This window comes from Leopardus geoffroyi, chromosome D4, assembly GCF_018350155.1.
Source record: "Leopardus geoffroyi isolate Oge1 chromosome D4, O.geoffroyi_Oge1_pat1.0, whole genome shotgun sequence".
NCBI lineage: Eukaryota > Metazoa > Chordata > Mammalia > Carnivora > Felidae > Leopardus > Leopardus geoffroyi.
Window position 1 is genome coordinate 89,434,615 of NC_059342.1, and position 119,121 is coordinate 89,553,735.

At 54.8% G+C, this 119,121-nt stretch overlaps 3 protein-coding genes, 1 long non-coding RNA gene and 1 other non-coding gene across 23 annotated transcripts; 3 read left to right on the plus strand and 2 right to left on the minus strand.

Annotated features, from left to right (window-relative positions):
• The first annotated feature begins 381 nt into the window (after positions 1–381).
• On the plus strand, positions 382–88,819 carry PRRC2B (proline rich coiled-coil 2B). 13 transcript variants are annotated; one of them, XM_045468104.1, is made up of 32 exons: positions 382–616; positions 28,829–28,994; positions 29,751–29,928; positions 32,791–32,893; positions 35,411–35,483; positions 39,456–39,599; positions 41,856–42,097; positions 42,562–42,683; positions 43,420–43,562; positions 48,753–48,843; positions 52,060–52,252; positions 55,934–56,249; positions 58,523–58,716; positions 60,881–61,076; positions 65,928–66,144; positions 66,796–68,859; positions 70,155–70,351; positions 70,931–71,076; positions 71,609–71,750; positions 73,503–73,585; positions 74,037–74,225; positions 74,354–74,551; positions 74,995–75,081; positions 75,803–75,907; positions 76,062–76,254; positions 77,100–77,197; positions 78,138–78,265; positions 78,836–79,076; positions 81,799–81,978; positions 82,560–82,651; positions 84,777–84,858; positions 86,162–88,819. In XM_045468104.1, the coding sequence occupies exons 2-32, from the start codon at positions 28,880–28,882 to the stop codon at positions 86,294–86,296; spliced, it is 6,687 nt and encodes a 2,228-aa protein (XP_045324060.1). In that variant the 5' UTR covers positions 382–616; positions 28,829–28,879; the 3' UTR covers positions 86,297–88,819. The 13 variants fall into 13 exon arrangements, with proteins under 13 accessions (XP_045324060.1, XP_045324059.1, XP_045324063.1 ...); XM_045468103.1 differs by having other exon boundaries at positions 386–616; positions 28,825–28,994; XM_045468107.1 differs by having other exon boundaries at positions 386–616; positions 28,825–28,994; positions 81,802–81,978.
• On the plus strand, positions 80,960–81,043 carry LOC123593906. The gene has a single exon (XR_006710591.1). It is a non-coding gene; the product is annotated as a small nucleolar RNA SNORD62 (small nucleolar RNA).
• A 3,599-nt stretch (positions 88,820–92,418) lies between the features above and the next one.
• POMT1 (protein O-mannosyltransferase 1) lies at positions 92,419–109,719 on the plus strand. 5 transcript variants are annotated; one of them, XR_006709923.1, is made up of 22 exons: positions 92,707–93,077; positions 93,466–93,623; positions 94,988–95,094; positions 95,398–95,448; positions 96,001–96,147; positions 96,853–96,964; positions 97,345–97,410; positions 97,498–97,591; positions 97,794–97,949; positions 98,862–98,992; positions 99,511–99,606; positions 100,545–100,637; positions 102,137–102,233; positions 104,160–104,252; positions 104,560–104,680; positions 105,055–105,152; positions 105,646–105,759; positions 106,528–106,654; positions 107,657–107,834; positions 108,263–108,458; positions 108,614–108,926; positions 109,069–109,719. XR_006709923.1 is itself a non-coding variant. In XM_045468118.1 (21 exons), exons 2-20 carry the CDS (start codon positions 93,502–93,504, stop codon positions 108,435–108,437), a joined length of 2,178 nt encoding a protein of 725 aa, XP_045324074.1. In that variant the 5' UTR covers positions 92,419–92,612; positions 93,466–93,501; the 3' UTR covers positions 108,438–108,458; positions 108,614–109,039. The 5 variants fall into 5 exon arrangements, 4 of the variants coding, with proteins under 4 accessions (XP_045324074.1, XP_045324075.1, XP_045324076.1 ...); XM_045468118.1 differs by lacking the exons at positions 92,707–93,077; positions 109,069–109,719 and adding an exon at positions 92,419–92,612 and having other exon boundaries at positions 108,614–109,039; XM_045468119.1 differs by lacking the exons at positions 92,707–93,077; positions 109,069–109,719 and adding an exon at positions 92,421–92,612 and having other exon boundaries at positions 108,263–108,452; positions 108,614–109,039.
• LOC123592772 lies at positions 94,910–116,137 on the minus strand. Its single transcript, XR_006709924.1, has 2 exons — positions 116,094–116,137; positions 94,910–95,145 (listed from the first exon to the last, which is right to left on the minus strand). It is a non-coding gene; the product is annotated as an uncharacterized LOC123592772 (long non-coding RNA).
• On the minus strand, positions 109,031–115,185 carry UCK1 (uridine-cytidine kinase 1). 3 transcript variants are annotated; one of them, XM_045468123.1, is made up of 7 exons: positions 114,937–115,174; positions 114,329–114,488; positions 113,242–113,338; positions 112,869–113,011; positions 112,697–112,791; positions 110,888–110,936; positions 109,031–110,410 (listed from the first exon to the last, which is right to left on the minus strand). In XM_045468123.1, exons 1-7 carry the CDS (start codon positions 115,042–115,044, stop codon positions 110,232–110,234), a joined length of 831 nt encoding a protein of 276 aa, XP_045324079.1. In that variant the 5' UTR covers positions 115,045–115,174; the 3' UTR covers positions 109,031–110,231. The 3 variants fall into 3 exon arrangements, with proteins under 3 accessions (XP_045324079.1, XP_045324080.1, XP_045324077.1); XM_045468124.1 differs by lacking the exons at positions 109,031–110,410; positions 110,888–110,936 and adding an exon at positions 111,645–111,818 and having other exon boundaries at positions 114,937–115,175; XM_045468121.1 differs by lacking the exons at positions 109,031–110,410; positions 110,888–110,936 and adding an exon at positions 111,993–112,398 and having other exon boundaries at positions 114,937–115,185.
• Positions 116,138–119,121: the final 2,984 nt, after the last annotated feature.

Sequence of the window (119,121 nt, forward strand, 5' to 3'; positions counted from 1 at the left end):
CGCTCCTCCCGTGCCCCTCCCCCGCCCCCGCTGCCTGGCCCGGCCCCTCCCCTCCCCTCCCGGGACCCCAGCTCCCCCCCCTTCTCCGGTGCCCCTTCCCCTCCGTCTCCCCCGAACCCCAAACCCCCTTCTCCCGTGCCGCTCCCCTACGCTGCCCGGCCCCTTCGCCTCCTCGGGGAGGGGGGGGGGGCCCACCCCGCCCCCGCCTCACCCGGCGCCCCTCCCCCCGCCGCCCGGCCCCTCCCCTCCCGGGGCCCCCAGCCCCACCCCCCCCTCCGGGCGGGCGGCGCGGCAGGGGGCGCTGCGCGGGCCGAGGCGCGGCTGCGGGCGGGCGGGCGGCGGGAGGAGGAGGCCCGGAGGAGGCGGGGGCGGCGGCAGGCGGGGGGCGGGGAGCCGAGCGCGAGAGGGAGGCGAGCGGCGAGACACAGGCTCCGAGGCTCCAGCGAGCGAGCGAGCGAGCGACGAGCGAGCCCGGGAGGGAGGGAGGGAGGGAGGGAGCGAGGGAGCGAGCAGCCGCGCCGCCGCCTCGCAATCCGCCGCCATCCCGCCGCCTCCGCGCCCGACCGCCGCCCGACCGCCATCGCCCGGCCCAGTCGCGCCCGCGGAACCAGACCAGGTGGGCCGGGGCGGCGGGGTGGCGGCGCGGGGCGGGGGCCGGGGGCCGGGGGCCGGGGCGGCGGTCGGGCGCTAAGATGGAGGCGGCGCGGCCCGGCGGGGCTTTGTCTCGGCGGCGGCTGACTGACTGACTGACAGCGGCGAGCCCGGGCCCGGCCGCCCGCCGTCCGCGAGCGCGCCGCCGCCTGGGCCCCGCCGGCCGGGGCGAGGGCCGCGGGGCCGGGCGGGGCGGCCCGGGGGCGGCGGGCGGCCGGGCCCGGGCTCGCCATTGTTGTGCGGCGCCGCGCGGCCTGGGCGGGCGGGCGGGGTCGGGGCCGGCGGGGCGGTGGGGGGGGGGGGTCGCCGCGTCCCGGGGCCGCCTCCCGCCCGCCGGGGGCCGGCGGCCCGGAGCGCCCCGCTGGCCTGGAAGTAGCCGGGGCGGCCTTCCTGCGCCCCCCGCCCCCCCTCCCCCTCCCCCTCCCCCCGGGCCGGCCTGCAGAGGCCCCACCCCGGCCGGGAGTCCCGGGGTCGGGGCGCCCCCCTCCCCCCATTCCCCGGCGGGAGGTGTGGGGGGCGGCGGGGGGCGCGGCGGTGCCCCTCCCCCTCGCCGAGTCGCCGGCCGGGGGCGCGCAGGGGGCAGGGGGCTCGCCGCCGCCGCCGCCGCCGGCCGCCCTTTCGGTGCGCCAGCGACAGGATTATTTTCGAAATACTCCATGCTCTGCTACTGAGCGTGTTTAATAATAAACAGGATGTCGCTCCTCAGGGCCTGCCAGATGGGGTTTTTTCCTTCCTTCTTTTTCCTTTTTCCCCCCTTTCGCCGGAGTGAGGAGCAGCGCTGTTGAGACCGTGGGCCTCTGGAGTGGATTTGCCCACACACAAAGCTGGAAGGCGGTTTTCTCTTTCCTCCCTCCCTCTCTCAATACCGCGGGAGGTCCGAGCCCACCTTTCGGCGAGAAGAGGCGGTGTTTTTCAAGGGAATGGGTAGCTCGGAGGAAGTGGGGGGAAACGGGGGCTGGGGAGGCTCCCCAGACGGTGTCATTTGCTCAATGGCTGCCAGGGAGAGACCTTTAGAAGCCTTTGGTTTACGGGGTTTTTCTCCGCCCCCCCCCCCCCCCCCCTTAAGATTTTCTGTGCATTTTGTGTGGCTGTATACACATTTATCCAGTTTGGTTTCTGGAACCAGCCGTGTGAAGTCGGAGCGTGGTTTCTCCGAATGTAACTGAGCCTTTTAGCTCTGCACACAGCGCTGTGATGCAAAGAGGGCCTGGGGAGGCCCAGGCTTCGGGGTGCAAATCCTTCTGCCAGAGAAATGTAGGGTTCGGACAGCCGTCATTGGCCTACATTTCGCATCCTCCACCTTGTAGAGTTAGGGAGGTGGTGAAAGATCTGGAAGGGCCCGGCCCGCAGGTTAGTGCTTAGTAGTAGTTTCTGCAACTGCCATCAAGCCCTAGGATGGAATTTAGCCACCGTGATGCCACCCGTAGGGCTGACTGACCTGATGGAGCTGGTGCAGATGCCACAGGTGCTGGGCTAAGGCGTGGACGGGAGAGGAATGGAAGGCACCGGACGTCTCTGGAGCACTTGGCTTATTCGGTGCTCAGCCTCTATGGGGAGACAAGGATGGGAGAGAGTAGCGTGTGGCGCTCCCAGGAACTGATGGTAGTAAGTCCGTGTCCTCGGGTCTGGGCTGCTTGCCCCCTCCCAGGCACGTTTACAGCTTTGTTTAAGGCAGACTTAGAACAGCGAGAGAGGCCGGGGACTTTGGAGGATGACTGCTTTCCTTTGGGGATGGCAGATGACCACTTGGGGAGCCTGTGCCTGCTCGGGCGAGTGTCTCTCCTGGAGCCTGCGTTCTGGTCTTCATCGGCTTACCCTCGGCAAGTCTCTGAGCCGCGGCTGCTGCATCTGTGAAATGGGAATGATTATGCCTTGCCTGGAGTATCTGTTGGGGCTCTTGTGAGCCTCATATTCTGTCTGTACAGCAAACCGCTTCGTTCTGTGGGAGGGTGACGAGAATGTATCTTGTTCTTGTTGATTTCCCGCTTTTCTCATCCTTTCTCAGCTCCTGAACTTTTTCTCCTGTTCTCCTGGCTGATGGCACCGTGACTTCCCCACCCCAGATTCTGTCCTTAGCTAGTATTTGCGTGTCACGGCCACTACTCGGGGCCTGGAAGCAATAGAACGGCCTAGAACAGCTAGGCTGCCCCGTGGTGTTTATTAGAGACCATAGGTTGGACTGAGGCTAATGCAAGGGAAACTGACCCCCGGTCTCAGTCGTAGGTGAGGGCCAAGACCCAGGTTATGTCTGGGCCACACCTGTAGCGTGTTTGTAGACGGCCCTGGAGACGCTCTGCTTGGGCTTACTGTGCTTCTGCAGTCTCCTGGGCAGTTGTTTTGGTACATTCTGGCATTCCCCCAACCATCGTGGTTTTGTTGTGTTCTCTCTTTTTTTTTTTTTTTTTTAAAACCTCCTTGGAACCTCCTCCAGGCCCACTGGCTGCGGGACTGAAGACATCTTAGCGGGGGTCCTGTCTTTAGTTTTCCCAGCTTCCTGCCTCTTGGCCTGTCTTTTCTATCTGATTTCATTGTGGCCAGGTCTGGCCCCGCACTATTACTTAGGGAAGGAGAAGAAGCCGCCGTCCTTCCCCTTAAGCTTTTGGATTACCTGTGAATTTCAGTTACCCAAGGCTTTATGGAGGGGCCATGTTTCTGCCCATTGTGCGGGCCTGCCTGCAGCGGCCTGGGTCCTTTGCAGTCTCCTTCAAGCCCAAATGGGTAAAGAGCCTGGGGAAGGGAGAGCCAGAAAGCCCTGGGAGAGTAGAATTTCAGGAATGGCAAGTCAGAACTAGTTCCAGCACAGACTGGTTGCCTGGGGCCCTGCCGAGGGATTTTTGTTGTGCCCCTTCACCATCCCCCACCCCCTTTTAAATTTCAGTTCTCTTTTCTCCTGAAGGATTATTTTATTGTACTTGAAAGATTATTCTTTTTCTCTTTTTTTTTGGCTTGCACAAAGTACTGACTCATGTTGCTAATGGCTGTGTGCTGGTTGGATGTCTCATTATTCTACCATTTAAGATTGATCATTTCTGTGTTGGTTTCTGTTTCACACCAGAATAGGCCGGGTGGGTCAGGACATGTATTTCTAAATTTGATAATGAGGCTTCTCTACTATCAAGCGTATGTGTCTTGTTATGGGGCAGGCAGATCTTAAGTGGGGCCTATCTACACTAGATTTTAAGGCCGTGCGCTCCCCTTGAAAAATAGTCTCTGGCAGAGAGCTGTGGGGCTTTGTGCTCTGAATGTCAGGAGTTCGGTCAGGGGTAACCAGACTGCTTTTAAAGTCGTAACTCAAGTTTCTTAAGAAAGTCTCGTTTTTTTCTGGGCCTTGTGTGGACTTGGGAACCTTTGGTCTGTCATTTGGACGGAGAAATAAAGCTTGTGGTGCTCAGGACGGATGAGAAAGACCGAGAGCTTTCTGGTGGACGGAAATTGTGGATGACAAGCTTTTAGGCTTCAAAGGTGCCGTTTGGACCAGGCCGCCTCACCTGGGAGCTCCAAGACCCCGGCTCCGTTGTCGGATCTGTGTCACCGATCGTGTCTGTGGCTGGCGTGTGCGAAGCCTCGGCCCCGGGAGAGAGGCTTGCTCTGGTGACTTGAGCCAGAAGTCCGGGTTGAGTGTTGCTGTTAGCTGTACTTGTTGATTTTGTTTTCTGTCCCCCGCCCCGTGTGGCCTGAGCTGAGGGCTGGGTTGCTTCTGTATGATGCTGGCAGCCGCACTGGTTTGTAGAGCTCTCTGCCTGCAGCGGGAGCGGTCTGTGGGCAGAGTGAGGTCTATCTTAGGTTGCTGGCGGCCCTTCACGTTCCCTCTGAGAGCACGTTCTTCTCCCACCTCTGCAGCTGGTTTTGGAGCTCGGGCTCTGGATCCTTTCTCCCTCTCAGCCTCTTTCCTCTCGGTGGCGGTGCGGCGAGGCGAGGCAGTATGTAGCGCCTTTAAGAGTCACTGTCCTGCACCAGCTACTCCTTGAGCGTGTACTGTTTGCCAGGCGTTGTGCAAGGCCCTAGGAGTACATTCTTCCCTACTCATAAGAATAACATCTTTATTAAAGAAAAAAAAGGGAAATACTGAAAGAATAAAGATAAAAAAATATAAAACACCTCTAAGCTCACCATATGGAGAGAACTACAGACAAGACTGGTGTATTTTTTTTCCTTGGCTTACGTATTTGTTTTTTCAAAGTTAGGAAAATACTATATACGCTGTTCACAATTTATAGTTCTTGGTTTTTTTCTTTCTTTTTCTTTTTTTTATTTTTTTAACATTTATTTATTTTTTTGGGGACAGAGAGAGACAGAGCATGAACGGGGGAGGGGCAGAGAGAGAGGGAGACACAGAATCGGAAACAGGCTCCAGGCTCTGAGCCATCAGCCCAGAGCCCGATGCGGGGCTCGAACTAACGGACCGCGAGATCGTGACCTGGCTGAAGTCGGACGCTCAACCGACTGCGCCACCCAGGCGCCCCAGTTCTTGGTTTTTTTAATGTTTATATTTATTTTTTGAAAGAGCACAGATGGGGGAGGGGCCGTGAGAGGGGGACAGAGGCTCTGCGCTGAGAGCCATGAGCTCGAGGTGGGGCTCGAACTCATGAACCGCGAGATCATGACCAGAGCCAAAGTCAGACACTCAACCGACTGAGCTGCCCAGGTGCCCCCATGGTTTATAGTTCTTACCGTTAGAGTGTATTTTCTTAACTTATCGAGAACATATTTTTATTTTATTTCATTTTATGTTTTTAATTTTTTAAAGTTTATTTATTTTGAGAGAGAGAGTGCGTGCATGCACAAGTAGGGGAGGAACAGAGAAAGAGGGAGAGACAGAATCCCAAGCAGGCTCCACACTGTCAGCACAGAGCCTGATGCAGGGTTTGAACCCACAAACCGTGGGATCATGACCTGAGCCGAAACCAAGAGTCGGACGCCTAACTGACTGAGCCACCCAGGCGCCCCTACTTTATTTTATTTTTTTTTTTTAAGTAAGCTCTCTGCCCGACACGGGGCTTGAACTCACAACCCTGAGATCAAGAGTTGCACGCTTCACTGACTGAGCCAACTAGGCCCCCGGAAAACGTTTTAGTAACTGTGTAATTGCTTTATATGGATTTGCCATGATTTTTTTAAATTCTGTTGTTAGAATTTAAGTTGTTGTTACCCATTTTTTCCTTCACGTAAACAGAATTTTAGGGCACATCCTCCCATGTAAATCTTGGTGTATGTTGCTCATGATTTCCTATAAGTGGCATTTCCTGGCCAGAGAGAATGCAGGCTCCTTCTTCAGTTCTGTTTTCTCCTTTAGCCCTTGTCCCTTTTGACTCCCAAGGTGGCTTCCTGCCTGAGCCACCAAGTTCTGGGTGTCTCGGACCTGGCCGTTTCAGTCCTGGCTAAGCTGTCTGATGAGTGAAGTTTGGGGTTTTAATCCATCTACTGGGTTGAGTCTGAACCAAGTGTCTTGACTTCAACATTTACCAGTCTGAGGCCACATGGCTGTTGGTGCCACGTTTGTGTTCCTTGGGAGCTTGTCCAGTGGGGAGAAAGCGAGCCCCTCCTTAAAGAGGCCTCCGGACCTCTCAACCCGATTGTGTCATCATCTCCCTTGATTCTTTCCTTTTCTCCGTTGCTGTTCTCTGTAGTTCTTTTCACAACTTTAAATACACTTTCCTAAACAGTTGATTTATTGTGAAATATACGTAAGGTTTATCATTTTAGCCATTTCTAAGTGTACGATCAGTGGCGTTAAGTACATTTACAGTGTTGTGTAACCGCCACCCCCCTCCAGAAAGTTGTCACCTTCCCAAACCGAAACTCTGTGCCCGTCAAACACACTGACTCCTCACTTCCCGTCCCTCAGCCCCTGGCAGCGACCGTCTGCTTTATGTCTGTCTGAGAGGAATCATACACTATTGGCCCTTTTGTGTCTGACTTCATGCTTTCAGGGTTTGCCCAGGCTGTGCCGGGTGTTCGAACTCCGTTCCTCTTGGTGGCCGAGTAGTATTCCATGTTCTGTTTATATATCACATTTTGTTTACCCCTTCATCTGTCAGTGATGACAGCTTTTGAATGCAGTTTTGCTCTTTATTGACGGGTACGTTTTCCCCAGTGGGGTGAGTGAGGGAGGGGGGGCCAGGAAGCAGCATTCTGTTTCCTGTTTGCTGTGCTCTGTGTCTGACACAGGGAGGGGGCTCAGGTGCGGAAGCAGTGGAGCTGCAGATGAGGTGCGTGGGAGTCAAGGCCATCCCAGCCTGGGTGTGGGGTGGTCAGGGAAGACCTTCTGGAAACGACAGCAGACTTGAAATCAGCACCTGACCAAGAGCATGTGGTTCTTGATCTCAGGGTTGTGAGTTTGAGCCCCATGTTGGGTGTAGAGATTGCCTTAAGAAAAAAAAAAAAATTCTTAAAAAGAACCAGGCACCTGTTGAAAACAGTATGCCAAGCCCCCTGGAGTATTAAAAATGTGTTCCTAAGTTGGAATCAGAACCGTGTGAGCCACGGTAGAAAACTTGCCGGTCAGCTTGCTTTGCGGAACGCGAGAGCCCTTTGGACGGGAACCTGTTAGGCGAGTACTTTGCTGTGGCTGGTGGCCAGCCCGGGGGAGGGCAGACAGGACTTCGGAAGCGCGAGTCGACCTCTCCCACCGGGGCTTCGAGATCATCTCTTTGTGTAGAAGGATGGGATGCGTTGCCGCAGGACCAACTGGGAAAAGGAGGTCATCCCCGGCACTCTTTCCACTCTCTCCACGGCTCCTTTGTGCCCTTCCAGCGCTTTTTTCGGCAGGTGTTGTTTACATACAGTTCAGAGCTTAAAGAACTGCTCTGTTTCAGGCGCTACAGAAACATAGGCCTGTCTGGGAGCGGTGCTGCCTGGCCGACCTGCCGGGGGAGTGAATGGGCTGAGTGTTCAGAAATAGCTGGGGACAGTGGAAACGTTGTCCTAAGGCAGAAAGTGGAATTTTTTTTTTTTCCCTGATAGAAAATTAATTACGAAAGTATACACACTCATTAAGAAAGAAAAAGCAAGTGTATGAGGGAAAATGAAAGCTCTTTCCTCTAGCTTTCCAGGCAGTAACTACTGTTTACGGCTCAGTGTGTTTATCCTCCCAGACTCGACTCTTTTTTTTTTTTTTTTTTTTTTAAGTTTATTTATTTTGAGGGTGGGGGGAAGGGCGGAGAGAGAGCGCGTGCGAATGCTCTCCAGAGGATTCCAAGCAGGCTCTGCACTGTCAGCGGGAGATCGTGACCTGAGCCGAAACCCAGAGCGGGCCGCTTAACCCACTGAGCCACCCAGGCGCCCCCCACAATGTGCATTCTTAAACACATCAAGAGCATGTTTTCATATTAATGCGTACCAGTGTGTTCCGCTTCTAACATTTTTAAAATAATACTTCTGAAGCTTTTAAAAAATCTACAAGCGTATGAAGAAAAACGAAAACAGCTAGTAATCCCACGACTCAGACATTTCCAGTTGACTTTTTTCAAGAAAACAGTTAGGAAAGTTACGCTGTATTAAAAGTGTAAGGGCTCTTCCCCAGTCTCTCTGTAGAGAAACCACCGTGAGAAGTTTGTCATTCCTTCCAGAAAAAAATCGTGCACGTGTATGCCACGACAGTCCGTACAGATGGATTACGTCGTCTGTTGTAGCAATGCAGAGGATGGATGTTTTGTGCATACACTTGGTTTAATCTGTTTCCCACTGGTGGACATTGGGGCTGTTTCTAACTTTTGGATATTGCACAGTTTTGGTAAAATTCTGCCAATTTTCTCTTGAGAAATGTATAACTTGTACATAATTGCATGTGTTTCTGTAGTGTGGACCCTTCGAGATGAATAGCATTTTTGGAAAGAATTCTGCTAAATTCCTCTTCAAAAAACTTTGTGTCAGGGGCACCTGGGAAGCTCAGTGGGTTAAGCATACGACTTCAGCTCAGGTCATGATCTCGCGGTTCGTGGATTCAAGCCCCACATCGGGCTCTGTGCTGACAGCTCGGAGCCTGGAGCCTGCTTCGGATTCTGTGCGTCTTTCTCTCTGCCCCTACCCCACTCACACTTTCTCTCTCCCTCTCTCTCTCAAAAATAAGAATAAGTTTAAACCCGACCTCGTGCCCATTTGTAAATAATAGTATAAATCTGAGAGCGGGTGTTTCTGGACTGTGGACTTTACTAACCCTATAGCCTTTAACTTGTCATTTTGGATGAATGAGCACGGTTTCCCAAATCAAAAGCAGTCACTGTTTCGGACTTGCTCTAGTAGTCAGTGTCGAATCTTAGGGTTTTTTCATGGAAGCAGTATTCACTGTGGTCTTCTGGTGCTGGAGTGGTGCCCTGGGCACCTCACTGGGGGAAGGTCAGGGTGGGAACCAGAAGGAGGTTGTGGAGAGAGGCACAGGTAGCCTCTTGGCACAGATGTTTTCTTCCAGCCTTTACACACTGGAGCCTAGCCTCTCTGGAGATTTCTGAGGCTCCCGTTTTGCAGCCCTTGGTGGTTTTGTTGCTGTTAATATTTCTTACTGTGTGGAACTTATTTGGAGGCCAGCTCTCCGTTGCATTTCCTGATAATGGCTCTTAGGCAGATCCGCTCAACCGCTTGGCTTCAGGGCCCACGTCTCTCTCCCTTCTAGCTATTCAAGGAAAGCACACTTCCTGGGCGAAGTGACTGCAGAAAGGAAGCCCCTGGAAGTGCCTGGATGGTATTTCATCAGGCGGGGTTGGGAAGGATTTGTGCTTGTACCCAGGGGAGGTACCCTTTGGGATTATACTGCTCCTGCCCTTGAGGGCTGTTATTGTTAGCTTGAACTGGAAGCAGTCGCTGGCAGAGTTGGGAATGCCTTGCCCTCTCCTCTGCTCCCTTTCCTGATGGAGAGTAGCCCTCGGCTTTGAGGTCCACTGGCTTCATATCCAAGTTCGTCCATCCACTTGTGAGCTGGGTGATTTAAGGTTATTTAGTCTTTTGGAGTCTCTGTTCTTGTCTGCAAAACGGGGGGGGGTAGTAATGCCATCCTCCTGGAAGGGGGAGGGATTCAGTGGGTCCTGTACCAAAGTGTGTAGAAGGTACCAGGCAGGAGGCAAGCAGGCTCGCAGTAAACAGTAGCTATTAATGGTTCCTGGATACAGCACTAGTCAAGGGCCTGGGGGTTTGGAGTAGGCAGGCGTATACACTTGGGGCTCATTTGTTTACTAGATGTGGCTGTTTCTAATAGTGTGCTAAGTCCTGTGCTACGTGCAGAAGACTTAGACCCAAATCAGATGGCCCCTGTCTTCACCTCCAGGAGCTCAGACACCTTAAGCAGGGGCCTCCCCGAGGGGCAGGTGCATCGGAGCACTTTCTGCCATACTTGTCTTCGTTCAAGGTAAATACTGGCATCTGGTCACTTGCTGGCGCCCTGTGCTGTTGCAGGTAAATGTCTTGCTAGGAATAAAGATAGGTGCACTCAGGCAGTTCACGGGTGCAAGGGAGGCCCTGCAGCTTGCTGGGCTACGACCTGTCTCGGCATCAGGCAAACGGGAGTGTTCATTTCCATCATTTCCATTTACTTGCTGGAGGACCTTGAACAAGTGCCATTCATCCCTTGGAGCCTCCGTTTCCTGCCAGATGGGGATGAAACCTGTCGAACGGTGTTGCGGTGACCACGGCACCTACTCAGCTCCAACAGTGTAAGGTGTTGATTCTGTATTGCTCAGTTTACCCAGACCTTAAAAACAATGTATCGGTAATGACACAGGCTTGTTACAAAAATGCCCAAACGCGTTAGAAGTGCCCAAAGTAGAAAATGAGTCACTTCTTCCCGCCCACTATTCTGCTTTCAGATGAGATAGGGCGCGTTCGGGGTGGGATGGCCATAGACCGCCGTCCCTTTCTCAGATCAGTTGATGAGTGCTGTCTTGAGAGCAATTTTGTTTTCCACTAATGGGAATGCTTTATGCATATGAATTCTACATCGGAAGTGACCACTGGAAAGTAGGAGCTAATAGGTGCTTATAGGTATATCTTAATATAAACAAAGGTAAATAAAAGACATTTTATATGTGGTTTCCATATATGTTGTTTTTTTAATGTATATGTTAAATGTATAATTGCCTGTGTTACAGATTTAGATAATATTTCCTATATTATGTATTTATATAATCTATATATTATCGTGGGGGTCCTTTCTTGTTCTCTTAAGGAATAAAACAAAAGGCCCTTGTGGTTCCTTGCACCCCCGGTGAGTCATGACACTGTGCGGGTCATACTGAGCAGCGGCAAGAGGAGATTTAATGAGCCAGTGTGGCCCTGCAGAGATCTTGCGGTTGTGCGATTCGGTGTTGACACGGGGAGTGGGGAACAAGGTGGGCCGTGTGGTCTGTGGTGTGAACTTGTTAGGGTGGAGAGCAGCACACACGGCCTGTGGTGGCTCAGGGATGGTGGCGGAGACGATGGAGCGGGGAGGGGGCCCGGGGTTTGTGAGAATAGAGCTCCATCGGTGGGGGTGACGTCTCTAAGACCTGTTACGAATAATAAGGGAGTGGAGTTGGTGTGTCAGCCGTGGGCTCACATGTTCCTTTTGACCTGTGACTGGCTTGGCGCGCCTGTGAGAGCCCCTGGGGACACTTGGCCCTTATTTTTGGGTTCTTCCTTTTTGTTACTTCAGACCTGGTCTTGCCCGATTGGAGGCCCAGTGGCTGTAATCATCCTGGGTTTCCTGTGGTGTCTGAGGCTTGGGGGAATAAATAGCCTGTGGGTTCCGGGGCTCTAGTGCTTCGGGCTTTGTTGGAGATCATTTAAACCAACTGAGCCCTTTTAGCACCCCCCCCCCGCCCCCGCCCCTGCCTTCAGCATATTTGGGTTTGTTAATTTATTTTCTTCAAAGAGAAGGTGGATTTGCAGGGGCTGAGTTGTTGATGAAACGTCTCTGCGGAAGCACACCCCCTAGTGTGTGTGGCTCGCCTCTGGGTGGACATGAGTTGCTGAGTGACAGAACACAGAACGGAGTGACCTGGGCCTGTTCTTCCTTCACCTGTGGCCTCCACGTGGGTGTGATAGTTAGGACACCCACCTCTGTGGTGGTTAGCAGGGTCCTCTGTGCAGTTGTGACCATGATTGAGGCAGCCTGGTGAAGTATTTCCTCGCCGGATTAAAGGGCGCATCACCTCCGGGTGGCATGACTTGTTGCTAGGGAGTCTCCTTTGGGGCTTGTCAGGAGGCCACCGCTGCCTCCCCCCTGCCTCCTCAGGGTGCAGCCACGAGGGTGCCACCGTTGGAGGAGGGCTGCAAGATGGGGTCTTCGTTTTGTTGCAAGTGGGGCGCGTTCTGCAGCCCTCAGGGCGCCCCTGCCAGAGGGCATCTGTCTCCTGGGAGGTTCACCTGGGGAAGGGTCTGGAGTCCGCAGTGCCGGGCGGGGTTACAGCTCTCATCTGCTGCCTCTCAACTCCTTGGGTACAAACTAGAAACCTGCTCCGTGGAAATGTCAGATGGTCCGCAAGTGTTGGCCCGAGTGCGTATAGGTGTGTGGACTGCGATGTTGGCTGTAGCATTATTTGTCATAGCACACAGCTGGAAGTCGTTTATGTATCTGTCTGTAGGGCAGTGGGTAAAGGCACAGATACACCGTGAAATACGATTAGGCATTCAAACGATGAGATAGATCTGTATGTGTTTTCTTGGAAAGATGACCCCAGTGTACTAAGAGAGTGAGCTACAGCATAATATGGAAACTTCCCACGTTGGTGGGCTGAAACTCGAAGACCACGGGCCGCTGCTAGGTTTGCGCCAGCTGAGAAGAAACGGTATGGAGGACGTCCACCACGTTAGTGAGTTGGATTGACTTGTCGTGTTATTTGCATTTGTTACACTGGATGCGGGGTAGTAACATGTACTGGTTGCGAAGGCGCGTACAAGGGTAACAGACGTGTGCTTGTGGGTGGTCAGGGCCAGGACTGGGCAGCTCGCGCATTACTGGCTCTTTTCCGGCAGCAGCTTCACCCAGGGTCAGTATTTTGTTCAGCCTCATCCCGAGTGCCCCGGCTCCTGGTGTTGGGGCCCTGACGGTTCACAGGAATCCACCTGATTCAGTCATGTGTCTCTGTTCATGGCCCTTGGAAACCGCTTTGTTGATCTGGTTAGAAAGAACAGTCCAATTCAGATGCCGTCTCAGTTTCTGTTCTCTGCTCAATCAGACCTTACAATATAGAACATGGATTTTGGTGGCATTTGCAAAGTGCTTCTCACTTGCTAACTTACCATTAACGGGAGGTAGAAAAGGAAGGAGAAACTGAAATAAAGGTGTATGTCTTACGTATTTCTTTTTTTTTGCCAGGTCTGTGGTAAGTTTTTCTTTTTCTTGTTTCTTTTTTTTTTCCCACTGTTCATTTATTTTGAGAGAGAGAGAGCACTTGAAAGAGTATTCATGGGGAAGGGGCAAAGGGAGAGGGAGAGAATCCCAAGCAGGCTCTGTGCTGGATCTCATGAACTCTGAGATCATGACCTGAGCCGAAATCGAGAGTCAGATGCTCAGCAGACTGAGCCACCCATGCACCCAGTCCTTGGTAAGTTTTGACCCTGGAGAGGGAGGCCTGTGTGTGGCATGTCTATCCCGAGTGTCCGTCTCCAGCTGTAAATTGAAATGGTCTTTTTTTTTTTTTCTCTCAGTAAATTAACCGTATGTTCAAAAGGTGAGGTTGGCTGGGAACTCTGCAGACTGCATAGGGATTTCTAGCAGACTCTTCTGCAGGCTTCAGCCCATTCCTGTGTGCGTATGAGCTGGGTGTGTAGTGACTGACCCCATGGCCCATGAAGAAAGGAGCCATACAGAGTTTTAAGTTGGTCAGGAGTGAAGACAGGGTCCCTGGAACCATTCAGGTACTGTGGCTTAGAGACTCAAGACAGACCCCTGTAGGGGCCCCTGGGTGGTTCTGTCGGTTAAGCGTCCTTCCGACTCACGGTTCCTGAGTTTGAGCCCCGATTTGGATTCTGTGTCTCCCTCTCTCTCTGTCCTCCCCACCCTCCCACCCCCCACTTGCTGGCACACCCTGTGGGGCCACAGGACTCTTGTTAGAGTCCCTCACCTGACGTGGTGCCTCCTCAGACCCCACCCCAGCCCACATTTGACCTGGACACTCACCACGGCCCCAGGAGCACTGGGAGAGCTGGGGGGTACTGTGGGCATTTTATTCTGGTGGCCACGTGGTCATTCTCTGGTGCCCACATGGGTCCATGCTTCAGAGCAGACCTGAATGTCAGACTGAGCTGGGTTTAGGCTCAGGTTTTACAACGTCCTAACTTGTTGATAGTGACCTTGGGCCACTCTTTTAACCTCACAGACTTGGTGTCCTGTCTGTGAAATGAGGTACAAATAACTGTTTCTCAGTGGTTTATCTGTTTTATTTCTTGGTTCAAAGAACTGTTCTTAATTCCATTTTATTCCAATGTATTCAGTTACATTCATTTAATTATTTTCGGTTCATTTTTCTTCATTGTTTCTGCTTTCCTTTGCATTCCATTGTGTCTTTTTCTGACTTCTAGAATTGGATGCTTAATTTAATCTCATTCTTTTCTCTTGGAAATTTAAAGTTTTTTGGGGCACCTGGGTGGCCCAGTTGGTTAAGTGTCCGACCTTGGCTCAGGTCATGATCTCGCGGTTTGTGAGTTCGAGCCCCGCGTCGGGCTCTGTGCTGACAGCTCGGGGCCTGGAGCCTGCTTTGGATTCTGTGTCTCTCCATCTCTTGGCCCTTCCTCTGCTCATGCTCTGTGTCTCTGTCTCTCAATAATAAATAGACAAAAATTAAAAAAAAAAAAAAGGAAATTTAAAGTTTTTAGATTATTAAATTTCCTTTGAGTATAAATTTGTTTTAAAAGTTTTGATGGTATAGTGTTCTCTCCTCCATTTGTGGTTTTCTAGGGATTCTGCATCTATGGTTTTGAATTTCCCTTTGATTCAGAATTTTTTAAGAGTGTTTTAAGTTTTCCAACCGGTAGTGTTATTTTTTTACTTCTGCTTTCATTATGTCTTCTTTTATTGCACTGTGGTCAGAGAGTTTTGCTTTTCAGAATTTGGGTTTTTCCTTAAAGTTTCATATGTAGTAATTTCTTTCTTTCTTTTTTTTTTTTTTTAAGACTTTATTTTTAAGTAATCTCTGCCCCCCAATGTGGGGCTTGAACTTACAACCCAGAGACCAAGAGTTGCGCACTCCATCAACCCGGTCAGGCAGATGCCATGTAGTCCCTTTCTGAACATGTTGGCTGATCTACCTTAATCAGACCATCTGTGATCTTCTCTCTTTTGAGTGGGCTTTATCCACCAAGGTGCGGAGATTTTTTTCCCCAGTGTTTTCTATTTAACAATGATTTTTTTCAATGACATTTTTTTTTTTTTTTTTGAAGTTACTCTGCATATATAGGTTTGCGCCAGTCTGTGTTTTCGTTACGGATTGCCCCCTGATGCTTATGAAATGACTTTCTGTTTGCTTCTTTTTTGTACGTGCTTTCATTCAGCGTGATATCTGTGAGTTTCATCAGTGTGGTTTGTGTGTGACAGTTTATTCATTCCCATTGTTGAATAGCATTCCATTATGTGGGTATGATATATATTTGTTCTAGTGGTGATAGACTTTTAGCTTCTGTTAGTTTCCCTTTTGAGCTATTCCCGAATGATGCTGCCGTGCACCTTCAAACAAATATCCCTGGACGTGTGTGCGAACTTGTTCTGTTGGGTACGTACCCAGAAATGGGAAGGTTGGGTCGCAGGGTCGGCATATGTGTGGCTTTAACGGATGGCTGCCAGTTTTCCAGTGATTTTACCAACGGGCACGTCCACTGGCAGTGCGGGGCAACTGTCCTGGCCACTCATATCACCAGCGTTTGGCCTTGTGAAGATGTCAGTTCTTCCGAATTTGAACTCTGGGTTCCATGTAATTTTGGTAAAAATCCCAGCAGGCTTTCTTTTATTGTTGTTTTGTTTGGAAATTGACAAACTGATTCTGAAATTTATACGAAAATGCGGAGAGCCAAGAATAAAGCAGTCTTGAAGAATAGCAAAGCTGAAGGACTTATCCTACCAGATGTCAAGACTTTATAAAAGCTGCGGTAATTAGGGCAGCACAGTGTTGTCAGAAGGATAGACAATAGGCTGTTAGAAGAGAGATCTTGAAACAGACTTCACAGAAGTCCGTTTACGACAAGGGTGCCTCACGACAAAGGGAAAAGATGGCCTTTTCAAAAAAGGTACTGGGAAAATGAATCTTCTGCCTCAAATCATATCCAGAATCAGGTTTACATAGAGCATAGAGCTGACCATGAAAGATGAGACAGTAGAGCTTCTAGAAGAAAACAGGAGAATATCTTTCTGATTTCAGGTAAGACAAAATTCCTTACGTGGGAAAGCACACCAGAACGGATACATTGGTTGATAAATTGAATGACAATAAAACTTGAATCTTCTCCTTCCTTGCAAATGCTCAGTAAAATGCAGCAAATGCTGTTTTCAGATTGCACAGATACATTAGGTAGCTGTGAGCTCTGTTTACCTCCTGGAACCCTCCCCATCTTCTTGCCTGTCGTGCAGTGGCCATCTTGGGCTTCCTTTGCATGTCATCCTGGGACCTTGTCCCTCTGTGCTGGATCCCTTGTTTCCTGGATCCCATTGTGTGTACCAGTCGGGTAATTTGAACATCAAGTAATTGCAACTATCTTAAGCTGCCTTGAACCACGAGGACGTTATTGACAGAGGAACCAGGTATGTTAATTGTCTGGGTGGGTCATGAACCCATGCTGAGCCGCTGAGCCAACAGCCCAGCCCAGCCAGGGGAATGGGCTTCTAGACCCTGCATACCACCCCCCCCCCCCCCCAGCAGGGTCTGGGTCAGCCCCCTCAGGCTGGGGAAGGACGGGATCACTTTTCCTCTAGGAAAGAGGAAGGGAGAATTAGCATCTATGACGTTTGCTTCTGTGTTGGATTGCTCTCTTGTTTGTTAGAGTATATTCCTCTGGAACTTTCTATGAAGGTATATGTTTTGAGTCCTCATGTGAGTCTGAAAGGATCTTTTTCTATGCCCATATTTGATTTGGTCAGCTGAGTATTGGTTTCTAGGTTGAAAATCCTTTTCCAGGGAGGGGAACGATGTGGATGAGAAATGCAGACACACATCATTGTTGTTCATGAGTCTTCATGGCCGTTCTCATTGCTTCTACCTGGTACGTGGGGTACTTTCATAAACTTTGGGGTTCTTCTCTTTGTCCCTCATAATACTGGAATGTCACCTTGTACTCTGTTCTTTTCACGTCCGTTATTCTGAGCACTAGGGGTGCCCTTGCAATCTTGGGCACTTCAGCTCTGGGGATTTTTCATGTTTTTTTCATTTGATAAATTCTTCTCCCCTCTTTTCCTCTCTGTTTTTATCACTCCTGGTTAAATTTGGACTCCTGGGTCCATCCTTTAATTTTGGGTTGACGGGAAGACTAGCGTTCATCTCTTTGTTAATTTCCTGAGATTTTCTTCACTTTATTTTTCATTTTTTCTATTGAAATTGAAGTTAAAATTTAGAAGAGTTTGGATTTACACAACAGTTGTAGTTTCTGTATACTGTGCTGCCGGTTTTTCCTCTTACAAAGTTCTAACGTTAGTACGGTTCTTTGTCCCAATTAATTACCCAGTACTGATATGTTATTATTAATTGAAATTTTATTAGAGAGCATGTGCACACGCAGGGGCGGAGCCGAGAGACAGGGAGAGACAGAATCCCAAGCAGGCTCTGTGCTGACAGCACAGAGCCTGTTGTGGGGTTCCGTCCCACTAACCTGTGAGATCATGACCTGAGCCCAAATCAAGAGTTGGCAGCTTACCCAACTGAGCCACCCAGGTGCCCCTTAGATTTTGTTACTTTTATATTTAATGTCCTTTTTCTGTTCCAAGATACCACATTTAGTGTTCATGCCTCCTGGGTTCCCTCCAGACTGACCGTTACCCGATTTGCCTTGTTTCTGATGACCTTGACAGTTTTGAGGGGTACCGGCCCAGTATTTTCTAGAATACCTGTCAGTTGAGATTTGTCTGCTGTTTTTCTCATGATTCACGTGAGGTGGTGGGGTTTGGCCTATCCTGTATTTAATACTTCCTAGGGCTTTTTCTGATTGTCCCTGAAGAAAAGAAACCCTGTTTTTATTGGATGGGTGTAGGATCTTCCGATTTTCTGAGGATATTAATTTTATGTTACTTTCTTTTTTTCTTTTACTGTTATTTTAAAATTCATTTATTTTTGAGAGAGAAAGGTGGGAGAGGGGCAGAGCCAGAGGGAGACACAGAATCCGAAGCAGGCTGCAAACTCTGAGCTGTCAGCACAGAGCCTGACGTGGGGCTAGAACCATGACCTGAGCCAAAGTCAGACGCTTAACCGACGAGCCACCCCGGAGCCCCTAATTTTATGTTACTTTATTTTTTTTAATCTTTGGTTCCTGGTGTTGTCTGTTTCTTCCAGGTTCTTTTGTCTGCGTTCTTCGTATCAGCCTTTTTGTGAGGCCCTTCAGATGACTGTGGTCTTGGGCACACACAGCTGATTGAGGATGGGGTGGCTGGCTCTGGGTGGCCTACCTCCCTGTAGGGTGAGTGGGTGGGAAGCCGGCCTTCTTTTCTCAAGACCCAAGTGTTTGTGTCTATTGGTTTTCAAGAGAAGACTCCTCCATCTTTGCCAGGGACGTGGAGAAAGGGACAGAATGTGTTTATCCGCCACCCTGCAATGAGGCCCACAGCAGAGAGGGCTGAGGCACCCCACGATTCGCTTTGTGACTCAGGTTTTCACCTAGCTTTTTTTTTTTTTTTTTTTTTAGGTCTTTTCCTCATTTCCATTCCCTTTGACCCTGGCATCCTCAAGTCTAGACTTCTCTTTTTTAATTTATCCAGGCGGGGGAGGGGTTTTTCAAGAAGCTGTCCCACCTTCAAATCCCTGCGTCCCCGTCTTACAAGGTGCCCACCGCCGCCCAGTGCCTCCTGAGCTCTCTCTAGTGTCCTGCAGGCCTGTCTCAGGATCTTTCAGTCTGTGAAATCAGTTTCCACCCGTGTGTCTTTCTTGTCTGCCAATATTGTCCCTGACCTTTGGGTGCCCTTTGTGTATTTTCATTTTAGGGGGTTTTGGAAGGGTGAGCTAGAAATGCCTGTTGTCCTTTTGCCGTGTTTAACCAGAATCCCCCATATTCTATATAGTGTTTCTTGGATGGAATTGAATTAAGGGATGTGTGTGCATATATAGATACTCGGTCATATTTACGTGCGCGTGTTCGAATGTGTGCTCGTGTGTACATGTGTACGTATTTGTCAGTTACACCACTCTGCTGCTGCTGTCCCCCACCCCTCCCCCGCTACAGTGAAAGGGCTGGTTGGGATCCTTGGTCATTTGTCTCCACCTCCTTGCGTGTGGAGTGTGAACTCTGCCCTCCCCTCCAGTTCTCTTGAGAAGGTTGGGAGCCGGAGGCTTCTGGGGCCGCAGGCGCTGTGGGGGGAGTCCAGGCGGGAGTCCGGCGCAGGGAGGAGGGTGGGAGGGGAGTAACTGGAACCGCGAGTCCTCCACCAGGCGTGTTTGTATCACCTCTTGCGACCGGCATTTCTAACAACCCGCTGAAGTACACTTTCTGTCCCTGTGTGTAGAGGAGCAAACGGAAGTGGCTGAGGTGGCCCTTGGACTCCTGGCCCTTGCTTCCGTGTGTGTAGAGGGTGCTACTGTCTGCTAGAGGGGGCTCACCCTTGGTAGGGGGGCTTTGCCCGAGAGCCCCTTAGTGGTCACTGGGGCAGGTGTGAAGCGATGTGGTCAGGGGTAGCTGGTGTTCGGCATTTGTAGAACCAGGCTCTGTCCCTGCACCATCCTGTGTGTTTATAGCCACGGATCTGTGAGGACGCGGGCTTTGGGAAGGTGGCAGGATGCTTTCCCCTGGGCTGAAGAAAGATGCTCTCTGCCCACGGTCCTCCCTCCTCTAGCCCAGCTTCCAGCCTGTGCTGTGACATCATTCCTGAGGGGAGGCTGTGGCTGTCAACAAAGTCACTGCTGGGACTCTCCTTCTGTGTGCCTGTGCACCGCCTGTCCCTCTCGGAGCTATCCTTAAAGTCATTCGTGTAATTTTCTTAAAAAATTTTTTTTAAATGTTTATTTATTTTGATAGAGTGCGAGTAGGGGAGGGGCAGAGAGAGAGGGACACATGGAATCCGAAGCAGGCTTCAGGCCCCGAGCTGTCAGCACAGACGGGCTCAAACCCACAAACCGTGAGAGCATGACCTGAGCGGAAGTCAGAAGTCGCTTGACTCACTGAGCCACCCAGGCACCCCTGTGCAGTTTTTTTACACAAGTAGCAGATCGGTTTAGAATTTAGTGACAGTGTTTTATATGCCCTTCCTTGCCGAACTCTTTTGAAATAGGAAACAAAAGCAGAGCAGCAGAGCGGAACGGGAGGCAGGTGGCCAGAGCACTCATACTGGCAGAGGGAGAACTGCCAGTGTAGCTGGGAGGTGGTTGACTGTATATATATTTTCTTAAGGTTTATTTATTTTCGAGAGAGAGGGAGAGAGGCAGTATGTGAGCAGGGGAGGGGCAGAGAGAGAGGGAGACACCGAATCCAAAGCAGGCTGCAGGCTTTGAGCTGTCAGCACAGAGCCTGCTGGCCCCATGTGGGGCTTGAACTCAGAAACCGCGAGATCGTGACCTGAGCTGAAGTCAGAAGCTTAACCGACTGAGCCACCGAGGCGCCCCGTTTTTCTGTATGTCGTAAAGCTTGTGGCCAGTATGTATTCCTTCTGTTCCTGAAGAATATTACAGATAAAGAAAGGAACTGGGGCTAGGATCACCCCCTCCTTGAGGGGGTCTGTTGTGACACTGGTGTGGGATTGCGTTGAATATCGTGCTTATTGCCCTGAAGTGGGAAACTTCATTGCCCTGAAGCGGGGGCAGTTGAGTGTTGTTTAAAATGTAGTCGCAGCGGACTCTTTATCTCAAGAGGGTTTTCTGAGAATTAAAGTGTGTCTGTCTCCTGAGAATTAATTATGGGGTTCACCAACAGATCCTGAACGTTGAACACATTTCTTGCCGTGGTTTTAGAGGCCTGTGCTCTGCATCAGGGCTCTTAAGCTGTGACACACCAAAGTGGGGACAGGTCCCTTGATCACAGGAGGAGGCGGGCACAGGTCCCAGGTGTGGCAGCACCCAGGCCTGTGGGAGCCCAGAGGTGGGGAAAACGAAGGCTTCGTTGCTTGCACGGGAATCCAGAGGAAGGAGTGCTGTGTGCCAGGCTGACGGTGGGGCGGGGCAGCTTGAGGGCTGGACTGTGCAGAGCCAGTGTGACAGCTGCCCTTGGCTGAGAACCTTCTAAGGGCAGGCGAGCTCTGGGTCACGTGTGTTGTGTTCCTTGTCTCATTTATTCCTGACGTCAGACCTGGGAGGTGGATAACAGTATGTTCATCTCTGTTTAATCCATGAGGAAACAGGCCTAAAGTCACAGCCAGTGTGGGGCGGAGTCAAGATACAAACAGCTTGTTTTGGAGAGCGGAGCCTGGTGGCGCCGCGGGGGTGAGACTGGAGGGGCCTGTTTGGGGCCAGGGTATCGGGCTGGAAGTTCGGGCTTGTTTGTGCCGTGGTGGGAATGCCCGATGCCATGCCGATAAAAGAGTTACAGCAGGGGCTCCAGATGGACTTTGATCCTGGAGGGGGCCCGAGGGTCAGTCCAGTCCGCGAGACCTGAGCCTGTGTGTGGTCCAGGGAATCGAGGATGGGGCTTGCAAACCCAGCGTGCAGAAGAGGGGCCTGGGAAGTGCTTGGGTCCCTGCAGCACACGCCTTCTTTCTTATCTTTAATTTCTGTTGCTTCCTGAACATGCTGTCTGGGAGTTGGGGGGTTGGGGGTGGGGGCTCTGGTGCCCAATGGTGGGGACCAGAAACCTCGTTTTCATCCCTTTGTGCTGTTGTCTGCAGGCACCCCTCATATTTTTCCTGCAGAAACCTCGAGGCCGGGCGTTTGCAGCTGGAAGGACTGGCAGGGGATGCACAAGTACAGGTCCCTGCTTTTCTCACTGCTGCCCCAGAAGAAACCGCTGAAAGCGGGGTGTGTGTGGGGGGGGGGGGGAAGTGGAAGGTTTGACCCCTGCTGTGGCTGAGGGGGAGGTGGCAGAGTTCCCCTGCGAAACCCAGCTAGGATTCCCCACCCCCACGTCTGTCTCATGCCCCTGCTCTATCCTGCTGTGTATGCGAACCTCTTTTAGTTGAATCCGTCTAACTGTAGCGCGTCATTTTCCTTTAGAGTAGGGTCAGCAAACTGCGGCTCCAAATCCTCCTGCCTCCTGTTTTTGTAAATAAAGTTTTATGAGAACACGACTCTTCCTTTTGTGCGTGTTGTCTGTGATTGCTTCTGTGCTGCCGTGACAGCCTTGGTAAGAGTGGAGTGGCTGTGGTGGGGACTGCGGCCGCAAAGCCTGACATACTATTTGTCCTTTCACAGAAAAAGGGTTCCGGGGACAAGGTTGGAGTCTCGTTGCCGACACAAAAAATGAGAATTTGAAGTAGGTGGCGCGGTGCCTTTCTTACATTAAAGTTCTCCTCTGTCGGAGAAGAGAACATGCCTTTGGCGTGTTGCAAAAGGGTGGAATTACTTATTAATCTTCTAGCTGGCTTTTGTGGCGATGGTTCTTCACGTCTGACTGAGATTTAACAAGTGTACTGACTAATGACCACGTCCTTTCCGGCCCCACTGGTTGTTTTCTCAAGCATTTATCCAGCCTGCTCTCAGTTTCCACTCTTGTCGGATCAGGGTTTTTGATATGTTTTGTGTGGCAGTGGGGTCTTTCTGTTCCTTCTCTACAGGGACATTCTGCTGCCTTTTCCCCCCACCCTGGTCTGGGAGTTCTGCCTGTGCCGCACTGTTCTGGCACTGTGTCAGTGGGTCGTGGGTCGTCCGTGATCGATTGGCCTTGCTCTGAGAGAGCATCTTGGAAGGACAGTGGGTCCTTCCTCAGTGTTGGTGCTGTCTCCGGGTGTCCTGAGGGTTAAAGTCCTGTAGTCTTGTGACCTTGGACAAGTTACTTCTCCGCCCCAACTACGCCTTCGTGTCCTCTGTAAAGCAGGTTGGTGGCAGTAGCATCTTCCAGAAAGGGCTCTTGGGAGGAGCCCTGTGAGGGCACGTGAGTCGTGGCTGGTCAGCAGGGTGCCTGGCTCTCAGGAGTGAACGTGTAGCTGCAGTGGTCCCCGGGTGATTTATAGGCCATCCCAGATCACCTGGCCAGGGGGGCTTCTGACTCTGGCCGGGACCCAAGCAGAGTGAAATTAATCCTGTTCCCGGAAATAGCTTTTGATAAGATGTGAGTACAGGGAGGTTTTCCCTTTGGTGGGCAGATAACAGACCGGCTCAGTAACCTGCTTGACAGGTGGGGCTACTGTCTGGAGAGGCGGGGCTTGGGTATTAAGTTGCCTTTGTTGGCGAATCTTTCTGGTTGTTTCTATGCCAGCAAATCCTGGGCCTCTTGAGCTTTTTTAGATAACTTGCCAGAATATGCATGCAGACCTTTTTTTTTTTTTTTTTTTTAAATGTTGGTTTATTTTTGATAGAGCAAGATGCCCACTTCCTAGCCGGGAGGGGCCGAGAGAGCAGGGGACAGAGGATCAGAAGCTGGCCAGCCCCAGGCTGACAGCAGAGAGCCTGATGCAGGGCTCAAATTCACAACCCTAGAGATCATGGCCTGAGCTGAAGTCAGACACTTAAACTGACTGAGCCGCCCAGGTGTGCCTCTCTTCACACATGGATCTTAGGCCCTTTTTTTCTGTGCCTAATGGCAATATTTTCATTTAGGCCAGCCATTTTCAAAATGCTCCAGGGTCCTGCGGCGTGCCTCCCTGGTGTCTCAGAGTGGCTGCTGTGGGAAAGAGTGGGTTACAGTGTAGGGGGTGGGGTGTAGGCCGGACCCCTCCTGTCAGGGCATCCCTGGCTGTTGTGTATGTAATACGGAGGGTCTAAGGTAGGTTTTATTTGGGGAAAGAAAATTAATTCTGTTACCTACAAAAGGGAGAGAAAGCGGTGGCTACAAGCCAAGCGTGGTCATGCCCATCTGCAAGGACCTGGTGCGTCTCAGCCAGTTCTTGTCCCACGGATCCGGGCGTGAGTCAGGCTTGAATGAACATGCTTCTGATCCACCGAGAACGACGTTCTCTCGCCTTGACCGGCCTCATGATTCACAGCCAGATATTTGCCTGCACTTTTCTGCCATCTGATGAGGCCAGTCAAGCATGTTGTGTGTGTATGTGTGTGTGTTGGTGGGTAGCAACTCAGCAGATACCTGTAAGCCGTTCAAACTCCTATTAACAGTTAATGCTCTCGGCCTGAGGTTTATGAAAACCAAGGGGCAGGCAGAGTAGCCGGTTGGGTGTGGGGCTGGGCTGGGCCCCAAGTATGGCAATAATACCCGAGTGACTATATTTGTGTTTTAGATTTGTGTCCAGTGAAATCTGGCCTAATGAAAGGAACTTGGTATGCTGTCAGGCTGGTGTCTGTAATCTAAAGGCCAGACGGTAAATAGGTTATGCTTTGTGGGCCTCCTAGGCCTCTGCTGCGTATTCTTCGGACTGTCAGTAATTCGGCGACCCCGGTTCTAAAGGGAAAACGGGGGCCGGGAGACCCTGCGTCTGTATGGTCTTCCTGTTCAGCGTTAGAATGAGAGGTATCCGGCCCCTCCCCGACAGGTGCTGTCTCCATAGCAATGGTGACTCGGTGGCACTGCCCGGCAGCATCCCAGGTTAGGTCGGAAGATAGAATGCAGTAGCACGTGTGTGGCAAGAGACGGCCACCTTGACCGGGAGTCATTCCTAAATGCTGTGGCTGTGGGTTTTTCACACTGGCGTGTTTGATTTTTAGAACCGGCTGCCACTTGTGAAATCTTGCTGTGGCCCCTCCGTTGTGTGGACAGGGAGGCTGAGGGCAAGAGAGGCCACTAACGTGGCCCGCAGGTGCAGAGCTTGGGTGAGAAAGCAGGAGGAGGGGGGGCACCAAAAAACTGCACGCGCAGGTTGAATGTGGGCGTTAGTTCAGCGCGGGCTTGTGCTGGCTTTTCTGAAGCCCCGTTTGCAAGGGGTCCCAGCGCAGTAGGGACTCAGCTATTTGCTGAATGGTTGGATTTCTTGGGAGGGCCTCAGGCAACAGCTGCGGGCCAGCTAACGGTCGTGGACAGAATTCTCAGTTCCCGGGAGAGTGGATCCCCTTGGCCCGGGGGTTTTTCTTTAATTTTTCCCAGGGGTTCCAGGAGTCAGGGTGCGGTCAGGCTTCTGGTCTCCCAGTGATTCCTGGGGGTGGGGGTGCGGACAGGTTAGTTCTCAGAAGTGTGTTGTCCCCAGGAAGGCCCAAGAGAGCCACCTGTGTTCACTCTAACCTCTGCCCGTGGGCCCAGGCAGTGCGGAATCAATCCAAGAAAGACCTGTTTGTATTCATGAACTGGCAGGAGTTTGGACTGACAGATTTGAAGAGGACTTTTGATCGCTATCTGTGGAAACAAGTATTTAACGCCAGGTCTCATAATTGAAAGACCTTCGATGTGTCAAAATCAAGCCCATTAAGGTTTCATGTGGGAATTGGATAGGCTGGTCGATAATTTTTTCTTCTCTTTGTCAGTTTGGTTTTTAATTTAGTAAAGGACTCTGTAGTTACGTAAGTTTAACAGTGCTAAATGTGTAGTCCCGCAAGGCATGTGGCCAGGAAGGGGGCTTTATTCACGCTGGTTTTATTCAGCACTGTGTGTAGGTTCACGGGTCAGGTGAAAGCCGTGGTCAGGGGTGGCAGAGAGGAGCAGTTTTCATCACTGCGCCCAAGTGAAAAATTCTGAAATAGGTTCCTTATTGATTAGCTGTGTGACTGTGGGTGGTCCCGTCGTCTCTGCGGGCTGGACACGGGGAGGGGAGGGCCCAGCCTGCTGTCTGCTGCATCCCAGGCCCAGCTCAGTGCTAGGCACAAGGCAGTGCCTAGTAAAAGCCTGTTAATGAGTGTATTCTCTGTTGTAACCGGTTACTGTAAATCCAGTGACTTAGAACAACGCAGACCTATCATCTTACAGTTCTGGAGGTCAGAAGTCTCAGGTGAATCTTACTGGGCTGCATAGAGTCAAGGTGTGGGCTGGGCTGGTTCCCTCTGGAGGCTCCACGGGACAATCGTTTTCTTGCTTTCTCCAGCTCCTAGGGGCTCCTGCACCTCTCTGCAGTGGCCCCACTGATCCTCGAAGAGCGCGCCCCCAGCCTTAGGTCCGGATGCCACGCCTTTCTGACTCTGGCCCTCCCGCTCCATGTCCTAGGGACCTTGTGATTACAGTGGCCCTGTCCACATAATCCAGGATAATATCCCCATCTTGAGATCCTTATGTGAATCATATCTGCAGAATCCCTTTCTCGCTGCTAAGGTAAGGAAGTCACAGGTCCGGGAGTTAGGATGTGAACTTCTTGGTTATGCAGCATGCTACACAAGTTTGTAAAAAGTACTAAGTAGACAAGTCCCTAAGGGCCCAGTTCACAGTCCAGGGAATAATTTGCCCTGCCTGGGCCCCTCCCCCTTGTGCTGAGCCCTGCCCGGTCTCCTGGCTGAGCAGTAGGGCCTCTTCCCTGGTGCTCTCCCCACTCCCATCTGTTTCCCTCCTGGAGACTTTTTTTTTAAGTTTATTTATTTATTGTGAGAGAGAGCAGGTAGGGGAAGGGCAGAGCGAGAAGGAGAGAAAGAATCCCAAGCAGCCTTCGATGCAGGGCTAGAACTAGAACTAGAACTGGAAACGAACTAACGAACCTGTGCCCTGAGATCACGACCTGAGCCAAGAGTCTGGACGCTTAACTGAATGAACCACCCAGGCGCCCCTCCCTCCTGGAGACTTTTCAAAGTGCTTGCTCAAGGCTTTTTCTTTTAGGCTCAGGGTCAGCAAAGTTTTCTTACCTGTGGCCACATGGGGGTATCACACATTCTTTGTTTTTTTAAACAAAGGTGAAAACGGATTTAAAAAATCATTCTTAGCTTGAGGGCTTTATGACAGACAGGCCATTGGTGGTCGCTGACCAGTGTTTGCCACCCCTTGGGGACTGGGACTGTAAGCTCTGTGACACAGGCTTGCCGTCACCGCCCGCCCTGGAAGTTTCCAGGGCTTGTTAGTAGTGTGGGGTGTGTGGGTGTGGCGTTTTGTATTTTTATCTGCATGATCTTTTGATTTGATAGAAGTGTCTAAAAGTTAGATCTCTTCTGATCTTAATAGAGAATTTCAAGTTGACTTACATTTGATAGCCTGTTAAATGCCACTTATTCTGATGAAAATGAAATCTAGTCCCTGCCCTGAGCGTGGGGGAGGGATGTTGTTCCTAGCTGGGACTTTGGGGCCTGGCAGGGCAGAACCTCCCTGGAGCCAGCTCCGGGGAGGGAAATTTAAAGAAAGGGGTATGTTATGAAACCCCTGGGCACCAAAATCAGAAATTGGACACGTTTGGCCAGTTTCCATTCCTGGTCACTCTGCTCCTGGCACACGAGGCAGGCGCGTTGGGGGAGGGTTGCTGGCATGTAACATGGAAACTTGGGAGCTGTGAGCACTTTCGAGCGTTTCTGGTTGGTTTCTTCATGGAGGCTGATTCTCCTACACATCTTTCACTGTCAGGATTTCTTGAATGAAAGGGTGGATGTTCCCGGCTTTGTGTCAGAACCAGCTTGGTTCACACTTGGCGTGGCACCAGGCTCCGTGTGATGTCACTGTCCCCTGGTTCGCTTTTCTTGGCCTCGGTTTATAATTGATCTTTGCCTCTTTGCCCCTTGCGCTTTATTTTTTATTATTATTTTTTTTTAATTTTTTTTTTCAACGTTTATTTATTTTTGGGACAGAGAGAGACAGAGCATGAACGGGGGAGGGGCAGAGAGAGAGGGAGACACAGAATCGGAAACAGGCTCCAGGCTCTGAGCCATCAGCCCAGAGCCCGACGCGGGGCTCGAACTCACGGACCGCGAGATCGTGACCTGGCTGAAGTCGGACGCTTAACCGACTGTGCCACCCAGGCGCCCCGCCCCTTGCGCTTTATACAAAGTCTTGGATCATAATATATAGGGTTTTATCTTAGAGTCATCTCTGGGGGTGCAGAACACTTTGCCAGCACACTGCACGTGTTCCCTCTGGCCTGCGTGGCTTCGGAATAGTATAAGACGGCAAAGCGTACTGCTGCGGCCACCAAGGTCTTTTTATTACCAGTGGATGTTTTTACGGTTCCCTCCATTTTGTCACTAAAGACATTAGCACTATGCCTAAGTGGATGGTTTAGCTTTCTTCCCATCCATTAATTCCAACGGGAAGTGGTGGGCACTTCTCCGAGTTTATCATGATCAAGTTTTAGAACCTGTGGCCCTGAGTCCCCAGTGCCTGCCATGTAGCACTCGCCCGCCCTTGGCAGGCACACACTAGGTGTTTGAGTGAATGCGTGAGTGAGTGAATTAATGCTTTAACGGCTAATAGACTCGGTGAAGACCGTAGGAAGTCAGAAAGTGGCAGGGGGAAGGAGCTTCTTTCTTGGTCCTCCCCTCAAGATTTTCTGAGTGGAGGGGGCGGTGTCATCGCTACGGCTCCCCAAGTGGTCTCTCCCTGGGAAGTCCTTGCTTCCTCTTCTACGCCTGCGCCCCAGAGAACCCCGCTTCTGTTCCCCTCGCAGGTGTTTTTTCTCTGGAGGCTGGTTCTTTAGTTTGAAAAGTGCACATACCCAGCTGTTCCTGAAGACTTACTGATTTTGGTGGCTTCCCTTTGATTTGGTTTTGCTCATCCTTGAAATGAACAGCCTTCCACAAGCAGGTCGCGTACCTCCCCGCTCTGCCTTAGTTTTCACGTTAGGTCGATACAGTGGTGAGGCTTTGTTTTTCCATCTTGAAGAGTGGTCCTTGACTTGGCCGGAGGACTCTGTGTGGAAAAGTTTATATTTCTGTGTCACTGGTGAGCAGTAGACTGGTCAGCTCAGACAGAGTAAGACTTCTGAACTTGGGTTGGGGAAGGTAGCTACAATGAAACGCTCTTTAAATGTGGGTGAAACAGCCTGTGCACGGTGAGGGTGTTTTTCTGGGGACAGAATCCAGGGCTTTCTTCAGGTCGTCAAGGAGATCCATGATCCCTGAAGGATTCAGCCCCCTGGCTCAGGGACTTTGGCGGATTAACACTCTTTTTTCTTTCTTTTTTTTTTTTTTTTTTTTTTTCTCTCTTAACATTTCAAAGGCAGATCGGGAGCGGTGCCGAGAAAAATTTCCTTACTAGATGACATTTCATCGCAATGTCCGATCGTTTGGGGCAAATAACCAAGGGCAAGGATGGGAAAAGCAAGTATTCGACTCTCAGCCTGTTTGATAAGTATAAAGGAAAATCAGTAGACGCGGTCAGATCCTCAGGTAAGAACCGGGCTGGAGGCCAGTTCGTTATGCTTTCCCTTCCGTGAGAAACTCCAGGTGCTGAACTGTGAGGACCCAGGGTCCCTGCCTGGTCAGATGGTCTTCGGGGCACGGAGTGGTCACCAGGCACTTCTGGGGACGTGCAGTCACCCCCTGCTCCTGTTCGATGTCCGATTTCGAGCAGGAATACCCCGTCTCTGCCACAGTGGGATTGTTTCCTTAACCGTCTTACCTCGTTGGCCACAGATAGTTCTTCCCCTGTGAGGTAGAATGGAACTGACTTTGCATCAGAGCAACCAGTTTTAGGCTTCGGGGTTCTGACGTTCTGGACCTTTTGTCCACACCCCGGGAGGATTTTGTGGATGTCAAGGGCCCTGCTGAGCCTCGGGCCCGGCCCCGGGGCTAGGTGGAGGCTGGCCCTTGGGTCCTGCCAGGGAGGCCGGAGCAGTCTCAACTTGCGGAGAGGTGGTTACCGTGTGGGCCGGAGGTTTCTGGGCCCGGCTCCCCGCCCCATCATAAACTCCCCATGCCTGCTCCTGCCCGCTAGTAAAGTGGAAGCCTCTGAAGACCTCAGCAGCTCCCAAGTGTCTGAGGCCTCGGTGAAGGGCTCGTAAAGTGGCGAAAGCAGCTACCAGACCATTTGGTCTGTTGGCACAGGGCCGCCCTTGGTGGTGGTTTGGCCGTCTGTCGTCGTCGCTTAGAGCTTGCGAGAGCTTCTGAAACTCCTCCCCCGCCCCCACCCCTCTCTCCCTACAGTTATTCCTCGACATGGCTTACAGAGTCTCGGGAAAGTTGCCACAGCCCGGCGTATGCCGCCACCTGCAAACCTGCCAAGCTTGAAGTCTGAAAACAGAGGAAACGACCCCAACATCGTTATAGTTCCCAAGGACGGAACGGGATGGGCAAACAAGCAGGATCAGCAAGACCCAAAGAGGTGGGAGCCGAGGGGGCGGGTGTGGGTGGCGAGCCGGGGCCTCACGGAGCCCGGCAGCTCCCTTTCCTTCTGCAGAAGGCAGAGCTGGAGAACGGGGTGACCCCAGAGGAGGGAGGCTGCCTTTGCTCGGACTCCCCCTGCTTGGTTGGTTCTTCCTCCCCGCCTTCGCTTTTCCTGGCTTCTGGAGCTGATGCAGCCTTGCCTCTGTGGGCCGCCTTGTCCCCAGTGACCAGTGTCCCCTGTGCCTTATTAGGAAGGACCTCCTCCCCCCAGAGGGACTTATGCAATGCCTCAGAGCCAGTGCCTGAGCCAGTAAGGGCCACTGTGGCCAGAGCGGGTGCTTGAACGCTCCATTCTGGGGCATCCTGTGTGCTGGGCTCCGGGTTGAGGAGGCCGACTTCTAAGTGCGGGGTCAGCGGCGTCCCACACAGACTGCTGCGGTTAGTTGCTCCAAACAGACCCAGTTATGAAGGGTGGCAACCCAGAATCCTCATTATTGGGGGCGGGTGTGCAGCCTCTGTAGGCTCACCCCTCTGCCAGCACACCACCTCCGGGAGCCTTCGGAGGCCCAGGGTCTGGCACAGAAATCCCCATCACAGCAACGGAGTGAATGTCGTGACTGCTGCTGCGTGGTGTGGCCGGTGCCAGCTCTGCCCCGGGCACGTAACCTGGGCCGTTCCCTCCTGCCCCAGTCCGTGCCCCTCCCCTTCCACTGCAAGTCTTCTGGGCGCCAGCCAGGGGAGAGGATTTGGGATTTGCACTGGGAAGGGACCAGAGAGGAATGGGACCCTGATGCTGGGGTTTGCCCGTCGGGGGGGGGGATGAGAACAAAACTCGGTCCCGTGTGTCTTCCTGCCCTCGATCTCTTGTGCCCTGGCTGCCGAGGCTCGGGATCCAGAGAGTAAACGACCCAGGGTGCAGCCTGCCAGCCAGTGTCCTTTTCTCTCACCGGGAACGGCCGCGGTAGCTTCTGTAAAACTTCGCGCAGTTACTTCACACAGGATGTAGAGAGTGAGCACGTAACTCGTTCGGATGAGCATAGGGTAGCAGTAACCAAAGTAGGGTCTGAAAAGCTGTTTTTAAAACTTGTCTCACGATTTGTTTAGGGGTCATACTGGGCCGGGGGTGTGGCCCGACTTTCAGAGTCAGCCAGGCTACCTACTACTAGCTTTGTGGAACTCGGAGAATTGCTTGATCGGTGCGCTCCGGCGTCCTTGTGTGCGGTAGGACTGCTGCCTTGCCTGGTGGTTGTAAGAAATAGACCGGGCAGCGCAAGTCACGCACCCGGAACAGAACCTGGCAGAGGACACGCGGGCAGGTGCCACTACCACCGCTGTCATTCTAGAGTTCACACGGTAGATGTTACAGGTTCTCTGATTAAACGGACATCGTACATTCCAGCACGAGTGTTGCGATGCTGCTGCTACGGGAAGTTCCAGAGAGAGGACGAGGCATCGCTTCCTCCTTGTATCGGCTCCCACTGACACGGGCACGGGAGGGATGAGGCGGCTTTCATGGGGCCGGTCGCGTTGAAGCATGCCAGCCAGGGAAGAGGTAGAAACAGAACACTGGACAAGGCCGTGGACCCCAGGCGCCGGTCCTCTGTTGCCCCGGGGCCACGTCCTCCTTTGGAGTGTCAGGGAGGTGACAGAGTGAGGGCCACAGCTGCTGGGACTCCATGCTGAGGTTTGGAGAACACAAAAGCAACACTCGCTGGAAGCTTCTGTTGTAGGTAGGAGGTGAAGTAAGGGATGAGTGGCCTTCATTACGTAGGAATCCTGCCCGGTGAGTTCCTTGGATCACATAAACCCTGGAAGCCTATGTGTGGAGCATTTGGCTTCAGCTTACTGGGGAGCCCCTGGCGTTGGGCGACTGGTGGAGTAGACTGCTGCCCTCCTTGGGTCCCATCGGGATGAGGGAGTGGGCTGGAAGGCTCTGGGTGAGCAGACGTCTTCCTCGGAGCCCCTTTTTGTTTGGGGACTGTGTCTCGACTCACCCCGCCTTCTCGGGAGCACGCTTGGGCAATATCTCTTAAGCTTCAAAACCTCTTTTGATCCAGCAGACCTGTTTCTAAGAACTTAGACTACTGGACTACCTACACAAAAGGGTGCCAAGTTATGTATAAAAAGTGCTCATTGCGGTTTCGCTGGTAATGGGAAAAAAAGATGGGGATTGTTAAGTTAGGGCCTATCTAGCCGGCTACACTGTGTCACTAGAACAAAGAGGTAGATCCAGGCGTTGTCCTAAAAACATGTTCGATACAGTAAGTAGGAAACAGGTTACGAATTGTATGTGTGGTGTTAAAAAAATACTATATTCATATATATATATATATATATATATACACACACACACACACACACACATATATATATATATAGAAAAATCTGCTTGGCATCTCTCTCTGGAGGATGAGATCGTGACAAATCCTGTGTTCTCTATATTTATACATTTATTTTCACTATGGGCATGTATTTCTTCTATAAGCCAGGAGAAGAAAAAAATCACGTCGCGAAGCAATCAGTCCCCTGTACAGCTATGAGCTCTTGGTCAGGAGCGAGGGGCTCAGAGCCCCTTCGCTGTGCTGACTCAGTTTCCCTGTTGGCAGCCCCTGCAGCACCTGTTTGTGGGGAACCTCTAGCCTTTGCAGGAAAGCCTTGCCAGGGGGCCGAGGACCGTCCTGCCCGGCAGACGTCAGCGGGCAGGCCTCGGATGGGGCCCGGCTTCTTGTGGGCTCTGAGGCGTCAGAGTCTGCTGGAGAGGTTCTGTGCTGCCCCTGGGCCACCGAGCAGCCGCCGCTGTGGGAAACGCAGAGGGGACCGCGCGTGCCCATCTGACCCCTGCGCCCCCTGCCTTGTCCAGTTCCAGTGCGACGGGCTCTCAGCCGCCGGAGTCGCTGCCGCAGCCGGGTTTGCAGAGGCCTGTCTCCAGCTTACAGAAGCCGACACAGTCGAGCAGCCAGGAGGTAGGTGCCGCGTGACCTGCTCCTTCCAGGGGTGAGCCTGGCAGGTGGCTGCAGAAAACGAGTGTGGGAGGTTGTCCTGGTTCCCGGGAGCTGCCTGAATGCGCGGCTCTTGGAGAAAGACCCCAGATGCAGAACGGAGTAGAGACACCTAATTTGCTTCCTGGTGACTTACCTGGAGGCATGGTCGCTGGGGCCAGCTATACGCTAGGTCAGGGTCCCCTGAATGTGCTCCGTGGGGACTGGTTAGGCCACGGGAACGTTCGGGGTCAGGTAAGTTGAAAAAATGAAGCATGCTCCTTTACTGTCAGACTTCTCATCAGCGTCTTTAACGTGCTGACGTGTGCTGTGACTCTGTAAAGACACAGTGGGGACAGCATTCCTCAACTCATTTGTCCTGGGAAATCTTTCTAACTGACTGACTTTAGAGACTACTGTCCCTCAGAACACACTTGGGAAATACTGATCTGTGACCCTTTATTTGTTGATGCATTTAAAGTGTTTTCCCCGGGGGTGCCTCGGCTGGCTCAGTCAGTAGTGCACGCAACTCTTGATCTCGGGGTTGTGAGTTTTGAGTCCCACGTTTGGTATAGCGATTGCTTGAAAAATAAAGTCTTAAGATAAGTAAATAAATTAAATAAATAAAGTGTTTTCCTAAGCAGAAAGTTAGGATTTAACCGAGCCGGGTCTCGTAATATATTCCGTCCCTCCGAGTCTGTCTGGGTTTCGCGGCCAGCAGGAGGGTGTACTTAGCTGGTAGTTAGAAATCTGGATGAGAGGTCTCCTAATCCTGTAGAAAACCGCAAGGCGTGTGGACGGGTACCTAGCATTTGGCAGCTCTCTGGAAGACCACCTGAACGGTGTGCTCTCGTTCTGTACTGTGCCCTGGGCAGCAGAAGGTCTGGGGTGCCACCCAACCACGGGGGACAGTGTATGGGTCTGCCAGAAGGGCACCCTCCCCCACCCAACACTGAATTGTGCCTTTGGAACTAAAGGGAAAGGAAAGAGAGGTCCACATTCATGCGGAACTCTGTATTCATTGGCCTGCATCCATGGGTGCCGTCACGCAGTCAGAGCACAGAGAGTCGAGTCTGGATCTGTCTCCTGGGATCGGCAGCTCAGAGATTGGAGAGCCTCGGTTTGACAGCCCTGGCTGGATGTCCGACTCCCCTTCAGAGCCGCCTGAAGGGTGTCATGTGGCCGTACCCAAGCACCGCGGGGTCTAGGCTGGGGCCTGGTGTGGTCCCGGCATCTGTCAGCAAACTGCTGGAGGTCAGAGCCCTGTCCTGGGGCTGGCACGCCGCTCGCTCCGTCCAGGGCGCAGCCCTTCCCGCCGTGGTGGGAATGGGACCCCCAGCGTTTCCCAGCCCCTAAAGCCTCACCTCAGGCACGGCAGCCTTCTAATGGCAACGTTAGTAACCCCTCCTCGGCCCCGGGAGCCCTTCTCTAACCGGTCAGTGCCTCTGGTGGGCGAGGGCAGGGGCATCCTTGTTCGGCCTGCGGACGCCGAGTGGGAGGTGGTGGGACAGGCGGTGCCCCTGTGCCTCCTGGGGACCTGGCAGCCCCGGTGGCACTGCCCTGTGACGTGGCGGGCACATCCCTTCTGTGGCTGTGTGCGTGTGTGCGGGGGGCCTGTGGCTACCCCGGGGCGCTAAGGGCAACTCCTGATCGGTAAATGGATTGTTATGGCTGGCTCCACGTGGAAGGTGAGAGACGCTGCCGTCTGCCCTGAGCTTGGTGGTACTGGAGGCGGGGGTGCTGAGAAAGGGTGATTATTTAACGTGAGGTCTGACTCAGGAAGTGCTGCCCCAGCTTTGTTTTGTATGTTTGCACCTTCAGTTGGAGGGGAAGGCCGTTGGTTGAATGTTGTCGGGAGGGGCAGATGGGCTCAGTGGTTGGGGACTCCCGGGGCTTGGGACACAGGCAGAGTGGGGCCAGGTCCTGGTCCTGCCCTCTGGGCTGGGCCAGGTCGCTCCTTTCTGAGCCTCCGCTGGGATAGGACTAGAACCTTCCCAGGGTGTGGGAGGATTCGCTCAGGCAGGGTGTGCCCAGCACAAAGCCTCGCCTGCAGTGAGTTTTCAGCACGCTCAACTCCTCGGCTTGTGTGCGAGCCAGGCAAGTGTGGATTAGCGGAGGAGGGAGGCCTCTCACTTGAGTAGTTGTGCCTTGGAGAACGACAGTAATTATGGAGAGCGGTGCGGTGGCCCTTCCAGCGGAAGATCAGACACGCCAGCCTCCCGTGCCAATGCTCCTTGGTTCACAGTGGCGCACGGGTTTTGAGACACGTGTTAGAATTGGGGTCTGGTCTTTATCTCTGGAGCAAGGCCTCGTAGCTGCCAGTGTTCCCGAGTGTCGCATGAAGCGGACGTGGGTTGGAGTCCTGGCTGGGCTGTGGAACCAGCCGTGGGAGCTGCCCCCGCCCCCCGCGCCGGGGGCCCAGGCTGCCGTGCCCAGGTGGGGAGCTGGGTAGAAAGCAGGCCGACCGGGCTGGCTTTGTTTTCATTTCCTTCCTTCTTTCAGAACACAAATTCAGTGCCAGGTGGACCAAAGTCATGGGCACAGCTGAATGGAAAGCCAGCAGGACACGAAGGTGGTAAGTGTGGTCGGGTGGCGTTGGGCTGGGTGGGAGGGAGGGAGGAGTGCCTTTTCCGGACGGTTCTGCCCGGGTCTAGGCAGCCCTTGGCCAAAGCTTTGTGGGATCTCTCACCCGAGTGAGCTGCTACCCTGAGGAGCCTTACGTCTGCCCCCGGGGGTGGGGGCGCTGCGTCTGCCAGGCCTGTCTGTCTGCTCCCTGGTTTCACTGAACGTTATTACTCCTGACATCCCCCCTGGGGGCTGTGGAGAGGCTGGGCGCTGGCCCTGCTGCTCTTGGACTCCGCCCTGTGGTTGGTGCCCTTGCTACCTGCTCAGCCTACTTCCTCTCCCTGGGGCCTGCAAGGAGGAGGTGTGGTGTGGTGTGGGGCGAGCTTCGGGCCTGGGTTTCTAAATAAGCCAGGCCCTGGGAGTTGGGCTGCTTGCTCTTTGGTTGGTGACACCAGAGCATTCATGGCTCACACGGTCCTGGGTACCGTTTATGTCGCGCCCGACACGGGAAGTGTCAGAGGTGTTGCCCGCAGGACCTCAGCCGCGGCAGCTGTGCAGAGGGAAGATGGCGGGGAGGAGCAGGAGGGGGAGATGGTGAGAGGGCTTCCCGGGTAGGCCCAGAGCAGAGGGGAGGGCCCACCTGGGCAGAGAGGGCGGCCAGACTGCTCCACTCGCCACCCCCCAGCCACCACTGATAGCTCGGATGTTTCCAGCATGCTGTACGGACCAAACTGGGCGATGCCCCCGCGCCGCGGGAAGGAGAGGGCTGCAGGTGGGAGTGGCGGCCTCCCCACCGCGGCGCCCTTGGCCTTCTGCGTGCCCCTGGCGGCCAGGACTTCGCCAGCTGCCTTCTGTAGCTCGTGTAGAGAAACAGCGAACATCCTGCCTGCCCTAAACCCTCCGCTCCCACCCAGCACGTGCCCCTTCTGGGCGGGAGTCCTGTGTGGTCGGAGGCTCTGTCCCCAGCACGTCAGTCAGTGTGCCCACTGACGCCAGACTCCGGCTCCTGTGGAGGGGCCAAGGGCAGGGGGGAGCTTTACGGATTCTCCAGTCCGTGGGGTGAGGTGGAGGGGGCAAGATAAGCGGGGGCGGGGGGCAAGGGGAGCGGTGACCAGCATTTCAGTCCCCTAAAATTAGGTCTTTAAAGAGGCTTTTTACAGAGAGTGCTCACTAGACTGTGTTAACAGTGGTCTTTGCTTTCTACAGCTTTTACTCTGTGGGTTAGGATTTTTTAAAGTAAATCACATGCATTCATTTTTATTTAAAAAGAACTGCAGAGGGGTGCCTGGGTGACTCCGTTAGTTAGGTGTCCGACTTTGGCTCAGGTCATGATCTCGCGGTTCGTGAGTTCGAGCCCCATGTCGGGCTCTGTGCGGACAGCTCGGAGCCTGGAGCCCGCTTCGGATTCTGTGTCTCCCTCTCTCTCTGCCCCTCCCCCACTCGCACTCTGTCTCTCTCAAAAATAGACATTAAAATTAAAAAGAAAATAAAAAATAAAACCTGCAGAGAGAGTATTAAAAAAATACTAGAGTAGGGGCACCTGGGTGGCTCAGTCAGTTAAGCGTCTGACTTCAGCTCAGATCATGATCTCACGGTTTGTGAGCTCAAGCCCGGCATCGGGCTCTGTGCTGACAGCTCGGAGCCCGGAGCCTGCTTCGGATTCTATGTCTCCCTCTCTCTCAGCCCCTGTCCCCCTCTGTGTCTCTCTCTCTCTCTCTCTCTCTCTCTCTGTCAAAAAGAAAACAAACATTAAAAAAAATAATACAAAGAAATACTAGAGTAAATTGGTGCAGCCCCTTGGCGGGCAGCTTGGTGCTATCAGAATACTAATGTGTGCACCCTTTGACCTAGCGTTTCCACGTGGAGGAAGATCACCCCAGAAATGATGCTTGCCGATGTGAGAAATGGCGTATATTCAAAAGATACTCATTGCAAAATTGTGGTAGGGAAAGATGGGAAACAGTCACTTGAAATGTCCATTAAATGTTGGTGCTTTAAAGAAATACTACTTGCCTCTAGGGAAAAAAAAAAGTAGTTTTCCACGGATCTGGCAAGATCTCTAGGACATATTCTTAAATGAAAAAAAAAGTTCAGAATAATATGTAGAGTATGTTACTATTCATGAAAAAAAATTGGGACGAGGGAAAGTGTACTTATAGAAAATGTACGTGCCATCCAAAAAAAAAAAAAAAAAAAAAAGTCTCCGGAAGGAAGCCTGAGAGGGAGGCGGGGGGAGCCGCCTGTTTTCTCAGGGCGTCAGAAGTAGGCAGGTGGGCACGCAGGCAGGAGGGAGTCGTCTGTACTTTTCTATGCTTCTTACTTTTGAACCATGTGATTGTGTTTCTTATGAAAAATAAGTGATGTAGAAAAGAATTCTAAAACACAGCAGCACCTTCTGTAAATGTGTGATTGCTCATCTGGGAGGCAACAGGGCCCAGGAGCCCGGGAGGAGGGACAGATGCATCCTAGGTCTCTGCTGGGGCTGAGGTGGGAGCAGCCCCCGGTTCCCCGTCCCGTGCTGCCGTCACGAGTCTGTGGTGCCATCAGGGCGGTGGGCACTTGGTGGTGTTGCCCACACACATGTTCAGACTCTGCAGTTCAGAAGGGCTCTTCCTGCGTCGATAGACCACTGCACGGAGAGAGTGGTGTTTGGGCCTGTTGCAGCTGGGTCAGACCGGGGCGGGGTGGGGGGCCTGACTGGTGCGGGTGGAGGCCAGGGGGATGGTTCCATCTGGGGAAGAAGCCCCTGACATTCCAGCCTCAGATTCTCACGGCAGAGATCGCATAGCACGCAGCATTGGTGGTGAACGTTGTAAAGCACTGAAAACCTTAGGAATGCTCCTGCTTTGGCTTGAGATTTTGGGTTCTTTGTCCTTCTGGTCTGTGGAAGGGAAGTTTAATTCACGCATAGAGTAAGACCTTCGTGACTGCTGAGGTAGATAAAAGTACTGAGCGTTTGTTTTCAAGCTCCAGATCTGCGTGTGTTTAAGGCATGACTTTCACATTTCATCCTCGCCAAGGATTTTTTAACCTGGGTCCAAGTCCCCCTTCGCAGAGTAGTGGAGCTCCTTCGTGACACCGGGAGATTGTGTCACCCTGGCGGGTGTATTTGACCCTGGGACTTTTTGCTAAATAGGGATGTTATGCCTTGTGCGTCTGCACCAGTCCCAGCTGCTGCTTTCTGCAAAGTCTGCTGTAGTTCATGGGTCCGTGAAACAGTGGTGGGGAAGAGGGGGAGAGTTTGGTTTTATCGCCTAGGGAACGAGGCATTTCTCAGTTAGACATGGGCCACGTGCTGTTACTGTCGTGTTAAGTTTAGATGGTGCTGGGCATTTGGTCCAGATAAAAGCACCAAATCCCACTCTGGACCATAGAATGCACCTTTTGTTATTATCTGTTCGTCCAAAATGGATCAGAGGTCCCCAGTGTTAAGTGCTGGGAGGGGCTCCTGCAGAGATAAAGCAGGGCTTCTTCTCAGGGGCCTGTGGCGTTGGGGAACGGATGGGACAGCAAAGGAGGGAATTGATCCCAAGATGGCAGCTGTAAGCTGTCCGGTGCTCATGAGGGTGGAACGAGGGTGCAGACCTTTCTGTTGGCATTACCTCCACACAAAAGCAGTTGACCTCCCTGGGCTGATTTCCCTGAAGACTGTGCTTGTGTGTCCCCCGGGGCCACCAGGAGGGCCTTACTGCCTTTTTCCGGCAGCGTGAAGGATCGAGCTGGAGCGGCTGTGCTGTCCTCTCCGTTGCTCCTGCAGGTTAGCTGCTAGGGCCTGGTGTAGCCTGCGTCTGTCTGGCCTCTCCTTGTCACATGGGGTCTCCAATGCCACCCTGCCAGCACAAGATGCCAGCACAGATGGGGCACTTAACAGGAGCCCACGCCAGGGCAGTGTGGCTTCCGGCCCGTGGAACGGCTGAAGCAGAGAACTGTCGATGCCCATCTCACTTGCTCCCTAACTGAGTCTTTCTGGTTTTCTTGGCAGGTTTAAGGGGCTCAAGCCGACTGTTATCCTTCTCTCCCGAGGAATTTCCGACGCTGAAAGCAGCTGGAGGGCAGGACAAGGCTGGCAAAGAAAGGGGCGTCTTAGATCTGTCGTATGGGCCAGGACCAAGCCTCCGCCCTCAGAGTGAGTGAGCTGCAGTCCCTGTCCGGGCCCCCGTGGGGACAGTGGGGCTCCCCCTCATCTTCCTGCCTCTCTGCCCGTTAGAAGCATACGTGTCCTCAGCAAGTCGAGCTCCCGGGGCCCAGGCTCCCTGCCTGGAAAGCATGGCTACTGACCCTTTGTCTGCTCTCTGCCTCTGTGGGACTTGCCCCCTAGGCTGGGCCGGAGGTCATTCCTCTCTTGTCCTTTGGGTTGGGCCAGGCCTGTCTGCTTCCCCAGCTGTCATCAGACGTGAGTTCTGCTGTGCTCAGGTGGTCCTGGCAAAGACAGACTGAGGGCGCGTTAACTCTGTCCCCGAGCCAGGAGCTTGTTTTCTAAGCCAGTGGTTCCTAAACCTAGCGGAGTCCTGTCAGGGTCCTTTGGGGAGTTTGTTAAAAAGTCTGATTTCCAGCCCTCCTCCGTCCTCAGCCAAATTAGAATCTCTTGTGTTTTTTTTTAAGTTTATTTATTTTGAGAGGGAGAGAGAGAGAGAGAGAGGGAGTGAGCTCATCCCTGGGGGAGGGGCAGGGAGAGAGGGAGGGCTCTACACTGTCAGTCAGCACAGAGACCCATTGCAGGGGCTTGAACCCATGAACTGTGAGATCATGACCCGAGCTGAAATCAAGAGTCGGACACTTAACCAACTGAGCTGCCCACGTGCCCCGAGAATCTCTGTTTTTTAACATGTTCCCTTGGGGATTGTTTGGTAGCCAGTCTAGGATTTGTCTCCACAGTTCCCTCACCTGGGGTCTAGCCAAGGACTTGGCAGGATTATATAGCAATACTTTCAGGTAGGATTTTCTTTTTAGTGGCCTTGAGCGGTTAGCGGTTAAGGTTTTTTGAGGAATGAGATTTTTCCTTCTGTTCTAAGCAAGGATTGCGAAATAGCTCTTATGTATTTTGTTTGTTTGGGATGGGGGGGAGGGGAGGGCTTGATCAGGTCTTGAAATGGAGGGACTTTTGTCTGCCTGTCCTGATTAATCCCCAAGGTATCCCGGGCTTAGAGTTAGAACTGACACCCTATAAAGGAAATGATCACTAGGTGGCTCCTTAATGAGCATGCTACCTTTTCAGGGGCCTGTGGTGGGTTATTTTGTCTGCTGCAAATAGGTGACCAAATTCTCAGGCCGAGAACCGTACAGCTTTCTGGGATTAAGATGACCTGCTTTGTAGGACCACAGAAATTTAGACCTAGCAGAGGCTTCTGGGATCAGTTCCATCTCTTCATTTGAGGAGAAGGAGAAGAAGCAGGAGTGGCCAGAGCAGTGGCCATAGGGCTTGCCCAAGGTCACACTCAAGGCGGTCATATTGCCGGAAGCTGACCCTGATTTTGTGGCTCCTGTGCTGTGTCTCTTTCTCTTGAGGGTCAAGTACTCAGGGGCTTCGTGTTTCACCTCCTAGCCATACGTTGACTGAGAAGGGGCAGGCTTACCTGATTTCTCATTGGCCTGTAATTCCCCCACATCTTGCTATGTTTGGCAGTGGGAAACGTCATCTTAGAAAGGTCGATAGGTGGGAAGGTTTTAATCTGTGACCTGCAGGAGAGCCCTATGGGCTGGAGCAGGACCAGTTTGGGTGAAGGCCTGGTGGGTAGGGCCCCAGACCCTTTCATGCCCCCACTTGGAGGGAGAGGGGCTCTGCTTCTTATGACGTGGGGAGTCTGTCTGACTAGAGATGTCACCTTGAACCAGAGTTGAAACATGTCAGGACTTACTCCAGTTTTAAAGATTTCATTTTTAAGTAATCTCTACACCCAGAGTGGGGCTCAGACTCACAGCCCTGAGGTCAACAGTTGCACGCTCCTCTAGCCAGGTACCATAGGACTCGGTCCAGTTTTAACGTAAAGGCCAGTGCTGCTCCTGACGGGTCAGTGATCGTGGGAGAAATGGCCCAACGCTGTTTCATCCGGGCTGTCCTGATTTCTTTGGGGTGGTCGATCTGTGGGTGTGCGTGGTTTATATTCACCCACGAAGACCACGTCTTGCTTCTACCTGCCTTCTCTTTGAGTGGAGCTTATTTTGTGTTTCTCTTTACGCCCGACTTCCCGCAGCAAGTTCATGCTCATTGGCCAGGTGTCCGTCCTCCACCTTCCGTGACAGATTCGACCACTTGACTCGACTCTGCACTTTTGGGGCTTTTGTTTTCGGTGAATGAGGGGGTCCCTTGACCTTCAGACCCTCATACAATCCCTCCTCCCCCCCTCCTCTTTCCTTTCCCTTTTTGCCCCCTTTCGATTTCCAGATGTGACAAGCTGGAGGGAGGGCGGTGGGCGAAACATAATTTCTGCCACGTCTCTGAGCGCCTCCCCGACTGAGCTGGGCAGCAGGAACTCGAGTGCGGGAGACGGAGCCCCCTCCTCGGCATGTACCAGCGATTCTAAGGACCCCTCTCTCCGCCCGGCTCAGCCTGTCCGCAAAGGGGCTTCACAGTTCATGGGAAATGTATACCACCCACCTACATACCATGACATGCTTCCTGCTTTTGTAAGTTTTCAGAGTGTGCATATTTTTTATTCCCATGGAGTCGGATTGCTTGCGAAGGCAGAACCTACTCTAAGTGGTTGAATATCCACCTCAGTTCCCCCTCCCAGTGTCTTTGCCCCGATATACCCTGCCTTGGAAGTGTCCGTTACTTCTGCGTTTGCTCTCCCCCTTTTCAGATCTTAAGGGTCTTCGGCTTCTTTCCCTGGTGATGTAGATACTGTTTCAGCCTTGGTTCTTTAGAAAAAGGAGAGGCAGGCATTGCCCCGGACACCACAAGTCCCCAGGTTCACTTACTGACGGCAGGAAACAGATGGGGGAGATGGTGGTAGGATTAACTGGGAAGTTCCAAGACTTGCCTGTCTCTTTTTCCCATTTTCTATTTTTCCCAAACAAATTCGAATGCAAGGGAAACTTAGAATTTGAGCCATTACCGGAAAATCCTGTTCATTGATGTTATGTTTCAGATGTGTTCGCCACAGTCATCAGAGAACCAGGGTACCGTGGAACGAGGACCTTTCCCCCTCCCCCAGCTCCGTCTTGAGCCCCGTGTCCCTTTTAGACAGTTCCAGATGAATGACCAAGATGGGTAAGGCTACTGCATTAATAGTCCCGCGTGTAGAAATTGCCCCCGGTGGTTGTATTGCACAACATCGTGGGCTCATGTGCGAAGGTGTCTTGTCTCCTGGAGACTCTGAAAACCAACTCAGAGCTCAGAGTCCTGGAGACTCTGAAAACCAACTCAGAGATCCAGGGTGTGTGGGGTGGCTGGGATCTGGAGCTAGACGAGGTTGTATTATGATCGCAAGTTCTTGACAGAGTTGGAAGTTTTGGCATGTGTTTGTGGCTGCTACGCTGGGCATTAGTGCCGAGTGTATAAAACTGTGGAATGAGGCGATACTCTCTGGGACGTATTTGTTGGGCATAGGTTTCTTTTACCTTTTCATTATTAGTTTCTTTTCATTTATTTTGAGAGACAGAGACCATGTGAGTGGGGGAGGGGTAGAGAAAGAGGGAGACGGAATCCCAAGCAGGCTCCGCACTGCCAGCGCAGAGCCTGACGTGGGGCTCAAACCCGCAAAACCGAGAGATCATGACCTGACCAGAAACCAAGAGTCGGACGCTTAACCGACTGAGCCCCCCCGAGGCGCCCCCGTTAGAAGTTTTTTTTTTTTTCTTTTTTTCCCTTAAAGGAGAGGATTTAAATATTAAATGCAACCATGAACCTTTGCAATGTGGGACATATTTTTGGAAAAGTATTGGCTTTTGCTTCCATCTGTGCACTTGACACGAGGCCAGATCTTTACTCTTCTCGCCCTCATCAGAAAAGAAAGCAGGCTGGGAACGACTCGGCCCATCCGCCCGCTGAGGCAGCTGGTGGGACGGGCGCCGCGGCCCACGATCATCAACGCGGAAAACCTGAAGGGCCTGGATGACCTGGACGCCGACGCCGACGACGGCTGGGCAGGTGGGTTGCGGGGCTTTCAGGGTCGGGGTCGCCTCTGCTTTCCAGGGCTGAAGGCCCCCCGGCAGCAAGGTGTGCATCCCTCAGCCAGCCACCTCGCCAGTGGTGACTTCCTCTCTGAGCACTGACTCCTGTTGGCCTTTGGTCTTGATCTCAGATCCATGGGAGATTTTGTTAACTTGCCAAAAAGACTTTTTGGAATGGGAAAGTTAAACAGAACTGTAAATGGGGTAATGAGCCCCCAGCTTCCCATCACCTAGTTTCAACAGCTACCATGCCCCGTCTGCCAACCTGATGATTTTCTCTTAAAATCCTTTTTATTTGCGTTCACGTACATGTGAATTCCATTGACAGGTGCCCATTTTAATGATGCAGTTTTGACAAACGGATACATGTGTGCCGAATGTCCCCCCTCCCCCGCCCCCCACCAGACTTCCCCCCCAACTCCCCGCTCCCACCCCAGGGCCTCCCCTCTCCTGAGGGGAGTTCCTATCGAATAGTACATTCATTCAGTCAGTACCCAGGAGTGAATTGTTAGGTCAGAGGGAGGGTGTGTGATCGGGCCTGTGAGACCCACCTAAACCTTTCTCCACGGTGGCTGTGGGGAACGCGGGTCCCCTGTATCCTCACGACGCTTCCACGTGATTAGTCTTTTTAATTTTAGCCCTTCTGGTGGGTGTGTAGTGGTGTCTCATTGTGCGTTTCATTTGCATTTTGCTGATGACTAATGCTGATGAATAAGTTTTCTTGCGTTATTTGGCAACTGGCAGATTTTCTCGTTTCTTTGAGCGGTAGGTTACAAGTAAGTCATGGATACGAGTCCTTGGCCACTTACTTTTTAAAAATATTTCCCCCATTGCTTGTCTTGTTGGTTCATTTTTTTTTTTTAGCACTGTTTTGATGAGCAGTTTTTTTTATTTTGATGAAGGTTAATTTGTAAGTTTGTGTTTTCTATGGTTGTTTCTTTTGCGTCCTGAAAATCTTCGTCTCTCCCTGACAGCAAAGATACTCCCTTATTTTCTATAGTTTCAACCCTTGTTTTGGGGTCTGTGATTTACGTGGAATTAACTCTTGTACGTAGATGAAGTTGAGGCTCGTTTTAATCCATCAGGATATCTGGTTCCGCACCATTTGTTGGGAGAACTTTCCTCTGCCTATTGAATTGCTTTGGCACCTGCCAAAAATCAATTGACCAGATAAGTGTGGATCTATTTCTGGACGCTGTTTGTGTCCTGGATGCATTGATTCATTCATACCACCACCACACTGTCGCTCTGTAGTAAGTCTTAAAGTTCAGGTAGCGTAAACTTTCTGGCCTTGTTCCCTGTCATGTTATTTGACTGTAAGGTCTTTTCATTCCCGTATAAATTTAGGATCAGCCTGTCAGTATTTACAAAAAGCCTAGAGGCATTTTGGATAGGACAGCGTCGAATGTATTTCTGGATAGATGATACCTTGGATCTCCCATCCAGGAACTTGGGTGAATCTCTGACTTTCTTCAGTTCTGTTTCAGTTTTCAGTGTTGGAGGTCTTGAACATCTTCTGTTGAGTTTATTCCTAAGTAGTTGATGTTGTTTGGATGCTGCTGTAAATGGCATTGATTTTTTTTTTTTTTAAGTGTAATTTATTTCTTATGTTTGGTGTTCCTATAGATAATACAGTTGATTTTTGTGTGTGAACCTTGTTGTAGGCACTTTGCTGAATACGCTCTTTAGTTTTACTAGTTTCTGTTGATTTCTTAGAATTTCTAAGATTTTTTTTTTTTAGAGGGAAAGAGCGAGAGAGTGCACACATCACATAAGTGGGGAAGGAGGAGAGGGAGGGAGAGAATCCCAAGCAGCCTCCACACTCAGTGTGGAGCCCCCGTGGGGCTCTAGTTCCCATGACCTGAACTGTAATCAAGACTTGCATGCTTAACCAACTGAGCCACCCAGACACCCCCATTTCTTAGAATTTTCTACATAAACCATCATGTTGTCTATAAATAGGGATGGTTTTATGTTTCTTTTTCAGATTATATGCCTTTTATTTCTTTTTTCCTTTTTTTTTTTTTTTAATCATTTGTTTTTGAGAAAGAGAGTGGGAGGGGGGCAGAGAGAGAGAGGGAGACAGAATGCGAAGCAGGCTCCAGGCTCCGAGCTGTCAGCACAGAGCCTGACGTGGGGCTCGAACCCACGAACTGTGAGATCATGACCTGAGCCTCAGCTTAACCGACTGAGCCACCCAGGCGCCCCATACCTTTTATTTCTTGCCTAAATGCTGTGTGGTACTTCCAGTACAGGGTTGTTTCAAGTTCTTTGTTCCTGATCTTGTGGAGAAAGCGTTTAGTGTTTCACCATTAAATCTGATGTCAGCTGTAGGGTTTGGGTGTTCTTTATCAGATTGAGGGTTTCCTTGTATTTCTGGCTTGCTGAATGTTTTCTAAATCACGAATGGGTATTGAATTTTGTTAAATAAATTTTCCTGTGCTGTGATTATAAGGTTTTTCTCCTTTATTTTGGTAATCTGGTGGATTGCTTTCTTTCTTTCTTTCTTTTTCCTTCCTTCCTTCCTTCCTTCCTTCCTTCCTTCCTTCCTTCCTTCCTTCCTTCCTTCCTTCCTTCCTTTTATGTACATGAGCAAGGAAGAGAAGAGGAGAGAGAGAGAGAGAGAGAGAGAAAAGAGAATATTCCAAGCAGGCTCCCTGCTCAGCATTGAGTCTGATGCTGGGCTCAGTCCCAGGACCCTGGGATCATGACCTGAGCCGAAATCAAGAGTTAGATGCTCAACCTACTGAGCCACCCAGGTGCCCTGCACCAACTGATTTTTTTAATGCTAAACCAACCTTGCATTCCTAGACTAAGCTACACCTTTTTGTATACCTAGATTCAGTGTGCTGATATTTTATTAAGGTTCTTGGCCTCCATGTCCATGGTGGATATTGGTCTATAATTTTCTTTTTTTATTTCTTTGTTGGGCTCATAAGATGAGTTGGAAAATGTTCCTTCTCTACTTTCTGAAAGAGTTTCTGTAAGTTTGGGATTATTTCTCCCATAAATGCTTGATAGAATTCACCAGTGAAATAACCTGGCACTGGTATTTTCTTTGTGGTGACATTTGTGATAATAAATTTAATTTCTGTGAGTAGTTAATGGGGCTGCTCAGATTCCCTTTGTTGTTTTGTGTCAATATTGGTAAGTTGTGTTTTTCAAGGGATTTATTTGTTCTTTGTGATTGAATTTATTGGTATAAAGTTGATAGCAATTCCTTTTCTTTCTGATGTCTGTAAGCTGTGTAGTGATGGACTTCTTTCTTTCTCATTAATTGGGTAATCTGTATTCTCCTTTTTCTTACTTATGCCAAGGGCTTATTGGTTTTATTAATCTTTTACTAAAAGGCAGTTTTGGGCTTTCATTTTCTCCATTGTTGGATTGTTTCTATTTCATTTTATCTGTTCATTTTAATTATTGGGGCTCTCTAGATTTCTAATTTAATTCCATTATAGTCAGAGAGCATGCACTGTATGATTTCAGTTCTTTTCAGCTTACTGAGACTTGTTTTATGATCAGAACATGATCTTTCTTCATGAATATTCCAAGTGCGTTTGAAAAGAATGCGTATTCTACGGTTGTTGATTATTACATTCTGTAAATCTCAATTTAGTCACTATCAAGGTTGTGGAATGTGTCTTTCAGACCTTACATAGTTACTGATGTTTTTGTATGATCCTCTCAGACAATGAAGCATTAAATTCTCCACTGTGACTGTGGATTTATCTGTTTCTCCCTTTAATTCTATCAGTTTCTGCTTCATTGATTTCAAAGCTATTGTTAGGCATATGCACATTTATAATTTTTATGAGTTGACACATTGACCCTTGGTATTGTTTGCAGATGTCCTTTATCATTGGAAGTGCTTCTTGGAGTCTGTCTTGTCCTATGTTACTACTGCTCTGGTGTTACTGTGTAAACGGTGTGTCTTTTTTCTTTAATCCTTTTCCTTTCAACCCATTTGTGGTTGTATTTCAACGGATGATCTAGACAGCGTATAGTTGCCCTTGCTTTTTCATTAAATCTGCTTTGTAATTGTATTGGGCTTTTTGCCTTTTTACTAAGATACAGTGCATATAACAAATTTCATATACCATAACATGTACCCTTTTAAAGTCTGCAATTCATTGATCTTTAGTATATTGACAAGTTTGTGCAACCATTTCCACTGTCCAGTTCGAGAACATTCTCATCAGCCACAAAAGAAGTGTTGTATCATTAACCGTCACTCTCACTTACCCCCCAGCCCCACACACAGCCTCTGGCAACCACTGAGTTACTTTCTATCTCTGTGGTTTTGCTTATTCTGGACATTTCATGTAAATGGAAGCACCAGTATAGAATGTGGCCTTTCACGTCTGGCTTCTCTCACTGAGCTTGTTTTTCAAGGTTTGTCTTGTTGAGGGGGTGTGTCTGCATTCATTTTTTTTTTTTTTTTTAATGTTTATTTATTTTTGAGAGTTAGACAAAGCACGAGTGGGAGAGGGGCAGAGAGAGAGGGAGACACAGAATTGGAAGCAGGCCCCAGGCTCTGCGCTGTCAGCAGAGAGCCCGATGCGGGGCTTGAACTTATGAACCACAAGATCATGACCTGAGCTGAAGTCGGTCACCCGGCTGACAGAGCCACCCAGGCGCCCCTGTCTGCATTCATTTTTGTGGCCAAAGTACCATTCCCCTGTGTGGATCTCCCACAGTGTGTGTACCCACTTGCCAGCTGATGGGCACTTCCTGCCCCTGAGCTGCTCAGGCCGGGGAGTGCCCTGGGGCACAAGCAGCAGCCCACGAATCACGTTGGCCAAGCCTCTGTGTTGCCAGATGGATCTGGGTCCTGTCTGGTTTTTGCCTGCTTTCTTTCGTTCACTCTTCTGCATCTTCCAATATAATTCCAAAATACTTTGTCCAGATTTAAGAACTGTCCTCTATGGGAAGGTTAATCTGACGGGGCCGCCTTGCTGTCACCCGAAGCCGGAGCTGTCCCTCACTTGATCTGCAGTGTCTGTCTGGTGGTTGCGGTTGGCTGGGTGGCCCTCCTCCTCAGCTGGGCCAGGACGAGCTCCGACTAGAGGAAGCCCCCCCCACCCCTCGCCCCGTGTGGCGCTCTTGGCGCTCTTGGCACTGCTGAGTCTTGGCTTTGCCCATTCTCCCTGGCCCTCCCCGGTTACAGGTCTTCATGAGGAAGTGGACTACTCCGAGAAACTGAAGTTCAGTGATGATGAAGAGGAGGAGGAAGTTGGGAAGGACGGCAGGCCCAAGTGGTAAGGATGCCCCCCAGCCCTGCTCGTGGCACCGCGCCCGGGGCTTGACCTCGGCCGGCCGGAGGCGCACGCATCAGTGCCGGTCACCGTGCCAGGCGCATTGCCTCGTCGCCCCGGCAGCCTCACTGGGGCAGATTTGGTTTCCATTCTGCGGATGGCACAGCCGTGTGGGACGGGAGCCAGGGTGCGCCGGCCGGGTGGCTGGCGGGCCGGCTGAGTCCCGGTGGTTTCAGCCGCTGTGCCGGTGTCCCCCTGAGTGTGTGTGTACACGCTGCTTGTTCCACAGATCACTTCTGTGGGTGTGGTGCCCAGAAGGGCTCCTCTAGCCAAGCACGTTTGGGAAACCACCAGGGTTCAACTTACCCCTTTACTCCGGGGTTGTGCGTGCTAGAGTGCACATCAGGGACCTTGGGAGAAGCACCGGACGGGGGGGGGGGGGGGACACGAGATTTCCGGAGCTTCCTCGACCCCTTCGGTCTTCCCTTTTCTGGGTCATTTCGTTGGGTTCATTTTACTTATGACGCCTTTTGCAAAATCACTGCATTGTGGTCTGGTCCCTCTAGTTTTTGTCGTAATAGATTGATTGTAGAATGATTGGCTAGGACTTTTTATTTTTAGTTATTTACTTATTTTAAGTTTATTTTGAGGTAGAACATGAACAAGGGACGGGCAGAGAGAGAGGGAGAGAGAGAGAGAATCCTAAGCGGGCCCTGCACTGTCAGCATGGAGGCCGATGTGGGGCTCAAACTCACAAACTGTGAGATCATGACCTGAGCCGAAACCAAGAATCGGATGCTTAGCCGCCTGAGCCACCCAGGCGCCCTATTTTTATAATTTTTGGAGTAAACTCCATCCCTAACGTGGGGCTCGAACTCCCCAATCCTGAGATCAAGAGTCACACTTTGTATTCACTGAACCAGCCAGGTGTCCATGGCTAGTACTTTTTTTTTTTTTTTTTAATTTTTTTTTTTTTTTTTTTTTTTTTTTGAGACAGAGACAGAGCATGAGCAGGGGAGGGGCAGAGAGAGAGGGAGACACAGAATCCGAAGGAGGTTCAGGCTCTGAGCTGTCAGCACAGAGCCCGACACGGGGCTCAAACTCACAGAGTGTGAGATCATGACCTGAGCTGAAGTCGGACCTCGCTGAGCCACCCAGGCGCCTCTGGTTCTTTTTAAATAGTACCTACAGCTGCATTAATTTGCTTTTTATTTATTTATGTTGAATACCAGCAAATATGGATGCTTTCTTTTGTATGGAATTGCCTATGTTCTTTGCATATTTATTTATTAGACTTAATGTATTTCCTTTAAAATGTGATCAATGTTATATATTGTTTAGATATTAATGCTTCGCTGTTTTTCCTTAAAAAAATTTTTTTTAATGTTTATTTTTGAGAGAGAGAGAGAGAGAGAGAGAGAGAGAGAGAAACAGAACACGAGTAGAGGAGGGGCAGGGAAAGAGGGAGACACAGAATCCACAATAGGCTCCAGGCTCCAAGCCCTGACATGGGGCTTAAACTCACAAACTGTAAGATCATGACCTGAGCTGAAGTCAGACGCTCAACTGACTGAGCCACCCAGGCACCCCTTGATGTTTTTCCTTTTGTCTATTTTATTGTCTATAACTGAATGTTCAGAGGGCCAAGTTTGCGAGCCTTGGGTTTTTTTTTTTTTTTTTTTTTTTTTTTTTTTGTTTTTTTGGTTATTCGATGTTCCTCCCTTCAAAGCTGTTCTAGAGGGAGCTGGTAGTGACCTTCTGCTAGTTTTTCACTGATACACAGTTAACTATTTGAGGCTTCTCTAATTTATTTTAATGCTGTGTGATTTTAACTGAAGTTTTAGATGCACTTGGGAAATATCTTGTGGGTCAGTTCTTGGAACACTAAGCTCAGAAGGAATTGTGAGCAAGAATTTAAATCAAAAGCAAAGACATAAAATATTACAGACTTCTGGAACAGTAGGACACTCTGTTCCTTGTCTCTTTCGGTTGATGTGAATTGAATATTCAACCGAAAGAGTTAGGCATGGATTTGGACGCGGCTTTGCTAATGTGACCAAGGACATCTCAAATTGAGAATCCCCAAACCACCCCCCACCCCCACCCCACCCTGCTGAACCTGATCTTTCCACCGTGTTCTTTGAGCTGGTTGTGAGTCTCCTCCTCCAAGCTCCCAGGTCTTCCTTACATCTTGCCTCCCCACCTGTGACGGCTTCCTGACACTTCCCTGGATCCCAGCCCTTCCCGCTCACTGTCTCTGGGCCACTGGGACCTCATCCTTTCTTTTCCAGACCACTCAGAGGTTAGCTGGCTCGCCTCCTTCCTTCACACTGTGCCCTTGTCATCTTTCCTGGGGGGTCGGGAGCCTCGTGTGGTTTCCGCGCCTTTCAAGGTGAAGGCAGTAGTCACTAGCACTTAGGGCCCTGCCGTGACCTCAGCCACCTCCGCAGCCTCATCCCACGCCCCCGCCCCACCCCTGGTGTGTGTGTGGCCACCTGGGGACACGCACGTGTGGGCCACACCTGACTCCCTGCTTTTCTCGGAACTCCTTGATGTGTGCTGGGCACTTGTTTTGCATACACGAGGTGCTTGGTAAATGCACACAGTGTTTTTCCCTGGTGCCTTTGTTTCCCCCGCGGCAGGTAAAGGTGAGCACGGGCTGGATCTCCATTCCCTCCGAGCCTCCCTTTGGAACCTCTCCCCTTTCTCACGTGGAGTCTGCTCTGCTTTCCTCCTCTTGGTCTCTGTTACGGCATTATTCAGTGAGCCTTCTTTTGCTATTTTGAGGAAAATCGATCGAGCACCTCCTTTATGCAAAGCACAGGGGAGGAGCCCTGGTATGAGGAGGGAGACCTTCCTCTGGGATCTTAGGTTCCAGTCTAGTCACTCCTCCTGGGAAGGCAGCTCCCCAGCCTCTCTGACACTCCGTTACCACCCCTTTAAAATGGGGGTGAGGACTTGTTTTCCCATAAACCAAGTAACGGGTGTGAAACATCCTGCCCAGAGCTTTGTGTGCAAGAGGGACTTGGTAAATGTTGGTGCCACTGGATTGTGGTGTTCTGGGCGTGTCCTCTCAGCCGCGAGGGGCTGGGTCTGTTCGAGGGAAGGACGCTGGTATGTGGGCAGCTGGCTTCGGAATTCCTGAGGCCCTGTGACGGGTAAGATCAGACTGCACTGGGGCTGAATGGGAAAACTCACATTCACTGTGGTCTGTCCTAGGAACAGTTGGGACCCCCGACGGCAGCGGCAGTTGTCAATGAGCTCCGCGGACAGTGCTGATGCTAAGCGTCCCCAAGAGGAAGGAAAGGACTGGGGTGAAGCAGTGGGTGTGGCCCGTGTTGTCCGCAAAGTGCCAGAACCTCAGCCACCTTCTAGGAAGCTTCACAGCTGGGCATCTGGCCCAGACTACCAGGTATCATGGGCACTGGAGGGGTTCTGTGCATGTGATTAGCTTGGAAGGTGCACACGCGTACATAAAAGTCCTAGGTGGGCGTTTCTTTCTCCTGTTTTAATTAAAAAAAAAAAAAAAATTGTCTTTGAAAATTTCAAAACAGTTACAAACTTACAGAAAAGCTGGAAGCTGGATACAAAGAATATTTTTCTCTGAACCTTTTGTAGACTAAGTTGCCGGGCTGACCAGGCCCTTGTCACCGCAGAACACGTTGGCATCTATTTTCTACCTCCTGGGTGACCTCAGTCAAAACTAGGAAGGTAGCATCGATAACCACTGCCATCTGATCCCCAGACCCCCTCCGTCTTGTACCAGTTCTGTCACTGATGTTCTTTGTACAGAAGAATCGGTTCCGAGTCACATGCCGCCTTCAGTCTAGGATAGCCCCTCAGCCTTCCTTAACGTTCAGGACTTGGACGCTTGTGGGGACTGTAAGCCAGTTATTTTGTAGAATGTACCTCCAGTGGGGTTTGTTGGTGCTTCCTCACGATTAGGTTCAAGGTTTCCATTTGTGGCTAGAATCTCTCAGGAGTGACACTGGCTCATATTGCCTCCCGCCAGGTCACTGATTCCACTCTGCCCACCTGCTGACAGCCTTCACTCTGATCTCTTGACTAAGGTTATAATGTCTGCCGAACTTCACGCTGTGGGGTTTCTCTCTTCCACATTCGTAATTGATGAGAATTTTGTGGGGAGATACTTTGAGGCTATGAATGTCCTGTTTCTTATGAAACTTCAAATTTATTTATTGATACCAATGGGTTATGATCTGTGCCTCTGATCGTTGGCTCTGAAGCCCCAAGTATTTTTGGTCTGGCTGTTGGGAACCTCTTCAAGCTGCATCTGTCTTTATGTGTCTCCATCCTTATGGAGCAAATCCCTTGCTTTCTGATTAGACAAGTTGCCTTTTTTTTCTTTTCTTTTTTTTTTTTTGTCTCTCTTTTCTTTCCCTTTCAAAAAAATTTTTTTTTCAGGCCCACCAGGAGAACCTTTCCCAAGCTCATTTTGTCCTTACCCTGCCTTGGTCTGGAATCAGCCCTTGTGATATTGAGAAACCAATATGTGGTCACCAGGAGTGCTCCGTGCTCTTGGGTCCTTTTGGTGGACAGAGTGAGGAAATGTGTGTGTATATATAGATAGATATGTGCGTGCACACGTACGTACATGTTCGTGTTGTCTTTATTATTTACTCCTATATCTGCGTGGAGAACTATGAGTTCACAGTAATATCTCTGGTTCCACACATTCCAACCTAGTTCTCTCCCACCGCGTATCTGTAACTCCTGTCTCCAACAGTGAGACACCTGTTCCCATTGTCCCCAGTATTCACACTTCCTCGATCAGCTCCCCTATACGTGACCCGTCTCCCATTTCTGCCCCCACCCTCTCTCCCTTGTAAAGATGCCCTCCTCACTCACTCAACCATCCGTGTCGTTCCCCCACTCCCAACCCCACAGATGCCCTGAATCTCCCCTCTAGGCCACCTCTCCTTATGAATTGCCTCCTCACCCAGCTTGATGGGGCTCTCACTCCCGCACCAGCCACATCTCCACATGGACATCCTCCTCTCCCTGCCTGGGTTCCGACCACCTGCTTTTAGCCACCATGACTTCCTGGTGCCAGACGTGCCACACTTCATGACTTCATGACTTTGGGACTGAATTGTGCAGGAGGCACAGTATTAGGGGTAGAAAAGGCATTAATTTAAATATATTTGGGGGGAAAAACCCAAAACAAACCTTGCTTTTTTTTTTTTTTTTTTTTTTTTTTTGAGAGGGGGAGAGAGAGAGAGAGAGAGAGGCGGGGGGGAGAGGGAGAGGGAGAGCTCACCAGCAGTGGATGGGCAGAGGAAAAAAGAGAGAAATCTTAAGCAGGCCCAGCCATGAGATCATTACCTGGGCCGAAATCAGGAGTCAGACTCCCAACTGACTGAGTCACCCAGGCACCCAAAACTTGCCATTTTCAATGCACTTTGCCATTTAAGGGAGCCTGGTTCCATATCTTATAAAATGAAAATACCTTTATCTTCAGGTTTGTTTGTTTTTTTAAAATTGAGTACCAGGCATTGTGCTAGGTACAGGGGAAAACAAAAACGAAACAAAATTGACATAGAGCTAGGGCACCTGGGTGACTCAGTTAGTCAAGCATCTGACCCTTGATTTTGGCTCAGGACGTGATCTCCCAGGTTCATGAGATCAAGCCCCGCGTCGGGCTTTGCGCTGACTGGGTAGAGCCTGCTTGGGATTCTTTCTCTTTTTCCCTCTCTCTCTCTCTCTCTCTCTCTCTCTCAAATAAACAAACATTAAAAAACAAATTGACACAGACCTATTCTTGGAAATTACCCTGCAATGAATCCAAATTTCGTTCATATATTGGGGTTGGTGAACATTCAAAGAAGATTTCGTTTTGATCTCCTAACAGTGTGAATTAACTGAGTCGGGAAAGAAAAAATGTAGTTTTCTGCATTCCGATTTCTGAAAAGTTCAAGTATTTTGCAGAGCACGGAGTCTATGAAATGGTAGCTACCGTTAGGGGAGTTTGGAAAGGCACGTCAGCCGTCTCGATGGAAGTACTCATACACTTTGAGTGCTGCTCTTTCCTCTCTGGGAGCACTGGGGGCTGATGGTGGAGGCTCTGTGGTGCCACTGCGTCCAGCGCTACAGAGCGCGGCCGGGGCTGGTCAAGGGCCACGTGAAGGACAGTGCACACGTCGGCCCCAGTTACATCGTGTGAAAGTACTTTCGTTTCCAGGTCAGAGGTTTCTGATCTTTTACAATTGTCACTGTTGTCTGGATTATGAGAAGCCAGCTCTCAGGAGGAAAAGTCCTTGACTGCGGTCAACGTGTCGCATAGCGCTTTTGCGGAGGGTTCACGAGCAGACCGGAGAAGGCCCAGACCGTGTTTGTTTAGGTTTGAGGACTAGTGACACTTCTGTGCGTCACTAGCACTCAGAATGGGAAGCTGTGTGTTGTGACGGTCACCTCGCTGGAGTTCCAGTGGCTGGGGATCGGTTGAACTTGGCCGTCGTCCGTGCTGGTGCATATTCTGGGTGCTCCCTGCAGATCAGGGAGGAACCTTCCCGGTGTTGAGTGGGCTTCTCTCTGTTGCTGTCTGGTAACTGAGAGATGTTTTTAGATGAAACGTCACTTTGTAACCGTCGATCTGACTGCATTTTAATTTCTCGTACCTCTTTATTCCCAGAGGTTTCTGTATTTTTACGGGAGAAAGACTAGAGCCGTTTTGCAACTCAGGGGATGAGCGTGTGGTCCCTGCTCCCGTCCAGTAGCCGTGGAGGCCCTTATCTTGTGTGCCCATTAGTGGTGGTGGGAGCACCAGGGTGCTGTTTTCTTTGTCGGTCACCATGCAGAGTGTGGTGCAAATCCTTCCTTGCACACCCACCATCCCGAGGGCCTCCTCTATCCCCAGCTTACAGTGGGGAGCTAAGGGAGGGAGGGTTGATACTTGCCCAGACCTCACTGCAGGTTAGGAAAGGGCCTGGAGACCCAGGTCCGTGGCGTGCGTGACTGCTGCCTCTCGAAGGTGCTCGGGGATCTTGGGAAGCAGAACTGTTCCCATGCTGGGGTGGCCCCGTCTCCTGGGTTTGGGGTCTGTTGTTCCAGCAGACTTCATTTCTCTTGGCAGAAGTCCTCGCTGGGCAGCGTGTTCCGGCAACAGTCTGTCGAGGACAAAGAGGACAAACCACCTCCACGACAGAAGTTTGTGCAGTCAGAGATGTCCGAGGCCGTGGAACGAGCCCGAAAGCGCCGGGAGGAGGAGGAGCGCCGAGCACGGGAGGAGAGGCTGGCTGCCTGTGCCGCCAAGCTCAAGCAGCTGGACCAGAAGCGTAAGCAGGCTCAGAAGGCGGGCGAGGCCCCGAAACCGGCAGAGAAGGAAGTGCCCCGATCTCCAGGCACTGAGAAGGTGCCCCCACAGGAGAATGGCCCTGCTGTCCGCAAAGGTAGGCGCTGGGCCCTTGTCCCATCAACTAGACACCCTAGGCTGTGGGTGCCTCCCTGCCTTACTGGTTCAGCCTGTGGCGGGCAGCTGGAGGGGGCGGGGGAGCACCGGCCGTTGAGTTTCGGCATGGGTTCACATCCCGTGTCAGGGACTGAAACCGGCTGGCTGCGGCCACTCACCTCCCTGGTGCCCGTTCCCTCATCTGTAAAATGGGCTGGAATTAGTATGCACTTTGCCACACGCTGAGGGGCACGTGAGATAACGTACAGAAAGCACCTCGTGCAGCTTCTAGATACGGAAAGTGTGCGCGCTGCCCGCTTGGTTGTCATTCCGTACCTTGTGGCCATTCTCACCCCTGCCACTGCTCAACCAAAGATGCGGATGGTGGCGGGCCTCAATGCAAGCCCAGGGTCCTCTGAGTTCATTTAACAAAATCACAAAGTGGGGCGACTGGGGGGCTCAGCCGGTGAAGCGGCTGACTTCAGCTCAAGTCATGATCTCACGGTTTGTGAGTTCAAGCCCCACGTCGGGCTCTGTGCTGACGGCTCAGAGCCTGGAGCCTGCTTCGGAATGTGTCTCCCCTCTCTCTCTGCCCCTTGCCTGCTCATGCTCTGTCTCTCTGTCTCTCTGTCTCTCTCAAAAATGGATAAACATTTAAAAAAAAACCAAGGGGCGCCTGGGTGGCGCAGTCGGTTAAGCGTCCGACTTCAGCCAGGTCACGATCTCGCGGTCCGGGAGTTCGAGCCCCGCGTCAGGCTCTGGGCTGATGGCTCAGAGCCTGGAGCCTGTTTCCGATTCTGTGTCTCCCTCTCTCTCTGCCCCTACCCCGTTCATGCTCTGTCTCTCTCTGTCCCAAAAATAAATAAACATTGAAAAAAAAATTAAAAAAAATAATAATAATAAATAAATAAATAAATAAAACCCAAAATCACAAAGTGGGGCGCCGGGGTGGCTCAGTCGGTTAAGCGTCCACCTCTTGATATCTGCTCACCTCATGATCTCATGTTCGTGGGATCGAGCCCCAAGTTGGGCTCTGTGCTGACAACACGGAGCCTGCTTGGGATTCTCTCTCTCCCTCTCTCTCTGCCCCTCCTTCACTTGTGCTCGCACATGCACACACTCTATCTCAAGAAAGAAAGAGAGAGAGAGAGAGAGAGAGAACCACAAATATCTTTGTGACCTTGGGGAGAAGCCTGCCTGTTTGTTAGAGTATGTTTTTCCTGGCCTGGATTCTGAGGGATGGATCCACATGGCTCCATAAGGGATGTTGAACAGCATTGCACTTCGGAAAGTGCCTTGTAGCAGTTGTAAAGAACATGTTCTTTGTGACCAGCTTTGTTCTTTGGGACCTTCTTAAACGAACTAAAACCAACTCTGTTTAGGAGAGAGGGGCCCGATGTTAGTTTCAGACCCTGAAAGCTTCTCAGGTGGGTCTTACTCATGGTCATGGTCTGCTGGTCCTCAGCCCCCTTCTGGCCAAGGAACACCGAGAAACTGCCACTGTCCTGCCCATCGCCTCTCACTGAGGCCCGAGTGCAGCCTGTGCTGGTGTCCACACTCGCTGAGACAGGCAGTGGAGAGTCCAGGAAGCGGGTGCCATGGTGTGAGTGTGTTCAACTGAGACTGGCCTTCGGGGTGTGTGGGCCCCTGCTCTGTGCTCTTCCGTGTTCCCCCTGCGCTGCACTGCTGGGTCCCTGAGGCTTTGCCTCAGGGTTTGGGTGTCCCCTGCAGTAAAATCAAGAATGCCGACGTCTTTTCTACTTCGTTAAAGCTGTAAAGGTGGCTTGAGGTAAGGAAGAAGGGAATTTCAGAGAGCATACAGATGGGAAGTTGTGTGGAGCGCTCGCTACCGGCCTTGCATGGATTGTCTCCCTTAAGGCTCACAAAGGCCTGTGGGATGGACAGAGTTGCTGTCCTCCCTTTACAGATGAGGCAACCAGCCAGGGGACGCGTGCTGACTTGGTGGCCAGCCTGGCCTTTGGCTGCATTGACTCCTGTCGCTCAGGTGATGGCTGTGGGCTGTCGCCGAGCTGGTGGCTGCTCTCTCATTTACTGGGGTCCTTTTCAATAGAACCCTTCTCTTCTGGAACCCTGGTGGTTCCTCTGACCTCTCGACCCTTAGCTCTCTCTCACCTCTGAAGCGATGGCGTCGTGGGGAGTCCATGACCTCGTGCACCGTCCGTGTCAACGAGAGCAAGCGTTTGCCGTAAACGTTTGACTGGCCCGGCTTCTGTGAGCTCACCGCAGCCGTTTCTCTGGTTACTTGTCCTCTAGGCTCCCCTGAGTTTCCTGCCCAGGGAACCCCCAACACGTTTTCAGAAGAAGCCCCCGCGGCTCCTCCGGCTGTGGCTCAGAGTGGCGGCAGTGAGGAGGGCGCCAGGGAGGCTGGGTCCCCTGCACAGGAGTTCAGCAAGTACCAGAAGTCTCTTCCTCCCAGATTCCAGCGCCAGCAGCAGCAGCAACAGCAGGTAAACAGATCGGACTGCTGAGTGTGGATGTCCCCTGTCTCCTCCTCTGGTCCCCTCCCCCTTCGATGAAAAGAAACAACTCGAATATCCCCATCACTGGCACGGATGTTAGGGGCTGCACCTGAAAACTTACAGCCTTGGAAGATCATCCCTGGCCGTGTTTTGTTTTTCCGAGTGATTTCTCCCGTGGATGAATAGAACGGTTGTTGGTGGCGTCTTCCCTTGTCTGGTGTTGGTGAGGCAGTGGCAGCGGGGTGTGCACTCACCCAGTGCAGTTTCGCTGAAGAGTGGTGTTTTCGTTCAGAGCAGTGCACTGCAGCCTGTCCGTAGGCCAGCGTTGTCCGCCCTGGGACCGTCCCAAGGAGTGAGGAGGCCCGGGAGGGCTTGGAAAGCTGGCAGAGAGGTGTACTAGCTTGGGATAAGCACGGGGGTTTGTAGGGGTTGAGTTGAACTGCTGTGCATCCTGGTCCTAATCGTGCAGCTTCTCGGGTTGAGTGTGGCCTCAGATGGCCCAGGAACAACGAGTACCGGCCTCAGAGGGGCCGCGAGGGTTTTGTGGCACCTGCATTCTGGTTGATCGGTGCTATCAGTGTCATCTTTATTAGTGTTTTGTGAACTTTAAAAGGGACCTGCTCTTCGCCCCAGAGAAGATTACGTGGGTGATGGTTGTAATCGTACCGATCTCTGGTGGCCAGCTGGAAGCACCGTTGGTGATTGTGTGTGTTCCAGGAGTGATAACTGAAGGAACAGATGATTACTGATGAGCAGTGCACTCGGGTGGGAAACAGATGAAATGTGGACATCATGTAGCCCAGCAGCTAGATGTGCAGTAAATCATCCTTAATAACAACGATCCTGGTGCAGAACATGTGTGCCTTAGGGACACAAATCAGGATCTCCAGCATCTCCAGCCTTTTCCAGAATCTCATTTAGTTGCCTGTAAAACCTTCACCCCAGACCCTCCTTCCCCTGGGCCCCTACGAGGTCTTCCGGAAGCTCATCAGGTCCTGAGCGGTAAACACGAAGCTGTGTTCCTTGTGTGCTTTGACGGTGTTATAGTGTGAGCCAGCACTGTGCAGTTACTCCCCGGCTTGGTGGAGAACTACTGACCAGGAAGGTCTCTGGGGTGACTCCAGCCAGACACAGCAGCGAGAGCTCCTGTGTGTAACGCTTCTGGGGGGCGGGGACGGGTAAGTCCTTCTTCGGGAAGAGAAAGGAGTCTGAAAGCACCAGGACTGCCGAAGGAGCCTGGCAGACAGACTGTCTGGTCAGGTTCCCCGGGGGCCTGGGGTCCAGACGGAGGAGGAGCTCTGGGCGGAGGCCCACAGAGCCGTCCTGGGAATCCAGCCCGGGCCTTTTTGTTTGCAGATGGGAAGGGTGCGGCCGGGTCCGCTTTTCTTGTCTGACTCTGCACCTGGGTCCTGCCGGAATGCTGATTCTGGGTGCACTGGAGATGGCAGCCCTGGAGGTCACTGATGTGAAGGGGCAGGGCTGGAAATGAGCCCCCACGGGGTCTAGGACCAGATTTTCAAGGTTTTGCTGATATTCGTCCATTTGTGCACTGGATTTTCTATGTGCCGTGACTGGTGGTAGGCCACAAGGAGACGACAGTGAACCCGGCGTGTAGTTTCTTATGGTTTTGTGAGGGAGACCGGCAGCTCAAAATGATCACCCACTGTCAGTGCTACAGAGGAGAAGGACCAGTGCTGCAGAGCAGAGGCAGGGGCCTCATCTCGTCCAGGGACTCGGGGTGGCTGCCCGGAGGAAGGGTGTTTTGAGTGGAATCCTGAAGGAGGAGCAGGGATGAGCCGGGATGCAAGGGAGTAGGAAGCCTCCTAGACAGAGGGCCCAGTGTGCAACCAGGGCCCCATGTGGGCAGGCAGTCGTGTGCAGTGAAGCTGGTGGGTGGTCGGGCAGGTCACATGGGGCCTGGTGGGACTCGGGCTGTTCCATGGAGAGCTGTGGGGAGCCATCAGAGACTCCTACAGCCCGGGGTTAGTGTGCCTGTGTGTGTGAGTGTGTGTGTATGGGGGGTGGGGGTGGGGGTGTGTGCCTGTGTGTGTGTAGTGTGTATATGTGTGAGAGTGCGTGCATGTGCGTGTATACACCTGCACGGTCTCTGCCCCGAGCACTGGTCTGACCTGTTCTCTCTCTGTCTGCTCAGGAGCAGCTATATAAGATGCAGCACTGGCAGCCCGTGTACCCCCCACCTTCCCACCCACAGCGCACTTTCTACCCCCACCACCCCCAAATGCTGGGCTTCGATCCCAGGTGGATGATGATGCCTTCCTACATGGACCCACGGATCCCGCCCACTCGGGCCCCAGTGGATTTCTACCCGTCCGCCCTCCATCCCTCGGGTAAGCGAGCCCCAGTGGGCCACACCAGTGTTGTCCAGGATGGTGTGGTGTTTGGGGTGTTGCTTCGGGACTTAGGCCCGCCCGGATCCAGTCTGGCCGTTCCTGTAACTCACGTGACCAGTCTGAGTTTTAACTTTGTTGTTTGCACCATGAGGGCATGGATAGTACCAGTCGCAAAGAATTACTGGGCAGAGTCTTTCTGATGATGCATTATATGTTGTTTTAACTAGTTCTGATGTCCCTGCAATGTCCTTTTGTTCCTCTTTCCTTTTTTTTTTTTTTTTGTTTCTTTTTTTTCTTACTGAAGGATATCTCTCTTTCCATTCTTAATGTTTTTTTGTGACTTCTCTCTTTTTTTCCTTGATTTCTCCTCCCCATTTTTAAAATGCCATTTTTAAAAAGCAACTTTTGGGTTTCTTAATTCTTTTATCTTATTTGGTTTTTATTTCATTAATTTTCCTCATTAATTCCTTTGAAAGTATTGTACTCTTTTGTAATTGCGTTGAATACTTGGCCCAGTAATTTCTGATTTTTAGATGTAAGTATTTAAGTATTACTTTAGCTGTAAATTGCTATGAACAGGAGTTTTAAGATACAGCATTTTTGTTACTGTACAGTTTTCAGTGCTCGTCGGATTTTGATTTGTTACCTTTCTTTGGTTGATGGTTTTTAATAGTATGGCATAAATTTTCCAAATAGAGAGTTTTAAGAATATCCGGATGGTGTTAATTTCTAACGTGGCTGCTTTGTGGTCAGATACCATTGTCTGTATGATCTAGAACAGGGGTCAGGAAGCTTTTCTATAAATGCCAGATAATAAATATTTTGGGCTTTGAACAGCTACTCCATTTTGCTGTTGTAGAACAAAAACGACCAAAGACGATAGTGATTGAACAAGTCTGGTCGCTTTCCAGTAAAACTTTATTTTTAAAAACAGGTGGCAGGTCAGGTTTCACTCAAGGGCATTCGTATGCCAGCTAGCTCCCGATCGGGATTGCTTGGTGTTTTGTTGAGATTTTTTTTTGTAGGCTATTACATACTCTTTATTTAACATTCTGTGTTTTCTTGAAAAGAATATTCTCCAATTGGATGTGGTCCATTCCATCGAACTTGCTGGCTGTGCTGTGCGAGTTTCTCTCACATCCATCACGATTTGTTACCCCCCCCCCCCCCCCCATCACTTACTAAGAGGTGCGTGAGAATCTCCCACTGTGACCGTAGGTGTGTTCAATCCCTAGGCCTGTCGGGCTTCGCTCTGTCTGGAAGCAAACAGGTTTGGACTGATGTATCTCGTTCTCCTTATCCTCACACAGCACTGTCCTCCTTAACTGTGCTTTCCACCTCTCCTGTCCACTGTGTCTGATACTGATGTCATCATTCCAGGGTTCTTTTGATGAAGATTCATTTGGTATCTTTTTACCATCCGCCTCCCTGAGCCCTTTTTTGCAGGGGGCGTTTGTAGGTACAAGATGCGTATGGTTTTACCCACTCTGAAAATCTGCGACTGTAATTGCCAAAGTGCCTCTCTTTGGATTTGGGGGGATTATGATATTCGGATTTTCTGCTGTCCTACTTTATGCTTTCTGTTGATCCCACCTTTCTTACTTTTCTTCTTCCTTTTTTTGGATCAAGTTTTCCTATGCTTCTGGTTGTTTTACTTCTGCGTGCTGTTTGTACTGTGTTAGTGGTTACGTGACGTTCTGATACGTACCTGTGACTGGCATAGGCTGATGGGCATTCTCACCCTTCACCCGAGCTGATTAGCTCATCAGTCTGTCTTCTGAGTTCTCCCTCGAGTTTTAGTTCTTGTTTTTATGCCACCAAATCGGGCATTGTTTCTGTTGCTTCCTGCAGTCTGCTTCTGCAGACTCGCCTGTCCCTTCACTAGTTCCTTCCCGTGTGTTCCATCTGGGTGCGATACACTTCTTTGTGAAGTACATTCTGTCGAGTTCTTCAGGAAGTTTTTCTGGCAGTAGGTTTTCTTTGCCTGAAAAAGTCTTTATGGCACCCTTTCTCTAGCTGGGTGTAGAATTCTGGGTTGGCACGTCTCTTTTTCAGGACCAGGAAGGTAGTAGTCCATTTCCTTCTGGTTCTGTGGCTGCTCAGAGTGATTCGTTTCTGTGGAACCCACTCTGTGTTCTTTCTGGCTTCTTTAAGATCTCCTCTTTCCTCTGTGGTTTCGTCTCCCCGTGTTGTGTCCATTTTCTCTCTGCTTGTGTCCAATTTCTCTGTTTCTCTCTCTCTCTTTTTAATTTTATTGCCCAGTGAGTTTTTTCAGTGACTATATTTTTTATTATTGGAATTTCTTTTGTCAATTCTAGTGTGTGTGTGTTTGTGTGTGTGTCATGTTTTTCTTAAGGTTTTAATTCCTTTTTTATGCTTTTAATAACTTAAAACCTGATTTCTAGTATTTATTATTCTGTTATCTGAAGTTCTCAGGCAGGTAACCCTGTGGGCTCACTGTGGGCTAGTGGTGGGCAGCTTCCCACACATGCTGGGAATTTTGGATTGTGAGCTCATTTTCAACAGAGCTGTATTTGTTGTGGGGATCCGGTACAGCTCGAGTGGAGAGTCTTTCTCTCCAGTTATGTTTTCTCTTGCCTTCCTAGAACCCCTTGCTATTCTAACTTGGGAATATTCTGGACCACTCTTGGGGAATGCATCTAAACCCTCCTCCCCACAACCTGCATGAAAGCCAGCACAGTTATACATTCCTAGCAGCTATTTTTCCCTAACTGGCCCAGGCCAGGACACAAACTTAAGTTGTTTCCCTGTACTAAAGAGCGTGTGTGTGTGTGTGTGTGTATGTGTATGTATATGTATATGTATATATATGTGTGTATATATATATACATATATATATATTTTTTTTTTTTTTTTAATATTTTTATTTGTTTATTTTGAGAGAGAGAGTGAGCCACCCATGTGAACAGGGAAGGGGCGGGGAGAGAGAAAGAATCTCAAGCAGGCTCCACACTGCCAGTGCAGAGCCTGATGTGGGGCTTGAACTCACGAACTGTGAGATCGTGTCCTGAGCCAAAATCGTGAGTCAGGCACTCAATCGACTGAGCCACCCGGGTGCCCCAAAAGAGCATGGATTTTTAAATCTGCCTTTGAATTGAGGGCCTCTGTCTTGAGCAGCTTCTCCTTGTGCAGAAAGCTCTATCCCCTGTGCTGCTGGGGGTCAGAGTCCAAGCCCATGGTTACTAGGACTGACAGGTGTATTCCCCTGCTCCCCTCCAGGAAGCACTGGCTTGTGGCGCTGGCCGGTGGCTGTGGTTTCAACTCCCTGGGGATTTCCCAATTTCTTGGGAACACAGCTCTGCAAGTGATATGTGTGATGACCTATTCTGCCCCGCACGTTTGTGGTAGCAGGGTTTTCCAGGTAATAAGAGCTGTGAAAAGAAGCCAGTGTGCCTCATAATGAGTACTTAATGAGTGGTGTGTAATTTCAGGGTTCCAGAGAGGGTCCCCACCGGCTGACTCACACTAACTTTATGTTGGAGTCACGTATCAGTGGCGTTTGAAGAGGGCGCTCTAGAGCTAAAAGAAAGCTTTAACGCACCGGCCTAACGCAGAGCCGTTTTCTGGCCAGATTATCTCTGTGTAAAAGCCACACAAAATGTGTGTATGCTAATAAGCTCTGTGAAGAAAGTATCTGAAAAATCAGATCTTTTTCTGTCCACAGACTTAGGCCTGATGAGACGTTTAATTTCTGCACCACCTCCCTCCTCACTCTCCCCAGGTTGATGGACGTGGACAGATAGGCCACGGTGGCGGGGAGGGGGGTGGTGGCACACTTTCCCCTGCTAGCTTATGTCTGGAGGGACCGAGGTGTCCTCTGTGTCTTAATCACCTCAGGCCCGTTAAACAGTTTATTGTCATCTGTGCACCCCCATTCACCGTATAAAAACGTGGAGTGTGGCAGTCAGTCCTAGGGCTAGAGATAAAAGGAACTGGGGCTCCTGGCTGGCTTGTTCAGGAGAGCATCCGACTCTAAATGGTCTAAGGGTTGTGGGTTTGAGCCCCATGTTGGGTGTAGAGATTACTTAAAAATAAAATCTTTTTAAAAATAAATAAAGGAACTGATGGGGGCACCTGGGTGGCTCAGTCGGTTAAGCGTCCGACTTCGGCTGAGATCACGATCTCACAGTTAGCGAGTTCAAGCCCCGTGTCGGGCTCTGTGCTGACGGCTCAGAGCCTGGAGCCTGCTTCGGATTCTGTGTCTCCCCCTCTCTGTACCCCTCCCCTGCTTGTGCACTCTTTCTTTGTCTGTCTGTCTCTCTCTCTCTCTCTCTCTGAAATATAAATAAACATACAAAAAAACAAAACTGAAACCAGAGTCCCTTCCTAAGGCTTGATGCTCGGGCTTTGAAGCCTGCAGACGGCAGCTCCTGGTCCGTGCGCCTCTTGGCCACACGGCTGGTCTTCCTCGCACCTGGGCAGGAGACCTCAGCGTCCCTACTCGCACACAGACCCTCGTGGCCGACGGGTTGACCTCTCTAGCCTTTTGCTGACATCATGGGCTCTCTAGTTAGATATTTCCAGTTTCCATTTGCCAGTTTGAGGCACTCTTCAGCATGGGGTCCTGAACCTGGAGCGCAGGTTGGACTTCACAGGTCTTAGAATGGATCCGTAGACCCCTCCCGTCACGTGCTCGTGCACCTTCAGAGGTTCCGTGTTGAGAGAACACGGAGGGCTCGGCGATGGCGAGCAGGTGGGGTGCTGTGTCCGCCTGATAGGGTAACTGGTAACTACGGTCTCCCTCGGGCCTTGGGTTGCCCCCGAGGTTGGAGTGCGGCTCTCTGCGCTGGCTGATGCAGGGTGATTCTTTGCCTGTGCCTCCTTCAGGACTGATGAAACCCATGATTCCCCAAGACTCCCTCGGTGGGACTGGCTGTCGCTCTGAGGACCAGAACTGCGTGCCCCCGCTGCAAGAAAGGAAAGTGGCCGCCCTCGATCCGGCCCCCGTATGGAGCCCAGAGGGCTACATGGCATTGCAGAGCAAAGGCTACTCGCTTCCGCAGCCGAAATCAAACGACGCTTTGGCCGTGGACATGCATGTCAGGTGAGCTGGAACTCGGCCCTCCTGGCCTGCAAGTGAGGGCAGGATGTCCAAATCCTGCTCGTGCGGGGCCCCGGGAGGGGGCGCTGTCCCCGCAGGCAGTGTCCTCCATGGACGGGGAGTACGAGGAGGTTTGCTGGAACGCTTTTGTGTGAGAGGCGCTCACCTGCCGGCGGGGCTGACGGCCGAGGAGAGGTCCTGGGTCAGAGGCAGATCTGCTGAACCTTGGGTCAGGGCGAGGGGTGGGGTCTGGCGGGGCCGCGTGCCCGGGTCGTGGCTCCTTCCTGTCCAAGTGGAGCAAGCTGGCCCTGCTGGCCCAGGGCCCCAGACTCTCCGTGGACTCCCAGGCTCCAGCTTGTCGCTTGAACCAGAGGATCCCCAGCTGCTACGCCTCCAGGTGGCACGCTGAGTCCACCAGCAGCCCCCGCGTTCTTCACTCTGGACTCCAGGGGCCGCCGACCAATCCATGGCCCAGCAGCTCTGAGACATGTTTAAAGCTAGAGCAAATGTTGGTGCTTATGTTTTTTTCTTTTTCATTTTCTTTTTAAAAAAGATTTTTTTTTTTTTTCTTTTTAAAACTAAGCTCTGTGTTCAGCATGGAAACCAGGAACCAAGCTCCAATCACATTGACTGATTTTTCTGGTTCCTTTTCAGGAATGAAAGCTCTTACTCTGCCCCCCCCGGAAGGTCAGGGGGTGTAGGTGCCCAGCGCGATCTCCTTGAGGAGAGAGGGGAGGAGTTCTTGAGTGCTTTTGACAAGAAGGCCCCAGCAGACTTTGACAGCTGTGTCTCTTCTCAAAGAATAGGCCAGGAGCTTTTGTTTCCACCCCAAGAAAATGTTCAGGAAGCGGGTGCTCCTGGGGGTCACAGCCCAGACCTCAGGTGTTCCCCACTGGAGCCCGACTTTGCCCCAGCGGAGAAAAAGCCAGAGTATAGCAGTTGGGACGTTAGCCACCCGCCAGAGTCCACGGACACGGCCAGTGGCATCGAGAAGGGAACACCCCGGGATGAGCCACCCTTTAACGTCTCTTCCTGGGAGAAGGACGGGAGCCCCAACAAACAGCCGTCCCTGGAGCCCGAGTGGACTGCCGAGCCCCGGGGCCCCGGCAGCCAGCACCAGGAGCAGACCAGCAGGACGCGGAGGTCGGGACCCATCAAGAAGCCCGTCCTGAAAGCCCTCAAGGTGGAGGACAAGGAGAAGGAACTGGAGAAGATTAAGCAGGAGCTGGGGGAGGAGAGCGCCCGAGTGGCCAAGGAGAAGGGGCCGGCTCGCAAGGCAGAGAAGGATGAGGACGAAGAGAATGACCCCGCGCTGGCCAACTCCTCCCCCTCCCCCTTGGAGGACCAGGGCCCTGCCCGTGCTAGTGTGGGCCGCGAGGCCAGCAGGTGTGACGAGGACGAGAAACCGGCCAGGGCCTGGGAGGGCAGACCCTCCCGGGAGTCCAGTGACACGCCCGCGACAAAGAGGAACAATTGGATCTTTATCGACGAGGAGCAAGCTTTCGGGGGCCGAGGGCAGGCCCGGGGCCGCGGCCGTGGCTTCCGAGAGTTCACCTTCCGAGGGCGGCCGGCGGGCAGTGGCCCAGGCCTCTGCGGTGGGGGGGTGCTTGGGGCGCGGGGCGTCTACGGCGGCGGCCAGAGGAGTGGCCGCGGCCGGGGGCTGCGGGACTTTGGCCAGCCGGAGGACTTCCCCAGGGCCAAGCCGCGACGGCGCATCGCCAGCGAGACACACAGCGAGGGCTCTGAGTACGAAGAGCTTCCCAAGCGGCGGCGGCAGCGAGGCTCGGAGAACGGGAGCGAGGGCTCGCTCCTGGAGCGGGAGGGCAGCACCCTGAGGAGGGGCGACTTCAGGGACTCCTGGCGCTCCACCAAGGCATGCTCCGAGGACCACAGCGGCCCGGAGGCCAAGAGCCGAGGCCCTCGCGCCTTCGGCCGGGCGCTCCCTCCCCGGCTGAGCAGCTGCGGCTACGGCCGGAGAACCTTTGTGTCCAAAGAGGCCGCCCACTGGCAGAGCAAGGGCCCGGGAGCCTCCTGGCAGGAGTACAGCTCCCCAGACACATGCGGGTCCCGGCGACCCGCAGACAGAGACTGTGTCCCTGACGCCTACAGACATTCTGACTCGCTTGGCGCCAGGGCCTTCGAGGACGGCCGCCTGGAGGACAAGAGGCCCTTCTTCCCCGATGACCATGCGGCCGACTCGGAAGGCGCCGAGAACCGGCCCTTCCGGAGAAGGCGTCCCCCACGTCAGGACAAGCCCCCTCGCTTCCGGCGCCTCCGGCAGGAGCGGGAGTCCCTGGGCCTGTGGGGGCCGGAGGAGGAGCCGCACCTCTTGGCAGGGCCGTGGCCGGGCCGGCCCAAGCTCTGCCCCGGGGACAAGAGCGGGTCCCCCGAGCTCTCGTACCAGAACTCGTCCGATCACGCCAACGAGGAATGGGAGACGGCTTCCGAGAGCAGTGACTTCAGCGAGCGGCGGGAGCGGCGCGAGGGCCCGGGGGCCGAGCCCGACCCGCAGGCGGACGGCAGCCTGCCCGGGGCCGCCGCGGGTGAGAAGAAGGAGCTGGCCAAGAGGAGCTTCTCCAGCCAGAGGCCCCTGGCCGACAGGCAGAGCCGAAAGCTGGAGCCGGGGGGGTTTGGGGACAAGTCCATTAGGCCAGGTGGTGGTGACGCCTCTCCCCGTTATGACAGCCAACAGAATGGGACGCCTTTGAAAGCCAAAAGGTAAAACGCAGACCGAACCCCAGGCTCTTCTCTGTTGCTGTTCTGTTACCAAGCCTGTTGTTGTAAGCAGCACCCATGCATGCATGCCCTGCCGTGTGTCCGGCGCCCCGACTCCGTCCCTCTGTCGTCCTCCAGGAGGGCCGCTGCCCACCCAGGCCGTTGTGTGTGGGCGTCTCCATCACTTGCTCTCACACTGCTTGTCTGCCTCTCTCGTGGCATGTTGTTGTCGTTGTTGTTGTCGTGGCTTGAAAACCGAAACCCAGAGCCCCAGCCCGTTGGTCCTCGAGTGGTGGCTGCCCCAGCACCCGTCAGGAGAGCTCAGCCTCCATCAGTACCCTTTGCCGCCCCGCCGAGGGGGACGCTTCCTGTGCACGGTGCCGGTCCCCCAGATTCCTCTGCCCCTGGACTGCTCTCCCCCCGCGTCCTACTGGGCCATCTAGCCTCCTGGTCCTGTAGGGACAGCTCTTCCCAAGTGGCTCTGCCTCTTGGCGGTGAGGAGATGCGGCTCCGTTTCAGGGATTGACCACCTCCTGGTGGGAAGAGCCAGGCAGTGGCAAAAGCAGGTGAGCTGCCTGAGGCCCTGTGAGCGTCTCTCAGGGGATCTGGAGGCTTCCAGGCGGCTCAGGTTTGTGTGGCTCATTGCCTGCAGGCTGCCTGGAATCCGGGAGAGGGGAGAGCCCGTGCAGAGACTCACTCGTGCAGCCTGTTTTTCTGATCCATGCCTCCGCCTGAGGAAGGCCACTTCCTACCTCCCAGTCTCCTTAGAAACCTGGGGGCCAGAAACCTGGATTGGAATCCACTCAGCTCCAAAGAAGGAGCCCTAGGGGAATGCTGATCTTTCCAGGTGTTGGGCTGGCCTAGCTTTCCAGGCCCCAGCTGCTGACACGGGGCTTTGCTTCTGACTTCTGCTGAGAGCCTTGTTGTGTGGCCTGGCCCGGCTCCTTGACTCCCTGGTCAGTCTCCCGTGCCAGGAGTGGTAAGGGCTGTGGCCCGGCTCTGGGCATTCCCCTTTGTTCTCTCCTGTCTGCAGCCCTGCTGAGTTTGGCACGCAGTGGGAAAGAACCGAGGCACTGAGCCCTGGAAGGGGTCAGAGAAGAGCAGTTGTCCCCGTGAGCTGGCAGTGTGGCCGTAGGAGGGCTGCCGCTGGGGAGCAGCTTCGACTGCGCAAAGGGGGCGCGCTGTAGGTCAGGGCCCCGTGTCCACGTGCGTGCCGTGTGCACATGCTGATCGTCCCTTTCTCTCCTTCCCCAGCCTCTGGCCGCTTCTGAGCTAACGCGGTTCTTCCTTCTTCCTAGGTCCCCAGATGAGACCTTGCCCGCGGGTCTCGGTTGCAGCAGTGGGAGCAGCCACTACGTGCTGGAGCGGGTGGCCCACGGTGCCTCCGACATCCCCGAGGCCTCCTGCGAGACGGCGGAGGAGGCGGCCAAGCTGGTTGCTCAGAGGGCGGGCGAACAGGGAGAGACCATGAAACAGTTTGACCTGAACTATGGAAGTGAGTCTGTCCCCTCACATCTTCGGGCCCCTCAAAACCGAAGGCCACGGTGGCTTTCGAGGGTTGCTGGGTTTGCCCATCCGTTCTCTGAACATCGTGGCCTCTGGGCAGGTGGTGGGCCAAGTTCCAGGGCGACGCTGGTGAGCAGAACGGATATGGTTCCTGCCCTCCTGCTGCTCACAGCCTTGCCACCCCCGTAGCAGCCCCGGTGCCCCAGTTTTACAGAGGGGGACCCCGAGGCCCAGCGAGGTTGTGTGGTGTGTCCAGGGTCACGCGGCTGGCTAGCACCAGAGCAGAGACTTCGGTCACCAGCGTCTTTTCTTAAACTGTAGTGTTACTGGCGTCTGCGGTGTGAGACAACCGTGTGCTGAGGAGGCCTGGGCGGGGGCGGGGGGAGAAGGGACCCTTTCAGGATTTCCATAGACTCCCAAGTACAGTCTGCTCCTTGGAGACATCAGGCCTGGTGCCGCCCGACCTTCGGAGCTGAGCTGTCCTTAGATATCAGAAACCGGTAGGGTTGGGTTATTCTTTCTTCCGATGAATGGAGACACTGTCCCTTCTTGTGAAATCTGGGTTCAGATTCCATCATTGAAAACTGCGGTTCCAGCCCTGGGGAGGAGAGTGAGGTGGGCCCCATGGCGGGCGAAGGCTTCATTGAGGTCCTGACCAAGAAGCAGCGCCGTCTGCTGGAAGAAGAGAGGAGGAAGAAGGAGCAGGCCGTGCAGGTAGGGGGTGTGGGGTGGAGGGCAGGCCGGCACAGAGAAACCCAGAGCGAGGAGAGAGAGTTCTGAATCAGGCCCAAGCTAGAAGAGGGGAAGGCGGGCACAGCAGCATGCTTGTGCCCCCGACATCACCAACCCTGTTGTCGTGTGGGAGTAGGTGATGTTAGCCCAGTGCTTGGAGAAGGTGACTCATCCCAGGTGACAACAGGATGCAGACCTCCCTCAGGCCCCCCTCCTCCTACCACTCCAGCCTGTGTGGGATGAGATTTGTCACCCAGGGCGTCTCGAGGGCCGGGGACCCTGTATTCAAACTGCAGTCAGGCCTGGACCCTGCACCCTTGGCCTCTGCAGCCTGCATGCACCAGCCTGTCGCCCTTCCCGGGGATGGTGTGGTTGGCCTTGCCATTCACCCGTGGCTGAGATGCCAGCGTTCCTGCACCCCTGGGGCAGTTTCCCATGGTGTGGTTCTGGCGGGGAGAACTCGTGCTTCACGCCTCACGTCTGGGCCAGACAGCGTCACCTCTTTTCTCCTTAGGTGCCTGTCAAGGGTCGAGGTCTTTCGTCCCGTATTCCTCCTCGGTTTGCTAAAAAGCAGAACAACTTGTGCCTGGAGCAGGGTGACGTGACCGTGCCTGGCAGCAGCCTGGGCACGGAGATCTGGGAGAGCAGCGGCCAGGGTAAGAGTTGGGTGCTTGGGCTCAGCTGCTTGGTCCACGGCTGTCCCCAGGGCAGGGGGTCTCTTCTCTGGGAGCGTCCTGTTTTGGGGCTTTGCATGCCTGTGGGGTTTGCCTGTTTCCTGCCTCCTCTCCGGAGCCACGGTGTCAGAAACCGTCTCGGCACCACCGGCAGCCCCTGAACAGCTGGAAACTCCCCTGCCTGTGATTTGGGGCAAGAGTGCACCATTCCTTGCGTCCACTGATCTGGACAAGGGAGGCCCCGTCGCTGCCCGGCTCCGGCCACGGGGGGAGTTGGCTCGACTCCTTTGCCCCTGTCAGGCACCCAAGAAACTCAGCTTGTGGAGGAGCACCAGGTGACCGCCAGGGAGGAGGAGCGGGTCCAAAGCTTTCCTGTCTGTGCCGCGTGCCGGCCCTGACGCCGGGCACTCCTGGCCACTCCTCCTCATGCTCTCCTGAGCCAGACAGGCTTGAGACCAAAGTGAGGAGACCTCACTTTTTGGAAAATTTATTTTCCTGAACTTAAAAAAAAAAAAAAAAAAAATTCAAACCCAATGCTCTTTTTTTGGGTAACTCTTCGTTTTAAAATACAAAAGCAATTTTTTTTTTTTTTTTTTAGCGTTTGTTTTTGAGGGAGGGCACGAGTCAGAGAGGGGCAGAGAGGGGGACAGAGGACCAGAAGCAGGCTCTGCGTTGACAGCGTGAGCCGGACGTGGGGCTTGAACTCACGAGCTGTGAGATCATGACCTGCGCGGAAGTCAGACGCCCAACCGACCGAGCCACCCAGGTGTTCCTGAGATACAAAACCATGTTAATCGAGCAGATTCTTCATTAATGTCTGCTTGAGGCAGAGCCCTGGAGAGTACACAGGTGAAGAAAAGCATGATGCTTCACAGGGGAGCCTAGAGAAATTATCCATTTCCGGTGTGTTAAACAAAGTAGCCGAGGACCCTGGAGTGCAGTGACGTGATCCCAGAGCCACATGACAGACACTCAAAGTTCTGGGTCCTAGGTGTTGATTCTTTGAATCTTCCCTCCTGGCCTATCACGTTCCGGGCTAAAACCTAGGTTCCAACACGTTACAAATAACACCGGACGACGTTCAACTCTGATTCGAAGTAGGATCTTCTCTTCATAAAATATGGCTGTGAGTTGATTTGGTAGCACACGTGAGCAGGGTATCACACTCCGAATGTCCACAGATAACCTCCCAGGTTGTCGCTCGGAGCAGGCTGGACGCCAGCCCCTGCCCTCGGGCCTTTACTGCCAGGACCCGCCTCACTGGCCGCTCAGCCCCGGGGGCGCGTGCACGGCTTCAGAGGGTCCCTGGCTCTGAAAATAGCACGTCGGGTTTGCATACATACGCAGGGTCTGCGGCTTTGGTGGGAGTCCTGGAGTGGTCCTCGAGCTAACAGAGGTTGAGTAGTACCAGCCTAGATCCTCGAGAGACTCTGTGAAGCTGCCAGGCTTGTAGAAATGCACAGTCGGCTTAAGATTAAGACCACGTCAGTACACGGAGTGGCGGTACAGCTTTCTCACGGATGGGAACGAGAAGTTGCTGGCGTGCCTTCCAGAGCAAGTAGCGGATGAAGTAAAGGGAAGCACGCTTCTTGGAGCGTGAGGATGTTGGGAAGTCGGGTGAAGCTACCAGAGCAGCTCCAGTGCCCTGCATGGGGCAGGAGAGCTGGGAGGGGCTGCGCCAGCCAGGTGGTTCCCCTGCACGGCCCTGACTCTCTGTCTTGCACCCTCGGGCAGCCCTCCCCGTCCAGGCCCCGGCCAGTGACTCCTGGACTAAAGCCGCAACTGCCTTCAACAGCGCCGAGCCTGGCTCCGCCGAGGTGAGTGACCACTGAGCCACTCGCGGGCAGCGCGCGAGCCCACCGCCCCCGTGGCCGGCTCGTCCTGGGCCTCGTGCACCCTTGCCCAGCCCAGCTCTTCCTCGCCGCGCCGATGAGCCTGGCCCAGAGCCTGATGCCACTGGCCCTGGCTTGGCGCTGGTCTTTGTTCCTGACTTCTGGGGAGGGTGGGCGACCGGGCCCGTGGTGGCAGTCGCCCTGTCTGACCTGGCCACAAGGGAATGAGCTTGGCGGCCCCGTCCCTGGCGCCCATTGCATACCGTGGTTTTTTGATCGCGTCTTCATTTGGCGGGTCAGGGCCCAAGTCAGGACGGGGCTAAAAAGGACAGGCTTACGGGGGTGTGTCTCAGCCACGCACTTGGTCCCACTTCCTGGGCAGTCCCATGTTGGAGTTTGAGGGTCAGGGTTCTCACCCGTTTTGTGCCTCGCACAGCAGGGTTTTAAGAGCAGCCAGGGGGATAGCGGCGTTGACCTGAGCGCCGAGTCTCGGGAGTCGTCTGCAACATCCTCCCAGCGCAGCTCCCCGTATGGCACTCTGAAGCCGGAGGACATGAACGGGCCTGGCCTGGAGCCCAAGGCTGACGGCCACAAGGAGCAGGCCCAGAAGCAGCCCGAGCCAAAGGTCAGCTGGAAGTCCCTCCATGGAGGCCGGGGCCTGCCGTCCCTTGTCTTCTCCCCTCTTGTGCTCAGAAGCTTGGGACTGGGGTCCTTCCAGCCCGTGTTTCTCAGCATCTCTGGTTTTCTATCAAGGACTCAGATCAAGGCTCAGGACAGAGCAAGGAGCACAGACCGGGACCCATTGGCAATGAGCGCTCTCTGAAAAACAGGAAGGGCTCAGAGGGGGCCGAGCGGCTGCAGGGAGCCGTCGTCCCGCCCGTTAACGGGGTGGAGATTCACGTGGACTCTGTGCTGCCGGTGCCGCCCATTGAATTTGGAGTCAATCCAAAAGTGAGGCTTGGATGTGTTTCTTTCCTACCCCCCAACCCCCCTCACAAGTCCCCCGTGGTTTTGAACTTGGAGAGGGAGGGGAGGTGCTGAGACGGGGCTGTCACCTAGAAAGAGCCGGGGGACAGAAGCTGAGCAGCTCTCTGGTGGAGTGTGTCAGCCTGCAGGATGAGGCAGGTGCCACTGAGCTGCCTTCTAGATTATGCTGACACCAGCCAGGTTCTCAGGCTGGGCAGACTAGTGATCTTCACCGTCTCTTTCGGGATTGGCCGGTGGGCATAGGCAGGGAGCACGGAGGGAGGGTCATGGGGTGGCGTCCTTTTTTGGGTGCTATCTGGTGGACGCTGCCCACTAGATTTCTTGAGTCTTGGAGACTGGATCAAATTAATGTGTGCCTCTTCTGAAAAGCGGGCAGATGATTTCAGTGAGCTCTTCCTTCTCTTCAGGACTCGGATTTCAGCTTGCCACCTGGCTCTGCCTCTGGTCCCGCAGGGAATCCGGTCGTCAAACTTCAGGACGCCTTGGCCAGTAACGTGAGTGTGTGTTTCCCTCTGTTTCTTGTGCTGGCAGGCCCTGGAGAGAAAGGAGCAAGGCTTCTGGGGGGCTCTGAAGCCAGAGGAGGGGGCCAACACCAGCTTTGGGGTCAGGCAGACCTGGGTGCGTGGCACAACGCGTTCTCTAGCTGGTTACGTGTCCTCGGGCGTGTTGCGTAAATGTCCTGTGCCCCGGTTTTGTGATCTTACCACGGGAAAACAGAACTTCTCAGGTCCGGGTTATTTGACGTTCTGTGGTTACGTTTGTTTGGTAGTGCTGGGATGAACCAATGTGTTTACTCAGAATCCCTCTGATACGCTGAGGGGCACTGGGCACACATGGGAGGGTCTGTTGGCCACATGTGTGAAGAAACGTTACCAGGGACCTCGTTCAGTTTCTGGTGGGGGGGCGGAGACGGGACCTGGGGGTCTCCACGCCAGGCGTCGGCGCCTCTGTGCTGGTAGCCGGGCGTTGTGCCTGGCGCGGCCGCCCCTGCCCGAGTGCTCCGTGGGCTGTGGGTGTGCAGGTGGCTCTCCACAGACTTCTGTTGAGAGAATCAGGGAAGACCACTGACCGGAGCAGATCAGCTTGGGTGTCTGCTCCCGGCAGGTTCACCGTAGGGGTCTTGAGCGCCCGCGGGCAAAACCAAAGGTGCGTTTTGCTCTGCTGTCATGTTGTCCCTGTGCCTGTCGTGTTCCATGGTCTCCTTTCCCCTTCCAGGCTGGGTTAACACAAAGTATTCCCATCCTCCGGCGTGATCATCACATCCAGAGGGCCATCGGCCTCTCCCAAATGTCCTTCCCCACCGCCGACCTCACCCTGAAGGTAACGCCAGGCCGGCGCTAGGCAAAGGCTGCGGGGCGCCTTAGCTTGCCGAGGGCTGGAGCACGCAGCCCCGCCCGCCCGCCCATCCTGGGGCCTCGATCTGTGCCGTCTCCCGCCTTCTTGGAAGTAATTCTTCCTTCCCCTTGCTTTCCAGATGGAGTCCGCACGCAAGGCTTGGGAAAATTCACCCAGTTTGCCAGAGCAGAGCTCCCCGGGAGGCGCGGGCTCGGGAATCCAGCCCCCGTCCTCTGTGGGCGCCTCCAACGGCGTCAGCTACAGCTCGTTCGGCGGAGTTTCCATGCCGCCCATGCCCGTGGCCTCCGTAGCACCCTCTGCTTCTCTTCCAGGTATCTCCTCCCTCACCTGAACCAGCTCAGGGAGGCTCCCTTCGCTGTCAGGAGAAAAGTGGTGCCGGCCTTGAGCACCTCCCCCTACCCTGACTTGAGTGTGCAAAAGTAGGAGCTTGTTGATGGGCCGGGTGGTCCTGGCCTCCCAGGTGCTACAGACCCCTGGCCCTCCCCTCTACCCTGCGTCCCTTCTGTGGTGTGGGAAGCAGACCAGGGGCAAGCAGAGACAGGGCTTGGAGTCAGAGCCGGGTCACATGCAGGGGCTGTGTCCTCTCTGCCTTCAAGTGGCTCAGCCCTCCGGGCCACAGCCCCTTCCTTCCTCTGTGAGATACACCTGGCTCTCTCTGGGCTGTTAGCTCGTGACACAGAGTCAACCTGCAAAGTGCTTCGTGTCAGCCAAGCCCTCACAGGTGGCCCATCAGTGGTAGACTGCTGTGTTGGTGCCCCCAAGGGAGAGGGCAGGGGTTTTGAGGGCCCAGCTGCCAGGGTCTCGACGCATTTCCAGTGGACCATCCTGCTCTCCACCGTGGACTCCGTGCAGGGAGACAGAGGAGTAGGGGGCTGAGACCAGGGCTGCCTGAGCTGCAGTGGAGCCCCTCCCCAGGGTGTGGTTCAGTGGGCCCGGGGTCTGGTGAGTGAGGTCAGTTGTCCACCCCCCTGGGCCCGTGTTCCCCTGGGGGCGAGCAAGTGTGGGGCTGTGGGGCGCAGGGCCAGCAGCAGGGGACCGAGCAGGCTCTGACACACTCCGTCCCTCCCACTGATTCCCCAGGAAAGTGTGCGTGCCTGGACGTTCAGGAAGGGTGAGGCTTGACTCTGTCCTGTCTGCTCTCGGGTTCTGTTTGCAGGCAGCCACTTGCCACCTCTGTACCTGGACGGCCACGTGTTTGCAGGTCAGCCTCGGCTGGTTCCTCAGACGATACCTCAGCAGCAGAGTTACCAGCAGGTGATGACAGCCGGACAGGTGGCCCCGTGGGGGATGGGGATGCAGCACGTGGTGGAATTAATTTCCCTTCTCGACTTGTTTACTGTCTTGTTTCTGTGTCCCCTCACGTGGACCGCCCAGCACCCAGCCCATCCTAGCAGGCAGGAAATGTTTGGTGAATGAACACAGGAGAGGCAGGGAAGAGGAATGGAACTTGGCACTCTAGACTCCTAGATCCCCTCTGTCAGTTCTTCCTGTGTCCTAGCTGGGGAATTAGCTGAAATGGAATTCTCTTTGGTATCCTTTGGTATCAGGTATCCTTCTGATGAAGAGAAGAAAGGCCTAGACTCCCAGGCATGGATGCGTTAGAAAGAGGTAGTTTTAGAAATGTGCAGGTGTTTGTTTTCGTGCAGGATGGGCGTATTTTCTGTGCTGCAAGGGGCAGAGTTCTGGAAGTCTCCCTCCTGAACCTGGTGTGGGGCCTTTGATGGTCTGGCACCCCATGGACCTGTGTGCCTGGATGGTGGGGCCCTTGGGCAGAAGTAGATTTGGGGACAGAGAACAGAGGACTTGGCCTGTCCTGATCTCTTTATGAAACATGTTCTTAAACATTACGTTGTTGAGATTTATGATGTATCGATGTTCACCTAACCGGATCATACTGAATGTAGTTTTCGTGTATGTTTCCCGTTGACAGGTGCATGCTGAAATGCACCTCTGTGGACAGCTGTAGCCAGAATTCGTTCTTGCTGTTGTATAGAACCCAGCGTAGGAAATCACGGTTTGGGGTTGTTACCCAGTTTTTGCCTTTTCCCCAAGAGCAAGGAAAGCACCGGAAGGGCCATGCTCCAGTTTGCATTTGGGGCAGTGTTTGAGCTGCTGCGTGGAGCAGGGGGTGTGGCGGGGGGCAGACACCCACCCTGGAGGGCACTGCGGTTACCTGCCTGGCTTCCCACCACAGGCTGCCGCTGCCCAGCAGATCCCGATTTCCCTTCACACGTCTCTGCAGGCTCAGGCCCAGCTTGGACTGAGGGGTGGGCTCCCCGTCTCCCAGTCTCAGGAGATCTTCAGCTCCTTACAGCCCTTCAGGTGAGGTGTAGCCAGAAGCTCAGGCCCCCGCGGCCCGTGGACGTGCCCCTCTGGACTGTTTCCACTCCACACTTCTCTGCTTGGCGGTGGGTCGGGGGCGTGGTGGTCTCGGCAGAGTCGTCATTAACCTGCTGCAGGAGCTGCCGTGGGCTTGATCGCACTCGATGGATGGCCTTGTTTTTCCTTTCCCTGTCATCCTACCCCTCCTGAGCCCCTCCTCTACCCATCTCCCACCACCCTCGGTGGGCTCTTCCCACGCATCTGAGGTCCTGTGCTTTTGGCATCCCCTGGGTTTTCCTGTGCCTTGCGCAGCCTGGATGATTTCGCTTGTGTAATCGAGGGACGCTCAGACTGTGGTCTCTAGACCTGCAGCATCAGCACCATCTAGGAGCTTGTCATAAATGCAAATCCTCAGACTCTGTCCCAGGCCCTTCTGAGTCAGAAACTCTGAGGGCGAGGCCAGCAGTGTGGGTTTTAGCAAGCCCTCTGGGGGATGGTGGGGGGTGCCCTCATTTGAGACCCTCTGGTGTAGTCCTGCACCCGACCCCACTGTCTGTCTGGCTTTTGCAGATCTCAGGTGTACATGCACCCCAGCCTGTCACCGCCCAGCACCATGATCCTCTCTGGAGGCACGGCCCTGAAGCCTCCCTACTCGGCCTTCCCAGGCATGCAGCCCTTGGAGATGGTGAAGCCCCAGTCCGGCTCCCCCTACCAGCCCATGAGCGGAAACCAAGCCCTGGTCTACGAGGGCCAGCTCGGCCAGGCTGCTGGCCTGGGTGCCTCGCAGCTGTTGGACTCCCAGCTTCCACAGGTCAGGAATTCAGCCCCTCTCGCCCAAAACACTGGGCTTTTTTCTTCTACCATGGCTTTCTCCCTCGTATCCACCTCTCGCTGCGTGCTGACTTACATGCTGTTTGCGACCATTGGGACTGGTCCTCGGGCTGCTAGAACGGGGGCCAGGTCTCCCACCTCATGTGCCTATCCCAAGAGTGCTGCTTCTCCCGCGGCTTCTCTCCCGCCCTCATCCTGGGGGGCTTGGAGATGAGGTGTGCGCGTCCTCCTGGCATTCCCACCGATGCTTCTAGACCGCTGTCCCTCCCTTCTCCCTGAAACCCCAGCTCTGGAGCCCATAGTGTTGACTACTGCACTGGCCTCCGTGTTGCTGTGAGTCCATATTTTGAATCTAGCATTTGGCTTCATGTCGTCCTCTCCCGTGACCGTCCGCAATATCAGACACCTTCGGGGGTCACCCCTCTCCTCCTTTGGCCCCTGGCCCAGTCTCTGCGACACAGCTCCTGTTACAGCTGCTGGTGGTTTCAATGTCTGCGTAGTTGATACGTCGTCTCTGTACGCACAGACCTGTTCCCTCCACCGGTACCGCGGCCCTCTTGCTGCCAGCGGTCCGCTGTGCCCATGATCCTGTCTGGATTGGTCACTGCTAGAAACTGTACCTCTTTCTTTATCTCAAGATTAAGGGTCCTACCCAGTCACCGCCTCTGCTTTCTTAGCTCTTTCCCTCTAGCCACCCGGCTCCAGCCACCTTTTTATCACCGTCCCCCTATGGGCTCACTTCCTTCTCTGCTCACTTTTTCTCTTCTCTGGGCCCCCCTGCAGTGTTTCCACCTTGGTGGAGTCCAGTCCCGCCTTTGCACAACTGTCTGTGTCAGGAGAACACCAGCCCCGCTCAGACCACCTGCGGCTGCACGCCGGCAGCCGCACTCAGGCCCGGTCCCTCCCCGCCGCCCCAGCACCCGCTCCTGACTTGGAGCTTCCTCCTCACCGCCTTCCACCCGCCTGCATCTTGCTTACGGTGTCCCTAGAGAAACGAGATCTCGTGTCAGGGTGGGCTAGTCGTGCCCGGGAGAGGCCCCCTCACCCCCCGTCCCTCCTGCTCGCAGGGCCACCTTCTGGGGAGGAGGGTCCTCCGGATTATACCCAGACAACCCTATTGTTCTTCCTTTCAAAAAAAAAAAAAAACCAACAAAATTGTGTAAGCACACGCATCAGTTCCCGATGGTTATTCTTTGCTCTCGTCCTGCTGCCCCGTCGGCCACACTTGACCCAGAGAGGCTCGTTCCCCTAGAGTCCTGTTCTTCGCTCAGTTCACGGGCACCATCCTGGCGAAACCCTCCTCGTTACCCGCCTGGTCTGTGGTTTCTCCGTGTCCCGCGGGCTCTGCTCTCCGACCCCTGTCTAGCCCTGTGGCTCTACGTCCCATCCAAACCTGTCTTCCTGCTGCCCCCCAGCTGTGTTCTCCAGCCCGTGGGCTACGCGTCGCCTCTGCTCTGGCGTCTTGCGGCATCTCCCGCGTGACACATGCTGGCACCATGTCCAAGACCTGAGTTCTCCGGGTCCTCCTGGCTGTCGTGTCCGTGTCCCCTGTAGGTCCCCACTTCCCCTCGCGCCTCCTCTGATCCTTCCGCGGGGGTCCTGTTGGCCCTACCTGTGGAAAGCATTCCGGATCCAGCCATGCCTCGTCCCCGCCCTCCACCTTCCTCCCCACCCAGGCTCCTGTGGGGGCTCCTCCCTGATCTCCCGCCTCTGCTCTTGGGCCTGACAGTCTGTTCTCAACACACCAGCCAGGGTGCCCCCGGAACACAAGTCTCCCGAAATACAGCGCTGTCCTCCTCCTCGTCCCGCTCCCTGCTGTGTGCAGGGAGGAGCCTGGGGTCTGGAGGCTCTGGCTGCTGCTCGTCTCCGTGATGCGATTCCAATAGATCCTTCTGACCCTCCACTGTGGACTCAACGCAGGGGGTGAAGAGGAAAGTGACTGAGAGACGACAAGTGGCTTCCTTGCGCCAGTCCCGAGTCTCCAGGCCCCTCTCCTCCCTGTCACCCCCCCCCACCCCCACTTTCTTCTGATATAACGGCCTTCAGAAGGATCCAGAGTCTCCAGTTCAGTTCCAGAACCCCTGAACCCCAGAACCCCAGAACCCAGTTGTGTCTTGTTTTGTATCGCCATTAGAGCAACAGCAAAGCAACAGAGGAGTTTTGCCTTTTTGTGCTGCACCAAAGAGGCCAAAGATACACCTCCACACAGCTTTCGTCCCTGGGGGCTCGCTTGGACGTTGCTTCCTAAGAAGCCTTCCTGACCTTCCCTTCCTCTTCCCCATCCCCCACGCACATGGGGTTTGCTGCCCACATTCCACGTGCTGGGTCCTTGCCGCTCCCTGGTCTGACCACGTCCTGGTGCTTCCCCGGCACGTAGCGTGCACTGAGCAGACCCCTGCTGGGTGCGAGCAAGAAGGTGTGGGGTGCACGTGGCTCCTGCAGCCCTAGAGGGGAGCCGTGTGCGGGGCCTCGGGCTTATCTTCACCCCCTGCCTTGTTCCGGCGATCAGACCTGCCCCTCCCTCACAGGGTGTGCTCGAACAGAAACCCAGAACCTGTGGCTGTGCAGAGGCCTCTCTTTAGCTGTCTTGAAACGAGAACCTGAAGCATAATCTGTGTTTGCTCTTGGGGGCAGGTGTGACCAGTAGTCTGTGGCTTTCTCCCCAACATCCATGCCTCCTCTTGACTGTCCCTGTCCTCCAGCAGCTGACGATGCCGCTGCCTGGCTCCCAGCTGCCTCTGCCTCGGTACGGCTCCGGGCAGCAGCCCCTGATTCTGCCACAGTCCATCCAGCTGCCACAGGGGCAGAGCCTCTCCGTCGGGGCTCCCCGACGAATCCTTCCACCTGGCTCCCAGCCTTCGGTCCTTAACACCAGCAGAGAGGTAAGGATGACTTCATCCTGTCGCGTCCTGGGGAGAACCCTTACTAGCCAGTGAGGAACCACTGTTGTGGCAGAAAGTGCCAGAGGTCTAGGTGAGGGGCAGGCTCTTGGCCTCACCAGACCACTGGTTTCCTGCTCGTGGGGAACCCCATGGTGGGACCCCCTTGGTTCCTGTGTAAGCTAGCGATGGGAACCAAGGCCCAGAGCAGAGGGGAGGAGTGTGGTAGCTGATGCTGATGCTTGGGCCCTTCGGCCTGTGGAGCCGCTGTGGGGCCATTTCAGAGACCGGTCCCCCAGATCCCCAGAAAATGTGTCTGGCCTGGGCTCTGCTGATGGCCGTCCTGGTGGTGACGCACAGTCCTCTCTCCCCACTGCACTTCAAAAAAACAAAAACACAGAGTACAGTTCCCACTTCCAAGAAGCCGCCTCCTGAGCCTAGACTGGGGGGCAGGGGAGTACGCATTTCTTTAGAGAATTCCTCTGTCCGCAGAAGTCCTCATCGGCTCTGCACGGGTGGTTCAGTGAGGGCCAGGTGTCTCCAGGGCCATCGAGTGACCCCTCATTCCTTCTTGGTGTCTTTAGTCCTCTCAGATGGAGATGAAGGGCTTCCACTTTGCCGACAGTAAACAGAATGTTCCTTCAGGAGGCTCCGTGCCATCACCGCAGACTTACAGGTAAAGAAATACCCTGGGAGTCGGATGCTGCATCGCCGAGTACTTGGTCTAGATGCGACTCAGTGGTGTTGGCGAGTCCTCGGGGACCAGGGAGAGCCCCGGAAGGGCCCTGAGGCTGGGTGCCCTTGGAGGCCACGTGTCACCTTGAAGTTTCAGTGCTGGGACACGCTCCTGTTTTAGTTAACCATGGAGAAATCAGGAACTGTCAGAGCAGTTTGCCTTTAATCATCATAATAAAATGCTCTGGTTTGGGAGAGCTTTCTGGAAAGGTAGGAAAAGGAACAACGGATGTTTTACTAGCGTGAGGCCCATCCTGACTGCTCACAGCTTTCTCACCAGATTTTACAAAGGATTCACTGGCCAGGAAGGTACACGCCCTGGAAGGCGGGGAGAATTCCCTTTCCTCAGGGCTGCCTGTCCCCGGCCCCGGGCCTCTGGCCCTGCCAGGCCGGTGGCTGCTGGCCTCACGGGGGCGTCCGTGCCTCCCACAGCGCAGACCGGCACCTTCTCTTTGCGTCCTTGGCCTCGGTCTCTGCCTCCAATAGCTGCCCCAGGTCCCTTACTTAGCTGGATCTGGAGGTGGCTTTGTGTGAGTCCCTGTGCTGAATTCCTTCTACTAGAAAGCGGCAGAACCAGTGGTTCGCTGACCTGCTCGCCCCGAGGAGAAGTGTGCAGGGACGGGAGGCAGCATGCTGTGGCGTGGGGCCCACGGGTGGGTGCAGCCAACTCTTGTCTCATGTGGGAGAAGCCTGGAGAGCCCTCGGGCTTGCAGGGCAGGGGGTGGGTAGAACAGACGTGCACGGCTCGCAGCGCCCTTGCCCTGTGAGAGGTTAGCAGCCCGGCTCCGGGGTGGCCCGGGCCCCTTGAAGGGAACGCTGTTGCACATCAGGTCGCCATCTCGAGTCTTCGTGCCGTGGCCACGCTGCCCCGTCGCTCCTGGAGTGTCGAGGCTGCGTTTCTCCTCTGTCCCGTCCGTCTGGTCATTCCATACTTCCACATTTCCAGAGAAAGGCGTTTTTTGTGACCTTTTCCCCATTTCATCATCTTTTCTGTTCTTCTTTTATTCTCTTGGCCTCACTTCTTTTTGTTTATTTGTTTTGTTCCCCAACCATATTTTTCACAAAGGTCAAAACAACAGAACTGTAGGAAAGGTGCAGCCAGACAGCCACACAAACAGTGAGCGTAGGTTGGACTAGAGGAAGCTTCGCAGATGAACAGATGCTGTGTCTCCGTGGCTGCCACAGGTGGCATTTAGCCGCATCCAAGGACAGAGACAAACCAGAACACGGAAACTCACATAACAGGAGTCGTCCGTGTCTATTTAGCGTAGGAATGGCAGCAGCGAACTCTTTGGAGAAAGACTATGTAGAAAACATAAACATTAACGGATAGCCTTTGTTCGGTCGGCATGTTAGTGGGGTTGGGAAAATTGGTATATTTTCACAGAGCAGTGTTCCCCATGTTTTCTGGACGCAGAGCTTCTGAGGCACGTCCTGCCACAAAAGGGCCCTCCGGTCAGGTCCTTGGACGTGCTTATTGGGGGTCATGCTCCTCAGCACGAGGGGGGTCCAGGTACCTCCGCCATCGCGGGTCCTGACAAACTCAGCACATAGCACTTCTCAAGCTTTTGACCACAGAATCTTTTTCTCCACGTGGCATGTAATTAGCGTCCACGAGAACTGATTGTCCAGTCAGTGGAACACATTCAGAAAGACGTCCTGAAAGATTTTTGTTGCTCTTGGTTTCCCTTTCCGCCCCTCCCACCCCCATCGTATACAAAAGTGAAAACCTAAGAAAATACTCCGCACTGCCCTTAAGTCAGCTGCATAGACCGTGTGTCTGGGTCACAGAATCCCATTGGCCCAAACCCCCCAAACCCTGAGAGACGGTCGGTGCCCGTCCACCCGTCTGGTCAGTGTCTGCCCACGGCAGGGGCCTTGGCCTCTGTGCCTTCGGGTGCGTCTGCGTGAGCCGCCCCAGCACCCTCTGCACTCTGGCTGTCCGAGGTCTTGGCTTTCCTCTGTTGGAGAGGGTGCCGCCCGAGCCAGGGCCGCGCTGTGTGCTAGGCTTGACTCCATTGTCTGGCGACGCGCGTGTTCTCACCCCCTGCCTTTGGTTTTTTCAGGCCTAGCTCTGCTAGCCCCAGTGGGAAGCCCTCTGGATCAGCAGTTAACATGGGCTCTGTGCAGGGACACTACGTTCAACAGGTAGAAGATGGCTTTCCAGACCTTCCAGCCCCGGACGCTTAGGCCCATCTCCAGGCGCCAAAAGAGAAGGGACTGTGTCCAACCCATTTGAGTGCTCCTTTTATAAAGAGAGACGTGCCCTAAGCGCTTAGAGTGTGGCGCCGGGAGCCGGCAGCCGGCAGCCTGAGTCCCTCCTGGCGAAGGCATTTCTCCTCTTGACGGGCGTCTGGATCCTTCCTTGTCCTGCAGAGAAGGGAGGATGCGGATTCCTCTGAGGAGGTGGTGCCAGAAGGTGGACTCTCCTTCCACAGCGATTTGGGCTGTGAAGGCGCTGGGACTCGGTTAGGTCTGTGGGTCAGCTCTAGAAGCCGCGTGTGTGCATGTGCGTGTGTGCGCGTGTGTGCGCGTGCGTGCCGGCTCCAGTAAGTGCTGTGTCTCGTCTCTGTCTTGGCTGGGTGGGATTACACGTGGAACGACGCCTTCCCGTTCTGTGACAGAAGGGGTTTCTCAGGGTCTCTGCCTTCAGGCACCGTTCTCGGCTACTGCTCTAAAACGCGATGAGGCTCCAGAGCTCCCACGCATCAGGCGTGGTTTTTTACTAATACCGCATTCCTGGCTGGTGGAGGTAGAAGTTTGATTGGTTCCCTGGAGGGTCGCTCCTTGAATTGCTTGAACTGAGCTGCTAAAGCTTTCTTCCAGAGTTTGCACCCCGGTTGGGGGGGGGGGGCGGGCAGAGTCGAGGCTGGCCGCTCTGTGACCCGTCCACTGCGCAGAGCTGCAGGTCAATGGGACCCTGGCTGGGAATCTCGAGGGCATACTAGGGTCCTGGGGAAAGGTCTCCACAGAGCGGGAGGCAGGGGAGGTCCAAGATTGGGGAGGACCAAGTCCACCTAGTGGCCCCGTGCCCCTCGGCAAACATCCGGGAGTTCCGACTCGTGGGGTGCGCTTGGATCTGCTCGGGGGCTTTTTACCCTTGGGCCATGGGGGGCACTGATTTGAAAAGGTCTCTCGGGTCGGCCTGGGAAGTGCTGCTCCTTCAGAGGCCCGTGGGCATCACAGAATGCTTCCCGGAGGACCCAGCCTCTTCCTGCCTCTCCCAATCACCGCCCTCAGCACCCGTGGGAGGGGAGAGAGCATCTCACGCCAGTGTCCTTCCTACTCACGCCAGTTCCTTCTCAGTCCGGTCCTTCCGCCAAAGGATGGGCTTCTTAGGGTGGCTTTTCTCTGTGACTCAGAAGCAGTCAGGGGGCGGTGGGGGCTGTGTATCCAGAGCGGTGTTTCTGCGGAAGGGTAACTGTCTTTGTCCCCATTCATCTGTCCAAAGGCCAAACAACGAGTGGATGAAAAACCCAGCTTGGGAGCTGTGAAACTTCAGGAGGCCCCCTCGGCCACCTCCCAGATGAAGAGAACCGGAGCAATCAAGCCTCGGGCGGTCAAAGTGGAGGAGAGCAAGGCCTGAAGGTGCTTGGCCACGCCTCGCCCCCCGCCTTGAGGACAGGGCCCCCGCTTGGCCTTGACATCTCACCAGATCCACCGTCCAACCACCTGGCCCGGACTGAGAGACCTCCCTTCTCTTCTCCACTCCTGAGAGCTCCATCGTCCAACCGGCTTGCCCCCGTGGATACGTGACATTGACCTGCTCGCTTTAATACGAAACAAGCAAGCAAGCAAGCAAGCAAGCAAACGACCCCGACCCCACGTCGTCCCCGCCTCCTTTCCACCGTGACTGTGGAGTGACTCCCACCTTTGTGCAGTACAGATGAGCTCGCCGCCCCCCCACCCCCACCCCGCTCCGCCGCTGGGTCCCCAGCCTTCCCGGCTCCAGGCACAGTGGTTTGTCAGCAGGGCCATTGTAGTTGGAGGCTTTTTGTTGTAAAAAGCAGCTGAAGTTTTTACAAAGGCGGAAGGAAAAGAAAAACAAAAACACAAGCTATGTCTGCGTAGCTGAACTTTTCTACTTTGCCATCCTCTCCCTCACCTCCTCTTGTTCCGGTCCTACCCTTAACCACGTCTGCCGCTCCGCTGGTCCGTCGCTGCGATCCCTTAACACCTGACGCAGGCGGGCGCCCTCCACCCCCCGCGGTTCCTCCGTCGGTGAACCGGTGCCGGGCCACGCCGGGGGCGGCTGCCTGCTTGGGAGCAGTGAGAGAGACAGGGGAGGTGGGTCGGTGTCACGGTTGGATTCTCGCCCCTGGCCTGAGGACCCCTGGAGTCTAGGGACAGCCCAGTGAAGCTGATGACGATTTTAGCATAGGAATTACACAGAGTCTCTGTCCTGGACCCTTCTACGGCCAGTGGACATGCTGACCCCTGGGCACCTGAGGGAAACCACGGAGATACACAGTCACCGGCGTTTTCCGGTGTGACCCAGACGGTGCGAGCTGACCGCACCGCGGGCCCCGCGGCGCCTCCGCGTCTGGGGCTCCAGCACCTGGGGGGCTGCTGTTTGACCCGCACGCCCTTCTTGAAGCCTTCCGTGACATGCCCTCCTCTTTTCTTCCTGAGCCTGTCTCTTGTCTGGATCTTCCTGTCCTGCCATCTTTCACCCAGCTCGTCCCCGGAGATCGTGAGGCCCCTTCTCGTGGGGACAGAGGCACACGGACGGTTGTCTGACTGGGTCTGCGGCAGAGGCGTGTGGCGTGCAAGGCTGCTGGGAGGGATCCCTTTCTTTTTTCTCTTCCTTTTTTCTTTTTCTTTTTTTTTTTTTTTTTTTTTTTTTTGGCTCCCACTGGCAGACCCGGGTTGTTGGGACAGAGGCACCGGAGCTGGGCAGCAGGTGTCCATCTCTGCAGACGACTGGGGCAGGGTCCCGGGGCAGGGAGGGTTGAGGGTTTGACCCTTGTTCCTCAGCAGCCTGGGGGCGGCCTCGGGGGAAAACGACAGCCTCTTAAGTCTGCAGCGATGCCTCTGGCAAACTGTTTGTGTGAGCCATTTTATGCTGGTTTTTTGTTGTTTCTTCTTAAAATAAGAACTAGAAGGAAATCGTCCCAGGTTTTGTCATTCCAGGGAGAGGGGAAGGGAAATGTCAAGTAATGCACGTGCTCTGCAGAGCATCTAACCAGCCAGCCCGCTGGCGGCTCCTGGGAGGATCTGGCTCAGAGGACAAGCAGCCGGTGAGTGGGGACGTGCCCCGCAGAGTCCACCCTGAGTGCCACCACAGACGTGTAACCCCCTGTGGCTCTGAGCTGTATGTTCAGTGCAGAACCGGGTAGTGCAGGGCCTCAGGAACTGTGCACGCGACTCCCTGTCCCCGTTCCCTGCTCTAAGGAAGCGGGGGCACGTCCTGCCCGCAAGGGTGCCGGGCGTCTGCGGGGCTCACCCGGAGAGGGCCGGCTTTCCCGAAAGCCGCCCTGCTGCTTAGTCTGCGGCTTGCCGCGCTCCCCCTCCTGCCTCCACCCTCAGACCTTGCTTACCAGCTGGTCACCTTCATGCCTGAAGCTCAGCTTACTCTGAGGTCCATTCTCGAAGGGCCGCTCACTCGAGGAGTTGCCCGCATTCAACCGCCCCCGTGTGCGCCCCTGCTCTCTCTCTGCCCTGCAAGTGTGTGACTGCTGTCCCCGTGACCAGCCACCCTGCCCACAGCTCCCCTCTGCCACCACCTGCCCCCGCAGGAGCCACCCTCGCTCACCTGTACACTTAGAAACACGGCCACACCCTCACACCTAATTCCGGTGCACGTTGTATGTCAAAAGGAAAAAAAGGTTTTCTCGTTTTGAAATTCAACAGAACAGTCGTGGATGCTGTTACACACTCAAGACGTACCCTGCAGGCAGACCTGCCGGCAGGGTGACAGTCCTCCCTGTTTTGAGAAAAAATAAAAACAAGGTCACCTGTTCTCCAGCCCTTCTCTCTACCCTTGTATTTTCTCTCCTCCCCCTCCCCAATAAAAAAAAAAAAAAAAACAAAACAAAACACTAGAATTTATTTATATGTATTGATGTTGTAGGTCTAGGTGAAAACCAGTAAATGTTTCACTGCTCTATTTATATATAATGTCTGAATTATTCTGTGCAGGAAAGGCCAGGAAATTGCATGTGAAGTTCAGTGCATTCACCACCTCCGTGTGCCCGAGCTGCCGTCTCTTTCCCACTAAGATGCAGATTTTAAATTGGACTCGGGGCAGAGGGCAGACCTGAGGCCTGCCCGACGTCCCGTCCCTTCCTTGGTCTGATGAAATGCAGTTTTTAGTGCAGAGGTGTTTAAGGTGCAATATCTCTTCCTTTCATGTGGTTTTAGAACCACGCTCAAGGTTAATGGGGCTTAGGGTCTTATTTTGGTTTCAAACCCTCATCCTCAGAGTGTAAATCCACGCAGAGGCCTCTGCCAGGATGCCGTGGGGCCTTTGGTGGGAACAGGCAAAGACCAGCACTTAGCTTTCCTGCTGCTGAGATTGAGGGGAGGGGAGGGGTCGGAGCTCTCTCACCGCACCTTTGCCTCCCTTCTGATGCTGGCAGCTTGGCCTTGGCCATTGATGGTGCAGCCCGTTGCTCGGCAACAGGCGACCCTGCAGTAGTGTCCGTCCAGCGTCAACTACTGAACAGGGCGAAGTCTCAGAGTGTGGGGTCGAGTATCCAAGAGGCATACACCCACTGAAAACTTCTCTGCCAGTTGTATTTGGTCTGGTTTTCTTTACTGTTGCTTCCCCCTTTTTAATCCACCTTACTTTTGTTTTCAACCTTGGAATTCATACGCTTCTGGCTCTGGGTTCCTCAACAGGGAAAACAAAGGACAGACCTACACGCTCAGAAATCGGTTGGTTGAGTTCAAAGCTGTGGTCATCCAGCCACTTCTGGGGATATTGGGGTATCTTGTTAAATGTCGACATCGGGTCTCCAACTACGCCCTCGCCTTCCCGTCTTCAGGATCTGCCTTCTGGATGGTGGGTGAGGTTTGTGAATGATGCTCAGAGCCAAGGAGGCTGAGGGTGTGCACGTGGTTGCACGGCCGTGTTCGGAGACGGCCCACCGAGGCAGTGTGTGGCAAACCGGTAAAGCCCCTCCCTGCTGTTCTGTTTCCCTCCACCAAGCGGCTGCATGTTGCCCCTCAAATCTGTATTTGTCCCTTTGCACTTCTTGCAGAGCAAGCCTGGGTTACAAGGTCAGTTGGAAATGGCCTTTGACAACCGAGGACACTACAGAGTGCCTCTGCTTTGTCATGGTTTGTGATGAATGGGAAACGCAGACTTCCGGAAAGCCAGCTCATCCTGCTTGAAAATGAGATGGACCTGAGACAGAGCTCACCTGGGACAGGGTGGCTCAGTGTTGGGGTCTGACACTGTCCCCTAGCCACGCCCTCCTCCAGGACCACCAGCACACGTTTGGCTAGTGATCTTCAGGCGCATCTGATCTTGCTGTTCACCATTTCCCCACCCTGGCTGGGGGACAGTGTCCCCAGGACCCTGTGTTCAGCATGTTAGGAAGCCTCAGAGTGGAAATTTCTATTAAGGCTCTGTGTGGATGACTTTCTTCCATTGTTTAAAGGGGATACTGTACTCTAAGCTTTTGACTTCATGCCTTGTGTAGTAAAAGGGTTTGGGTTTTTTGTTGTTGTTCTTAAGAGGGTTGTGTTTTGTTTTTGTTCCCTTTTGTTTTTATTTTGGCCTTTCCTCTCTTTGTCTTTTCATGTAGACCAGATATTTGAAAGGGCAGACGATGGCTAAAGGTGTAATGTGCAGCTTGTTTATATGTTTTCTGGGAAGCTTTTGCCTTGGATGGGAAACGGAATCATGGATTCAGCAGGCCATGGTGGCACTCACCCTTTGCCCTTTCCCTCCGATCAGTACCTATTGTTTCTCCTTTCAAATATGTGATTGTACTAGCTCTTTCCATATGAAAGAATTCTCCTTATTTAAATAAAAAAAATTAAAAAAAAAAAAAAAAGCCCTAAAGCTGAATGTGCTTTCTCAGGCTGTGTGTCCCTCGATTTTCTGTCATTTGACAAAATTAGAGTTTTTACAGAGTGCTTGAGGAAATCCAGTGACTTGGCTGAAATGCTTTAAAGCAAGGTGGGGGAGGGAAGGGATCGAAACCTGTAGGTGGGGTGCATCTTCCAAATGGGTTTGCATTAGCAATCTCCGTCCTGTATCCGCGTGAGTGATTATTAAAGGTGTGCAGGACATCTGCCTGCCCTCCGCCCTCCCCCTGCTTCCCATGAGAAGTGGGTGGGTCAGAGGAGCAAGCATTTGTCACTTTTTTTTTTTTTTTTTAATATTTTTAAGTAAGCTCTATGCCCAAGGTGGGTCTTGAACTCATGACCCTGAGATCAAGGGTTGTATCCTCTACCCTCTGAGCCAGCCAGGCATCCCTGATTGGACGTTTTATTGGTGGTGACCCCTTCTTTTGCTGGGAGGAGAAAGGAGTGCGGCGCTTTGGGGTAGGAGGGAGGAGTTCTTTCGTCTGGGGGCAGTGAAGGATCAAGAGCTTGGATCGGAGTCCCAGCGGTGATCCTCAGTTCTGCTGCCCACCCCACACCCCACAACTGCAAGACTGGGAGCTGGGAAGGACACTTCCCCACCCCAGAGGCACACTTTGAACTGTGCCCACCTCATGGGGTCGTGTGGATTCAAAGAAGTCACGGTAGTAGTTAACATAGCTGCCTGGCACCAATTGATGTAAGCAGCTTACAAATTACTCCCAGGTTGGACACTTTCCATGAGAAATGACTCCTTCTGAATTGGGACCTGGGCACGGGCTGTCTCAGCTCTAGCATCCGTACCCTTTCCCTGGATTTACTGCCCCCAGGGACAGGAGTTTAGGGAACTACACCAGGAGCCAGCCCCACTCCTCTCCCGGCCCAGGGAGCCCCTGCACGGTCTACACAGCCTTGGGAGAAGCCTGCTTGTCAGAAGTAACCACCACATTTTTTAAGTCCATTATTTATTTTTGAGAGTGTGTGCACCAGCAGGGGAGGGACAGAGAGAGGGAGAGAAACTCAAGCAGGTTCCAAGTTGTTAGCACAGAGCCCAATGCGGGGGCATGACAAGGGCGGAACTCGAGTCGGCCGCTTAACCGTCTGAGCCCCCCAGGCGCCTCAATCACCACACTTAACCGATGTTCTCTAATGCTGGGTTGACCAACATTCCCGGAAATAAAAATTCTTGCAGACGATCAAGAACCTTAATTGCAGTTTTAAAATCAGCAGCACCCTTTCCGTCCACGAGATGAAAGCATACATACCCCAGAGACCCAGGAAGAGTGAGGCTGGGGAGAACGGTGGTGTCGCCGTCGGTTAACCGTCCGGCCCCGCCGTTCCCTGGCCAAAGTCGCTGTGTCTCCTGCAGGGCAGGCTCGGGCAGGCTCCTCGCGGGGTGCGGGGACCGCAGGTGTGGGGGCCGCACTGACCCTGCCCGCCCTCCCGGCGCACTTGCTCACCCGCGAGCTCGGGGCGGACACGCCCACGCGGGTTGCTCGCACTGAGAGGCACGCGGACAAGGCCCTACTATCTTGTTTTGTAAAAAGACACCAGAGCGTTCCCTGGGCACGGCGATCTTAGAACACCCACCCAGGCCGCTAACGACGTACCACAGAGGTGGACCTCCGCGCCTGTGCGCACGCGCGACGCCCGGGCCCGGAACGCACGCGCGCTTCCCCCCGCGTAAGGCTCCGCAGGCAAGGCGAATCGAGCGCCGAGCAGGCGGCGCGTGGGCGGTGCCGCATGCCGAGCAGCGTCGCCCCCGCGCGCGGCGAGAAACCCTAACGGTCAGCCCCCCACCCCACGGCAGATCCGAGGCGGGGCCGGATGCGGGAGTAGCGCTGCGGGAACTCGACGAAACGCGAGTACGTTGGGGGGCGTCAGGGACCAGGGCGGCACCCGGGAGAGCCTGCGCGGGACGCGCGTACGCGGCCTGAAGACGAGCCGGGGCGGGGGCGTCGGCGTCGGCGTCGTAGCCGACGGGGGGCGGGACCGAGGGCAAGTGCGCGCAGAAAGGCGGGCGCCCCGGCAGGTGCAGCCTTGGGAAAAGGAGGGGTACTGGGGCGAATGGAGCCTTTGGGGCAGACGGTGGCGCGGGACCAGTGCAGCCCATGGGGGAGGGGGGGGGGGAATGTCTGGAAGAGCAGTAGGGGCCTCCTGGGGCAGATGAGATCTCTGCGGAGAGGGGGACCGCCAGACCCCAGGTGCAGCTTTATTTGGTGCGACAAAGGGGGCGTCGAGTAGATGCAGCCTTAAGACGAGTGGCGCTCAAGGGAAGATGACGCCTCGGGGACGAAACGGGGGCGCCTGGGTGCAGAGGCACCCCCACGGTGAGAAGGGGGGCGCCTAGGTGATGGTGCTGCGGCGGGTAGGGGAGGAGCGGAGATGCTAGCGGCAGACGAGGAGGCTTCTGAGGGTCAGAAGGTCGAGGTCACCGAGGTGAGCGGGCTTCTGAAAGCAGCTCCTTTCCAAGAAGTGCTCAGCTGGTGTTCGTGGGGTGCGTCATCGAATGAGTGAATATTCGGGCATGAGGTTCCCAAACCCTCACCTTAGTTGTCTGTTCGTGTCCTCCCGATTTTCTCTCAATGACCCCACGACGCGTATGGTTCTTCGTAGCGCCGCCTGAGAGCCAGGGCAGTTGTGATCCTTTCTCTAGCGTCTGGGAGCCTTTAGGTTTGCCGCTCATTTATTGACGTCATCTCTTCCCTTGTTTTCTAGGGTGTTTTCGAGGACCTGCTTTTGCTTTTCTACAGGATGTTGGGATTTTTGAAGCACCCCGTCGTGGTGACGGCTGACATCAACTTGAACGTTGTGGCTCTGACTGCAATGGGGTTACTGAGCCGCCTGTGGCAGCTCTCCTATCCAAGGGCTGTGGTGTAAGCCAAACAACTCCGTTGGGGGTGGGGGGGGGGGGCGCGGATTCAGAAAGGATTGTCATTTGTTCATGCGCCGGTGACTGGAAGTGCCTTTCTGAACAGCGGAGGTGGGAGAGTGGAATTCTGGGCTTCCTGGCGACAGGTGCTTTTGGCAGAGGAGAGGCCGGTTTGTCCCCTGCTGAGTCTGCCTATCACGTCTTGACCGGTAGTTTTCTAGCAGGTGAAACCTGGCCCATGAAACAGGTGCCACAGCTTAGGTAACCGTTTAAAATCAAGGGTGGAGGGAGGAGGATTGATGAATTCGGAAGTGAGTCGTCACTAACCTTAAGAGAGCATCTTTTGGGGCGCCTGGGTGGCTTGGTCGGTTAAACGTCCGACTTAGGCTCAGGTCACGATCTCGCGGTCCATGGGTTCAAGCCCCGCGTCGGGCTCTGTGCTGACAGCTCAGAGCCTGGAGCCTGTTTCAGATTCTGTGTCTCCCTCTCTCTGACCTCCCCCATTCATGCTCTGCCTCTCTCTGTCTCAAAAATAAATAAACGTTAAAAAAAAAAAAAAAAAAAAAAAAAGAGCATCTTTTATTATAACGGGACGTGACTGCTGTTATCGCAGTGCTAGCCACTATCTGGTTAATACCTGTGTACTTTCTGCTTAACTTTTCGTGGCCGAAAACGTTGAACGTACACAAAAGTAGGGAGAACGATATAACGACCCTTACCAAACAGTATTCATCACCCAGCTTCAACAAGTTATCGATTCCTAGCCACCCCTCCCTCGTGGTGGATTTTTTTAAGCAAGTCATAAACAGTACGGTTACGTAATTCGGTATAGTTCTAAAAGATGACGAGTCTTAAAGAACAAAAACCATATTAACGTTAGCACGCCTAAGAAATTAACAGCAATATTGACAGTGTCATTGAATGTCCCTGATTGACTGAAACCTTTGTTTCGGTTGGTTTCTGCGTGTTTTGCTTTCACACCTGCCCCTGTTTCGTTTGGTTACCAGGTGTGATTCTGGACCCTTTGTCACACAAGTGGTGGTGAACGAGGGGATTAGTGTCAGGTCTCTGTGGCTTTTCAATAGGCCGCCTGCTAGCACGTCCCTCAATGGGAACAGTGGGGGTAAATAGAGTCTGTGTTAGGCAAACATGCAGAGTATGTGTGGCTGTTCTGTGCGTTTTCCCTCCTGTCCCGGTGGATGATGCCGTGCCCGTGTCTCCGTATTTGGGGACGGAGTGCAGTTGAGGCAAAAGTTCTGACCTTTGCTGAGCACTTTCTAACGTTGTTTGGGAACAGGTATATGGTTACCCTTGCGCCTTTGTTTGCTGAAGATTTCCGGTTGAATCTCACGTGGGTTTGCTTTTCAGTTTCGATGAAGTGTATTATGGGCAGTACATCTCTTTTTACATGAAGCGGATCTTCTTTTTGGATGGCAGTGGACCACCATTTGGCCACATGCTGCTGGCACTGGGAGGTAGGATTCGTTACCGAGAGAAGTATCCTTTTGAGACTTCTAAGCGAGTCTCTCTCTCTCTCTCTCTCTCTGCCCCTCTCCCACTCACTCTCTTTCAAAAATAAACACTAAAAAAAAAGAAAAATAAAAAAAACAACTAACTGAATAAAATTGTGGCAGTTTATTAAGAAAAGTAATAATGAAATAAGACCTGTAAGTGAAATTTCTGATTATTTGTCATTGTTTCCTTATTCCCTGCCACGGTCTGGCAATTCCAGAACCGTTTGCTGAATGGCTGAGTTACCGACCAGTCTTCTGTTTCAGGTTATTTAGGAGGATTCGATGGCAACTTCTCCTGGAACAGAATCGGAGCAGGTAAGAGTCATCTTCGTGGCCCTTACTGATGTGTACGTATCACAGTGGAGGGAGAGTGGCTTTCATAGGCTTTAACAAGCATGGTTTATGATGTGTCCGGGGTATGGGAAGTTTGGTCTAAGCGGACGACTTTGGAAAGATCTGGTTAACTCTCTTGGCGTTTAGTCATGGTAACTATCGCATCCTGAGTTTTTGGCACACGTAGCACGTTGCATACGTGGCATCGGACGACAGTCGCTTTTCTGTACGTGTAAATCTTCTACATTGCCTCAATGTTTTGGGGGAAAAGTGAGGTAAATTTGTAAATGAGTAAAGCACCAATTCCAGAATCGTCGGGCGTTGTTTTTAGGTGTAGCGAGAGCTAGGTTTTGAGTGCGCGCGGCTCGTTTCAGAGCTTTCATTTGTAGCTTGTACCTGCGTTCCTGACACGGCCCCTAGTTTTGCAGACTTGCGTTTTCGGTTCTGTGAACATGATGCCCTGTTGGAAAACACGGCTGCAGCACATGAAGGCGTGTGCATGGTGCATTCAGCTGAGTGTGGTGGTTCTTTCAGAATACAGCAGCAACGTGCCCGTGTGGTCTCTGCGCCTGCTGCCCGCCCTCACGGGGGCCCTGTCGGTCCCCATGGCCTACCAGATCCTGTCGGAGCTTGGTTTTTCTCACTGTGCCGCCATGGGGGCCGCCCTGCTGATGCTCATCGGTAAGACCGGGCCTCGGCCTGCTTTGGGGTCGCGCAGGGAAGAACCCAGCACTGGCCTTTGTTATGTGTGAGCGTGGCGCCCAGATGTGCCCCCACCCCCCGCCCCCCGTGGTGTCTCCTACTCCCAGGATGGAGGGAAGTGTGCCCGGTTCGCCCAGATTTGACTCTGGGAGTCACCTGACTCCCAGGCTGCAGGGTGGCGGGACCGTGTGTTCAGACTTGCGCAGTCCTATGTGGGGGTGGGGCTGCCCAGACGGGGCTCCCGGGTGCTCCGTGGTGCCTCCGCCTCCAGCCAAGTCCGGCCCGGGTTTATGGACAACTGAAAACTAAGATGAGAAGTCACGTGAGAAAATACAAAGAACTAGGGTTTGTAGAGTGAGTGGCCCCTCTAACGGAGGCCCTGAACCAGTGTCCTGTCCTAACGGGCAGCCCCACCAAGTTGGTATTCCTTGGGCAAATGGGAAAAATAGAGACTCAGAAAGGTTCGGCGACTCGCCCAGGGTTGCACAGGTCTTGCTGGGCATGATTCTCGCCTAAGAACCTGCCTTCGTGGTTCTGGACCACGCCCCGTCCGGCCCCCCAGTCCCGAACTTCACACCTCCACGTGCCGTGACTTTTAGGGCAGGCCCTTCCCGTGGGTGCTTCGACCTTCGTACGTCTGCCCTCACTACATCACAACCGACACGTGTGTCCTCTTTGCAACAGAGAACGCTCTCATCACTCAGTCAAGGCTAATGCTTTTGGAGTCCGTGTTGATATTCTTTAATCTGTTGGCTGTGCTGTCCTACCTGAAGTTCTCCAACTCCCAAAAACAGAGGTATGCAGGATGTGACACGCCCTTCCCAGTTCGTGAGAAAGAAGGGCTCGGGTGGTTTGTTGACCTGAGACGGTCTGATGCCTTTTCGTCTCGGAGAGCCGCCCGCTGGCTGCCTTTTGTCACCCGGACTGGCCCTTTGCTCCTTCCTGACTCCAGAAATGCGTTCTCATGTTTGCGTACTTTAAAGTAGCTGCAGAGATGTCCCGGCTAAAAAGAGATTTTGCCAGGGCCGACATTTGGGAGACGAGCGTTCGTTTTTCCCGTCCTGAAGCTCGGGGACAGCCGGCCGACCCCGAGAGGTCTGAGAAACGTGCCCTCTCGGGCCTCCGGGTGGTCTTTGGTGACCCGTCCCCAGCTTCGCTCTTCCTCTTTGACCCCAGGCCCTTCTCTCCGAGCTGGTGGTTTTGGCTGACGCTGACCGGAGTGGCCTGCTCCTGTGCCGTGGGGTGAGTTTGGTCCACGGGTCGGAGGCGGCGTTGGCGGCCTCCTGCTTCTGAGCCTCGTCGCAACGGCTTCTCATCGTGTCCTTTCAGCGTCAAATACGTGGGTGCTTTCACGTACCTGCTCGTGCTCGCTGTCGCTGGCGTCCACGCCTGGCACCTGATAGGAGACCGGAGTCTGTCAAACGTAGGTGCTAAAGTAGAGCGGGGCGTGTGGCTGTCCCGGGGTGGGGCAGAGGGCTGTGCCGGGCGCGGCTGGCGGAAAAGGCTTCTCAAAAGGCAGACGTCCGTGAGCCCCGCCACGGGCGGCCGCGTGGAGCCCAGAGCCCTGCTGCTGACCTGCGTGCCTTTGCGTGGGGCGGGACGCGACGTGTCTCCGTCCCGTGTAGGTCTCTGTGCTCTGTCACCTGCTGGCCCGCGCGGCAGCTCTGTTGGTCGTCCCGGCCGCCACGTATCTGCTGTTCTTTTACGTCCACCTGAGTCTGGTCTGCCGCTCTGGGCCCCACGATCAAATCATGTCCAGTGCCTTCCAGGCCAGCTTGGAGGTGAGGCGCGGTGCCCCGGCCCCCTTAGAGGACAGGGACAGGGCGCCTGGGTGGCTCAGTCGGTTGAGCGTCCGACTTCGGCTCAGGTCATGATCTCGCGGATCGTGGGTTCGAGCCCCGCGTCGGGTTCTGTGCTGAAGGCTCGGAGCCTGGAGCCTGCTTCCGATTCTGTGTCTCCCTCTCTCTCTGCCCCTCCGCCATTCATGCTCTGTCTCTGTCTCAAAAATAAGTAAAAACATTAAAAAAAGAGGACGGGGTGGACTCAAAGTTTTCCAATATAAACGTCGAGTGTTTAGGGGAAACCCGAGTCAAGAGGAATCTGCTTTAGTATTTCTAAATTAATCCTGCACATGCTGATGGTGAGCTAATGCACGAAGGGGTTAGCTCTTCAGTGTGACCTGCCCCGGGACCTCATGACGTCCTGCAAACTCCGGGCAGCTGCAAATGCTTCCGAGGACAAGCTCGACTCTGGCATTCGTTCATACTGCCTTTGCAGCGATAGTGAAATGTGCCAGTCGGGGCGGTTAGGACAGGAGACTCCAGTCAGACGGACCCGCTCCTGAGTGCTGGTCTGGGTGTTTGCACAAATCTGTCAGCTCATCCCGTTCCTACTTTTCTCACCTTTTGAATGGACAGGGTCGCCCTTCTCCGAAGATGCTGTCGGATCTTAGGGGTGTTGTGGAAGGGTAGGTGAGCGCCTGGCCCCAGAGCCAGCATCCAGTCCTCAGCAGCTGTGTTAGCGATTACCTAACGTGACATTACAATTAGGTCTCCTGTCATCACAGTTATGTGATAACAATGGCCACCAGTGTGAATATGTCCCCCCCCCCCCCCATGGAGGTGTAGCCATCAGTGAGGCTGGTGAGATCGGTCCCCCCTTTCTCACTTGCCACCTTTTCGCTTTTGTCTTAGGGAGGGCTGGCTCGGATCACGCAGGGCCAGCCCCTGGAGGTGGCCTACGGTTCCCAGGTCACTCTGAAGAACGTTTTTGGCAAACCCGTGCCCTGCTGGCTTCATTCCCACCAGAGCACCTACCCCATGATGTAAGGAAAGTGGCCGTTGTAACTTGAACATTGCAACACGTTTGGTTTGTTTCACACTTTGGCTGTTACCAGTTTTCACTGTAAATGAAGTTTATGGGGGGCGCCTGGGTGAAGCGTCTGACTTTTGATCTCAGCTGACATCTTGATTTCAGGGTCATGAGTTCAAGCCCTGCGTTAGGCTCCACAGCGTGGAAAAAAGGAAAAAGGAAAGAAATACACGAGACAGAAAGACTTTGGGCTCTGAGAGTCTGATTATCAATAAACCTTGTCGTGTCTGTGTATAAAAGAGGGACTTGAGGAGCAGGGGGCCCGGGCTCTGCCGTGTCAGCTGTGCGCCCTCCACGCTGGGCACGGCCTCCTGCTGGAGTCTTCCAGCCCCACTTAGACTTAGACGTTCGTCCTCCCCCCCCCCCGCCCTCCGCGGCCCCCCACCCTGCTAGGTGACATTCTCAGGGACCTGGAGAGGAGGCTGCTTGCTGCCCGCTGGCAGACGCGTTTCTGTGTTGGTTCCTTCACAGATACGAGAACGGCCGAGGCAGCTCGCACCAGCAGCAGGTGACCTGTTACCCCTTCAAAGACGTCAACAACTGGTGGATCGTAAAGGACCCTGGGAGGTGCGTGCAGGCGCTGGGCCTCCGGGACAGGGCTCGGCTCCTGGGCTCCTCGCCGTGTGCACGTCCTCCCTCGGAGCTCCGCGAGCAGCTCCGTGCTGATGAGCCGCAGTCGGGGGGTAGATCCTTCCTCCGTGAACTGGCCGCTCTCTGTCCCACCCCTGGGTTCTGTACAGGTGCATCCCAAACGCTCCTCTGTCACCATCCACCCCACCTTCCCCGGGCATTCACCTCAGGCCTCCCAGACGGAGGACCCCCCTGTCCCCCTCTCCCAGTCCACTCCGTCAGCCAGGCCGTGCTGTTGCCCATCCAGTGCAATCCGGACCTCTGCCCTCGGCCCTGCGTTTCTGGAGCGAGGCAGGCTCCACACGTGCTGCCCCTCTGGCCGGAACCGTCCCACTCAGCTGGCTCCTCTGGGAGGCGGCCTGGACCGCCCTCCTCCCTGTGGGTGGCCCGATGGCTTCCCCGTGTCCGTCATGGCTCAACCGTTGGCTGCTGCTTAGCTTGCTCTCTCGGCGGCTGTGTTCCCCATTTACTGCGGTGACGTGAGGCCAGCGGCCACGTCCGACTGACCGCACGCACGGTGCCGACCCGACGGGCCCTTAGTACGCTTTCATCGAGGGCTTGCCGGAAAACAGATTCCATCCTTTCGAGCGATTTCTGGGCGGGTGCAGGTGTGTCTGCCACTCCGCCGTTTGTAGAGAAACACAGAGCAACCAGAGCGTGGTGATGGCGAGCGGGGTCACGACAGGACGCTTGGAAAGTGGCCTGAGGTCTCAGGAAAGAGTTAACCAGACTTCTGTGTTTTGTTTTTTACGAATTCACCTCCCATAAGGTACATATTGCCGCCGGTGGGAGAATGTGGAGCCCTTGCCGCCCGGTGGGCGCGGTGCTTCTGCGGGGGCCCGAGCTCGGTCCCAGCCGGCCCTCTGTCCCCGCAGGCACCAGCTGGTGGTGAGCAGCCCTCCGAGGCCCGTGCGGCATGGAGACGTGGTGCAGCTGGTGCACGGCATGACCACGCGCTTCCTCAACACGTGAGTGTCCCTGCTCGGCCCCCTCGGTCCCCCTCGGGCTCTCCGTTCGGCGAAGCCGCGTCTGCCTCCCCTGGGGCGGCCCCGCGCGGGACCCTGCACTCGGTGGGTGCGAAGGAGCAGTGCGAGCCCGGGAGGCCCCAGAGCTTCGAAAGACAAGTTTGGGGCGAGCACGGGAGTTGCTTCCCGCACAGGATGAAGTGAAGTCCCGTTGCTTGAAGCAAACGTGAATTCGAGAAGGATTCAAACGCGGGCTCCGTGGGGCTGGGAAAGGTCCTTACGTGTGGGTTCTCAGCCCTCACCTCACCTGACCCGAGCCGTCCGCACATCGATGGGCCCGGGCCCCATCTCTTCGTCCACCCGGCTTCGTGGGTCATCTCACGGCTCTCCAGGACGCGTGAATCGTGCCTCGGGTCCCGGCCTCCCCCCGGAGGCCACACCACAGACCTTGGCTTTGGGGTACAGCAGGTTCCCAGCCTCTGGCCTGCTTCTCTCTGGAAAGAGTCAGTCGCTGAGCCGCCCCCTGGGTCCTTCTCTGTGTTCCCTTCCTCTCCTCAGATAAGACCACTTCTTCCCGTCCGCGTTCTCACTGCGGCCCAGGCCAGGCCTGTTCCCTGTGCTGTTGGGGCCGGTGCCCCGACCTCTGCCTCTATTCCCCCCACCCCCGACAGCGGCGCCGTGTGAACACAGTGCTGGCCTTTTGGCCAGAAGCACTCCAGTGGCTTCCACGGTGTGGCCCTGACACTCAACGTCCCCACTTCTCCTGGCTGTAGGCCCCCTGGGATCTGCCCCTGGTGACCCCCTGGTCACCTTCCCTGCAGTCACCCTGGCCTCTGCTGTCCCCACACGACCAAGTGCTGCACCCCTGGGGCCTTGACACTTGCTCCATCGGCCTGGAAAGTTCTTGGACTCACGCCCCCATGGCCTGCTGTGTCCATGTGTCCACTGAAACGTCACCTCCTCGGAGTATTTCCCGGGCACTTTCCTTGCTACTTTGGTTTTATCGGTGGTGCCTACAAGCCTGGCACTCTCTTGCCCATATGTGTGAAGGTCTGCCTTCTGCAGGGTGTGAGACAGACTCCGTTCCCTGTGGGGTCCCCAGCTGCTCCATAGTGCCCAGCGCACAGTAGGACACAGCGAACGAGGGTGGTGGGTGTTTCTGGACATTGGAGGTCACCGGCACTGAGGGCACCTTGTCCCCCGACAGTGCTCTTCGTGGCCCAGACGTTTCTGAGGCCTGGCTGTCCGGGAGCTGCCGGATGCACGTTGTCGTGCTTCTGGGGGATCGTGGGCGCTTGTCCAGCGACACGATGCCTCTGTCAGACCCCTCGTCACGTGTCCTTTCCCCCAGAGATGTGACTGTGGCAGGCGGCTGCCTTTTCCGTGTCACGTTTATCAGCAAGCCCCGGGGTGGTGCGTCCTTGGGGACCCTCGAAGACCTCGTGAACGCCTTTTCGGAGCAGCCTGAGGCAGTCCCTCCGCAAGCCCGTTTCCCTCTCCAGGCACGACGTCGCGGCGCCCCTGAGCCCCCACTCGCAGGAGGTATCCTGCTATGTCGACTACAACATCTCCATGCCTTCTCAGAACCTCTGGAGACTGGTGAGTCCCCACCGGAAACGGGGCTTAATGGCCGTCAGCACCGCATCCTTTTAACGTGACCGTTCAGAACTGCCATTTGGAGCGGTTCCGATTCAGGGGCGCCCAGGGGCTCCCTCGGCGGAGCGGGTGACTCTTGATCTCAGGGTCCTGAGTTCGAGCCCCACGTTGGGTGTAGAGATGACTTGAAAATCTGGAGGGTGGCTCAGTCGATTAAGCATCCAACTCTGGATTTCAGCTCAGGTCATGATCCCAGAGTCATGGGATCCAGCCCCGCATCGGGCTCTGCACAGAGTGTGGAGCGTGCTTAAGATTCTCTCTCCTCCTTGTTCTCTCAACTGAAAAATAAAATCTTAAAAAAAGAAAAAAAAAAACAAAACAATTCTGATTTCGATGTAAAATTAGTGACTTTTAGTCATAAGGTCATAGGTGTTTTTCTTGGGGATAGAGACTTCCCCTGAGGCAGTGACGAGGTTACGGAACGGTGGGTCAGTGCTCCACGCCGGCCGTATGGCTCACGTGGGCCTCCCGGTGAAGGTTCCCTCTGACTTGGTTGCTTGTTCAGCCTCCAGGTCACTGAACACACGGGGTCGGGGGCCTCGGCCCCCCTCCCTTGACCAGGGGAGCCTGATGTTAACCAGCGCCCCCGCCCCCCCCCCCAGAGTTTCCCCAGGAGCTGCTTGGCCCTTCAGTCGGGTGGTTCCTTGGGGTGGCCCTTTGCTGAGGCGGCGGGCGCTGTGGTCGCCCTTCCTTGGAGCCTCCAGGGGCACGTGCCGTCCCCACAGAGTCACTCTCTAGGGCTGCACGCGCGTCCAGCAAAGAAGGCAGGAGGAAAGCGTTCCGTGGCTGGGTCCTTGAGCCCGCAGGAGTTAAGGACGTGCTCGCAAACACCGCTACAGTCCCTTGAGCGTGGTGACCCGCTGGGGGCCCTCCCTAACGAGAGGCAGGCTTTCCTCGCAGCGGCAGCAGCTGCCCGCCGAACACCAGCCTCCTCGCCCCACTTCTGGTTCCCGCAGGCGTGACTGGCACATCCCACGGGGTGCGGTGCCGCTCGCAGGCCGTCCCGGCAAAGCCAGCGCCGCGAGGCTGCTGTCGGTGCTCGTGTGCACGCTGTGTCTCCTGTGTTGCGTCTCCGTGGGCAGCTGTCTGCCTGCAGTCTGCTCGTCTCCCCCCGCCCCCCCCCCCCCCAGATGTCCCCGCTGGACACACACGCTCCGCGCCCAGCCCAGCCTGGAATCTCTACTGAGGGTCCTACCCACCGCCCTTTCTGCCTTCCTGCTGTCGCTGATTCTTTTCCTCCTCCTCCCCCCTCTTCCCCTCTCTTCCCCCCTCCTCCCCCTCCCCCTCCCCTTCCTCCCCCTCCCTTCCCCCTCCTCCCCCTCCCTTCCCCTGCCCCTGCCGGTAGCACCTTCAGCCCCACGCACCCACACTTCCCACGGGAGCTCACAGAGCTGGGACAGGGCCGGAAGATGGCTGGCATCGGCCGTGCTTCTTGGCCAGGCCTCCTCGCCGTGCCCACTGGGCCCCCCGGGCCCTCTGGTTCTCGCCGGCAGCACACGGCCTCACGGGGTCTTCTTGAGGCTGCGATAAGGTATGACAAGGCCAGTGCTCTTGTGACGTTCGTGTTTCCGTCATGCTCTCTGGGGAGTCCCTTCCAAGGACCTGTCGGGGACCACGTGTGCACTTGCCAGAGAAGGCAGTGCTCGGAGGTCCCTCGACTCTGCGGGAGGGCGATGTGTGCCCCGGACCCGCGGCACCGGCCCCTGTGCTTGGGTGTCCGCTGCGAGGTCAGGGCCGCCATCCTCTTAGCTTCCCGGAGCTTGGTCCCTCGCGCCGGCCTGGGGCAGTGTCGTCTGGTGACCGGTCCTCACGTTCCGTGGAAGGAAGTGGGGGACGGAACGAGACGATGGACGGGGTCTGCTTTCACAGGACATCGTAAACAGAGACTCCGACGCGGGGGTTTGGAAGACCATCCTGTCCGAGGTCCGCCTGGTGCATGTGAACACCTCCGCAGTCCTGAAGGTGAGAGGGCGCCGCGTCTGGCTCGCCCGTCTGGGTGGGGGGCTCGTGAAATCGGTTTACGGATCCTTCGGGCCGAACGGGCTCCTAGCGGGCAGCGCATCTGGCCAAGGTCCTCGCCGTGTTTCCTGCCCACTGACGAGGCAGGACTTTATAACTTCTCACGACCGGATCCCGCCGTGACGGCCCCACGGGGGAGAGGCTGTCGCCCTTGGGGGCTGCAGACAAAGTGACCGGGTGGCGGGGGCGGCGGGCGTGAGCCGGGGCCTCGAGCCTCCCAGTCACGCCCCGCCTCCCTTGGTTTTGCCAGCTGAGCGGGGCACACCTCCCGGACTGGGGGTTCCGGCAGCTGGAGGTCGTTGGGGAGAAGCTGTCGCGGGGCTACCACGAGAGCACCGTGTGGAACGTGGAGGAGCACCGCTATGGCAAAAGTGAGTCCGGCCTGGCCTGCTGGCCACCCGTCGCTGCCCCTTTACCAGGACGCCGGCCCCGCAGGCTCTGGCTCCAGCGGGGGCTGGACGCGCTGTTCACGCTGCTCCCCACTCAGCCGAGCCGTGAGCAACCGAAGCCGTCACTCGGAAGTGTTGCCGGAAGGCGGTATGAGCTGAGCTGTCTGACTGGAAAGATCTAGATTTGGTGGGTGCCGTCCCGTTGCGGGGGGAGAGCCGAGCGGAGTGACACGGTTAGACGCAGCCGCTGTGGGCGGTCTGAGGAGGGGGAGGCCCGCTTTTCACCACGCCGACGGCTGTGTCGCGGGCTCCCCGACCTTCCACTCACGTTCCTCTGGGTCCGGTGTGTCTGTCAGGCCAGGAGCAGAAGGAGAGAGAAGTGGAATTGCACTCGCCCACGCAGATGGACGTCCACAGGAACCTGAGCTTCCTGGCCAGGTTCCTGGAGCTGCAGGTGACGCGGTGGGGGTGGGTGGGTGGGCGCACCATGGGTGTGCGTGGGGGAGCGGGCTCCTGGCCACACGGCACTGCGCCCCGGAGAGCGGCTCCCTCCCCAGCGTCAGCCTGGGGCCTGGCTCAGTGGGGCGGGCTCCTCTGTCTCCGGAAGTGGCCAGCGCCCCAGTGTCAGCCCGGGGGTCCTGTGATGTCAGGGGCAGGAGTAGTCAGAGCCCAGCCAGCAGCGTGGCACACGCTGAGCCCCCCGGGTCAGGTCATCGCGTGCCACGGTCAACACGATGGAGCCCGAGAGAGGTCAGAAGCAGAAAGTCGGGGTCCCGTCTCTAAAAGCGTTCTCAGCACCAAGTTCGGTTCTCTCGTCTGCAGACAGGGTGGCTGGAGCTCTGGGGCCGCGTCTCAGGGGAAGCGGGATGCCCCCGTGACCGGGACAGGTCCCTGCGCGGTGAGGCGTCTAGCTGTCTGCCCGCCTCAAGCCTGTGGCCTTGTTGCAGTGGAGAATGCTGACGGCCAAGAGCGACGGCTCGGAGCACAAGTACAGCTCGTCACCACTGGACTGGGTCACACTGGACACCAGCATTGCTTACTGGCTGCATCCCAGGACCAGCGTAAGTGGGTGCTCGCACTGGTCGTAAGTGGGTGGCCGTCACGGTCGTCCCTCGAGACTCCCGTGGCGTTGAGAGCAGCCACCGCGTCCTACCCAGCCTGGCTTCCTCCAGGGCCTTCCTCCGCACGGAAGCCCACGATGGGCTTTTTCCCTACACGAGTCGGCAGCACAGGGTCAGTGCTCCTGCCAGGAGGGTGCTCCCTCCCTCACGTGACGAGTAAGGTCCTACACGTCTGCGCGTTGACGGAAACCAGGCTTTACTGCTCTGGGAGGAGCAACGCTGTTCCCCTTTCCTGACAAAAGCTGTATTTTCCGCAGAGCATGAGCGGCCGAGCCCGCCAGTGCTGTTTCCATGTGTATCGTCCCTCTTGTCCCAGTAGGACCAACGGCCCTGGAGCTGGCGCCCGGTCAGTTGCCAGCAGATACTCCCCAAATTTTCATGCTGAAAACGCTCACCTCTCTCGTTCCCGCCGGAGCGGGGGACGAGCCATCACTTGCCGGGAAGCAGGGTCCTTGACCCTTTGTGGTTCTGGGTTGGCCCTTGTTAATGTAAGAGTGCCGGCCGCGCTCGGCTGGGTTTCTGCCTACCAGATCAAGGAGCTTAGCACTTTTCCAGAGGGAGACTCATTGGGAATAGGCACGTCCATCAGCAGTGGGGTCCCAGCCTGCGCCAGCGTTTGGGCTGAAGGCCGGCAGACAGGCGAGCGTCATCGAGGGTTTATCCCTCTGGGCGGTTGATGGCCGACGATGTGTCCCTGTGTGCTCACAGGCTCAGATCCACCTGCTTGGGAACGTCGTGATCTGGGCTTCGGCCAGCCTCGCCACTGTGGTCTACGCTCTGCTCTTCTTCTGGTACCTGCTTAGACGCCGAAGAAAGATCTGTGACCTCCCTGAGGGTTAGTGCGGCCGGTTTCTTTCTTTTTGTCTCTTTCTCGAAAGCAAACATTAAAAAAAGAGAGCATGAGCAGCAGAGGAACAGGGAGAGAGGGAGACACAGAATCCGAAGCAGGCTCCAGGCTCCAAGCGCCGGGCTCGAACTCACGAGCTTGTGAGTCGCGAGATTGTGCCCTGAGCCGGTCAGACGCTTAACCGACTGAGCCCCCCAGGTGCCCCGAATGTGCAGCTTGTTTCTGATGGGCATTCACAGCACTTCTGGTGACAGCCCGGCCTCACCAGGATCCTGCACCTTAGACGATTTTCTGCATAGAAGGAACTTAAATCAATTTTTGTCTCCCTAGAGACAAAATGTTGCGGTTGACTTCCCCAGTTGTGCCAGAGGCTTCTCCGGGGAAGTGTGGGTACCAGGCAGCGCTTGCTGTGACCTCAGGACGTGACAGCCTGAGTGCCTGCACGCTCGGCATGGCTGGATGGCACAGAGTGGCCAGCAGGCGATCTCTTGGGCAGGGGTGCTTTACAGTAATAGAAACCACTGTAAACCATCTTGAGACAGAAGAGCTGTAAGGACGTGGGGCAGGGCGGGGCCACAAAGGCCTCGGGAGCCCTGTGGCCCGTCTCCACTCTTCCCGCTGACTCTTGACCCAGCGGGCCGGCCGGGCGCACAAACACAGCCCCTTACGGCTCTTACGGGAGGCTGACCCACTTGGTGGTGATCCCGGACAAGCCAGGGACCGTGGGGACCAGCTGGGCCTGCCCCCCACCCACCCCGGGGGCTGGTGTGGCTCAGAGGGTCGGGATGGTGAGGACCCCGCGGGAAGCCACCGGAAAGTTCTTAGGACACAGTCCGCTCTTTCCCCAGAGATCACGGGAAGGGTCAGGAGGTGGGGGAGGAGCGAGTGGGCACCCTGAAAGATGAGGCAGGCAGCTCCGGGGACCCACAGGGCCTTTGCGGGCGCGGCCTGAGTCAGCAGCGCTGGCTCAGGGTGACCTTCCCGCCCCAGATTCCTGGCTGCGCTGGGTGCTGGCGGGGGCTGTGTGTGCCGGCGGCTGGGCGGTGAACTACGTCCCCTTCTTCCTGATGGAGAAGACGCTCTTCCTGTACCACTACCTGCCGGCGCTCACCTTCCAGATCCTTCTGCTCCCCGTGGTCTTGCAGCACATCAGTGACCACCTGTGCAGGTGCAGGCCCTCCCCGGGGCCCCGGAGTGACGGCTTCAGCGTGGCGTGGGACGGGCTGAGGTCACAGCAGGGACGCCAGGGGAGGAAGCTGGGGCGGGCTGGGAGAGGAGGTGCGGGTGTGGGAGACGGGGAAGGACCCCCGTGGCGGGGCTGCCCGGTGCACAGAGCTACAGCAGAGAGATGTGTAAATCCGAGTTCTGGAAGCTGGACCAAAGGGCATGGACTCGGGATCCAGGGTGGTCAGGGGCCGCAGAGCCTCTTGGGAGGGCTGTGGTACGACAGTGCTGAATGTGGGGACGCTACTGTGGGATCATGGGTGTAGATGGAAGATTCGGGAAGATGCACTAGGGTCACTTTCGGCACATCAGGCAGGGCGTGAGGAGGGTGACAGGGTCCCTCATGCCCGTGCCCTGCCCTGGTGCCCGCAGGACCCAGCTCCTGAGGAGCCTCTTCAGCGCCCTGCTTGTGGCGTGGTACTCCTGTGCCTGTCACGTGTTCAACACGCTGCGCCCGCTCACCTACGGGGACAAGTCACTCTCCCCCAGTGAACTGAAGGCCCTTCGCTGGAAGGACAGCTGGGACATTCTGATTCGCAAATACTAGCAGGACACAAACACGGTGAAGGTCTGGGCCGGGGCCAGGCAGAACTTTGATGGGGGTGTTCTTGTGACAGGGTAGCCCTAAGCCTGGCCGGCTGGCCGGGCTACTGCGGTTTCATTTTTCAAACAGTCCTCGGATAAGCAAAGTTCGTTTTGAGCAACGAAATTTCTTTGTTCCAGGCGTTAAAGAACGCGGCCTTCTGGGTCCACTAACGCCCAAGAACCTCCCGAACCAGGCTAGTGTGGGACTCACGCTGGAGGAGAAACAGGAAGGGAGCGAGGGTCGCGCCAGCCAAGGCCCCGGTCGCTCTCCCGAGCGCCCGCTGGACCTGCCCCGGGTGAGGTCTTGAGGACGCGCTCCGAACACGGTGGTGTCCCACAAGCTACCGAGTGATAAGCCTTTGAAGAAGCAGAGGTAGGATTCTGGCCACTGCAGTGAGGACCCTCACTGCCGCCGACTCTCAACCCCCCGCCCCTGTGGGGTTCGGCTGAGGTGCGTGGGCGAGCGGCACCTGCAGCACGTGACGTGAATTCCAGCCCCGCGGATCCGTGTCCTGAACCTGCCTTCCGTGTAGAATTAAAAAAGGGACAAATTGGTATTGGTAACTGGTGGTATTTATTGATTCTCTCTCCAGAAGGGGAGAAAATAACCTGGACAAGACTGTCACACGCATCTCAGAGAGCAGCCACGGAGCTCGGCCAAGCCCAACTGAGGTCCCATCCGTGTCACTACACACAGTACTCGCTAGAAGGACACCAGAAGTGCCCGTGCGGTTTAGCCGGTGGCTTTTACAGGAACGGGGCCACTGGGGAGGGGAAGACAAAGCAGGACAACATGGAGCCCAGGCATCGTCTGTGCGGCCGCGGACTCTAGGTGTGTGCGGGGAGACGGGCTGCCTTTGGACGGTGCGCCCCGACTCAGGAAGGCCTGTCCGCAGAGCACGCGGGGCCCAGGTGGCTCCTGCAAGCGGGGAGGCCTGACCCCGAGTAGGACCGTGTGTGGACACGGCGGGCGCCAGCCTGCCTCCTGTCCCAACCCGCGGGGCCGGGGACGGGGCTCGGGCCGGGGGAGCGGGGCCCGTCCCCTGCGGCCGAGGCCGGCTAACGAAAGCTCGTTCCCGGGGCTCCTTCCTCGACTCTGCCCTTGGCGCACAGGCCAGGAGGAAGGAGAGCCCTCCGTGGCTCCTACAGCCGTGCGTGCCAGACCGGGTCGCACCCCACTGCGGGGCACGAGACTGTCACTAGGTCACAACTGACGGTAGAATAAATAACAACGAAACAAAACACTCGCACGTGTAACACGTAAAAAGGGGAAACGCTCCCTCTCCAAACCTATGTTTCGGTCACACGTTGTGTGGGAACCACACCGTCCTGGACAAAGTCCCTCACGCTGTGGGTTCCCGTCGAACACACTGGGACAGCCACGGCGTCCAGGCGGGCTGCTCAGTGCTCCCGAAATAACGTGACTTGCTCGCCACACGTTCTGTGGCACGCTTCTCAGTAACTTAAAGATGGACTCGAAGCTTCCTGAACGTGAGGAAGCAGGTGAAGGCAGCAGGAGGGCCTGCCGCCATCCCGGGGGGGGCTGCATGTCACAGGTGCGGGTCTGCCCACAACAGGGAGGAACCCCGTGATCCTCGCGCTCCACCCCCACCCCCCCGTCTGCACCGTGAGACGCAGAGAGGAAGCAGCAGCTGCGTCCACGGTGGGGGGGGGCAGGCATCTCCGGACACAGCCGGAACAGTCCGTCGGGGCGGGGGGGGGGGGGGCCTGCCCGGGAGGCCGGGCACCCCGCCGCTCAGTGGGGTCTGCTGCTGGACTCCAAGTGCGATCGCTTGCCGGAGGTCAGCACTGCGGGATGGTCTCCCGGCTCGGGAAACGTCCTCTTGTAGCTCCGCCCATTGGACCCTCGGTGCCACTTGCAGATGTCGCCGCTCAGGATGTCCTGGATGTGCTGCACAATCAGGTTGATGGCCACTGTAGCAGAGACAGAGCGCACTTTAGCCGCGCCCGTTCCCCCTCGAGGCCTCCAGGCCAGCGAAAAATCTGCCGCGGGCTCGCTGGGCCGCGCCTGCCCGCGGCGGCCCTGGGCCTGGTGGCACCGCGTCTCAGCAGACAGAAAGACGCGGGTCGGGCAGTGAGCACAGCAAAACTCGGCGGCCTGGTTTGCGGGGGTTTCTGTGAACCAAGAGCCCGGGTAGGCCGCTCTCTGTGAACGAGGGACTCCCCCGTCGATACAAACCTTTTCCCAGCTTTACTGAGCTATAATTGACGACCGGCATCGGGTCAGCTTAAGGTGTACGATGTGTCAAACCCCTTTTCTAATACTTGGAACCTGTGTCGTTAACGTGCACGGACAGGCAACCATCCCAGCCTCAGGAACGGTGCCAGGACCGGGCAGGGTCTGCTTTGGGGCTCTGGGAGGCAGACGGAGGAGGCGGGGCGGGTTCTTACCCATGTTGTCCACCCCTCGGGGGATGATCACGTCGGCATACTTCTTCGTCTGCAAGGCAGAAAGGGGGGTCTCGTAAGGATCTGTCCCCCCCCCCCCCGGGGTGACTGCTAGTTGTTTGAGGCCAGATTCAATGGCAGGAGAGCAGCCCCAGGGCGTGGCAGGGACCGGTGTCATGGCAGACAGTGGGGCCGGGATTCAGGGCTTAGCCAGGAGCCGGAGGCAGTGACCCAAGAGGCAAAACAAGAAGGAGAAGTGGAGGCAGCCGGAAGAGACGTGTCTCTCCCCTGGTGTCTCTCGCGCTTTCCCGTGGACACCACCCTGGGAACATTTCTCTGTGCCAACAGCGCACCGAGCCAAGTGCAGAGGGGCGTCCTGCCACAACACGTGACCTTCCTCCTCAGGAACTAGGAAGCTTTCTGCAGGAGGCCCGGTGCGGTGAGCAGGCCGGTGGCAGCAGACTGGATCCTGGCCGTCGTCAGCACCTGCTTCCTCGCTAACCCTCCCCAGCAGGTGCCCCTCTAGGTACGGGCAGGGAGACAGATACACCAGGAGGCACAGGGCCACCGAGGAGCGACCCCAACTAGATGCCGCTGAGGGGGACACATGTGAATCAGGCAAAGCAGAGGGAGAGCAAAGAGAAACGGGTCTGGGCTGAGGGACCGACCCGCGGAGTGTGCAAGGTTGCAGGCGGGTCAATACAGACCAACAGGTCACGTCACAAGAGATGAGCCACACGGGCCGGCGGTGGGGACCCACCGAGGACATGAGCACAGGGGGCCAGGCTGGTTCCACAAGGTTTGCTCACTGGTGGGGTGCAGATGAGGGGACGGCAAGGGGCAGGAGGGAGGGAACCCAATGCAGAGCTGAGAAAGGTCGTGCTCCCGGGGGTGGGGGAGGGACACGGCCACCCAGGCTGGACTTGGTGTGAGGCTGCGCGTAAAACGAGTGGCAAGTTCAAGGGCGGTCCACGCTGGGTCACCGTCAGACCGGGCACCCAGAGTTTTGCCGTAAACCACCTACTTTGTCAAACATCTTCCTGTGAATAACAGGATATAGCCATTTACTTCTCTAACCATTCTCCGGGCGCTTCAGGAAACGTGAACGTGAGATAAAAAACGTTCTCTTCAAGCAACGGGAGAGGGAATTCGTTTGTCCAACTTAACCGAAGCAGGAAGCCGCGTTCGAGTGCCTTTGTGCCGTATTTCACTTTTAAGAAGCAAAATATTAAGTTTCCCCTGAGAAGCACCTGGAAACCCTACCTAGTTAGGACGGAAGGTGGAGGACACGACAGATGGCCGTGCAACAGTGAAGGCCTCCCCGCAGGCCACCTGGACCTGGAGAGCCAGCCACGTGCAGCCTGGAGAAACACGTGGCAGGGACAGGGGGACAAAGTGCCTACGGTGTGCCAGATCTGTGTCCGTTTGGGCCGCGAGCAAACACGTCCCTGCCTTCGTGGCGTTTCCCGTTCTGAGAGGGGCCAGCAAAGCAGGGAGTGTGAGACCAGAGGTGCCTGGAGAAGGGGGAGCAGGGGGTTCCTGGGGTGAGCACGTGGGATGAGTCAAGGCCCGCAGCAGGGAGGAGGTGAGCCGCGTGGACGTGGGGGACGAGGGGCTTTTCTAGGCAGAGAAAGTGATAACGCAAAAGACGCTTCAAGAGCTGGGAACGGCCTGGGAACGAGGTGCAGTGGGCTAATCTCTCCATTTGTAAATCAGACCCTGTGCACCCACGATTCAGCTCTCCCGGAACAGGGCGCCAGGGGTCCCTCTCGAAAAGGGAGAAAAGGAGGGTCCCGAGCAGGCGAAAGGTACCGGCAGGCAGAACTCCTCGAAGGCCGGCTTCACGAAGGTGGTGTACTGGGTCAGAATCTGCTCCAGATCCCTCCCGCGGTGCACATCCCGGAGAACTGGGGCAAGAAGAGGAGGCCGGTGAGGACCGGCGGCCGGCCTCGGCCAGGGGCAGAGAGGCCCGCGGCCGCCTCACCTCTTCGCGACAGCCTGACGTCGGAGTCCGTGTCCACGAAGAGGCGCAGGTGAAACATGTCGCGGACCTCCTGGCTGTAGAACACCAAGATGCCCTCAAACAGGACTACATCTGCAGGGTAGACCATGGTGGTCTCCGGTAACCTGTGAGGTGAGACCCAGAGATGGGCCCTGCTGGCGATCCGGGGTCCGGGGGGCCCGGGCCCAGTCGGCGTGGAGGGGGACAGATCGCAGCGGGGGAGGGGTGGGTGAGACCCCTGCAGAGAGACCACAGGGCAAGGCTGCCGCAGGTCAGTCTGTGGACGCCCCGGCGGGGACACGCTAGCTGCGCCCCCCCCACACACACAGTCCCTCTCCCTGGAACCACTGCTCACCTGGAGTGGGTCACAAAATCATAGGTTGGGACCTCGACGGTTTTGCCCTCCACGATGTTTTTCAGAGTCCTGTGCATCAAATCGTTATCAAAAGCATCTGCGGGGGATAGAACAAAAGGCAAGACTATCTATCCAGTGGCCTTGTGCCGGGAATGGAGCGACTTCCTCTGCCTCGGGGTCGGCCAGCCACGACCCTCAGGAACATTTTGGACTGGGAGCCGCCCCAGCAGACTACGTTTACGGGGCCGCTGCCCAGGCTCCTGTCCCACACAGAAGTTTGCACCCAGTGATTTCCTGAATGGCCAGCCCAGGGAGGTAGGTGGGTTAGAAATCTACTTCTATTTTTTTTTTTTAATGTTTATTTATTTTGAGAGACAGAGCTTGAGTGGGGGAGGAGTAGAGAAAGAGGGAGACACAGAATCCCAAGCAGGCTCGAGGCTCTGAGCTGTCAGCACAGAGCCCGACATGGAGCTCGAACCCACAAACCGTGAGATCATGACCTGAGCCGAAGGCGGACGCCTAACGACTGAGCCACCCAGGCGCCCCCATCTGCTTCCATTTCTGAGAAATAACCACCGACGGACACTCCTCAGGCCTTCCTCCCACGTGTCCCCCAAGAAAGAAAGATGGGTGCCAGCCACAGGGTGAAGTCTTCTAGCAGTGGCAGGCAAGGGCAGGCTGGCTCTCTCCCCTCATCTATCTACCCCATTTCCACCTGTCCCCTGACCAGACCAGATCAGACCAGAGTCTGCCCTCTGGTTTACCCACTGCTTCCCCTGCTGGCCTCTCAAGGACTTTGGCCCCAGGGCAGGTGGGGAAATGCAAAATGCTGTGCACAAAGGACCCCAAACAGCTGGAAGTGTGCATGGATTTCTCCGGGACCCCAGTGGTGGTCCCCTCCACCGAGACGGGACTTCCTGGCTGGCTCCAACCAAGGAAGCGGGGAACGCCTGCGGGGCTGCTCGGGGCCCAGGGGGCCAGGCAAATTCCATGGAAGCACTCGGGCCTCTCTGCATCCCCATCCGACCCTGGAGCCCAGACCCCTTGGCCTGTCCTCCCCTGCTCCCCTCAGGGTCTTGCTCTGCACCTGGGTGGTCGAAATTGTACTGGCCCTTCAATGCCTTGGCTTTCTGCTCTGCAGTCAGGACCTTGTAGAACCTATCTTGGCTCAGGATGACCAGCTTCCGCTGCCGGTGGTCCACTTCGTTCTGGCCCAGCAGCTCCATGATCTTCTCACACACAGTGGACTGGGAATACACAAACAGGATTCCCTCCTGGACCCGCTCCTCCTGCCACGGGGCGGCCCTTTCCCGGCCGTTTCTGCAGGGAGCTGGCTTCTGGGGACACCGACCCACCAGCCCCCACGGACTGCCCAGCAGGCCGGCGACAGGTGGGGCTGGGCTCGGGGTAGGGCCGCGGGGCACTGGCAGGGGCAGCACGCACTGGGGGCCCCAGAGGAACCAGGCCGGCGGGAAGGCTGTGGGGGTGGGGGCCGGAGGGCAAGCGCCCCCCCGCCCCGCCTGCCCACCACGGCCGCAGCCCCGCGCCCACTCCGCCCCTCGCTCCGCCCACACCCTAGAGGGGGGCGCCTTGGCAGCCTCTTCTCTGGCTAGAGGCCGCAACGGGCCGCCCGGAGTCTCAGGGGGCTGGGGATCGAGCTGCACGCAGGCCCCGCCGGGCCGCTCAGCCCCTTACCTTCCCGCTCGCGGTGCCGCCGCTCACCCCGATCAGGAAGGGCCGCTGGTGAGGGCGGTCCGCCTCCGGCGCGGCGCCCTCGCAGTCGCCGCCTCCAGCGGAAGCCATCGCGGGCTCCGCTGGCCGGCATCGGGGTCCTCGCTCCCGGCGCCTCCCGGAACCAGCCCGTCTGCTCGCCCCCGCTCGAAGGTCGGAGACGCCCCCCCCCCCCCCACCGGGCTCCACTTCCGGGAGCCCCGGGACGCGAGCGCGCTGAGCACGGCGGGAGTTGTAGTCCAAGGCAGCGGAGGGCGGCCGCGCATGCGTCAGGCGGGCCGCCCACCGTTGCCGGGGAAACGGAGGCCCGCTGACCTTCCGCGGCTTCCGCCGGAGCCTCTCGCGCAGCCGGTTTGCGGCGAAGGACGAAAGCCGCCAAGTACCGCATTTGGCTGTAGGAGATTCCAGTCGCGGAGCGGCCTCCGCATCAGAGGCGGTGTCCCGGAAAGTTCCCTCCGTCTGCGCCTCAGGTGCCTAGGGGCTTCGGGAATGATCTCCCGAGACTGCAGGCCGGGGTGGGGTCAAGGGGAGCGCCAGGGCCGGCAAGTCAGCCTCCTGAGCCGCGTGGCCAGGGTGGGAAACACCGACTTTACGGCCTCGTGAGCTGTCACCCCGAGAACGCGGTACGGATTCTGCTCCTATCCAGCGTCCTCGCCGGCGCACAGCCTCCCTCACCCCGCGCTCCACTCCGGCCAGTTTCCTAAAATTCCCCCGATCGCGTCGCTCCTCCCCCAACCCCCGTCTTCAGCGGCTCCCCACCAAGTCTCCTTAACCTCCCCAGCACTTGGTGACAACGATGACTTTTTAGACGCCTGCACTAGGCAGGCTGTGAGCCAAGGAAGCAGACTGGGTACCCCTGTCCCCCTAGTGCCTGGCGCAGAGAAGGCAAACGCTGATGGGCTCAAAAGGTCTGTTTCCGCAAGGGATCAAGACTCTCTTTACAGGTCCGGCTCCCCATGCAGCGTGAGCCCCATCTTGAGTATTTGATGACAATGAGGTATGAAGCCACAAAGACTGCACCAGGCAAAGTCGCTGTTTAGGCAACTTCAAAAGTACCAGCCGGGTTGCCTGGGTGGCGCAGTCTGTTAAGCGTCCAACTTCGGCTCAGGTCATGATCTCACCGTTGGTGAGTTCGAGCCCCACTTTGGGCTCTGTGCTGACAGCTCAGAGCCTGGAGCCTGCTTGGGATTCTGTGTCTCCCTCTCTCTCTCTGTCCCTCCCCCGTTCATGCTCTGTCTCTGTCTCAAAAATAAATAAACGTTAAAAAAAAATTTTTTTTTTAAGTACCAACCCATCTCAGGAGGGGCTGCAGGCAGCTTCTGCTGGTCAGAGGGCAGGGGTGCAAAGGGGACTTGGGCCTCCTGAGCTCTGGGACTTGGACAGACTGAAGCCAATGCAGGGACAGGAGAAAGCCACCTCCTCACTGAGAGGAAGGACCTTACACAGGAGCTCAAAGTCAGGAGGACCACTCACCTGCTAACAGTGAGCATGTGGGGTCCGGAGCCGCGCTCTGGGCTGAGAGAGGGGCCAGCCCTTGGGCCCTGCTGAGTGACCTCTGGTGGTTCTGTGATCACTTTGCATTTCCTCTGTTCCCAAACGGGGAAATGTTATGACTTGTTAAAATTAACATTTGGTAAGTGGAGCGTGGGGGTGGGGTGGGGGGCGGGGGTGGGGGGACTGCTGAATGGTGAGCAGAGTTTCAACAGACCACAGAGAAATTGAAGCAGAGACATTGACTACCACAGGTCCTGGAGGAAATACACATCACGGTCTCGAGGGGCCACCCAAGGAGGTCAAGGCAGAGTGCAGACAGGCAGGACCTGGTCACCTGCCTTTGTTAGGGTCCGTGGGTGGCGTGCTTTGGGGGTCCTGGGCTAGGGCCGGATCGGTCTACTCAGACCAGAAGAGTGGGGAGAAGCCGCGTGGGCGCAGGTCACGAGGGCAGCCGCGACATCCTGGGAGCTACCACTTGTCATCACTCTGGCTGCTCCTGTCCTCCCCAGGGCCTGCGCTCCCCTCAGGACCCGTGCAGGGGAAGGTCTCTGCAGGCTGCTGGGCGGGACAGAGTGGCCACAAGGCCGCAGTCCCACGGAGGGTGGAAACACATCAGTGAGGCTGTGATGCCAGAAAGCTCACAAAGGGCTGGGGTCTGACCCAGAGGAGGGGCCTGTTCTGGGTTTTCTTCAATTCTGTATTTGTCTCTTCGGCAATCTGTTCTTCACGGGGCCAATTATATTAATATATTAACTGTATTTTCTTATTTTTTGTACCCTTGACGCTCTGGCCTTCAGGGCTCTATAGGCCCCGGGAGAGACTGCCCTTCCGAGGCTAACCAGTTCTTGGAACAGCAGAGAGAGCATGTCTCTTACCTGCAAACCGGCCGGTCCCCAACCACTTCTCGTCTGACTCTCACTCAGGCTCCCACCAAGCCCCGGGCCTGGACCTTTCCTCCCGGCTGTCCAATCCTACCCTTTGCAGGGCTGACTCTTCCCAGCACCCCTTCCCCAAGGTTACACTCCAGCCCCGCCCCAAGCTGGACCAGGCGAGCCTCATCCAGGTCATTAGTGGCCTGGGCACTTTTCCTGGGGAGCACCTGCTAACCGCTGCAGTGTAAGCAGATTCTGCAGTCGCTTGCTTGAGGCTCGTCTGGAGAGCAGAAGCCCCATGAGGGCAGGGCCCTGGCCGAGCCTCTGCTGGGCATGGTAAATTGTTGTTGCTGAGCGGGGCTCGGGGCTGAGAAGGCTTTGGGTTTCTCAGCAGCGAGGCGGGCCTCGTAAAAATAAGCGGTGACAATCGTCTGGGGTTCTCGGCTCCTGTCCTCACCACCCACCCCCCCCGCCCCCTGCTCTCCAAGGCCGCCCTCCTTCCCCACCCCCTCGGCCTACCCAGTCGCCTGCAAAAATGTCACTTCATGCCAAGCACGTCTTTAAGCTTTTATTGAACACAGGTGGGCACTCAGCACTTAAAGCTGACCAGGTGTCAGTGCTCTAAGTAGCATTTATTGCCATCTTCCTAATCACAGAAGGAACCCATGCTTATTGCAGAAAACACACACACACACACACACACACACACATAAAACTAGAATCACCCATCACCCCTCACGCAGGGAAAGCAGCGGTTTTGTTTCCCCATGTCGGCTCTCTGGCCTCATGCGGCTATGGCTACACGGTAGGATGATAAATAAGATTTGGCTCCGAATCTTAAATAACAACAGTAAAGCCTCACATCAGCCCTATGATGTGGGTACCATTATGCTCCCATTTTCCTAACGGGGAAGTTGAGAAGCAGAGAGATCACATGGCTTGCCCACGGCTTCCGGTCCAGATAGCCGAGCTGGTAGGCGTAGCAAGCCAACCCAACCCCTATCCACACTCGCGCACCTTCCAAACGCCGAGAAGCGCGTACCCTCTCTCTTCCAAGACAAGAAAGGGAAACGTGATAGACCAGGCCCCTGAATGAAGAAGGTCCTCGTAGCCAGCGGTTGAAACCGAGTTGCCCACGAAGGGGTCAGGACCAGATGGTGCCTCGGAGGTGGGAGTCAAAGCCACAGCCCCCCAAAGAGCCGCTGGGTTCGGAAATGGCCCTGTGCCTACTGCTGGAGCCTAAAGGCACCGCCCTTTAGTGAACCTAAGTAAACCACTATACCGATGGCTCTGGGTAGAAAGAGTCCTCCCTAAGAAGGTGGAACCCTTGGCGAGCTCTACGCCCGATGCGAGGCTTGAACTCACGAAGCGAGAGATCGTGACCTGAGCCGAAATCAAGAGTCCGACGCTCAACTGACTGAGTCACCCAGGCGCCCCTAGTTTTTTATTTTTTAAAGTAATCTCTGCATCCAGTGCGGGGCTCGAACCCGCAACCCCGAGGTCCAGCTCCGCACTCTCCGTGGCCTGAGCCAGCCAGGCACCCCTGAGGTTTTCTCTGGGTGTGATGGGGTTTATGTGTTCTTGGGAGGGAAACCACAGATGAGGGGCCATCACACCGGGACATATGACATCCTCAGGTGTCACTAGTGATGTTAACCTTGATCACCTGGCTAAGGTGGTGTCTACCAGGGTTTCCACTGAAAACTTACTTTTCTTCCCCTTGTACTTCGAAAGTATTCTGAAGGAGGTACTTTGAGACCATCCAAATACTCTGTTTCTGCTG

Bases quoted from the DNA above. Each gene is read 5' to 3' on its own strand.
- PRRC2B (XM_045468104.1), top strand. From the start codon at position 28,880: ATGTCCGATCGTTTGGGGCAAATAACCAAGGGCAAGGATGGGAAAAGC. The intron at 28,995-29,750 runs GTAAGAACCGGG...CTCTCCCTACAG, and splicing joins AGACGCGGTCAGATCCTCAG to TTATTCCTCGACATGGCTTA. The intron at 74,552-74,994 runs GTGAGGCTTGGA...CCTTCTCTTCAG, and splicing joins AATTTGGAGTCAATCCAAAA to GACTCGGATTTCAGCTTGCC.
- POMT1 (XM_045468118.1), top strand. From the start codon at position 93,502: ATGTTGGGATTTTTGAAGCACCCCGTCGTGGTGACGGCTGACATCAAC. The intron at 93,624-94,987 runs GTAAGCCAAACA...TTTGCTTTTCAG, and splicing joins TCCTATCCAAGGGCTGTGGT to TTTCGATGAAGTGTATTATG. The intron at 105,153-105,645 runs GTGACGCGGTGG...GCCTTGTTGCAG, and splicing joins CCAGGTTCCTGGAGCTGCAG to TGGAGAATGCTGACGGCCAA.
- UCK1 (XM_045468121.1), bottom strand. From the start codon at position 115,044: ATGGCTTCCGCTGGAGGCGGCGACTGCGAGGGCGCCGCGCCGGAGGCG. The intron at 113,339-114,328 runs GTGCAGAGCAAG...TATCCCCCGCAG, and splicing joins GTACAATTTCGACCACCCAG to ATGCTTTTGATAACGATTTG. The intron at 113,012-113,241 runs GTGAGCAGTGGT...CTCACCTCACAG, and splicing joins GATTTTGTGACCCACTCCAG to GTTACCGGAGACCACCATGG.